The sequence below is a fragment of the Haemorhous mexicanus genome, chromosome 7 (genome assembly GCF_027477595.1).
Source record: "Haemorhous mexicanus isolate bHaeMex1 chromosome 7, bHaeMex1.pri, whole genome shotgun sequence".
Lineage (NCBI taxonomy): Eukaryota > Metazoa > Chordata > Aves > Passeriformes > Fringillidae > Haemorhous > Haemorhous mexicanus.
In genome coordinates, this window is record NC_082347.1 from 10,604,966 (window position 1) to 10,706,287 (window position 101,322).

The following is a 101,322-nucleotide window of genomic DNA, read 5'->3' on the forward strand; positions in this document are numbered from 1 at the left end:
GCCACAGCAGGAGCACAGAGATAAGCCCCCGTGGAGCTACTGCTGTCCCTGTCACCTGGTACCACCTGTGACCCTCCGATGCGGAGAGGGTGGCACCGTGTCCTCCTTGCTGACTCAGAAAGAGGGCTGCAAAGCACATGCTGGTGTAGAAGGGGGTTTTTAGAAACACCCTGCTCCATGGACGGGTGCTGAGGAGCTGCTTTGCCAGCCCGGGAACGCCTGGCGGGTTTTGACAAGCCTGGTCGGGAGCAGGCGCTCGCTCCTTGGGAGAAGAGGCAGCGCCGGAGCCAGGCACGGGGGAGGAAAGGGGGTGAGCGATTTGATGAGCCTGGGAGCCTCCATTCTCAGGAAATACAGCACTTTCTGGAAACTGCTTTTTCCCCCTAAGAGGAGAAGCAAACCCCGTTAGCAGCAAGGGAAAGAGGGAGCAGAATAACTTCCCGGGATGCTGGAGAAGCTCTCTCACTGAAGGGACTGGGAGCGGGGATATCTGCAGCGGGACACCTGGAATTGTGTCAGCTCCATCCCGCTCCCAGCCCCACGGCTACGCATCATCTCCAGCCCAGTGGGAGCTGCAGCTTTTATTCCAGAGCCGTTTTTGAGATCCTCTCTCACCCTTTCATTATCCCACGGGAAATGCCTGGCATGGCACTAAAGGAAAAGCTGCACGGATCCACCAAAGGCACAGAATGGTGCTCCTGTTTCTAGTCCTGAAGCCCAGGGACACATCCAGTTCCCCAGGACCCTGAGGAGAGCAGTGCCCAGCCCAGCCAGGACACTGCTTCCAAGGGATATTCTGGCAAGGCAGTGACAGCCTGTGCCTCTGGAAAACCCACCAAAAGACATTACCTTGCGGATGCTCCCTGTATTCACTTTGCCAGCAGGCTCATTCTGCAAGCAACATGCTGAAATCCCGGGAAAACAGGAGGGAAAGGCTCTGCCAGCCCTCAGGGCTGAGCTTACAGCACAGCAGAGGCTGGGAAGAGGCAGATGTCTTGAGGCAAGGGGCTAACAGTGAATTTGTAAGAATAAGAATGGTTTTCTTGGGACTGGCTGGGGCTTCCCGTGATGCAGCTGTGCCCCGCCGAGCAGAGCCCATCCCAAATGTCCCCAAGTTCTGCCATCTGGAGAACTGCTGGCTTGCTTTCCCCTTGGAATTGTCTTGTCTTCCTTCTTTTACCATCTTCCACACCTCGTTTTTCTCTCTTCTTCTGTTTAAATGGGGAAATGTTTTTACCCTCCCTCCGTTAAGAGTTTCTCCTTTGACTTCTAATTTTGACGCATTTCCCCCAGACATGTGCTATTTTAATCAGAAGCAATCAGCCATTAAAGCCAGATTAATTAAAGAAATGAGTTTACGTATTTTCCTAATGATCTGAAACAATCTTGCATTTATAATGCTGTTTGTCTGCAACCCATCACTGCTTAATATCCTGATCAGAGAGGATGACGCCACCACACCATTAATCACTGCTTGAATAACAAAGCAGCAGAATCGGAATCTCCTGCATCCTTTGGAACCCAGGGATTTTGGTCTCTTTTGCCATTTATACTGCAGCTAACAGCCCTGCCCTGCAGTTCCTTAAAGCCACAGCATGTGGATTCACTGTGCTTTTCGCTCGACTCCATTCACCATGTATTTAATTCTGATTTTTTGCTCTGCTGCCTTATTCTGAACAGCCCTTGCTACCATCAGGGGACAGGGACACAGCGCTGTGGGACTCTGCCCATTTGGAGCAACGACCTCTCTGGCTGTTTCTGTTTCTAAGGCTTTTAAAACCATCACAGTCAGTACAACCCCATCCAACATCAGGGTTTGGTGTGAAGACACTGAATTAATGATGTCACATGGGGTCAAAATGATCCCAAAATGACATCTCAAAGACACTGAGCTGATGGTGCTGTTTGGTGTAAATGGTGTCATGGATAAAGGCACTAAATGAATGATGCAATCCACAGAAATGATGTCATAAATACCATCAATGGGAAAATGATGTCATCAAGTGGTGGCATAAATGATGGGTAGAGGGTCGCTACTGCCCTCAAAGAAGGACCCATGGTGAGTGAGATAAGATGAAGGTAATTGAAATTTTACTTAAGTTAGTTTCATATGATTTCATTAATAAAGTGTCAGCATGCTAATAATCAGCACACCTTTCTAAATAAAAATATCTCTTCCATTGGAACATCATCGATTTATGGATTATTGATCAGTGCCTAATGACTGTGACCTATTAGCATTTCACTGTTGATCCATTCACATTGATTCTGATTAATCAATTTATTCGAAGCTCCAGCAGAAGAAACCCCCAGCTGAGCTCATCCCTGGGCAGGGACACCTTCCAGGGCTCCAAGCTCCATCCAACCTGGCCTTGGTGGACTGTCCCCCACACTTGGGGGTTGGCTGTAGCCAGGCAGGAAATGCTGTTTTCAGTGGCTCAGCAGGATTAAGCCCAGGCAGCAGCTCAGGACAGCCATTCCTAAGCCTCTTGGATGGCCCCTTTGTCATTCCCAACAGGGAGGTCAGGCTCCCAGGGAACCAATTTGCACAGGCTTCAGGTTGCTATTATCTGCCGGAAAACGCCCATCCTGGGGGAACAACCCCGGGAAGGGGAGATTTATTGTACAGGGAAGTGTCAACAACATTAATCCTATTAGAGCATTGTGAGATGGGATGGCAAGAAACCATAGTCAGGAAGGAAACAGCCCCTGCTGAAAAGCAGGAACCCCCTTAACCCCCCCTGCTTTGATGGCATCGCACAAGGGGAGCAAATGGAAAGATAAACTGGAATTGGAATTGCCAAGCCCTCCAAAGGCTCCACTGCCCCAAGGGAGATGCAGCAGCACCCCAAAAGCCTTCCCTAATCCTAAACTCTTCCTGGTTTTCTCTTCCTCATGCAAGCCAGCCTGATCAGCCTGGGAAAAAACCAGAACAGAGCTGCCAGTATTAGATCTGCTCACAAATAAATCCCTCCTCAGGGATGAGAGGATCAAAGCTGTTGGCATCTGGTGTCCCCAGCACCAGTCTCCTGGACTTCTCCAGAACCTTTCTCCAAAGCCATTCTCTTCCAGCTGCATTTCCCCTCCTAACTACCAAGCAGTTTGCACAGGGTGAAAACTGTTGTCTGGATCCTGAGGTCAAACAAAACTTGTCCACTCTTCAGTGGCACTGATGAAAATCTGTGAGGAGCTGCAGGTCACAGCAGACTTTAAGTAACTTCCAAGCTGACTCGAAATTTGCATTTTATTACACAGAGAATTTTCTCTCAGAATGGCTCAACTCCATTTTTAGAAAGTGCAGGATCTGACAGGTCTTTACAGAGGCCCAGGACACCATTGTGTTTCACCTGTCCCAGTGCATAAATTACTATTTATTCAAGCTTAATTCTGAATTTTGCTTGGGTAATGTCTGCAATCACTTGTTGATTGGGAAAAGCCATGAAGTTTTTTTTATATTTTGCTTTGTTTACGTGCCAAGATCAGCAAAACATGTCTCTTGCTCATTGTTACTGAAACACACCGGTACATCCAGTCCCTCCCATGTGTGTTGTCATCCTCCCATGCCTGGGACAGGGGGAGCTGGATGTGTGGCAGTGCTATCTGCACAATCTCCTGGCTGGAAAAATGCCTGAAATACAGGAAAAGTTTTCATCAGACCTTGCAGATCTTCCCACGCTGGGGAACAGCCCTGCAGGGAACCAGGCTCAGCACATGCAGGGACCCCTTTGTGGGCACCAGGAAATGATTCTGACCTTTTGGCATGGAAAAAAAAAAACAGTTTTGTGTTAGAAGTCATAATTTATGAAGCACAAGGTTTGAAATGGGTGTTAGTGCTCACGGAACAAAATTTGAGCCTCTTTCTACCTGGAGATGGTGGCACCCAGGGGCTGCCCCTAAGCTAAATTGTCCTGTGAGTTTATTTTAACTGAGATTTTATTAGCAACAGCTAACTTCTCACATCTCCTGAGCTGACAGAGAACTGAAGCCAAATGGCCAGTAGAGCTCCTGCAGAGTGAAATAAAGGCAGGTAGCAGAGTTTGCTCCAACACCCTGCACTCTCCTTTTGGGGATACTGGGACAGGACATGTTCATCCCAATCCAGGATCACGAGGGAATTCTCCCCAACATCCCATCTAACCCTGCCCTCTGGCAGTGGGAAGCCATTCCACCTTGTCCTGGCACTACATGCTCTTCTAAAAAAGTCCCTCTCCGTCTTTCTTGTAGATTTCCTTTAGGTACTGGAAGGCTGCCAGATGGATTTAGGAGAACTCACACCCTGCTACACCTCAGCTGCTCTGAGCAAGCTACACTGATGGCAGAACTTAATATTTTGGGGGCACCCTCAGAAGGGTTCAGGGTGGCTTCTTTGAGGCCATCCGAGGGCTGTGTCCAGTTCTGGGTCCCCAATCCAGGAAGGACCTGGAGAGGGGCTGGAGCGTGTCCAGGGCAGGGAGTGGAGCTGGGGAAGGGGCTGGAGCCCCAGGAGGGGCTGAGGGAGCTGGAAGGGGCTCAGCCTGGAGCAAAGGAGGCTCAGGGGGGACCTTGTGGCTCTGCACAACTCCCTGCCAGGAGGGGACAGCCAGGGGGGGTCGGGCTGTGCTGCCAGGGAACAGGGACAGGACAAGGGGAAAGGGCCTCAGGCTGGGCCAGGGGAGGCTCAGCTTGGACAGCAGCAGGAATTTCTGCATGGAAAGGGTGCTCAGGCCTTGGCAGGGGCTGCCCAGGGAGCTTTGCAGTGCCCATCCCTGGAGGTGTCCCAGGAAGGGCTGGAGGTGGCACTCAGTGCTCTGGGCTGGGGACAGGGTGGGCACTGGGCACAGCTGGGACTCCATGGGCTGGCAGGGATTTTCCAGCCTCAGGGACCCTGGGATTCTGTAACACACAGCGAGCAGCGGGCTGGTCCTGTGCATCCCAAGCTGTGCTGGGCAGGGGGGGCTGTGGATCCCTCTGGGAAAGGGAATGGGAAAGGGGACAGGAATGGGAAGGGGATGGGGATGCTGAGGCGCAGCGCTCCCCGGCAGGGAGGGACGGGCACAAGATGGCGGCCGGGATGACACGGCGGTCACGTGGCGCGCGGTGCCCCCGCCCCGCCCGCGGCCGCCGCACGGGACACGGGACACGGGAACGGGGTACTGGAAACGGGACACGGGGAGCGGGCGGGAGGCGCTGCACCGCCCGGGGACCCGCCTGGCGGCCGCACCCACCCGGCCCGCAGCGAGCCGCGGCTCCGCACGGTGAGTGAGCGGCGAACCAGCGGCCTCCGGCTCGGCGCAGGCCCGGGGGTGGCGGCGGGACGGGACACCGGCGGTGACAGCGGGGACGCGGCCGCCGCCGCCCCAGCAGGGACGTGCCGCGGCGGGTTCCGGCTCCTCATCCCGGCGGCGGCCCCCGCAGCCCCGGGGGATGCGAGGAGACCTCCGGCCCCCGCAGGCTCCTGGGGGGGCTTCGGGCTGCTCAGCTCGGGGGTGTGACAGAGCTCCGGCCCCGCGGCACGGGCGGGTCTGGGCCCCTCGGGCCCCGGGCGCACCGCGAAGGTGCGGTCTGCTCAGCCCGGGCTCGGCTGGGAGCCCAGCTCGGGGCTGCGGCCACGGCAGCCCACGGCAGCTCGGTGCTGTGCCCGGGGGAGCTCTGCATCCCCGGTTCGGGGGGCCGCAGCCCTTCGGGGGGAGCTGCGGGTCCCCGATCTCGTGGGGCTGCAGCGGGTCCCCGGGGAGCTCTGGGAGCCCGAGCCCGGGCGGTTGCAGGTGGTTCTGGGGGAGCTCTGGAGCCACAGCCCGAGGGGCTGCAGCCCCCTCAGCCCCAGGAGAGGCTCTGTTCCCTTCAGCCTGGTCTGGTCTGTCCCTGCTCCCCAGGGTGTTGGAGTGGCGGGTCTGGTGCTCCCTGCCCCAGAGGCTCTGCGGGGACGTCTGGTCCCCTTAGCTCAGGTGGCAGTGTGGGGCTGAGCCCGGTCCCCTCAGCCTGGGGGCTCCGGTCCCTCTGCTTGCTGGGATGTAAAGGCAGCATGCTCCCTGCTCCAGAGGGAGCTGGAGGCATCTGCTGTGAGTGGGAGCAGCCCCATCCCATCCCATCCCATCCCATCCCATCCCATCCCATCCCATCCCATCCCATCCCATCCCATCCCATCCCATCCCATAGCGGTGACATTGGGGCTGTGCTGCCTCGCTGGGACTGAGGTTTTTGGGGTGGCAAGGGGGTGATGGCTTTGTCCCCCTCTTGGGGACGAACAGGCTGGGGGTGAAAAGGAGAGATCTCTCCATCACAGGCACCCTGGCAGGAGGGTGTTGCTCCCTGTTTGCTCATGGAATGGTTTGCTGATTGTCTGGCTGCAGTATTTGGATTTTTCACGGTGTATAAGGCATGGGGCTGTCTTTGTACTGTGTTCCTGCTGGAGGCCCTGTTTTGATCAAGGTTTCTAATTTATTCTGTCTCGTGTGAAAACCTTATTAAAGAGTGCCTCGGTGCCTTCAAGGCACCATAAATACACGGAGTGAGGACGGGAAGAGCGAGAAAAAGATGATTATTTGTAAAAAATGGGAGCTCTGCCATATTGACATGGTGCTGCTGAAGCTTGCTGATGCAGGCAGGCTCTCCTAGCAGAGCAGCACCGGGATGTCGATGAACGTCCTCGTGTCACTTTGGCTGATGGTGCAGCCTGGTGTGACAGCAGCATTTGTAGTGATGCCTTCAGACTCCCTTCTCCCCCAGGTCCACATGGCTGAAAGAGCATTTTTTTGGCTTCTGTGAAGCAGTGCAAAACACAGAACCAGTGCAAACCACCTGGCTGAAGTCAGTGGAGGTGATGCTGTGGATCTTGGTGGGTTTGGGCTTGGCTGTGTTTTTTTGGGGAGTGGATGTTGTATCAGGGTTGCATTCTGGTTTGTTTTGTGCAGTGTTTTGTGGGTGTTAAAATTGCTCCAGCTTTGTGAAGTTGTGTGGAGTTAGGAAAGAGAGGGCAGTCGCCCTGGTTGGTGGCAGACAAAAGGTAAAGGCTGCTTTTACAATATATGTAATAAACCCTCTCTAAATCCAGAGATTGCTGTGATTTTTGTGAGTTTTTGGGCATGTGGAGCAGAACTAAATTCAGCTCAGATGCCTTTAGACTGTGTTTGTGGTCTGTGCAGCAAATGGTGATTCCCAAGTTATTACGCTTCTTTCTCCTTCCACATTATCAACCTGGGAACAGTGTCTCTCATATTAATTAGCTCCTAATGTGACACAAATTTAATAAATCCAAGTAGGTGGATGATTTTCAGGACTTGGAGGTGTTATGGATGTTATTTGACTGCTCAAATGGTTAAAAGGCAGTGATTTGATGTTTTCCATGGATCTCATTGCTTGTCTCAACACTCATCAAGCTTGAATAGGTGCTACTTATAATTAGATAATTCTTGAATTCCCTGGAACTGGACCCGTGCACTGTGGGTGATGGTGACTTAAAAGTTCTTCCTTCTTCTGGTTGCTGCCTCTGTGCATCACTCAACGTTGGTTAATTGCTGCACTAAATATGGGCGGCCTGGGACTTACTCAGATGTAAAAGCAATTTCAGCCTGGCCGTAAGAAATGCTTGTGGAATTAAAGGCTTTTTAATTGGGGCAGCAGGACATCCTGTGAGGGGAAAAAAAAAAAAAAATTGCTCAGAAATAATCCAGACCCTTGTTGGAGAAAGGGCCTGTTTGAGTAATAGAATAAATCCATATAGCATCATCAAAAAGTGAAGGAGTGTTGCACACAGGCCTGAAGGCTGCTTTTGTTGGCCATGGCACGAGGTCCCTGTTTCCTGGGGTGGTTTGCAGGGACTCGTGGAGGGCAGGAGGGATTTTTGAGGCTGCCCAGCCAGGTAGGTCCAGGCTGTTCTTTGCTGAAGTGGAGCAGAGCACCTGATGCTATTTCAGTCGTGATTCAAGTGCAGCACATCAAACCCAACTGTTCAGCTCTGAAGTGAAAAGCAGCTCAAAAACCTGATTTTTTCAGAGGTTTCTTGGATCTGATGGTCACAAACTCAGCTCCCAGGTACTGGCAGTGCTTTCCAAAGGATTTTTGGTGTAATTGGAGGCTTTTTGGGCCCAGGGCACCAGCACACAGAGAGTGGCAGGAGCCCTCTGGAATGGCTGGTGTTCTGCATGGAATCTCCAGCTTTTAATATAGCTTGAATTCCCAAAGTGTGTGGTGTGACATCATTAAGTTAACTATTAAATCCTGTCCCCCTCCTTCCCCAAAATGCTGGGGGAAATGCAGAAGACTGAGGATTGTGTGAAACCTACCAGCTTTTTGGGATGATTTCATCATCATATTTTATTATTTGATTATTATGATGATTTCATCATCATATTTTATTATTTTGAAAATCTGCTGAGCAGAGGCAGTGTTTGGTGCAGGTTGCTTTGCCTTTCATGGATTGAAAGAACATCCATCCTGTTAAGCTGCCAGGTGTAACTGTGTAGTGGGGATTGGTGGAAGTGTCCCTGCCCGTGGCAGTGGGGTGGAAAGAGAGGGTCTTTGAGGTGCCTTCCAGCCCAAACCATTCTGGGATTCTGGGATTTAAATCTCTAAAATATTTGTCTGTATTGTTTCTGGTCTTACCAAATGTGGTGTTTTAGTTGAGGGGAGAAAAAAAAAAAAAAAACAAATTCTTGAGAGTAACTCATGAGCTTTGTTCTGATAGTCCTTGATCAAGAGCTGGAAAGAGTAAACTTAATTTTGGAGTCTGTAACATGTTTCTTAAAGAAAAGCAGTTCCTGCTGATGCTGAGCTTTACAGTTGACTCATCCAAATCAGGGGAGCAAATCTCGAGGGGGACAGTTGGAATCTCGAGTCCTGTTGATGTTTCCTTCGTGTGCTGCTGCTGTCCAATTACACATCCATAATCAAAGAAAACCACTAATAAACCCTTGTTGGGAAAGCATCTTCCCTGGGTTATGCCTGATTTGCTAATTTACTTAGGTTTAAATGCACAACAAAATAAATCTCCCTCTGCTTAGAGCCATGACTCCAAGGCTTTTTTTCTCTCTGACTTCCCAGCCTGGTCTGCCTTGTGTCTCCCTGATTTTGAAACTGTTTGAAGGTAGTTTTTTCTGTTTAAATGGAACTAAAGCAAAGCAGATTGCCAGTTGGGAAACACACACAAATAAAGGAATCTCTCAAGTCCAGTAGCTTTGGGTTTTTCTAGTGCAGGAAAACTGGCAGCTCCCTTAGCAAGCTGGGTGAGGCACAGGTGTGGTAGCAGAATTCCTCAGGTGGCTTTGCTGGCCTGGCTCTTTGGGGTGCTGTGGGCACTGTCACATCCTTCTTAGCTGTGTGGGACAAGGTTTGGGAATTTTATCCCTGCTCTCTGTGTCTGGGGAACAGCACACAGTGGGGCTGCGTTGTCTAAGCCTTCAGCAAAAAAGGTAGGAAGAAACTGAAGTAAAACCAGGTAAATCCTTTCTGAAGGACTGCAAGAGCCTTAAAATTACCCCTTTTGAGCAGGTGGATCTGGAGAGGAGAGCTTTTGCAGCTTGGCTTAAAAAGGATTTTTCAGAGCTGCCATCTCCTCCTGTCCACTGCAGCCTACTCCTTTAATTTCCTTTACTAAAAAAGAGCATTGCAATTGGGAGTGTTTTACAATTTCCCTTGCTGGTCCATTAGTGTATTAGCTTAGCTCCGTGTGTGTTGAATGCCACTAAATGTCACTTGCAAATTTAATGTTGGGAGCGCTGAGATTTGTGCTAATTGAATTTAAAGTCTTATACTTGAATTTGTTAAAATGGCCGAGGCAGACAATTGAAATGCTTTAATGGGAGAGTGGAGGAGCACTTGCAAATCTGCTCTTAAGAGTGAGTGAATCCATAGGTGGAAGGGGACACCCTGAGCAAACAGATCAGGGTTTGATGGGGTTTTAGTGTCCCTTTGTACATTGCAGCCTGGTGACAGCTGGCAAAATCCACTATGCTGAAAGTCTTGATGCTTGACGTCTGCTCAGGGTCATTGTTGACAGTAACTTAACCTTAAATACTTCTGTAAAAATGGTAAAGATTATTGAGCCTTTCAGTGCAATTTAAATTTCTGCTTCTCCAGCCATAGTTTTAGGCACTGCTGGAGCAAGGTTAATTGTTTGGGCTGCTGGTCTTTAAACTCAGCTGTCTGTGGCTGTCTTCTGGGGTTTTTATTCAGGATATTAGCAACTTCTGCGCCTGAGAGTTTGTTGTTTTGGGAGGGGCTGGGGTGGTTTTTGTTTGGTTGATGTTTTCTGTGGGGTGGTTTTTGTTGTTGATGTAATTTTTTTTCCTCTAAACCAAAAACTGTACCGTTAAACACTTCTTTATTCTTAACTTCAGCCAAATACCCAAGGGCTGGATAGGCAGAGAAAAGGAGACCCTGCTGCTGTGCTTTTTGTGAGGTAAAGTGTTAAAGAAATAACCCTGGACTGGAAAAGAGTCGTAAAGATTGGTCCTTGGCTTTCCAAGTGTGTAAATCTGTGCCTCCCTAGATAGCACAGTGCTTTTAAGAAGTTTGTCTGGAAACACTTCCATTAAATCTCCTGATACCAGACTTTGACCTTCTGCCACTGAGCTGGCATTTCATACAGGCTCCTGGCATGAGCTCTCCTGCCACTTTCAAGTAAAATCTTATCAGGCATTGAAAAGTTTGACTCTGCAGTTGAGCACTGTGCCAAAGCTGTAAAAGCCCTTTTTGTACACTAAATGGATTTTTGCTTGCTAGGAGGGCTGGGGTAGTGCTTCAGTAACTGCAGGAATGGCTTTGAATCTACATAGTAATGAAACAGCTCCATCAAAATCGAGTGTCTCCTCCTCTCTCAGCTCAGCTCTTTGTCTTCTGTGTGTCCCTGCCTGGAGTTTTACATAGCCAGCTTATATTGTTCTGGAAAAGTTTCTCAGGGAAAGTTAATTTAAAGCTATTTGAAAGGCTTAAAAATGGCTCTGCTGTTAGGATGATGAAAAAGACCTTGAAAGTGCCTTGAGAGGGATTGCTGCTGGAATACCTGCTTGGCCATGTGAGTGATGAGCTGCTCCCAGAGGGAGCACTCCAGGGTGTCCTTCCGTGCTGGCAGCCACAAAAACCGTGGCTGCCCCATCCTTGGAAGTGTCCCAGGCCAGCTTGGACAGGGCTTGGAGCAGCCTGGGACAGTGGAAGGTGTCCCTGCCATGGCAGGGGTGGCACTGGATGGGATTTAAGGTCCCTTCCGACCCAAACCATCCTGGGATTCTGTGCTGCACCAGGGCTCAAAACCCACTTGGTTTAACTGGGAGGGAAAATCCAGCACTTGGGGGTGAGCTTTGCCCCTTGCCCACGGTGGCCTGTGGGATGTTGAGAGTCTGGGGAATACAATTTTAGTGGAATAAGAAAGTAAAGCAGACTTAGAGGAAGGGAGGGGAGCACCCATGTTCCAAAGGGCTGGACTTTGGGGTGCTCAGCAGAGGCAGTGAGGAGGGAGGTGATGTTCAAAGCAGAGCTGTGAGCAAGGCAAGAGTGGACAGAGAAGGGTGAGTGCAAGCACGTGAAGATCCCTGCTAAATGACTCGACAGAACACATTGTTCCCTTTCCCCGGGTGCTTTTAGGATGTCAGGATCCCTATTTAATGGAATTGTGGTTTTATGGAGCCTCTCCACCCTGGGAGAAGCTGGCCTTTGCCAAAAGCAATACTCAGTAATGTGCTGGGGGTTCTTATCTACTCTCCGTGAAACACTGCAAAAAACCTTATTTTGCAGTAATGAGCAATTACCCACAAATTAACAAAACTCTTTGTCAGATATTGCCTTTGTTTTTGTGCCTGTGCAATTTCCTAATTCATTTTTTCTCCCTTTCAAAACATAAATAGATGGGTTATCAAAGGCCATTTTAAAAACAAAAGCAGGGCCCTAAGCACATTTATCAGAAGGGGATTATTTGAGTTCTGATGGTTTGTTCAGAATTCCTTTGCTTGCAAAAAATTGAGTGTCTGTGCTGAGAAGACACAGACCCATCCAGCCACGTGTCTTGTATCCAAGAATGAAAATGTTTTTGAGAGGGAATGCCAGAGTTCAGCCACGGGTTCAGGAAGTCTAAGTGGCTGGGAGGATACTTGGGGAGGTGATGGTCACAAACCACTGGCAAATCTATATTACCTCCTCCTCTGTGCAGGCCTAACCCCAAAGAAATGTCAGGTTTCTCAGGGTCCCCTTGGGGTTTGAAAATGCCCAAAGAAGGAGATGGGCTGCTTTGGGGAGAGGGATTCCCAGCTGGTGTGGGGAGATACCCTGCAAGCTTGGTTCAGTGCCAGGGGAGGAGAGGGAACCTGAGACCCAGCTGATACTGGATCCAGGTGCACCAGATTGATGCACCAAAGGCCATTAGCTGTTTTCTCCTCTGAGCCTGGCCAGCTGAGTTGATGTTCTTAATGAACTACTCCTTAGCTATCTTAATTTCTGACTGCTGCTCCTTAACTCATGGTCCATCAGGGCACAAGTGAATTGAGCAGCATCATTTATAACTGTCTGCAGGGAACTTTCCTTGGCCACTTTATTGAGTGGCTGCCAGTCTAAAATCCTTTTATGATTCTTCCTGTTAGACTTCTTGTACTTAATGCAAACAATCTCCTTTAACCTCATAACTTTGTAATCACCCTCACACTGTAATTGGGATTTAATGCTGCCCATTTGTAGCTGGATATGAGCAAATATTTAAAATAATTGTCCACTCTAGAAAATGTTGTTTGTCTTTATAGATTGTTTTGACTGCTGTTTATTAACTCCCTGGGGATCTTGTTTCCATGTTCAGGACATTCATTTAAGTCTTTCCAAGGTAAAAGGTTGGAAAGCAGATTAGAAATCCTAGGGAATGTTTTATTTCTTCACGTGGTTCCACTGTTATGGCCGTGTGTTGAAATCCAACCTGCAGGATGTGATGTCATGCTAATAAATTAATGACTTGTGTTTATTTGAAGATTGGATAATAACCCAGGCATGGGTTAATAACCCAGGGAGAGCTTGGCCCTTCTGCTCTGAGCTTCCCAGAAATTGTGACGTGGATAAAGCTTTGCTTCCTCTGCCTTGCTGCACTTTTCACCATGAGTATTATGGGGTGGGAGCTTTGCATTCATGCAGAGACACCCTGACACCTTGCAGAGGGGGTTTGGATGTGTGTTCCTGACACGGGCAGCTCTGGGGACACGGAGCTCCCAACCTCTGCAAGGTGCAGGTTCCAAACTCTGGGCTCACTGCAGGTGCAGAACTCTGATCAGAGGTGAGCTTGAAGGTCCCTTCCAAGCCAGGATGGAGCCATTCCACAGTTCTGTGCTCACTGGAGAGGAGCCTGTTGGATTTCCCAGCCTGGAACACTGCTGTGTTCCTCTGTGAGGGTGTGGTTGTGGTGGCAGGCTGGCTTGTGGCAGGCAGAGGCTTCCCACCCTGGCACCCTCAGAGCTGTAACCTCTGATCCCTATCACTGAACCTCTGCTTTCAGGTTCAGCTCTCATTCCCAGAGAAACCCAAGGCTGGGGTACATCTGTTCCCAGTGAGCTTTCTGGGCTGATTGAATTCATGGCTGTTAAAGAGCAGGCTTTTCTCCGCTCACCTTGTCTTCATGTTCCATTTCCAGTGTTAAAGGGTGTTCCATGAGGTTTTGGAGACAGGCTCTATGGTTTGCCTGGCAGGGTGGGGCCTTATCAAGAGGGAAATAACAGCACTGAGGGAAACAGCAGCCCAGTAATGGGCTTCTTTTGGGTCTGGCTCATGCAAAGCTTTAATGACATTTTCTGCACCCCTAAAGAGTAACTTCTGCAGTGACTGTCAGCTGTGTCAACAAACTTTGTGTTTGTGACTGAGGTATTGTTGAGTTTTATTTTTATTTGAAAACAAGAGGCAGCTGAGGCTCTGCAGTAGACTGAGCTGAAGTGCGTCTTGCTTTTGGAAATAACTGGAGGACACTTGCAGGTGGTGAATAGCCAGTGCAGTGACAGGATGTGTGCAGACAGCTGGACTTGTTTGCTTCCAGCACTGTCCTAAATTAGGATAGCTGGGATAGAGCCCAGTGCAGATTGTGGGGTGTATTCCAGTGTAACATTTGCACACCAGACTGTTCCCTGTTCACTTGGTGCTACTCCTTGTTGGGAAGGTGTTGTGGAGTCTCTTTGCCTGGGATTGCTGGATTTGGGGGTGCTGGAGCAATGCTTGAGTGCAGAATGGTGGTGTAGAGTTCTTGCACCCTTTTGTCTTTGTGGTGTTGATGGTCATGGAAGAGGCCCACAGACTTCAGCTGGAAGGGAGGAAAAGTCCATTTGTTTCCACAGACACTGCAAAGTGACAGGAGGAGAATTTGGAGAGCTGAACATGCTGATGCCACTATCTTTGTAGCCTTAAAAGTGGGTGAAGAATTAAAATAAAAAGAGGAATGGTTTCTGTAGTGGCTTCTCTGGAGGCAATATTATCTTCTGGTTCTGAGGATTTGTTTCCTTTCCTGGTCTGCTTTAAAAACATTTCCTTTTTCATACAAGCAGTGAATTACTCCATGGACATTTATGTGAAGGGACTGCTGAGTGCTTAATAACCTACTTATCCTACTTATTTTATTTGGGCTGGACTTTTAAAAATGAAGTGTTCAAGTCAGGCCCTTAGAAGACAGATTGTCCTGCCCGATTGTCTCGAGCAAAGTACCTTTTTGGTTTTAACTGGGGTTTTTATTGCTGTGATTTACAGCGGCAGGGTGAGGGCAGCACCGTTCCTGCAGTGCCTCAGACGAGTAGGAAGAGAAGGAGAAGGAGCAGAGCTATTCCTTATCTGGACCCTTTCTTAGGTGCTTACAGAGCTGTGTACTTAAACAATTCCTCCATGGAAGTACTGATGTGCAGCAAAGCCACACGACCTTTAATACAAGTATTCTCAGCGTGACTTTGCAAATATTCCCAAGTTTGGCTTAACACCTCTGGTGCTGCCTGTTGGCATCAGAGGGAGGGGGGTTTGTGCAAGGCTCAGAAATGCAGATAAAATCACACACTTGGAAATCACCTCTGGGGCAGTCCTTGTGGCTCTCCTGGACTGGTCTGCTTGCTGTTCCTCTGTGTCCACTGCCACCTCTTGGTGTCCATTCCCACCTCATCATGTCCATTCCCACCTCCTGGTGTCCACTGCCATGTCCTGGTGTCCACTGCCACGCCCTGGTGTCCATTCCCACCTCTTCATGTCCATTCCCACCTCTTCATGTCCATTCCCACCTCCTGGTGTCCATTCCCACCTCCACAGTCCTGTGAGCCCCAAGTCCTGCCTTGCTTTGGAGACCCCTGTGCTGCATTTGGGGTTTTTGGGGAGAGGGGAGGGGAATTTGGCATTTCAGCAGCAGCTGCCATTGCCAGGTCAGCCCCCTGTTAGTGTGTGCTGTTCCCTGGGCTCAGAATGCAGGAATGCTGTTCAAACTTGGGTTCTCCTGCCATGTACAGATGCAGTGAATTTCCTAGAAACTTCAGGGAGGGGATGAAAGTGATGTAGATAGTTGGTAGCAACTGGTGATTCAGTCATTAAAACATAAACTGGATTTTTCATGTTATGAAGAAGGAAACAAAGCCTGGCTTGGTAGGGTCAGTGTCAGAAATTTAGGGGCTGTGTTGATTTTTCTTTTGTATTACAGTTTATGGAGGATATGTTATTTTTTCCTTAATTAAACTGCTTTTGCAGGGTGTGTCAGTCCATCTTAAATCCTAAGTAGGAAGATCTGTGGCTGTATTTGATGAGGGCAGAACCTTCTGCTGCTTTTGGGACTTTAGCTCCCCTTTTTGCAGCTGGCTTGTGTCATCCAAGTTGTTTTTCATCCTTTCCCCTGTCAGTTTGTTGAGCAGACTTCCAAGTGCAGGAGTGGGGGCATTGGGACACCCCTTAAAATGCAGGATTGGGACATCCTTCCAAGTGCAGGAATATGGGGATTGGGACACTTCCAGGGAAACTGGGACACCCCTCCAAGTGTGGGGTTGTGGGGACTGGGACACCCCTCAAAATTTAGGATTGTGGGGACAGGGACACCCCTCCAAGTGTGGGTTGTGGGGACTGGGAGGATGCTCTGCCACACTTCCTTCCCCTCCCTTTAGGAACCAAAGCACTGAGCAGAGCTGCAGGGCAGAGGAGGGAGGATCCTCGCCCTGCAGGCTGTCAGGGGATGTGTCTGCCTTCTCCCCAAGCTGGCTGTGGTGAGCCAGGATGGAGCTGGAGGCATCCCAGTGCTGCCAGGTGTCACTGTGCCAGGTCCTGCGTGTCCTGCAGGACATCCCCCTGCACATTCACCTCCAGAAGTGCAGCCAGGATCCCATTTCCAAGGGCTGCTTTTCCCAGCACAGTGCCTGAAGCTGGAGTCAGGGATCAGCATCCCCCCAAGGGCAGGGCAGGGCAGGGAGGGAGAGCTGGCTGCAATTCCAGCTAGGGGTGGTCCCACTCCAGCAATTAGGAGGAATTAATTGCTTGGCCAGAGCCCCAAGATATTGCAGATGGCTCTTAGAGGGATGGAACAGATTCCTGATGCTTAGGTGTGTCCAGTTTTGGAGAGGTGGATCCAGAAACTGCATTTTTGCCAGATATGAGGCCAGCTGGCTTGTCACATCTGCAATAGAAAAGTTTCTGTAGCTGAGAAATGGGATATCTTGTACTGCTGGTATTTCTGAGGACAAGGGAGCTTAAATTTCTTGCTTACATGGGGAACTGAAAGCAGACAATCAATCCCTGGTTTGGGCTGTTCCACAGAAATGGGGACAAACAACCATTTTCAAATGGTAGTGATGACTTTGGTGGTTTTATGCAGTGCTCCTCTTGCTGTTATGTTCCTGTTACCCCTTTTGAACAAGGCATTTGTGCATTCCAGGGAAGGTCTTTTCTACTGATAGTGACTCCTTCCTCCTGAGCACAGGATTTGTCTGCAGCCCCAGCAGCACTTTGCCATTTTATGGAAGATTTAGCTCAATTTTCCCCCCAATTTTCTCTTAATTTTTAGCAAAAATATGTTGCTTTGTTCAGGTCAAATTTGCAAATATATTTGTGGAGCTCAGTTTTTCTCCTTCCTGCCAATGTAGAGCTTTTGCACCTTTCAAAAATCATCTGATGAACTGCTGAAGCTGGAAGAGACTGTTTGGCATTTACAGAGCTAATGGAAAACTTGAGTAAAGGATGCTTTGCAGGAAATGGCCTCTCAAAAAGGGAAGTAGTGCAAAAGTATTTTCCTTGTTCACAAACTTGTTTGGAAGATGTTATTAATCCCTCATATCTGTGCAGGTGCAGCCTTCAGACTCCCAGCTGGGTATTTTAAGAGGAGCAAACCACAGCAGGGAATCCCCTCCCTCCTGTTCCAATCCAGTGTTTTGGTTTCATCAGGGAACTTGTGTGTCTTTCAAAAGCCACAGTTTGGTAACTGGGTGTCAAAGTTTACCACAGAAACTTTCAGGAGTAGAAGGGGAAGGCAGCTCCTGCTGAAATACCAAAACCACTGCAAAAACCAAGTGTGAAAACTTTGGGGTGGGAATGGGGGGATGCTGAGGGGCAGTGGATGGGACTGAATGGGGTCAGAGTTAAATCACAACCTGCTTTTGCTCAAAGTCAAAGTGTCTGGTCACTAATTGCAGGACTCAGGATTGAGCTGTTGCTGCTGGGGGGGTGGGGATTCCAGGAAAGCTCTGTTGTTTCAGGAAAGCTGTGGAATTCCAGGAAAAGCTGTGGAATTCCAGCCAAACGCCCCTGCAGAATGGCCAGCAGGACTTTGCCAGGTGCCAGATCTCATGCTGAGAGTGCATGGCCACGTTTGCCTGTCCCAAAGGGCTTTTTCCAGGAGGAAGGCAGAGCCTTAGCTAACAGAGAGCTCTCCAAAGCTAACTCTGAAAGGATATATTGTTTTTTATATGGAATTTCTACCTGTACACCCATCAAAGCCTGGGAAATGACCATCCCTTACCGTTTATTTACCTGCACAGGAGGATTGTTACAGCAATGCCTGAAAGAAGCAAGATTAAAAAGCAATTCCTGTAGCCTGGCAGGGGTGTGTTATCCAGAAAATACCTTTTCCAAGTTAAATTCCTCCTCCAAGTTGATGGTTTGAAGCCAAGACAGAGGGAAGAAAGCTTTGAGCACGTGAAACAAATTTCTGCTGCAAACTATGGGAACCTCTGAAAGTTGACATAACTTCTGTAGCTGGAAGTTTCAATTTGTTTAATTTATTTTGCTTCCTCAGGGCTCAGCTGTACTTGTTTTGTTGAGTTGGTTTATTTATGGACACATTGTGCTGTTCTTCCACAGGGGCGACCTCTCAACTCCAGCAACTTGTTAATGTTGGTGGTAAGCCCGTTTAAAATCTCTTCCTGAGGTTTAGAGGTCTTTTGCACCAGTCTGGGGATGTGTGGATGGTTAGCACAGAGCAATTGCTGCTCTTAGAGCTGCCTTGTAGACTAATTAAACACCCAGCTGCCTGTCACAAGTGTCATCTTGTAACTTTACCTGCTGCCAATGAATAGAGTGCAAACCCAGCTTGGATTCCCTGTGTGCAGCTGGCTCCTTTATTCTTTTTTTGCAGTGCCCAGAAGAGTTTCTTTTCCCAGGAGACTCGAGCCAGTGTGAGGAGAGAAATGTTCCTGCTGAATTTGATGTGTGGGGCAGTTGAGGGCAAAGCCTTGCTGGGAATTTGAGGTCTGTGGTCCCTCCCTGGGTGTGATGCCCTGGCAGGAGCTTTGCTGCTCACCTGCCACGAGGGAATAAAGCACTCCCAGCTCCTGGAGAGCACATCCCCTGCCTCTGGACACTCAGGGACAGGCTCTGTTTGTGGGATTTGGGAGAATAGAGCCATCCTAGCACATGGAGAGCACATCCCCTGCCTCTGGACAGCCAGGGAACAGGCTCTGTTTGTGGGGTTTGGGAGAATAGAGCCATCCTAGCACAGAGAGCACATCCCCTGCCTCTGGACAGCCCTGAACAGGCTCTGTTAGTGGGATTTGGGAGAATAAAGCCATCCTGTTACCTGGAGAGCACATCCCCTGCCTCTGGACAGCCAGGGAACAGCTCTGTTAGTGGGATTTGGGAGAATAGAGCCATCCTGTTACCTGCAGAGCACATCCCCTGCCTCTGGACAGCCAGGGACAGGCTCTGTTTGTGGGATTTGGGAGAATAGAGCCATCCTAGCTCCTGGAGAGCACATCCCCTGCCTCTGGACACTCAGGGCACAGGCTCTGTTAGTGGGATTTAGGAGAATAAAGCACTCCCAGCACCTGGAGAGCACATCCTCTGCCTCTGGACAGCCAGGGAACAGGCTCTGTTTGTGGGATTTGGGAGAATAGAGCCATCCTAGCACCTGGAGAGCACATCCCCTGCCTCTGGACAGCCAGGGAAGAGGCTCTGTTAGTGGGATTTGGGAGAATAGAGCCATCCTAGCTCCTGGAGAGCACATCCCCTGCCTCTGGACACTCAGGGACAGGCTCTGTTTGTGGGATTTGGGAGAATAAAGCCATCCTAGCACATGGAGAGCACTTCCCCTGCCTCTGGACAGCCAGGGACAGGCTCTGTTTGTGGGATTTGGGAGAATAAAGCACATTCCCTGCCTCTGGACAGCCAGGGAACAGGCTCTGTTTGTGGGATTTGGGAGAATAGAGCCATCCTGTTACCTGGAGAGCACATCCCCTGCCTCTGGACAGCCAGGGAACAGGCTCTGTTAGTGGGATTTGGGAGAATAGAGCCATCCTAGCACCTGGAGAGCACATCCCCTGCCTCTGGACAGCCAGGGAACAGGCTCTGTTTGTGGGATTTGGGAGAATAGAGCCATCCTAGCACATGGAGAGCACATCCCCTGCCTCTGGACACTCAGGGACAGGCTCTGTTTGTGGGATTTGGGAGAATAGAGCCATCCTAGCACCTGGAGAGCACATCCCCTGCCTCTGGACAGCCAGGGAACAGGCTCTGTTTGTGGGATTTGGGAGAATAGAGCCATCCTAGCACCTGGAGAGCACATCCCCTGCCTCTGGACAGCCCTGAACAGGCTCTGTTAGTGGGATTTGGGAGAATAGAGCCATCCTAGCACAGAAAGCACATCCCCTGCCTCTGGACAGCCAGGGAACAGGCTCTGTTTGTGGGATTTGGGAGAATAGAGCCATCCTAGCTCCTGGAGAGCACATCCCCTGCCTCTGGACACTCAGGGACAGGCTCTGTGTGTGGGATTTGGGAGCAGGCTGCAGCCCAGCCTGTGCAGAGCCACCCTGGAGTTGGGTTCCTGTGCCTGTACCTGCACTTGCTGCCTTCCAGCTCCCTCCTGCTTCCCTCTGATGCCAGTGGCACCAACAGAAAAAGCAACATGTGAGCCAGTTTTAGTGTAACAGGAGAAATGCTGCCTCACTTGAGCTGCACTTAACCCCTGGCTTTAAGTGGCTGTGAGAGGGTTGTGAGACGTGCTTGATGCGTTTAAGAAATAAAAAGCCTCGCTGTGAGAGGGGGGAGGAAGGAGCTGCAGCAGAGCTTCAGGCTGCTGAAGGCACTTGTGGGTGTGCATCCCTGCCTTGCTGGCTGGCTGAGGTGAAAATGGGCTCTCCAGCAAGAGAGCTGCTTCAGGAGGAGGTGTGCTTGTGCTTGCTAGTGGCCAGTTTGCTGATTTTTCCTTAGCTCTGCTTTTCCTGCCTTGTGCAGGACTTGCTGCCCAGGTTTCCCTGTGCAACTCTTGCTCTGATGTGGTGTGTTGGGTTTGGTTGCTGCCTTTGGTTCAGGGGACTTGGAAAGGAGTTTCACTGACTTCTGGCTCCTCATAGCAGACATTTCCTTGCTCAGCCACCTCTCAGGAGTCACCTGCTCAATATTCCTCCCCCACACCTGACCCAGCTTGTTCAATCCTGTTCTTTCCCTGTGAAGCAAGAGACAAAAAGCAGCATTTGCTGTAGCTCACAAGGCTCCCAGATGCATTTAGGTTGGAAAACACCTCCCAGACCATGGAGTCCAAGCTGTGCCCTATCCCCACCTTGTCACCAGCCCAGAGCACTGAGTGACCTCCCTGCCCACCCTTTCCAGGAAGAAATTCCTCCTGATGTCCAACCTGACCCTCTCCTGGCACAGCTTTTAGGATGGTGACAGGTTCTGTAAGCAGCTTGTGCCTGCTGGGAAGTCACATGAGAAGGTGACATCCATGTGCCAGTACAAATCTTGGCTCCAGAAATACTCAGTGTGAGGTGAAGGTGTAGCTGTTTTAACAAAACATCAAGTGGAAATGTCTTATTTTTAGTGTTTCCAAGTTTGCTGGCAGCTGTCGTGCTTGTGCCCATCCTTTCTTTCCGTCCTGCATCAGGAGTGATGACCTAAAAATAAATTGTGTTGTGCAGAGGAGTGGGAAATGAGACAGCATCCCTGATTTCAGGTTTTATTGCTGTGTGTGTGCCCTGTGCTGAGAGACTTTCTGCTGGTCAGGGAGCTCCAGCTGGGGCTGAGCAGTGCAGGCTGTCACCACCCAGCTCTGCTGCCTGACCCCAAATTGAAAAAAACAGATTTGGGGAAGGCAAAAAGGTTGCTAGAGTTTCCCTGAAGTGAGGATAACCCTTGTAGATCTCTGAAAGGGAAGGGGACAGATTTATTTGCTGTGCTGCCATGCTCTGCAGTGGCTTGGAAAGGTCTCAGGTGAGGTGGCCATGGACTGCCCTGTCACCACTGAAAGGGCACTGTGGTGGGGTTTGCTCTGCCTGTGCCAGACTGATGGCTTCCTTGGGCTGACTGGGACAGTTGTGTCATTTCACTGGTGTTTGGAGAAGAAATGGAGTGGACAGTGAGGCCTGAAGGTCACTTTTGTATTCCAACCTCTTTGTCTGCTTTAGTGTTGACATTAAATTCTGCCTGTTGCTGTTTGTGCTTTGGCAGCAAGGACTGAAATCTCTGTTTGAGCTGGCAGCTGGCCCCAGCTCTGGTGCCTCCTGCATGACGACTTCTGTGTGGTTCAGAATGACTTTCTCCAGCTTTGGAAAGTGTCTTTGGACAAAGAGGGAGGGAGATCTCCTTTATAAAGGTGATGGTGGTGCTGTGAGAGCCTTTTGGTGTATGACAAGCCTGCCTTTCTGCCCCTCCTGTGCTCTCAGAGGTGTAAAACAGTTCTTTCCCCTCCTTTTTTCTCTTCAGTTAAGCACTGAGGATCTTGTGTGACTTGCTGACTGTGTAGTCTGTACCTCAGGAAGTGCTGCAGCTGGGTTGATGTGTTGCATTTAGGCAAACCAGCTAATTTTAGCACTTAGCATGCCTGTGTAACTACTTTTCTCCCAGGTGTAAGGGAAAAAAAGGGAAATAAAGTCTGGTTTAAAATCACAACAGGCAAATTCCAGCTTGGAAGACAGCAGGAGTGAGTGAAGGTCTGTGTGGGTTTTTTTTTTCTGTTTATACTTGCTTAATTCTGCTGTTGCAGCAGGAAGAGATAAGTCCATTGATGAATTAGGCAGTTTATGGATGTAAGGAACTGGGGCAGAACCAGCTGCTGGTTGGGAATTCCCTGGCAGGAGGAAAACAACCAAACCATATCCCAAGAAAAACATGGATCTGGAGCTCTGGGCTGGTGAGCCTGTAGAGATAGATAAGGATTCAGCCCAGGAAAATGCACTAATTGATAACTGCTCCAGAACCAGTGGGGTGGGACATAACTGTCCCCTGCCTTCTCCCAGAGAATCCCCCAGGCTCAGTAGCCTGGCCTTGGCAACAGGGTCCAGCACATTTTATTTCCTCTGCTGAAGCAGGGATTGTGTCTACAGCAGCCTTCAAATGAGAAGAGCTTTGAGCTGTAAAATGAGCTGCTTTTAGGCAATAACATTCTAAATATTCCTGTCCTGCAGTCCTGTTCCCCTGGGATAACTGGGATCAGCTGAATTTCTTGTTTGACTGTTGTGCTTTTGCCTCTGGTGACCACTGTGGTTGATTCCTCTTGTTTTGAACAGCAGCCTTGCTGAGTGCTTGGGGCAAAGCTGTGTTTTAAGGTGGGTGTGAGTGTTTTAGGGCTGGAGGACAGCAGGTGATCTGCAGGCTGGCTGGATTTCACTCCTGGAAGGGAAATTGTGGGCCAGGTTGCAGGGAAATTCCCTTTATTTTGATAGTGGCTTTCTAGAGCTGCTTACTGGGCAAGACCCCGTAAGTTTTGGGTTTCCCTGCTGCACCCTCAGATTTTTTCCTACTGTTTGATCAATTATCTGCTCTGAAAAAAGTGAGCAAGACAGAAATTACAAGCTTGCTTGATCCTCAACCTTGCTGTAACAACCCTTTGCAGCCCCTTACTAAGAGATGACACTTTTTGTTTGTAGCTTTGCTTTAGCAAAATAGTCCTTCAGAGCTGGAAAGCCTTAAGGAAAAAAAGTTTCTGGCAATATCTGTAGGAGTTGCAGTTCTTTGCTGTGCAAATGCTGAAATCTACATCTTGCTTTAATGTTTCTCAGAGCTGAAATATTTTTGGATAAACAAAGCTTTTCACATACTGTTCAAAGTGCTTACAGGCAACCTTTACCCCCGGAGTGGAATGCAGCCATGGGGAGAAGTGCAGTGGGAACAAGGACCTCTAACAGACTTGATGGCCAGGAGTGGGATGGAGTGGGGCACCATGTCAGATTTAAATGTTAATTTTGATTGGCATATCACATTCCAAGCCATTTATTGTATGAAGAATTACTGGCGTCCATAGCCAGATTATTTTTTATTTATGGATCAGTCTGCAGTCAGCTTTTCTCCCCCAAATTTCCACTGGATATTGCTGGGTAAGTAATTAGGAGCAGCTAGAAATGTGCTGGAAAATCCTAGTGTGGCATCTTAGGAATCATGGAGGAACCTACTGAGATAAAATCTGCTCTGCTTCCTGAGGAGAAACACATTTCTGGTATTTTCTATTTTACACTAAAGAACTTCCAGTCTCTCCTACTTGCAGAGGGGAAGAGTTTTTCCCAACTTGGTGTCTGTGAGAGAGCAAACTCTCCCAGCTTGTTAGGCAGTAATTTAAACATAGCTGCATGGCATTGGAGCCAGGAAAAAGGATTTCTTTGCACTCTTGTGACTGGGAAAGGTGGGATGAGGCAGGGACTGGAATTCCAAGGAGTGGCAGTGGCACCCAGACTCCTCTCTTAGGGACATGTCAGACTCCTGCCAGAGAGTGTTGTGGATCCAAAGTTTCAGTGGGACCAGGTTGAAGGGAGTGGAGGGAAGCTGAGCAGCTCTTGGGATGAGAAATTTCCCAAAAAGTTGCTAAATCCATGCTCAGGAGGCTCCTGGAGCTGAAAGTAGCCAAAGCCTCAAGCAGAGCCTTGTTGGGGCAGTTTAGCTGCTCTTAAATGTTGATTTAGCTGCTATGGCTGAGCAGCTTTGAGGGTTAGGGTTTGGGTCAGGGTTATTTTTTGCTGCTTCTCTGTGCATTTGCTTCTTTGTGGTTTTTCTGTTGCACGAGGCTATAAAGGAAATAAAAACCCCTAAAGCTTGGGGTGACTGACTTTGAGGGTTGTCACAGCAGAGGCAAAACCCTGACTTTGCATTGGGTGTTTGCAGCACCAAAGGGAATCTGCAAAAAGTCATCCCTGGTCTTGGGTGTGCTGACTCCTTCCTAGAGGTGCCATGGGGACCATACTTTCCCTTTTCCCATTTCTCAGCCTTTCTTTGATGGAGTTTTCCTGGGCAGCAAGGTGAATTGCAAAGGTTCCCAAGGGATAGCTGCATGCCTGGAAGTTTGCTGGGCTGATATCAATACAATTATAGTGCAAATCCTCACTTTAGATGAGACCCACATATGGAATGACATTTTAAGAGCTCAAATAAGCCTCCTTTATAAATTTTAAGTGCCAGCAGCACATTTTTTACGCTCAGAAGATCTTTTAATTGCTGCAGTAACTCGGAGAAAACTGCTTGGGCTCATTGTGAGGTAGTTGCCACTTGAGCAGAATGTGTTTTTTCCCTCTTCTGTGGAGCTCTCAGGGTTCTTCATGGTTGTTTTTAGCTGTCCTGAGAAGTATCCCCTGGCCTCCCTGCCCAGGAGAGCCACAGCATCCTTGTGGAATTGTGGAGTTGGCTGTGCTCCACGTGTCCTTGGAGCGAGCCCTGTGCCTGGGCTGGCTCACAAAGGAGACATTCAGGCAGTCACCAGCTCAGGATCCTGTCCCCCTGAGTCTGCACTAATGCTCTTAACCCTGCTGGGGCTGGAAGAACAGCCAGCAGGTCTGGGCTGCTGCCCTGCTCCTTTCATCTTGGTCTGTTACTACACTTATCTATCTCTTCTATTTATTATTATTATATATTATTATATTTATATTATTCTATTTATTATATTCAGCTATAAACCCTTGTATTTACGCTTTTTATTTGTACCAAAATTTAAATTTTAAGGGACTTCCTGTGAAACAGAACACCTCACTGTAGCTGGGGCTTTCACAGACATTCTGCCCTTGCTGGGGAACAATTCCTATAAACAGATTTTTCAATACGAATTGCAGGAACAGGTTGAACTGTTGTTGTGTGAGGAAAACAGAAATTCTCTACTTAGATGTGGTCTCTGCAGGCTGTAAATGACTCTGTCTCTCTGCTCTGCCTGTCCTCCCTTTGGGATCTGCAGGGATCCTTTGGGATCTGCAGGGAAGCACCAGCAGCCATCCTGGTCTCTCTCCTCCTTCCCAGGCCATTCCACCACTGCTCTGCAGGAGTCATGTTCCACTCAGTGAAGTCTCATCCTCCTAGGAATTGTTCTGGTGTTAAAACCTTGGAAATCTTCTGGTTTCTCAGCTCTCTGATCCTTGAGGACCTCTTTTTCTGAAGGAATTATTGTGATTCCTATCTTTGCAATGGCTGGATCTCAGCTCTTACCTGTTAAAAGGTGGGATATGTCTGAGGTGCTGTTGTTTCAAGGCACTTGCAAAATGGGAAGAGCTAAATTCAAGCTGCTGTGGCTCATTTCTGAATCAGTGGGTAACTTGACAGGCTTTTGGCTGTGAAGTCATGGGTTTAAGTACAAGTGGGAATTCTGACTTATCTCCAGGTCAAGGTGAACCATTTCTGTCTCCATCTCTTTAGCAGGAGTGTGCAGACCAAGCCTCTCCTGGAGTCCTCAGCTTTCATCCCATCCTCCTGCAAAACCAGAATAGGTACCAGTCACTGGGAAATGGTTCATGAGATGCCAAGCACCAGTTTGACTGGTAAAATAAAGCTGTATAATAAGCAATGTGAAGTGGTTCCTCTTGGTGCTGGACGACAGGAAACTTCTCTGATGTCCTTGCAGTGCATAACTCTGGTCATTCCCTGAATTCCTTATCCCTAACATGTCTAAATGATCAGACCCCGGATTTTTATCTTGATGGGTCTGGCTGTGAATTCACAGAATTCACTGAATCACTGGGTTGGAAGAAATCTCCAAGACCCTGGCAAGGCCTCAGCAGTGAGCATTTGCAGCGTGTTTCACGTTATTAATGTTTTCTGACCTAGCCATAAATTGCTTTCTTAGAATTAACCAGTCTTAGCTTTTTCTCTTCAAACTATTTGTGGGTGAATCTGGGGAATTCTGAGCATCTCACCCTTTGGGGACAGTTGAAAATATCAGTGTGTACCAAGTCACTTCTCAATGTCCAGGCATCCATGTGAGGCTGAGATTTCCATGGGGCACTTGGCTCCCTAAGGGGTGAGAAGGGTCATAGCAACACTGGGGCCAGGTTTGTGGAGAGGAATGTGCCCTGGAAGGTGTTTTTTGGAAGGATGAGCAACAATAAGGTGGGGGAGGAGGTCTGGGAACAGGAATGATTCTTTTGGAAACAGGGAAACAGTCTCCTGCTGCAGAGGTCAGGTGTATTCAGGTCACCATGATACTGCAAGAACTAAGAAAAAAAGAAAATCCCATGAACAAATCCTCCTAATTCACATAATTATGTTGTTGTTGATTGCAGTAACAATTTTTTTCACTTTTTGGGACACTAGGAATGAGTTTGCATCGTGCTGGCAGGTCTCCTAGCAGCTTTCCATGCCCAGAAGATGGAAGGGATGTTTCTGGGCTGCCTCCCTGAGTTCATCACTGCACTATTTAGTGGTTCCCTAGTGCAGATCTGTCTACTTAAACCAAATGAGGATCATTCCTTCCCTTTCACATTGCTATTAGCTGGATGATTTTATTGTCTCTGCAGGAAGAGAGCAGAGACAAGCAACTGTAGATTAGGAACAATTTGCAAAATAGTTCCCTGATTAGCACGCCTGTGGAGATGTTTTTCTGTGTAAGGGCTGCACCACAAATTTTACTGGCTCCCTACACTCAAAGAATTAACTGTGAGGAGGATTAAAATGACATCTTAGACATCAGCTAAACGTCCTCTCAAAATCCCTTATGTTGTCTCTAAATCAATTAATTTGATTTCTTCAATCCACAAGCAAACTGGGTTGGTGAACTTGTGTCAGTGATCTATTTAGGCTGAATTCCTCCAGAGTGTTTTAAAGAGTACTTCAGTACTGGTGAAATGGTGCAAAAAAAAAAAAGGCAGTGAAATATGGAAATACCCTTTGCCTTCTCTTCTGCCTTCTTCAGTCCTCCCAGACATTCCTGATCCCTGCTGATTAAATGGAACAAGAAAATGAGACAAGAGCCTGCTCTTGCTCTTTTTGCCCAGTGCTGCTTGTGTGGATGTGGGAAGTGGGAAGAAAAAGACACAGGAGAATCCTCAACTCCAAAGCTTTGCTGATGAGCAGCACAAGGAGTTCTGTAAAGTCTACAAAAGTGGCCCTCAGCACTCAGATGTGGCCACTTAACTCTCCTAAATCCTGGTTTGCTTGGAATTCCACATGGATAATAAGGATGGTAGCATTCACCTGGGAGAGCTTTGAATATTAATGAGAGGAATCACATGCTCTCTCTAGGACTCCTGCAGCTCTCCACTGGCTGTGACATCTCCAGATGCATCAGTCAGAGATGGAGCTCCCACTCTGAGCCTGCTGCAGGCTGTGCTGGGAAATGGGGAATCTTCTGGGAATGAGGCAGCAGAGCTCTGCAGGGGTTGGGGTCCTGTTGCCTGGTGGTTCTGAGCTGTGCTGTGACAGGGAGAGCAAGGCTGGTGCTAACTTCACTCGTTGATCTTCACAGCATCAAAACCTCCTGAATTTCTTCTCAGCTGGTGCTCCTGCATGAAGGAAATGCTGTGGCTGTCAGAGCAAGGGGTGGCACAGCCAGAGCTGAGCATGGTCATGTTGGATGCTGAAATTCACAGAATTCACAGAATCCCTGGGTTGGAAGAGATCTCCAAGATCATCAAGTCCTACCCAGCCCCAACACCTCAACTAAACCCTGGCACCCAGTGCCACATCCAGTCTGTTCTTAAACCCACCCAGGGATGGTGACTCCACCACCTCCCTGGGCAGAACATTCCAGGACTTTATCAGCCTTTCTGTAAATAGCATTGGGCAGGATGCTTTTCCAGCCTAAAGAATTCTGTGGCACAGCTTGTCATTTATGTGCAGATATTCCTCAGCTCAGCATCACTTAGCAACTCCAGGAGCTGCACCGTTTCCACAGGGATACTGAGTTTAGGGAAACAGGGTCCTGAACCAGCAGCTTGTCCCCCAGCAGAGCAGCAGCCAGTGCTCTGCCAGCAGAAGGGTGTCCCTCAGGGGAGGGAGGGGTTTGGCATACAGGCTCATTGATTTGGGGAAGACAGACCTTGTGTTTTCTGGCAAGTGTGTTAGCAGTGTTGGAGTTGGGCAGTGCTGTGTGTGCCACAGAGCAGACAGCACAGAGCTCTAATCAAACCTTGCCACGCAGTCCTGCTGCCAGCATAGCTGCTAGGACCCAAACTGTCACTGTGAATTGCTCCTCCTGTCCTTTCACCAGCCCAGAAATCATTCTGGATGTGGCAGAAAACGTGTCCTTGAAGGCTCCATGGAGAGGAGAGGGAGAGGCTGCAGCTGCGAGGGAGCAGCTCGGGATTCTCCTGGCAAATGCTGCTGATTCACAGCTTGCTCATCAAAAACGTGTCTTTGTGTCTGAGCACCACTCCATGAGAGCTATCATGGCTGGGAGAGGGGGCAGGCAGGGTGTGGAGCTTCCTGCTGGGGTGCCTTTTGGAGGCTCAGCAAACCCTGCTGATAAGTGAGTGTGATTAGTCTGGGAGGGCTGCTCTTGGGAGATAATGGTCAGTTACTCATGGAAACAGGGCTTTCCTGGCATGGGTGACACCTCACATGATCCTACAGGAGGCTGGAAAGGCTTTCCCTGGCTTTTCCCTGGCTCTGTCCCTGGATTTTCCGTGGCTCTGTCCAGATGGACAAAAGCTGTTTGATTTCCAGCTTGTAGCACAGAAGAATTTTCTGGGATGGGTGACACCTCTCATGATCTTACAGCAGGCAGGGCAGGAAGCTGGAAAGGCTTTCCCTGGTTTTTCCATGGCTCTGTCTGTCCATCTGGACAGAGCCTCTTCCAGCCTGTGGCACAGAAGAATCTTCTGGCCTGCAGGTGGAGGTGCTTGGTGTTCTCCCTCCCTGCAACACTCACTAAAGGTGAGGCAGTGTAAAAATTCAAAAGCAAATTTCCAAGCATTCCTAACTGCAGCCAAAAAGGAGTCTCAAGCAATTAGAATTACCAGGCTTCCATCTGCTTTTTTTCCTGGCAGACAGCTCCTTGGGTTTGGTGCTGCTTCAACAAGCAGAATTGGATTTATTTATCCCCCCTTCCTCCCCAAATTGTAATTGGGTGGAATTGTATGAATTGCACTAACTAATGTGAATGGAGCAGGGAGACCTCTGCTTTCCCTTTATCTAAGAGGGAAAGCTGAGTTGGAAGAGCCCTGTGCAGTGCAGGGCTGGTTCTATTCCAAATCTCCACCCTGGTGTTGCCTCCCCTGGAGGCTGGAGGGATGGGATGAAGAGTGAGTTTGCTTCCCAGGGCAGGATGAGTGGTCTGTGTGCTGCTGCTGGCAGAGGTGGGCACAGGGATGGGGAGAAACCTGGTCCCTGGGTGCTGCCATCTGAGGATTTTGGCCATGAGCATTTGGGGTTTGCTTCTCTTTGCTTCTTCCTCTTCTGTCCTAAATGATCCTGGTTATCTTGGAGACTATCAGGAAAGGCTTCCAACCTTGAGCAGCTCCCTTCAGAGCAAACATTGAGGTTAATTTCTTTACTTGGGGCTCCACGTGGCAGTGTGTATCCCATGAGTTCTCTGGATTGCTCTTGTAGTTAAGAAAAGGTGCTCTGGGTATAGCAGGGTGGTCAGCACATTGTTCTGGGGGTGGTGGTCTCCTCCTGTAGTAATTTCATATCCTCTGAACAGAGAGAGACATGGTTCTCCCAGGAAAATCCTGGGAAGCTCTGTAGAAGCTGTGGGAAACTTAGAAGAAAGAATTCAAACAATTATTATCTCTCTTTCTAGAACCATTGGTTATAGATATGGTTCTCCAGAGTGTGCTATTCATAGTTCACCAGTAATGTGAGAGAAGGTTCCTAAAGGCCAATCAGGTCTTAGGTCCACCACAGTTTCTGTAAGAACAGTAGATTTCTAATAATAAAGTGTCTTTTCATGCCTTCTGAGGATGGAGTGTCTGTATCACTTTTGGCTGTCCCCATTACCCTTTGGTGATATCCTCCAAAGCTCATCCAGGCCTCTTTGGACACAAGGATATTCTCTCTTTCTGAGTCCTGTGGGAAATACTGTTTTTAAAATGTAGCTGCTCTATCCCTGGAAGTGCCCAAGGCCAGGCTGGATGGAGTTTGGAGCCACCTGGGATAGTGGAATGTGTCCCTGCCGTGGCAGGGGTGGAATTAGATGAGCTCTGAGGTCCCTCCCAACCCAACCCATTCCATGATTCTGTGTTGGCATGGCCTTCCCTGTACATCCCAACTCTTGAGGTCATCTTCACACTGTAACACCTGCTGATGCTTTAATGAAGCCTTGCTGTTAGTTCCACCTCTTAAGTGTCCTTATTTTTATTTGTTTGCTCTTTTGTTAACAGTGACTCTCATGACTACGTGAGAAGCTGCCAGCAGCAGGTCTGAGCTTCCACTCTCCTGTTCCAAAAGAGTTTCTAACCTGATGCATCGAGTGCTCTGGCTAGAAAAGCAGTTTCAGGTAGGTCAGGGCATCTTGCATTTTGCATTTTCAAGTGTGCTTTGGAGCGATGTGTTCATTCAATACCTTGTTTACTGTGACCTGAATTGGGGTAAGTTCTTGTTAGGGACATTTTGGATATTGCACAAACTGTCTAACTCCAGTATTATTAAATTGTAAAATCTTAGGGAAAGAAGCTGAAAGATCCCTTAGATCAGTTCCTTCCGCCTGCTTCCAGGGAAGGATGACTAAGAGCAGAACTTGAAGATGTAAATTGTGGATAAATGCTCCCAAAACTCTGCTTGTAAGGCAATTTTTGCCCTTCTGGCTGTGGAAACTGGTGTTGTATTGTGTAGACAGCCAGAATGGGGGCTGGAATACCTGTGTTCTGTTCCCAGCTCTGGCTTTGGCATAGATAAATGACCTGCAAAGAGAGAATAAACAGGGTGTATGCCCTTTATTGCTGCTTGTAGTTGTGTTTTTGTCTTTCAGTAATCCTTTGAAGCTGTGTGAGGATTTGCTGAAAGGCACCTCATAAGATTTGTCATGGTGTTGTTGGGTTTGATCCGTGCTGGAAAGCTCCGTGACTGATTGAAGAGGTAGAGGGGAGGTGTAGTGAGAATCAGAAAATACAAGTGGAGTTTTGGGTATAAAGATTCTGAGAAAGAGTGTTCTAAAAGCTGTTACTTGTTTGTGTGCAGCCCCAGTGTCCAGCACCTTGAGTGAGCCAAGTCTCTCATGCCTCCCATTCCTAGTTGGGAAACCTTTTGCCTTTTTCCTGAAAATGTTTTGGAATATTAGTGAGCTGATTGTGAGAGGCTGTGGTGGGAGACAGAGCAGAAAAACACCTTTCAGTTGTGATTCTTCCTAATCCAGCTGAATTCTCCCTGCAGAGAGAATTCAGGGAGCTGAGCACGTTTGTCTTGGGAAAATTTGGGTTTAGCCCCTCTGCTGTGGCTGTCCCAATTCTGCATCTCTCTGCATCTCAAAGGCTGTATAATTCAGATGTTCTGTGGCTTTTCCACAGAATCTCTAAGAAACACCACCAGAAATCCTGAGAAAAATGCTGTGACTAAACACCAAGGCTGCTGAAATAGAAGGAAATGATATTTTTGTGTGTCACAGGTCAGATGAATGATGAGCAGGTTTTTTGCAGCTGTTGCTCTCTGAAAGCTGCCTCTGGGTCACTGTTCTGGACAAACTGTAATACTACCAAGGCTTGTTTACAGCACTTGTGAAAAATTGAAAAATTGCTACTTTCCCCACCCTTCTTCAAGTGTTGGGAGCAGGAGACACTTTGAGCAGACACCTGAAGCTCCTGTCACTGCATTGATTCAGCTTCTGTTTGCTCTGCATCCAACACACAGCAGTGATGAATAATGCAGGCATCTATTACTTAAAGTTTAATGCAGCTTTAATCGGGCTTGGACATCAAGAGGTGCAGAGGAGGCTGCTCTGCTCTGTGATAAAGGGAAAAGATTCAAACCAGGTGTGGCTGGGTTTGTGTTGTTGGGTTGTTCTTTTGCCCAGAGCAGTGACTGTCCCCTGGGCTGGCCCTGCTGAGGGACCTCCAGGGCTCTGTCCAGCTCTGTCCCAGTCCAGGAAGGACCTGGAGGGGCTGGAGCGTGTCCAGGGCAGGGAAGGGAGCTGGGGAAGGGGCTGGAGCCCCAGGAGGGGCTGAGGGAGCTGGAAAGGGGCTCAGCCTGGAGCAAAGGAGGCTCAGGGGGGACCTTGTGGCTCTGCACAACTCCCTGCCAGGAGGGGACAGCCAGGGGGGTCGGGCTGTGCTGCCAGGGAACAGGGACAGGACAAGGGGAAAGGGCCTCAGGCTGGGCCAGGGGAGGCTCAGCTTGGACAGCAGCAGGAATTTCTGCATGGAAAGGGTGCTCAGGCCTTGGCAGGGGCTGCCCAGGGAGCTTTGCAGTGCCCATCCCTGGAGGTGTCCCAGGAAGGGCTGGAGGTGGCACTCAGTGCTCTGGGCTGGGGACAAGGTGGGCACTGGGCACAGCTGGGACTCCATGGGCTGGCAGGGATTTTCCAGCCTCAGGAATAATTCTGTGATTCTGTGGCACAGCTCATGATTGATGTGCAGATACTCACTTGCAGCTGCCTTGGTGTCTGTGACCTCTGGTTTTTGCTGTATTTATCTCAGTCTGTGACAACACAGGTTCTGTCCTCGTGGGGTCAGAGAGCTCGTGGATGACTCTGCTGTGATCCAGGGATCTCACAGTGGAATATCAAGGCACTGCTGTCTCTTCAATGGCTTTTTTTTTTTTTTTTTCTTCTTGGTATGAGTATTATTTTTTTAAACAAAGGAAAAACATCCCTTTCATCAATTGTTCCCTTTGCAGAAGTTGAGCCTTAAAATAATCCAGGAAGCCTTTTGTTATATAAATATACTCATCCTCCAGCTTGGCACTGAATGTGCTTGACAGAGCTGCTTGCTGAATTCTGTTTTAAACTTGAATTTCAGTGGCTATGAAGGAAAAACCCGGGCTCAGAGAGCAAAGCAAGCACTGCTTGCTATGTAATCACAGTGTAACAGGGACTGTTTAAAGCAGTGGAAAGCAGGGCTTTGTGCCTGGAACTCAGTTTCTGTGTCTCAGTGATTTTTGTTTCAGCTTGTTACAGCCAGGTATGCTCATACCTACCAAATTTAGCTCCATGGGAAGAGAGCATATGTGCAGTCTTTTGAAAATATTCCTGCTGAAGTTGTTTGCTCAGGAATAGAATTGTCTGTGAATACAGCAGGGGCTTGGCATGGTTAACAGTAAATTCCAGTGCAGAGCACTCAGTGGTGAGATCTCCCAGTGAAGTGGGCAACAGGTGGCTAGAGCAGATGTTTAAATAGAAAATGAACAAAACATCACCACCAAAAAAATTCCCACAAACTCAAAAATCCATAACCCACAAAAACTCACCACCCTGTGAATTTCAAATAATCTTTGTTAGAAGTGGTGGCCGTTTCCTGGGTGTTGTCCCGTGCACATAAAAGCACCTTGGGGGGAATTTATGAATCATGTGGAGGTTTTCTGTGTCCTCTGTAGGCCACACTTTGGTTGTGACATTGGTTTTTTTAAAGTGACACCTGAGCTTGAAGCTGCTGCTGACTGAGGAGGTTGGACTTGGTGCTCTTGGAGGTCTTTTCCAACCTAAAGGGTTTGATGATTCCTGCTAACTTTTCACAGAATCACTGAGTTGGGAGAGACCTTCAAGAACAACAAATCCAACCCAGCCCTAAACACCTTAACTAAACCATGGTGCCACATCCAGTCTTTGTTTAAACACATCCAGGGATGGTGACTCCACCACCTCCCCAGGCAGGCCATTCCAATATTTAATCGCTCTTTCTGTGAAAAACTTCTTCCTAATATCCAGCCTATATTTTCCCTGACACAGCTTGAGATGCATTCATCAAAACTATCCCAGAGAAGTGGGGATGTTGAGAGGATGCTGCAGGATGTGCCTGGGTGGTTTTGGTACAAACAGGGACAGCTTCCACCATCCCAGGTTGCTCCAGGTCCCATCCAGCCTGGCCTTGGACACTTCCAGGCACGGGGCACCCACAGCCTCTCCAGGCAATGACATCTTTGCAAAACTAAAGGTTTAATGGAATTTTGGAGCAGAGATTTTACATACCCTGTGTTCCATTTGTTGGATCAGTCAAGTTGGGTTTTGGTAGATTTTTTTAGCTGCTTTATTCAGTGGCTTGGCTTGTTCTGAGTGCTGTGGATAATTTCCTTCTTGTCTCCTAATTTATTTGCCTTCAGACATGTAGCTGTTCCCATGTTTCCAGGAAAATGGAAAGGATGTGCCAGCAGGAAATGGCTGCAGTTAATGAAAATAGGTTGTAGTTGCTGATGATTAATCCTTAATCTAAAGAGGGAACATTCCCTCTCCAGTTTTGTGGCCTGAATTAGCATCTGACTATTCCTTTGTCCTGGGGCTGGCTCTGAATGACTCTGGGACTGATTCATGGCTTAGGGCCCCCAGTAATAGGATTTCCTGTGAGGGTGTGTCACCAGTCCTTGCACAGGTTCAAAGGGAAAATGGGTTTTCCCCCCTGTGTTGCATCCTCTGGACTTGTGCCCCTTGGCTTTGCCTCCCTTTCCTCCCTGACTCTGGAAGCCAGATTTGATGGCTGCTGCCATCCCTGCTCCTTTCTAGTGCCTCATCATCCACCCAGGGCATGTGGCTGTGTTCTCCTTGGGTTCAAGAGTGAGCACAAATACATTTAGTGCTTTCTGAAAGGCTTTCAAGTGCAGCACTGCTCTTTTTGCTTCCTTTGAAGGCTGAGCAGCCACCACTGAACTCGGGGCTGCAGTGCGTGACTGCTCCCTCAGCAAGCAGTTAAAACATCAGCTATTACACTGATGTGCAAATGTTATTTTGTGCTGAAGTCATGCTGGAAATAGTTCAAAATGTCTTGTTTATTTGGATTCACGAGGGGCACGCTGTCTGGCTGAGCTCTAATCTTGTTTTGCTCTCTGCTTTCTTTGCAATCAGCAGAGCTGTACTCAAACCACGCTGGGAGATTGAAGGTGCCTCTTGCTCTGCACCCCTGGAGTCACAGGCTGAGGGCAGCACCCCTGGGTTTGTGCTTTTTGGGAAAGCTGGGGTGTTAATCAGTTGTTTTCCCTCAGTCCTTGGATGGGTGGAACAGGCTCTGCTCCTGTGTTGAATTAAACCCTCTGCCCCTGTGCTCAGGTGAGACCCCACCTGCAGAGCTGGCCCAGCACAGGAGGGACCTGGAGCTGCTGGGGAGAGCCCAGGGAGGCTCCAGGATGAGCAGAGGGATGGAGCAGCTCTGCTGGGAGGAAAGGCTGGGAGAGCTGGGATTGTTCACCTGGAGAGGAGAAGCTTTGGGGTGACCAAATTGTGGCCTGAAGGAGCTGCAAGAAAGATGGAGAAAGACTCTGTGCAAGGGATGGAGTGACAACTACATCCCCTGTACTGTGGCTGCCCCTGGATCCCTGGCAGTGCCCAAGGCCAGGCTGGACAGGGCTTGGAGCAGCCTGGGACAGTGGAAGGTGTCCCTGACATGGCAGGGAGTGGAATGAGATGGGCTTTAAGGTCCTTTCCAAGCCAAACCTTTCTGTGATTCTTTTAAATATCTCTTCCTGGATAAGCACTGACTCACTTGGTCATTATCTTAATGACAGATGCACTTGTTTAAAATGACTCCAAGGTTTTGCAGTTTTATTGTTTAGCAGATAATATAATTATTTGGATTCTTGCACAAGATGCTTTGTTTCAGTTCACTCCTTAAATGTTTCTCTCTATGTGTGCAAGAAATGAAAATGGAAGGGTTTTTCCCTGGCCTGTGCTGTCCCCATTCCCAGGGAGCAGCTGCAAGGCTGTCAGCAGCTGTTTTGATAAATTTTCGTGTACTACCTAAGAAGACAAAAAGTTACATCTCACATATTTTGCTGTGCAGGGATAAATACACAGCAAGGGGTGGGTGAAATATTTGATATGGACACACTGAGGGATTTTGTAGTGCCAGCACAGGATGTCTGCTCTGTCACCAGAGTCCTGTGTGGCTGTCCCAGCTGTTGAAGTCATGTGTGCATCCCTGCTACACCCAGGCAGGTTTCAGTATTCTCCTGTCCAGAGCATGCTCCCATCTCCAGGTTCCTGCATTGTGGAGCATCCTCACAGCCATCTCCACACACTGACACATCACTCAATTCCCCAAGCTTTGCTAGGAGTTTCTTGGACAGCTGGAGAGCTCCCTGAGCTGTGGGTGGCACATCCAGAAGGGCAGAAAGGTGAGGGACAGGCTTTGCACACAGGCTGTGTCATTGTTAGGAGATGTTAACGGGGTGGCTCCAGGTGTTTTGGGGGTGCTGGTGCTGATCCAGATGAGCTGGGGCAGCTCCTTGGGTCTGCCCCAGGTCCTGGTGCTCTGTGCCAGCAGGACTGCCCTGCCCTGCTGCTGCTTCCCAAACTCAGGGGCAGCCCCCACCTTGCTCTGGATGTTTTGTTGGGATTTCCCTGCCTGTGTTTTGTTTCTCAGGGAAGGCAGCTGAATACCAAGGCACTTTCTCCAGCTCTGCAGTTTTGCTGATCTGTTTGAAGTCCCCAGACAGTTGATCAGGCAAACTTGCTGCTAAATGGATGATCTAATTCCCGGTGAATGCTGTGATCCCAAGCATTACCCTACATCACAGAAACAATTTGAAAACCAGTGCCTACTCCTCAAGCTGTCAGTTGTCTTTCAGCACCCTCGTTGTGCTCTTTCATCTTGAAATGCTTGTGCTGAAGCTCCCATAAACTTACCTGTCAGCAGCTGCAGGGATGTCTCTTCTGTCTCCAGCTCCTAGCTGTAGCTGGCAGTTGAAAAGCTGTTTACAGAGGAGATGAAGCAAGGAGCTCTCTTGTAGCTGCTGTTTCTCTAAATGATTTTTCTTACACTTCAGTAATACTCAGCACGAGGTTGTGGTGATGCTTTGTGAGGATTGCTCAAAGCCAGCACATGAGTTCTGTGCTCACATCCCCTGAGGACATGGGCAGGGCAGGAAGGTGTCCCTGTACAGAGGGAAAATGGGATGGAGAGATGGTGTGGAGAGAGGTGGCATCCTGGAAACAGAATGGGACACAGCACCCAACAACCTGACTGCCTTGAGTAGCCCCAGCAGAGGAATGCTCTTTCACAGCCCATGGTTTGAATTCACAGATACATGGTTTGAATTTTACAAGGGAGAACTCTTTTGAAACCTGAAATTCATAGACTCAATAAAATCATTAGGGTTGGAAAGACCTCTGGGATCATCCAGTCCCAGCTGTGCCCAGTGCCCACCTTGTGCCCAGCCCAGAGCACTGAGTGCCACCTCCAGCCCTTCCTGGGACACCTCCAGGGATGGGCACTGCAAATCTCCCTGGGCAGCCCCTGCCAAGGCCTGAGCACCCTTTCCATGCAGAAATTCCTGCTGCTGAAACTCCATGTGGCTGCCCTAGAACAGAGGCTGGACAGAGCTAAAGAATAAAGCAGGGATTTATTAAAAGGATCTTCTCCATGGATCCACCTTGGGCAGCACAAGAGCCCAGCCAGGGCTGCACCCAAGGTGAGCCAAAATGGGCACAAAATGCACACCTGGTCACAGGGTCTGTCACTTTGATCAGTTCTGCTCCATTTGCATCTTGGAGTTCATTGTCCAATTCCAGCTCCAGCCCATGCAGTCCCATCCTTCTTCTTTTTCTTTCTTCAGCCCATGTTGTTTATTCTCTTGTGTCTGAGATTTGGATCATTTGTCTTTGGTCCCCAGCTAGAAAAGGAATTATTTTATCTAGCAACTCTGTGCAGAGAACTCACCATCCCTAGTGTGAAGCTCACAACTGCACACTAAAGCAGCAGAGAATCTGAAACATATAACAGCTAGAACCTGAGACATCAGAATATCCAAGAGAGTCTGTTTTTTTGTGGACCTGTTTATTCTCTTTCTTCTCAAGGGGGGGTTCTAGATGGTCATTTCAGTGAAATCCCTGTTCTCATCCTTTCTTTCTGTTCCAGCATCCAAAATTGTGCAGTAGGAGTACCTGACAAATTGCCCCAAGGAGCAGCTTTATTTTTATACCACAGCCTTGCAAAAAGCAACTCTAAAAACTTAGATAAGTGAGCTTAATAAAACAGCAAGTTTTTTTTTGCATCCTTCTGCTTCTTGCTTGTGCAAGAGGCACCATGCTTGTTAAAGTCTTGCTAAATCTGAAGCTCTGTTTGTTTACAAAAACCTCACCCATTGTTTCCATGTTGATGCACTGGTTGTTAAGTTTTATCTGGAGAATTCTGATACTCAGCCAGGATCTGCTTCTCTGGGGTAATTTGAGGTGGGGTGAAAATGGACACTTCAAAGCAATCCTGTGTTGTCATGCTGTGAGTTTGAGATGCTGAAAACAGGGGGAAAAAAATTTAAAAAATTTAAAGATCTGTGTCCCAGCAGGAGTATGAGGCTACAGCTCTGCCCCTGGGTGTACTGTGAATATTAGTGACACAGAACTGTGGGGACTGTGCACATGAAAAGAGGAAACCCAGGTGTGTTGAGCAGGAATCAGGTGTGTGCTGCAAGGTCAGTGAGGCTGGAGAGCAGCAATTGGTTACTAATAAAAATCCAGGTCATGTTCTGTGCACCTCCTTAGGGGTCACTTTGCTGGTGCTGCATGAGGAAATTATAAATGTAGGTGACCTAGGTGTGTGTATGTGTATTTATTTGATGTTTTGTTACCAAAAACCATCTTCAGCTGAGGGGAGGAAGGCACATGCACAGCCAGGGATGTGGTTAATTCCTTGCTCTGCTGCTCTGGTTTAAGAAAAGTTTTGGAAGTCTCTGTTTCAAGATATTGAGAGGTTACTACATTTTGCAGGCTCTTTCCTGCCTCTGAAGCCTAATGCTTGTTTTCTGCAACACGGGCAGAAAGCAAAAGCATTATTAGGTTTGGGTTTTGTTCTGCTCTTGGGAGGCTTTTTTTGTGAATTGGGAGGTTTTTTCACTGCAAATAGCTGCAAAGTCAAAGCAGTAAATGAATAAATATTGTTAAGGAAGGAGTAGATAACACAACAAGCGACTGTAAAAATAATTTTTAAAAAACCACTTTTTTTCTCCATGATTCTTCATGTCCTGAATCCTTCATCTCCAAAAAGAAAAAGGTTCAACAAAGGATGATGAAGGCATGGAACAGCTGTTGTATAAAAGGAGAAAAATAAACTTTGTCTCTTTAGCATGGAGCAGAAATGATTGTGAGGGGAAGAAGCGAGGAGAGGAATGTTAAGCAGATTGGGAGTACCCAGGCCTTCCTCACTCAAAAAAAAAACTGAGGAAGCAATGGGCTTACAAAAGGGAGAGCTTTTCTTTTGGTGGTGCACAGTTCTGCTGTGGTATCCCTGGTGGCCAGGATGTTGCTGGAAGGTGAGAGGTTCAAAGGAGGCTGGGTAAAACCCATCCTGTTAGAAGCTGTTGAAGACATCCCAGGGTGGCTGAGGCTGGGGCTGTGGGCTCTTCCCCACAGAGCAAAAAACTTCCTTATTTTCCAGGACAGCCCATAGGGACAAATGGACAAACTCAGTAGTTTTCAGAATAAAACAGCCTTAAAACCAGCTGCTGTTCTCATGCTGTGACATGGAATATGATTGTTATGACTTTGTGCTGTTCCTGTAGGTTTAAATCATCCCTATTCCCATTGCTTTTCTCCAGCAGCTCCTCCCCAGCCTGTGCTGGTGCCCAGGGTTGTTCCTGCCCAGGTGCAGGACCTGCATTCCCCTTGTTGTAAAAGGTATCACTGTCTGTGATAAACTTCTTGTAGAAACCTGAAACTTCCTTTTGTAAGCAGGTCAGAAATACCACCCAGCTGTTGTGTAGCTGTGTAACACAGGGGCTACCACCTGGAGTAGCAGGTGAAATGTGGGATTTCTTGGCTTCCAATTTCCTATTTCTGGTAGGTAATGGGAAACAGGCAAGCAGGAATAGCAAGTGACTCAGGTGACAGAAAGCTGGTGCTCAGGAGCAGATGATGCAGCAGCTGTCTTGGCTGATTGGGCTGTGTTCCTTTCCCAAAATCCTGCAGTCTGGAGCGTGCTGGCAGCGGGTGGGTTGGGGTGGCAGCGTGCCAGCTGGTGTGGGGTGATGCTCAGGTTACCCTGGTGCACTGGAGGCAGATGGGCCCCAGCAGCTCCCTGCACACTCCATTCCCAGCCCGATGCAATGTTTGGGTAGGGCTGGGATTGCACCTTCACCCAGGGAGGGCCAAGGTTCCTCATGCTGCACAGAGCTTTTTGCTCCACCCTGGGGGCTGCTTGGTGCCATCTGCAAGGACTGAATTTCCCTGGAGATGTTGACGTTCAGCAGCGTGTGGGTGTTAGGAGGCTTTGGGAGGTGGAGGAGGATGGAGTTGGAATAATGTCCTTTGAATCAGAGCTGTTTTGATCTGCTAGAAAGAAACTGGCTGCTGTAAAAGGAGGGGAGAAATCCTCAACCATTGGACTACTCTAGGATTTTGTGCAGAGAAGAAAGACTTGGAGCAGGAGCTGTTTGAGAATTGCTCCTGGTCTGAATGGGGTAGAAACCCAAGTGTGAGTGAGCATGTGTGGGGTCACTGACATGCTGCACACACATGCTCAACAGCCATGCCTTGAAAATGGAAAGAAACTCTTGGTTCAGGGGGCTCCAGCCCAAGGCATGAGCTTGATGACCTGTGTGATAACTTGGAGAGTAAATTCCAAGTGATTCATCCCTTTTCTGATCTCTCTTGAACTCTTGACTGCTCGTGTCTGTTGCTGTCAAGTGGCTGCCTCTGTATTTATGAGGTGGAAACTACTGACCTGCTTTGCCTCCTCTGAAAGGCAAGTGATAGTTCTCTCTGAGATGGCAGGGGTGGTATTTCTGCATGTGCCTGGACTAAATTTACTGCAGGCAACTGAAAAGTGGAGATGGTGACGACTGCTGGAAGGGAAAGCGTGTATTTACTGCTCCGTGGCAATAGATTTATAGACAGATAGTTTGGTTTATAGATAAATATTGTTGCCTCTATTTCTGTAGCCATAAGCAGTAGATTTTAAAGCCTAAACTTTGCTATAATCTAGGGACCTTTTTAGATTTTTTTTTTCCCTATCCCATCTGCCGAGTTCTTCACTGGCGGCTGAGGCATCACGTGGCACCAGGAGAGCCAAGAGAAGTGACGCATCCTGGTATCCCATGGTAACTCTCCTTTTCCTCTGCTTTTAGCTCCTTTGCTTTGCTCCCAGATAGAATCACCTGCCTGTGGGATTACACTGCCTCTGCTCACTCACAGGTGAAGCTGAGGTTGCTGGGTTTTCACTCCCTGCCAACGGTTTGCCCTCGGTAACCCACATTGAAAGGGGAACAAAGAGCACCACAAAACACAAGGCTCCAAACCAACACCAGCCCCCACCAAGCCCAGAAATCTCCCAGTTCCCCACCCAAACTTCTCAACATGCTGGGAGTTTACTCTTTGTTTGCCATTCAGGATACTGGAGCTTGTCTGAGAAGTTTCTGCAGACCACAGGTTGATACCCTGCGAGTGAGGTACAGTTCTCACCAAAGCTAAATTTGCAATCTGGGTCTTGCAGTTCACACAGGTTTTGCTGCTGGAAACTTGTTAGGTGAGACCTGCTGCTTTTTTTCCCCTCTTTCTTCACCACCCTCATCAGCTGTTTTTAACCTCTGGTTGCTGTATGCAGTTACTGCCTGCATTTTTGTTAGAAATATCCTATTTATCCCCCAAGAAAAGCTCATGGTTTTGCATCCAGATGTGCTGATATTTTTTAGACTTCTGATTTTTTTGAAAAGTGCATCATTTCATTATAGAATCCCAGAATGGTTTGGGTTGGAAGGGACCTTAAATCCCATTTTATCCACTCCTGCCATGGGCAGGGACATCTTCCACCATCCCAGGCTGCTCCAAGCCCCATCCAGCCTGGCCTTGGGCACTGCCAGGGATCCAGGGGCAGCCCCAGCTGCTCTGGGCACCCTGTGCCAGGGCCTGCCCACCCTGCCAGGGAACAATTAACTGAAAGCCATTTTCTCCTCTCTGTCTCTATATCCACTGTAACTTGATTGTATTAAACCAGCCATGGTATGACTCACTGAGGCTGCAAATGGAGAAGCTCCTCACCAGGTGTAAACAGTGAGTAGAGCCCCTACAGTGAGAGACCTCCAACCTGGTTTTGTACCCTGTTTCCAAACTCTTCTGTGCCTGTTTTCTGTGTGCACTGAAGCACAGCTAAAGCAACGCGTGTCTGGTTTAACTCTGCCCTGCTGATTAGATTTTTGCTTTAGGGCTCAGCTTTCACAAACCCAATTTATCCTCAGGGAGGAAGAAGAAAAAACTGATTTTGCTCACACATAGTCCCCGTGTAGTGGAGGAGTCGGTGGTGAAGTTTTTCAGTGTGGCAGGATTTGCATTTCTGTTGCCACAGCTACAAGTGAGCTCACAGCATTTCAGTGCTCCGCCGGGGACGAGCAGGAGTTTTCAGAGTGAAGGCACCAGTGCACCCAGATGACTCATTCTGGTGTGTCCAAGGGCTGGGGAATCACTTCTTCAATGGGAGAGGATGCCGTGCTGTACGGGGGAGGAGGCAGAGATGTAGTCTGAGCAGTTTGGGGCTGCCTGGATTTGGGGCACGAGCTGGGAGATGAGTGCTGGGAAGAGGCTGCTGAGCTGTCACCTGATGCACATCATCCCTGTGGGCACCTGGATGCTGGGAAGTATCCCAGGATTCCTTTGATGGGCTTCCTCTGGCTTTGCTCCAAGCAGGTATTTAGTACAAATCTCTCTTCTCATCCTCACGGGACTGAATTCCCTTCTGTTCTGTTTCAGTTCCAGGCAGTCCATCCTGCTGCCCTGGGTTTGCATGGGGACTCCTGCTGCCTGGCTAAATCCAAACAATAGCCTGCTTGTGGCAGCTGAAAGTGGTGCTGGAAAAAAAATCCCTCCTCTGTATTGCAGGAAAAAAACAAGCCTGTGTGCAGCAGGAAGCAGCAAGACTATTAACTCATATTTTTAATTTTTTTCCCTGTGTCTTCTGCACAGCCTGTGATGATTAAAGCATAAATTGCTTAGGAAAAGTCCTTGGCCTGTTATTTAGTTACTGATTGCTTGTGTGGCAGGGGGTTGGGAGGTTAAGGTCTCCTCCAACCCAAACCATTCCATGATTCTGCGTGTTTGTGTGCATGTCAGAGGATGGTTACCCTCAATCCAGAGATTTGCCATTGTAACCCTTGTATGTAAGTGTGGAATATTTAATAAGGAAATCATTACCTTCATCTAGGTAAGATGTAAAACTTTGAGCTGTCTTGATGTCAGGTTTCTTTTTCCCAACAAAAGCCTGGCTGGCTGGTGCCTTTCACCTCCAGAATTGTCTGCTCCTCTTGTAATCAGTGTTTCATAAGCTGTCTGCAATGGCCTTTTCCTGCTGATTCTTACCCTTGGAATGGCCTACAAGAAGCTGTTTCCTCTGTGTTATCACATGCAAAGTACTGCTGTGACACTGCTAAAAAGTCTTAGAGCTGTGGTGTGAGACAGAGGATGCAGGGACAGAAAAGCTGGAGATGAGAGAGAACTGTGATATGTGGCCAGCTCAGTTAATGCAGGGATCTGGAACTAAAGGGAGGAGGAGCTGAATCAGAGGTGTTGAGAGCAGCTGTGTGACACTTTTCTCCCCAGCAAACAGCTGTAACTTGTCACACAGGTCACTTCACTGGCCTCCTGTCTGTTGACCTGGGCTCATTTTAAGGTTTCATTATTGCTCTTGCTTGGTGCTGTTGAGGTTTTGAATTTCTATGTTTTAAAGTGCTTTTGTATTGCTGATATGCTTAAGTTTTTTGGGGGTTTTTTTGGTGTGTTGGAGGCCTTTTTCTGCTGTGACTTCTTATTTTTGGAGCTATGGGTGTGTAGGTTTATGGATTAAAATAAACAAGGAGGGGGAGAAGCCTCCAAACAAAGCCCAACTGGGAGCTCAGGAATTAAACTGCTGCTGTGACACACAGGGAGGACAAGGGTTTAGGGCAGCACAGAGACAAAATGAGGCCTCCAGGGGATGACTTTGGACAGACAGAAGGGATGGTACCCCCGGAGAGCAGTGCCTTTCTCATCTGTAGGTCAAGGGGCATCTCCACTTTGCCTTCCTGTGCACTCTGGAATAAATTTGGAAGGGGGAAATTCAGGTTGTGTTTGACAAGGAAATGCCAGGTCCCCTAGCAGGTGGAACAAAACAAGCAGCAGATCAAACTGAGAGGCCACTGCCCCCCAAAACTACAGGAAGGTGCATTTTTCAGCTTATGGGAGTCCCATCAGTGTGGGGTGAGCTTGTGGGGTGGACAGGGAAGCAAACCAGCTAAATTATGGATTTGTTACTTGGATTGATGATAAAATGGAAGAAGACTGAAGGCTATAATACAGCCAGGAGGGCCAGGATTGTGAGACACAGGAATAGTGCTTCTCACTGCTTTTTTTGGACGAGGCTGGCCAAGGAACAAAGGTCAGAATGACTGGGGAAAGCCTTTTGGCACCAGCACGGTGCTGTCTGCAAGTGAAGTTTATCCCTGCAGGCAGCTGCTCACCCCAGCAGCCCAATTTTGGCTTTTGTTGTTTGGTTGTTTGTTTTCTCTCCTCTTAGTAACTCTCCAAAACACACTGCAGGGTGTGTGCTTGCACCTAGGGGATTACCTTTGTGGGCAGGAGAATAAAGAAGAACAGAGGTGCTGTCCTGGAGATCTGCATTTGTGCTTCTGCCTGGAGATTTTGGGCTAGCTGTGGTCCCTGTGCCAGTGGGATGAGCCTCTGCAGGTGACACCAGCTGCACAGTGTCTGGCTGCTCTCACTCTTGGCCAAAATCTCACTCTTGGTCCAAAATCCACAAGGATTTTGTGCTCTGTTCCCCTGGTAGAAACCAAAGGAGTGGATCTGGGCATGAAAGTTATTGTGGGAACAGTGGATCTGGTTTGGATGCATAAAGGTGCAATTAAGGCTTGAGAGAAATGTTTTGAGCACTTCTGGAGAGTTTGGATGGATGAAAGAGCTCTGCAGGATCCAGCAGAGCCTGGGGAAGTGCTTACCCAGAGTGTAGTGGCACAAGGTATCCCTGTGTTCCTTGAGTTCCTTTCACCTTGAAAAGACAAATTAAAAAGGGGTTTCTGCTGCCCAGTGGGTTCTGTGGGGTATTTATATTGGACAGTGCTGTTTCCCATGGGAATCCTTCTGCCTTCCTTTCTAAGAGACTTGTTTTGATCTGACATTGTGGTGGGATTTAATGCTTCCAGTACCAGAAATTAAACAGAGGTTTAAAAATAAAAATATCCCCCAAATCTCAGAATGACTTTTGAACCAGCACAGGCAGGAGAGAATCCCTGTGTGGATTATTTGCTCTCTTGGGTTTTGATCTTGTTTTTTTATTGGCCCTAAAAATGTCCAGAGATTAAAATTAGAATAATAAACATTTACAAGGGAATTTTCTACGGTCAGCTTTCATTCAGCACTGAAAGCCCTGGAAAGCCTGGTCCATTTTGGGATGCTGAAGACAAAGTGAGTTTTTTCCTGTTTTATTTTAGAGCTACATGATGGATATGGAAGCTTGAATTTTCCTTTATTTAGTAGTGTACCAAACCCAGACTTTTGCTGTATAAACAAAGGGTCACATTCATACCAGCAAGAGCAACTAAGCAAGGGCAGTGACTTAGAGGGGGAATATCTTGGTATTGCAAGTGTTTAATGAATAATGGAGGTCTTTTGGGCCAAAACCTTTCTGAATTTGTGACATATTGACCACACAAAGTCCTGCAGCATTTCCTGGGCAGGAGGGAGAGCTGCTGTGTCCATCTCTGTCACACTGCCCTGTTACACGGTGTATTTGGGGAAGGAACACTGTTCCTTTTGTCACCAGATGAATGATCCTAAACTCTGTTTGGGTTCCTGCTGGGTGAGCCTGTGATGGAAACCTGGCTGTGCTGTGTTGGTTTTATGGTTGGTCCCCATCCATGCCCTCAGTCTGGGTGTGGGGATGTTCCCTGTGCTTCAGTTCCTGCTTTTTTTGATTCAGGACCACTCCAAAAATACCTCTTGGCTATGTAGCTGCCTCAGGTGATACCCAGGCTCCAGATCTGCTGCTTTGGGGCAGGATGGAGTCCTGGCTACCTCTGGATTGATGTAAAATTTCCATATATAATTGTTTCTCTTCATATGCCTGTGTTTTTATTCCTCTGGTTCCCTGAAACTTTGGCCAGTTGTTCCTTCCTCTGCCAGCAGCATGTCACGATCCTTGGGGTGGATCTCAGCAATGTGCTGGACATGCAGCATCCCTGATTCCCCACTGGTTTGCTTTGTTCTGGGTTTCAGTGCTAGCTGCAACCTCCTGGCACCTTCCAGCTGGGACTGTTGCAGAGGAGCCACTCTCCTCCAGCAGGGTAACACAGAGACAGGGCTGCTGATGCTTTGCTGGCAGTGAGGAGCTGAGCTGGGCTGTCATTAGCAGCCTCTCTTTTCCCTTGCAAGTCCAGAGTAGTTCTTTCTGTGTTTAGTTGGTTCTGCTTTAAGGGGTTTAATTCAGTATGGAACAGTAGCTCGTGCTGCCCAAGAGAAAAGTCCTGTGTAAATGGGAATTGTTTTGTGCCCTGAGTGCCACAAGTGTAAGGCAACTCCTCAGCCTCCCCAGGAGGAGCTGCTGGGATGGTTGGGGGTGCTGGTTGAGTCTTTGTGTTCACAGCTGCAGGAGTTGTGAAGATGAAACTGTGAGCTGAGAATCTGAGCCCCTGTGCAGATCTTTGCAGGGAGTGTCTGTTGTTTTGGGGTTGTCTCTTTGTGCACCTACTCAAGGAATCCTAGAAGAGCTGGAAGGGACCCTAAAGCTCAGCTCATTCCACCCCTGCCACGAAAGGGACAGCTTCCACCATCCCAGGCTGCTCCTGTCCCCATCCAGCCTGGCCTTGGGCACTGCCAGGGATCCAGGGACAGCCCCAGCTGCTCTGGGCCTGCCCACCCTGCCAAGGAACAGTTCCTTCCCAATATCCCATCCATCCCTGCCCTCTGGCAGTGGGAAGCCATTCCCCCTTGTCCTCCATCTTCTAAAGGATGTCTCTCCATGTTTCTTGCAGCTCCTTCAGGCCACAGTTTGGTCACCCCAGAGCTTCTCCTCCCCAGGTGAACAATCCCAGCTCTCCCAGCCTTTCCTCCCAGCAGAGCTGCTCCATCCCTCTGCCCATCCTGGTGCCTCCCCTGGGCTCTCTCCAGCAGCTCCAGGTCCCTCCTGTGCTGGGCCCCAGGGCTGGGCCAGCTCTGCAGGTGGGGTCTCACCTGAGCACAGGGCACAGGGGCAGAATCCCCCCCTCCCCTGCTGCCCAGGCTGGGGCTCAGCCCAGGGCACAGGGGGGTTCTGGGTGCCAGCTCTCACCCCCAGCACCCCCTGCTCCTTCTCCAGGGCTGCTCTCAGACACTTCCCAGCCCATCCTCTCATGTTACACTAGAATCCGGCTTGGTAGCCACAAGTGGAACAATCCATAAAAGCCTTCCCAAGCTCCTGGATGGAACCATGGTATGGCTTAGGGCCCTGCTAGAAAATGCACCTGCTTGGGGCAGGGACTGGGCCAGCTGACCCCAAAAGTCCCTTGTAACATGGGGCATCTGGGTTTGGTGACACCAGGCTAACACTGGGAAAACACCCATGGCAAGAAGCCAGAACCCTGAATGGCCTTAAATCCCTGTGAGCCAATGCTTGCAGGGAGTCAGTTTAAAACTGCACTGGTGCCTTTTTTATGTTTGTTGTGTGAAGAGACCTCGAGTGCCCTGGCCCCAGCTGTGCCAGCTGCCACCACAGCAGAGCCCAGCTGGGCTCTCCCTGTCCCTGCTCAGCCCCCAGTGTATTTGCAAAGAGAGGAGAAGGAGAAGGAGGAGGAGGAGGTGTGCTAAACTGAGAAGCAGGTAAGGCAAATGCACTGCCAGTTAGAGACAAACATGTTTTATTGGGAGCTTTTGGACAAGAACCTGGATCTTGCATGGATTCTTTCCTGTCCCTCCTTTTTAGGGTGAAAGGTTGATAGGTAAGATCAGTTTTGTACTTCCCTCTGTTGCTGATGGCTCTCACTTGGCCTCTTTTTGCCAGACCACCTCCAGCTGTGGGAACAGGGAATGTTGGAAATCTAAAGAAATTACAACTTTAATTTATCTCTTGGCCTTCAAATAAAAAACTTTAGTGTTTCTGTTGTTTTACACCAGCAAGAAGTAGTTATCTGCTAAGTTAATGAAGATTTTGGCTTGTAAACCTCAATGATACCCATGTCTGACTCTTCTTGCTTTGATCTATTAGAGGATAATCATCCTCTGGTTTTTAGAGGTGTAACAGAGCATTTGTGGGGCTGAGGGCTTTTTTAAAGCATTCATCCCAGTGGTGATGTTTGAGGGGAAAAAAAAGGCAAAAGGGAAGCAAACCTCGAGGGAAATGGAGACTGTAAGGGACCTTTATGGTATGGGAGTGATGAAACACCTCCTGCCTGGTCTGCTCACTTGTCTCTGACCTCTGTGTCACATTGAGAACCAGAAGTGGAGTCAAACCATGGCCAAGGTGAGTGAGCAAGGGTTGGGAACTGAATCTCCACCTCAGGAGTGAGACAGGGCACATGTCAGGTGCTCCTGCTGGGCTGGGGTGTGCCCTGTCAGCGCTGTGACATTGTGGCACTGTGCCTTACACAGGCCTGAGGTGCTGCTCCTCAGTTCCTGGGGGTATCACAGATGATATCCAGGCTGGGAGAGTGGACTGGCTGAAGGCTCCCAGGATCCCAGCCTGGCTGAGCTCGGCAAGGACCTCTGCAAGGTCACCTTGGCAAGCAGGGTCACCCAGAGCTGCTTGTCCAGGGCCATTTGCCAGACTCTCTCCATGTCTCTTTCCCACTGAGGAGTGCAGAACTGGGCCCAGCACTTCAGGAATGCTGTCACCTGTGCTGAGTAGAGGGGAAGGGTCACTCTTGTCATGCAGCTGGTGGCTTTTTTTGCCAGGAAGGTGCTTTGCTGGCTCCTGGGAGCTTGTTGTCCTCCAGATCCACAGGTCCTGCTTCCCAGGCTGTGCTGGCTCCTGGGGTCACTCCTCCCCGGATGTTGGAAGGACTCTGCCTTTCCTTTGTTTGAACACTTTGAGGCTCTTGCCTGCCCTTTGCTCCAGCCTTTAGAGTTGATCCAAGTGGCAGTGTGCCCCTCTGGTGTACTGGCCACTCACCCCAGTTATTGTGTCACCAGCAAAGTGCTGAGGGCACACTCTGTGCATCCTCCAGGTCATTAGAAGAGGTTAAACGATTTTGGCTCTCATATCAGCCTGTGGGAAGTGTCTGTCCTCCATCTGGACTTTGTGGTACTGACCTCTCCCTGCTGGGCCTGCTCATTTGGCCACTTTTCCACCCACCTCCCTGCCCTCCTGGCTGCTCCATACTTTGCCAGCTCATCTGAGGGTGTGAGAAGAGCCAGTGTTGAAAGTCTTGCCAAAGCCAAGACAGACAGCATCCTCTGCACTCCCTTCATCCACCGAGATTGTTTCATCCTAGGAGGAGGTCAGGCTGCTGAAGCAGGATTTTTTCCCTTCATTTGTCCATGCTGACTACTCCTGATCATCCTCTTCTCCTTCAGGTAACTGGAGATGGTTTCCAAAGTTCATCAAGTGTGGCCTCACAGCGACAGCAGCCAGCTCCCTCAGCACTTGTGGATCCATCAGGTCCCCATGAGATGAATATGTGCAGCCTACTGTCCCCTAACCTGATCCTCTTCCACTAAGGATAAGTCTTCCTTGTCTGGATTTCCCCTTTGGCCTCTGGGGCCTGCAGTTCCTAAAGGTTGGCCTCATTGGCACCCTGCACATCCCTTGCCAGATTCAATTCCAGATATGTTTTGGCTCTCATCTCTGCTCCATCAGTGTTCCCAGATTCCTCCTGGATCACCTGCAGGATCAGTGTTCTCACATTCCTCCTGCATCACCTGCAGGATCAGTGTTCTCACATTCCTCCTGGATCACCTGCAGGATCAGTGTTCTCACATTCCTCCTGCATCACCTGCAGGATCAGTGTTCTCACATTCCTCCTGGATCAGCTGCAGGATCAGTGTTCCCAGATTCCTCCTGGATCACCTGCAGGATCAGTGTTCTCACATTCCTCTTGCATCACCTGCAGGATCAGTGTTCTCACATTCCTCCTGGATCACCTGCAGGATCAGTGTTCCCAGATTCCTCCTGGATCAGCTGCCCCTGCCCTGCTCTTTGCACTTGGCTCTGATCAGGAGCTCTGTGCTCCTCCTTGGTGGCCTCCTGCCTGCTCAGCTGGGTCAGCTGCTTGTTGGGATGTTGTTCAGCCTGGAGGAGGTGATCCTTTTTGTCAGCCAGCTCTTTTGGGTTCCTTTCCTCTCCAGGCCCCTGGGGTTCTCCAGGCACACCCCTGAAGATGATGCCTGTTCTCCTCAAGTCCAGGGCTGTGGTGCAGCTTTGTCCCTCAGCTCCTTCCTTTGAGGGCTCTGAGCTCCATGGTCAGTGCAGCCAGAACTGCCCAGACTTTCACACCCCTGCCCAGTTCTTGCCTCTGTGTGAGGATGAGATCCACTCCCAGGGGCAGGGCAGGGAGATGGATGAGATGGATGAGATGGATGAGATCCACTATGCCAGGGTGCTCCAAGCCCCATCCCACCTGGCCATGGACACTTGCAGGGCCCCAGGGGCATCCCCAGCTTCTCTGGGCAATGGCCCCTGGAGCCCAGCAGGCTCTCCTGCGTGCCCACCTCGGTGGGTGGGTGCAGGTGGCTTTGCTGCTGTTTGTTTGGACGTGCAGCCGTGTGTGTGAGCTGCAGGGTGGCAGCAGAAATAGCACAGCTCCTGGCAAAGCCCGGGATATGTGAGAACCTCCCTCTCTGGCTGCATGCATGCAATATTTCTCTTGGCTCCTTCAGCCCGGCTGTGGTGTCCGAGTCGAGGCTGTGTGTGTAGCTTTAGGAAAAGAAAAGCTTTATTTCTGTCTGATATTCTCCCCTACTTGCGTGTTTCCAGTCTCTCCAGAAGGGCTGTGCTTCTCCCTCCTTCTCCTCTGCCTATTTATATCCGCGGTGACGTTGCAGGAGTGTTTGCTTTGGAAGAAATCTCTCCCTCTGTCTGAGCCAAACTGAAAGCAAAGCTGCAGGAGAAAGCAAAGCATTCCTTTCTTCTCCTGCTGGGGAGAAGGGAGGCCCGGGGAGTCAGAGGAAATGATCACCTGGGAAGGACAGGAAGCCTGGCAAGGTAAACGCCTTTTTCTGTTTGACTAATGCGGTGACATCCACCCCCAAAACGCGTGAACTTCTCATTCCGGGGGGCGGAGGCGTGAAACTCTGGGATGGTTTTTCGAGAGGAGCTGTGAAATGAGTTGCTGAAAGCGCCTCCAGGCTCAGGACAATGGCTCTTTAATAATCCAGCAGGACTTGTCTCATCAGCTGCTTGCAGGCACAGCATCACAGCTCAGGGATTGCTGTGCCCCCTCATCGGGTGATGCACGGGGGCTTTTCCTTCTCCCCCCTGCTCCCCAATTATTGTGATTGCACCGTGGAAGTGATTTCCTTACAGTGAAAGTGAATTTTGCCTCATCTGAAGCTTTCTAAGCCCTTCAGAGCCCTGGCTCTGAAACTTCCCAAGCCTTTCTATTATTATTGTGCTCGGTCTGAATCTAAAACTAGGAACTTGGGTGATAGTTTTATAAACTGAATTGTCTGTATTGTGTTTGTGGGGTAGTTTGCAAAATAAGAACATTTACTTTTGCTTAAGGCCAGGTTTTCTGACATCTGAAGCTGCATTTGCTACTTTTTGCTGCTTGTGAGCTGTAGAAGACACAGAAAGTAACACTCGAAGGTTTTGAAGTGCTCAGTATGAAGCTGAGCATGTTTGAGCCCTGGTTTTTTGCAGAAGTGCCAATCCCTCAGCAAATATAACAGTCCAGCATAAATAAACAGCCAAGAGAGCAAGTCTGCCTCTCTAGAAAGTTGAAGTATTTACCTTCACTGTTTTACTCTCTTATTAGATATTTTTAACTCCTAACCAAACTGCATTTTTGTGACCTGTAATTGCAGGGGTAAAACCTCTGACAGTGATTTTTAGGAAACACAACAGACAGTGGAAGTTCTGTGGAGATGTTCTGGATTGGAGCTCTTTGGTGTGGATGGAGGAGAAATGGAGCTATTCTTGCTCTAGGAAATCGTGGGGGCAGCACAATAGTACCCAAGTGAGGTCAGCCTTTGGGAGTAGCTACAGGTGCTTAAAAAAACACCAGGGGTTTCTTTGAGAGCATGACAGGGATGGTGGTGTCCCAGTTTGAGATACACATCTACCCCACTTAACTCCTGTGGAATCAGCTCTGTGATAACCTTGGGAATCCCCAGGGAATAGCCAGGAGGCAGCAGGGCATCACAGAATCACTGAATCATGGAATGGTTTGGGTTGGAAGGGACCTTAAAGTTCATCCTGCCGTGGGCAGGGACACCTCCCACTGTCCCAGGCTGCTCCAAGCCCCAAAGTCCAGCCTGGCCTTGGGCACTGCCAGGGATCCAGGGGCAGCCCCAGCTGCTCTGGGCACCCTGTGCCAGGGCCTGCCCACCCTGCCAGGGAACAATTCCTGCCCAATATCCCATCCCTCCCTGCCTGTTGGCAGTGGGAAGCCATTCCCTGTGTCCTGTCTCTTCATCCCCAGTCCCTCTCCAGCTCTCCTGGAGCCCCTTTAGGCTCTGGCCAGGGCTCTGAGCTCTCCCTGGAGCCTTCTCCTCCCCAGCTCTCCCAGCCTAGCTCCAGAGCAGAGGGGCTCCAGCCCTTGAAGCATCTCCAAGACCTCCTCTGGTCTCTTTCCAGCAGCTCCAGGTCCTTCTGCTGTTGGTATCAAGCAGAGTGAACCCCCTTGTGTGTGTGTGCTCCTGGAGAGGGGTTTTTGGTGTTCTGGGGTTTGAAAACAGGAACATAATCTGTGTGTTGTGACTGGTGTCAAGAAGAGAAATGCAAGTGCCAGCACAGTAAATGCCAGCCAAAATAGGCATGATGAATGCCAGGGGAAAGGTATTTGGCCATGGCTTGATTTAGCTGCTCTGTGTGTGCTGCAGCATAATATGTTTATTTAAGGTTATTTAAGTTTAGTTTAATTAGTGTGTGATTATGGGGATTTTTGAAGGAGTTTTGAATGAGTTAGAGATGGGACTTTTGAGTTGTTTTTTGATGATGTGGTTTATTTTTTTATCTTTTTTTTATAGGTAGGAAGGGTGAGTTTGGTTCGTATTGAGTATGGTTTAGAAGGTCACAAGACTTTTAGTTACAAGACCTTTTAAGGAGTTATTTACTAATAAACACTGCTAATAAGGATATTTATGTTTTTGACTTAATTTTTAAATATTTTGTCTGATGGGTTTATGTTATAGTTTAAGTTTTTTAGTTAATTATATTATAGCACACAAACTTACAGTACTATATTTTAATCTCTATTTACTTCTGTAACTAATTTTTATATTTTAAATTCTAAACCACTAAATTTTAAAAAATGAATTTAACATGTTTCTACTTTAAACTATAAATCTACGTTTTCGCTTCCAATACTTAAGTTCAAAAGCCTTTCCCAAGATCTCAAATCAAATCCTATATTTAATTCTAAACTTGAACTTACAAACCCAAAGTTCTAAAAGTTCCTTACATTTCAAATTCCAACACATGATGAAGCCCAGACATAGCAGGATGCCCAGAGCAGCTGTGGATTCCTCTGGATCCCTGGCAGTGCCCAAGGCCAGGTTGGACAGGGCTTGGAGCAGCCTGGGACAGTGGAAGGTGTCCCTGCCCATGGCAGGGGTGGCACTGGATGAGCTGTAAGGTCCCTTCCAATCCAATCCCTTCCATGATTTTATGCCTTTCGTGGTCAAAGCTGCTGAGACTTGGCTTTGGTGGGAGCAGGATGAAGTTCCTTCAGGTCCCTGTTCAAGTTCCTGTTTGGAATTGTAGTGAGAGACACATAATTCAGGTGCTTGTAGAAAAGTGTCCCTGTAAGAAATATGAGCTGGGATTTCATTGAATGCTGATTTTTTTTTTTTTTAGGACATATATCCCAGAAAGCAGAATTTTAATGGTCCTGGTAGAAGGAGCAGGCTGTTATTTTTCATGCTTACACAGAGCTGGAACATCTTTTAAGAAAAAAATCGGACTGAAGGTCAAGGTCATAAAAATAAGGTCTAGCAGGCCAAATTTTTATTGCATTTTGATCATTGGTGGAGATAAAAGTACAGTTAGATTTTATCTGAGTGACACCAAAAGCAGCCTTTGCTTGTGGTGGCATTGCTGCCTATTCCCTTTTTTTGTAGGATGAGATAAGAGGACATACAAACACACTTCCCCTGAAAACCTTTTAAACCTTTGAGATTAATGGCTCTGGCTTCCTGAGCATAATCTGTTCTTTCCAGCTCTTAATTAAGGTCATCCTGAGAACTCAGGTGAACTCGTGGCCGGGAGGTCACAAGCAGAAGGATGAGAGCTGGAATGATGGAATTGCACAGCTCAGCCGTGTGTGGAGCCCTGACAGAGGATACTGGGAATACAACACCCTGCAGCCCTCACAAACAGCTCCTTATCGCTCCTGATGACTCGTTCCCTTTGCCCTTGGGGCACAGGAAGCGTGTATTTGAGTATTGATCCACGTCATGCTAATTAATGACAAAGGTATTGGATAGGGGGACATCTCAGGGCACTTTAACCTTTGGAAACTGACTGCCAGCTCCACAGGGAGAAGAGCTGGAGGCTGGGATGAATTGGTAGCTGGGTGTTTTATCTTCACACTCTTGGAGTGGAGTGTGCCAGTCCTGGGTCTGCTGCCTGGCTGGGAGGGAGATGCTCCTGGCAGGACCAGCAGGTGGAGGTCAGGTGTTTGGGATAAGGAACATCTTGCTGAAGAGCCCCAAGGAGTGGATTTCTCACTGCTTGGTGTGGCTGTGGCGTGCAAGCCAACGCTCAGGATGTGGAGACAGGGTTGATTTATCTTGAACAGGAAAAAGCCCCCTCCACACCCATGAGCCCTGCTGCTGAACTTTAGCACCAAGCATCAACTCTTGCTTTGTTTTTGGGGTTGTGGCTTGGTTTATTTTTGGTTGCTTGGGGTTTGTTGTCTTGAAATGTTTATTTTGCTTGATGGTGTCTAAGGCTTTAACAAGGCCAGAGCATCTGATAGTTCCAAACTGCTGTTATACAAACCAGCAGCCTTGTCCCAAGGGGTGGGGCAAACAGCAAACTCTTTAGATGGAAAAATCAGTGGGACACCAATCTGTGTCCCATTACACTATTTGGTGAGGAAACTCTCTCTCAAACAGAGACCTTTGGGTTGAAATTTTGGGTTTGGAAGAGACAGAAGCAAATTGGAATTTTGAGGTGGTGACTTTTTAACCAGAGGTTTTTAACACACCTGGGTGATGAGACTTCTGGGAGGGCAGAATAAGTGGATCAGGGAATAGGAGTGGCACTTCCCAAGCTGGAAGTGCTGCATGTGGGATGCAGTCACGTGGGAATGATATCCTGCCCTGTGAAAAATGTCCTTATTGTTGAGTGGGGGGTTTGAAAAGGGTGTCTCGTTTCTATTTTTCTCTTTTATGGAAAGCTTCACTCTCCCAGGCTCAAAAGGGACCTCAGTGGTATGAAATTCTTGCTTTGGCCTGGGTTTGTGATTGCACATGCCCTGGGTGGAATTGTCATTCCAGAGTGTTTTCCCTGGAGAGGTGCTGAGTGTTCAGCTCTGCAGAGCCACCCTTGGGAAGGTCCATGTGTTTCTCCAAGGATCTAAAGGTCAACCACGGCCTTGAATCAAAAAGAGCAGAAGGCTGGACACCTGGGAAGCACACATGATGAGCAGAGTGAGGATTTTATCCATTTAGATTAGATGAGACCTCCAGGAGCTGCTTGGATGAGGGATGGCACAGAGTGGAGACACCTCACCATGAGTCCCATATCCTGGTGGACCTCAGGGGTTTGGGATCCCACTGCTGCTCCTGCCATCCCCTTTAGAGTGACAGTGCCTGCACAAGGAGGGTGTGTGATCCCTCAGAGCTGTCCCAGTGAGTGCAGCCCCATGTCTGGGAGTTTGGAGGGTTTGAGTGCACTGGGAGTGCCCGGGAGCAGCTCAGCCAGGCAGAGCATCCCGGGTTGCAAAACTGCTGCGAGGGCAAAGGACAACCACGTGTCCAAACACAGCAGCACGAGGTGTTTCTTCACTCCCTGCTGAACCAGGAGCAGGAGGAGCTTCCAGCTGATTTTCCAGACGATTCTGGTTTGCTGCCAGGGTTTAAAATACACCTTCCCTCTTGCATACGTGCTGGAGCACATGATGCTGAAATTGGAGGAATTCTGCTCAGGGAACTCAGTTCAACTTACAGGCAAGGCTGAGCTTTTTTTAGGGAGAGAGGGAGAAGAGTGGTTTCCTGCGGACGTTGCTCTGTGAGTCACACGTTACATGACACAGCATTCCTCCCGGGAAACTTCATTGCTGGAACTGATGAGCACATCAGTGCTCTGGAATCTCCCTGTGTGCTAGCAAACACACCTAAGCACTTCACCTGCTGCTTCTGGAAGCTGTTCTGTTAGTACTTCAGAGATTTTAAACTCAGCTGTTTCGTAGTTTTTGGTTTCTCTCAGCACCCCATTAACGTCAATATTTTTAGTTTCAAAAGCAACTGTCCATTAACAGCCTTCCACCTAAGAAGTTGCAATGGCTTTTAATGCTGTAACACAGCTGAAATAATAATTATTATTTAATTACATGTGTAATAATAAAGTTTCACATTACTTCTCTAAGTGTTTTAATGCAAACACTTTTAAGGTCAGAGTAGCTTTATAATTCTCCTGTAGCACATTTTTTCTGATGTGTCAGTGACCAGGACAAGTTACTTGAATGGACAGACAAGAAAAAAAATGCTTTGAAGGTTTTTTTGGGATACCTGGGGTGGATGTAAAGAATTATATTGCTGGTGTGAAGCCCTGTGAACACATCACACAGTCACAGTGCTGAGCTGGCCCTGCTGAGGGACCTCCAGGGCTCTGTCCAGTTCTGGCTCCCCAGTCCAGGAAGGACCTGGAGGGGCTGGAGCGTGTCCAGGCCAGGGAAGGGAGCTGGGGAAGGGGCTGGAGCCCCAGGAGGGGCTGAGGGAGCTGGAAGGGGCTCAGCCTGGAGCAAAGGAGGCTCAGGGGGGACCCTGTGGCTCTGCACAACTCCCTGCCAGGAGGGGACAGCCAGGGGGGGTCGGGCTGTGCTGCCAGGGAACAGGGACAGGACAAGGGGAAAGGGCCTCAGGCTGAGCCAGGGGAGGCTCAGCTTGGACAGCAGCAGGAATTTCTGCATGGAAAGGGTGCTCAGGCCTTGGCAGGGGCTGCCCAGGGAGCTTTGCAGTGCCCATCCCTGGAGGTGTCCCAGGAAGGGCTGGAGGTGGCACTCAGTGCTCTGGGCTGGGCACAAGGTGGGCACTGGGCACAGCTGGCACTCCATGGGCTGGCAGGGATTTTCCAGCCTCAGTGACTCTGGGATTCTGAGCAGTTTTTTCTCACTTGCCCAAGACTTTCATTACCACCCTCGGTGCTGGATTTCACCTGCTAATACACAATTCTTTTCTGATGGGTGGGTAAAAGGGGGCTCAGCATAATCTGTCTGTTTTTGATGTTTAGGCAGATTTAAGCTGTCAAGGCAAGGAAGGCCTTTCCCCAGGCCTTTGGAAGGACATTCCAAATGCATGTAGTGCTTCAATGATCAAGACACATCAGCACTGGGGCTTGGTAGCAGCCCTTTCTCCTCAGAGCCAGCAGTCAGCCTCAGATCTGGTTTTTGTCACATTGCTCATGTTCTGATGGGAAAGAAACAACATCTCTGTGGCCATCTCTGTTCTTCAGGTGTGTTTTGGGTGATTGTCACTCTCCTGTTGAAGCAGGATGGGGGAAGGTAGAGGTGAAACAGCAACAGCCACTGAGCTGAGGGCAGTAGTCCCAGATATCCAGTCCTATAGAAAGAAAATTATGTCATCAGCTCAGGCTGTCCTCTCTTTCAGCCCTTAGGCTAAATATGTCCTGGCTGCACTGTGTAGGAGAAAAAAACACCTTCCTTAGCACATCCAGTGGAAGAGTTCATTGTGTTTCTTTTTATTTGTTTAGAGCTTTGCAGGGTGTTATGTTGTATCTGTCTGGACACATGCAGTATTTAAATGTGCCATGGTTGAAAAGGTGTTCTCAAAGCTCACTTTTAATTACCTGTAATACTCGTCCAACTGTCTTCTGTTCTCCCTTCTGGCCCCACCTGACTCGTGGGAACACAGGGCTGCCTTTGTTATGTGCCTTGAGGTCACTGAACTCAAACAGGCCTGGATCATGGGGGGAAAAAAATATCACCAAGATAACATCTGCTGGAGGAACACAAGAGCATTTCTGTCAAATATGAATGCATTTATTGTCTGGAGGGAGATACTGAGTTGGCCTCTGGCCTCACCAGGTGACTTCTGCTGTCCTGAGAGGTGTGTGTGTGTGCTCAGCATAACAAGGAGTCCTTGGCCTGTGCCATCTTCTAATTAAGCTGTAGATTCCTTATGTATATTCTCAGTGGGAGGGGTTTACAGGATTGGTACTGACTGAATTACATCTAAGGAATCTTTAGGTGATGAGCAATTACTGTCTTCACTCTAGAATCCCTCCTGGAAAGGGGGGCCAGGCTGGGCAGATGACATCTGCTGGGTGTTACAGAGCCCAGTTACTAAAAGAGTGCTGGAAAAAAAACCAGAGCTCACTGGTGCCTCATTCCATGTTTCCTCAGATTTTAAATAAAATGGGCTGAGTTGGGCTTGACCATGGGCTGTTTTTAGGTGTCTAAACTTTGTGGAGGAGCTGATGGTGAGCACATTGTTCCACTGGATACTTGGCTGTCTCCACGTGTTAGGAAAAAGCACTGCTGGGCCATGCTCAGGGGTGTGGATCTATTAAAAACCCCCAAAGCAGCTACTCCTCCTTTAAAGTACTTGTTTTCTGTGTGGTAGGATGAGTGTGGAAGGATTTCTGTGTGCAGCTCCTGAAAATTCTTTCTCCACCCTGTGCTTCTTCGATGTGGCTCTGCAGATCCCTCGGTATTCCTGGCAACAGGCTCCCTCTCTCGGGATGGAGCTCAGAAAACTTGATGCTGCTATTTGTTACTGCTGCTGCCTATTTTTCAGTTTCCACATTATTTCATCTGTGGAGTGGAAGCAGGCTGCTTCCTACGCCTCTGACTTCACTCCTGGACAGCGTCTCTGTTGGATCCAGCAGGCTCGGGAGAGTCCGTGCTCTGCTGGAAAACACTGCCGGCGCTGCTCATCCCATCAGTCTTCCCAAAGTGACTCAGCCTGCTTTGTGTTGTGGTTTTGTACCGAATTACAGCAACTCCCCGCTGTCCCGAGGCAGCGGCCAGCAGGCATCCTCTGCTCCCTCTCACCTGGAATGCTTTCACCGGCCTTTCCCGCTGGATCCGCGGGCAGGAGATCCTGTGTGCTTCCAGTCCTCGCTGTGGCCTTTGGGATAGAGGCTGGATGCCAGCCCTGGGGGGGTGGTGATGCTGCCTGGCCAGGGACTCTGCTGCTGGTGGCAGCAGTGGGATGGAGCCAAAAAATTCATGGAAAGCTAGGGGAATCGGTTGTTTTGTTTCGTGTTGGTGTGGTAGAACACGACTTTTCTTTTTGATGGAGGGTTTTTTCCTAATTTGTAGGGTAGAACTTAACATCTGGTACTGATATATACTGGAAAAAGGAATCCTTCCTCCCTGCAGTGACTTTTAAGTGACACTTAATGAAAGCGTTCCGCGCGTCCGGTAGCAATCACCAGACCGAACTCCGGTGATGTACCCATTTCCTCGTGTTTTAGCTGCTGTTTGCCGGTAGAGCAGCACTGCCGGGATCTGTTGCACCACCCGCGGCCGGGCTGGCACTCCCGGCCTCCTCCTCCTCCTCCTCTCGCCGTTCCTCCTGTGGCGGGCGCTCCGTCCCCTCCTCTCCCGGTGCTGACGCACTGGCGCGCCCGCGGAAGGAGCGGCGGGAGCGCTGTCGCTCCATCCCCTCTGGATCTCCGCTCACCTCTCCCCGTTTCCCTCCGCAGGCGCTTCCCGCGGGGCTGGCCAGCAGCTGGGAGAGGAGCACTGAGGAAGCCCAGCCCGGGGGAAGTTGAAAGGCAACTTTGAAGGCGAAGGAAGTCGGGGCTGGCGAAGGAGGCGCGGGCGCGCTCCGCGCTCCGGGAGTGGCCGCGCCGCCGCCGTGTCCCCGTCCTGCTGCCGGGAGCGGCTGCGGCTGGAAGAGGAAAAGCCGCGTTTTCTGCTGCTCTCTGCCGCCTCATTTCCAGCAGTGAGTAGCTTTCCTCTCCGGATGGTCGCGTTTGAGTGTGAAGGGGTGTTCGGCTGCTGCTGGATGGCTGGGGGCTGCGTTTGGGGAGCCACAGAGGGGCTTGGATACAGTCAGGTCTACAGCGCAGCTATGGGGAGTCGGTTGTCTTTTTGCTCGGGTGACTTTTTTGAAAGTGGCGCTTAAACTTGTGGTTACTTTGTTGTTCGATGCTTGGTTTTAATCTTAGTTTTTAGTTTAGCTCGAGGTCTTTTTTACTAGAAACCAGCCAAGCTGCCAGCATGTGGGACAGCAGCGACCTGCCGGTGGCTTGTCCCCCCAGGTTGTGTCAGGGTTGTGTTTCCATCAGGCAGCTTCACCTCCTGCCGGGGCACGGAATCTCCCCTTGGTTTCTGGGTTTGTAGGTTCGTTTGCAGCACACCTGTGGGAGAGAACCAGCGTTACACAGCTTGGCAACGGCGTTGCCTGCACAAACTAAAAGCCAGGGACAATCTGCTGTCCCCTTTGGCACCTCGGGTAGCTCTCCCCACGCCTGACCTCCCCCTTGACTGCTGCCAGATATCCCCAGGGCAGTTGTATGCGGTGTTTGTAGGAAGGAGCAGGAGCACGAAGGTGTTTTAGACTTTGTGATGTCGTAGAGCGGCTGTGCCTGTGCCTGTCGCGGTGTCACCGCTGCCCCCCAGCACGAACACTGCCGCGGGTGTACAGCAGGGTGGCCCCGGGTGTGGAGAGCAGTCTGTGAGTCACTGGGAGAACACAGAAACCCTCTCGGAGGGCACAGGGGAACAGAACTTTATCCCTGCATCTGCTGCGGAGTCTTTCCAGGGGCTGTGATCCTATTTGTGCGTTTTGGGCTCGGCTGCCTCTTCTGCTCATCCTAAACCTCTTTGGAACTCAATGCTTTAAGCTGGAAGCTCTATAATAGATTTAGAGCAATGAGTCAGTGAGGCTTTTTTTTTTTTACTTGACTTCTGGGAAAGAAACTAAACCAAACTGCCTGTAGTGGCTTATCTGTGTGTATTTTTGAGACATGTATTTGTGTATATGAACACACAAGTGTACACACAGAGAAGAGCTACTCCAGGCGTTGGTTTTTAGGCTGTGGGTGTAGAGATGGGCATGTGTATCTGTATAAAAAATGTGTTTTTACAGCAGGATGGTGTGAGCAAGCTGAGGGGAGCATTAATTTCTTTCTGCTCTGTCAAGTAATACCCTGATTTCTTCATTTGCCGGTTGATTTGGTTATGCAGACAAAGGCAGGAAAACAGACCATAACAAAACCACTCTTATCTAATCTGCTTAACAGCACTGTCAGGTAAATCATTAACCCACAGGCCTGGTGCCTGTAAAAGATGCTAAAGAGGTTTCCTGCCCCTGAAATTCCCCTTTTCCAGAAGGTAAGAAATTAAATTACTTGCAGATCTTGGTTTCACACGTGGGTGTTTGCTGCTGCCGTGGTTTCTGTGCCTGTTAACAAAGTGCTGTAGTCCAGTGGATTAATGATGGGAGAGGACCTGCTCGCCCTGCGGTCTTTTTCCTAAGAGAGCAGCTCCAGCTGAGGCAGAGGGGAAACACAGCATTTACTTACTTGTAAAACACTGTCATTCATTAATGAAATGTAATTTCACGTGGGTTTATGGCTGATGGAGTGTTTTGCTCAGCAGCTTCGTTTCCTGGCATCCTGTGATTCAAATCCCTTTGAGCTGGGAAGATTTGCTGTGGGTCTTGCTGTGCTTAATTCCACACCAGACTTCTGTTTTGGTTGACTTTTGTTTCTGTAGGCATGTAAGTGATGGGTTTCTCTGAAGCATTTAATACTTAGAGTCTGTACAGTCCTGTCTGCAGTTGCTTTACATTTTGATTGATCGTGTTGGCAGTGAGTTTGTTTTGTGTGAGTAACTTAAAGCGTGGAAAATCTGTAGCACATGGGCAACAGCAGAAGTAGTTCCATTTGTGATGTTTGCAGCCATGTCCTGAACAAAAGAAAAAGGGTTCAAGAAGGGCTTAAGCTGTTCAGGCTGCCCATGTCCAAGAGCATGACTCAAAACTTCCAGCTAAAGTCCTCTAAGCTCCCTGAGTGGTGTTGGAGTTGTGCCTTCCCCCCCCCATAAGCCAGGTCTGTTTTCAAGTGCCAAACTCTCAGCCTGGCTGTCTTCTGCCAAAAGGTCTGCCTGGTCCTTCCAGGGCATTTTCAGGCATCTCCAGGGAGAAAATGAGTCCAGTTGGAGGGCACAGCTCAGAAAGCTGGACCTCACTTTCAGTGTTAGCCCAAGCCCCAAGTGCTGCGTGCCCAAATTTGGCACAGCTCAGCACCCTGCACAGCCTGTGCTTTGCGTGCCCGGCTTTCCAGCTGCCTGGGAAAGCTCCAAACTGCTCCTGCTGCTCAGGAAAGTGCCCTTTTTGCTTGGTTAACTTTACAGCCTGGCTGCACATTAGCTTTTTAAAGCTGAGCTTTTTAAAGCTGCTCTCCCATGTGAGCAGAGAATTCAGGGGTTGCTGCGTGTCTGACACCTGACACCAAGTGCCTGGGGGAGGAGATATCCAAACCTGGAGGAGAAGGTGACTCCAGACCTTTCCCCAGGAGGTGTGAGCTTGTGGAAGGAGGTCTCCGTGCTGGGGACACCCCAGCAAGTGTTCCCGAGTGCTGTGTCGGGTGGTGATGCTGCCTTACAGAGGGCAGGGTGGTCCCTCCTCCCTATCCTGGGAGAGCCCAGTGCAGGAGCATATCCATGCTCTGGATCCTTGCTGGAGCCTTTCTCCTTTGAGTTTTTAGGGACAAGAGGGGCTGATTGGGATCTCAGCCAGTTCAGGTGAGCCACGGTCCTTTGGGTAACCAGGCTGCCACACTCTGTGTGCAGTCAGAGCTGTTGTGGCCACAAGGGACAAAGAGAAGGAAGCACACCTTGGGAATGTCCCTTGTGCACTCTCCTCTGGCCTGAGGATGGTTTTTTGCCAGGAAAATTGCCCTGATGGAGCACTCTGTTGTCTCCAGCTGCTTTCTGCAGCTGTCTGCATGGCAGAGGAGGTGGGGGAGATGACTCTGGTTAAAAATAGAAAGGCAGATTAGGAAATGTGAGGTTTGGTTTCAGCATCCAGCAGGGCTGCTCTCACAACTCGCTGCTGCCACCGAAAGGGGAAGGACTTGCTCGTGCTCCTTGCCTGCAAAAAACCAGCAAAAGAGCAGGTTTTCCTACAGAAAACCAACAAAAGAGCAGGTTTTCCACCATGGAATCACTCAGGTACAGGAGAGGAGGAGGGGGATGGCTCTGAGAAAAGCTTGTTGAGCTCTGCTGGCACAGGTGACAGTCCCAGGTGTGCAGGGACTGGAATTCAGCTGAAGGCTCCCATTGGAAAGGTTGGGTTTAAGCTCATCTGGGTTAGTCTGCCCAAGTTAAGGACAAAGATTTTAGGAGATTTTCTCTGCTCTTTGAATTGTTCTTATTCTGCTGTTTTATGAGGAGAGTTCTACTTGGGGGAAAGAAAAAGCAAAACCAAAAAATAGTGAGGGTGTGATTTCACAGAAAGTGAATGTGTAATATGACACTCTCAGAAGAGACTTTATTTTGCATTAAGTGTGTGAAGTGTCAACAGACAAGCCAAGGGGAAATAACTTATGCTTTGGAAACTATGGACTTTTAAAGTTGCTTTTAGGAAGTGTTCACTGTACAGTGCTTTGTCACCAGCCTTCAGTGTTTATCACCCTTCCTTGTGGTTATCACTGGTCCTTTTGGTATATTTTCTGTTGCCTTTCCTAAAACAACTGAATTCCTAAATTTCAGTTAGGAAAACCATTATTTTCTTTGGGAAATGTTTCCTGCTGCTTTTTTTCCCCCTTTGATTTGGGGGGTTTGAGTTTATATTTATTTGTTTTCTTTAATTTTTTTAAAACTCTTTATCAGCCTTTAGAACAGTTTGAGTTCTTTTTTCAGCTGCTTTTGTGGCACTCCCAGCCACACACTGATAAACAGTGACCCAACTTGTCCAGTGTTGAGAAAAAAATATCCAGGGGCATTTCAGATATCCTAGATAGATCCTGAAACCCTGAATTTATCCTGTACCAAGCATTCCCTGCAAAGGATGGGGTGAAGGGACTGCAGCAGTTATTTATCATAGCTAAAGAATGTTTATCTAATACTTAGGTTAGAAAACCTGTCACATGTCCTGGGCAAATACTTTGAGGACAAACAGCATTTATTGTTTTTGAGAAGCTGTGAATACAAGGTGGAAATCAGTATCAGTTTACCTTTACCTGGAATTGTTCTACCTTTTAAAAGTGAATTTAAGAATTGAAGTTACATTTCAACCTCTGAAAGAGAATCTTGAAGACAAGCAGGTATTTTTGCTCAGTTAAGTTTCACAACACTTCAGCGTGATTTCTCACTAATTGCTGGGCTGCTTTTCATAACCAGAAGTAAAAATTCATTGGTCTCAGTGATAGATATAACACTGTTTTCTTGTAAATTTTAAAGATCACTTCAGCTGTCAAGCAGGTTTTTCTCCACTAAGATATGATGCTGTAATACTTGATTTATTTTTTAAAACAAGGAAGTTGAAGACATTTGACTTCAGTTTATTTGTACTGGAGAAGCTGATGCTTTGGGATTGTTGGGTATTAAGCACCAAGGGTGAGAAGGATTTAGTTAAAAGACCGCCAGCTAGTGAGTTTTGGTGTAACTTTGATTTCAGTTTCTACATCTTCCCACTTTTCTGGGTTTTTTCCATATTATTTCTAACTCCTTTGTTGTTTTGCAATTTTCCCTTTTCATCTCAGCCACCTGCTTTGCTCTGGGGACATTGGTTTTTCTGTTCTAAACCAGTCACACCCCACCTAAATCCTGGCATTGTTCAGCTCTCTCAGCGTGTTTGGATGTTGTACTGAGGTTAAAGCAACAAAGACCAAAAGCACAGGCTGGGGGGGCCAGCTGCTGGAGCAGCTCTGTGGGGTAGGACCTGGGCGACACCGAGCTGTCCCCGGGCCAGCAGAGGGTCCTGGGGGACACCGAGCTGTCCCCGGGCCAGCAGAGGGTCCTGGGGGACACCGAGCTGTCCCTGGGCCAGCAGAGGGTCCTGGGGGACACCGAGCTGTCCCCGGGCCAGCAGAGGGTCCTGGGGGACACCGAGCTGTCCCCGGGCCAGCAGAGGGTCCTGGGGGACACCGAGCTGTCCCCAGGCCAGCAGAGGGTCCTGGGGACACCGAGCTGTCCCCGGGCCAGCAGAGGGTCCTGGGGGACACCGAGCTGTCCCCGGGCCAGCAGAGGGTCCTGGGCCCAGGGAGGCCGAGGGGAGCCTGGGGCAGCAGCCGAGCATTGGCAGCAGGGCAGGGAGGGATCCCGGCCCTGGGCAGCCCTGGAGGCTCCTCTGGAGTGCTGTGTCCAGCTCTGGGTGCTGAGCACAGCAGGGCCAGGAGCTGCTGGAGCTGGGAAGGGCCTGGAGCAGCTGGGTGCCCAGGGCAGGCTGAGGGAGCTGGGGCTGCTCAGCCTGGAGAGGAGCCCCAGCGGAGAGGGGCCCTCAGGCCTGGCTGTCCCTGGGGGCAGGAGGGGCAGAGCAGGGCCCAGGCTCTGCTCCGGGGCCCAGCCATGGCACCAGAGCCACGGGCAGGGCCTGAGCCCAGCCATTGCCCTGCCCAGGAGGCACAACTTCTTCCCTGGGCAGTGCCCAGCCCCGAGCAGATTGCCCACAGAGCCTGGGGGCTCTCCTCCCTGGGGCTGGGGCACAGCTGGGTGCACACAGTGCTGTGCCCTGGGCTCTGGGATGGCCCTGCTGGAGCAGGGAGGTGACACCAGGTGCCCGCTGAGCCCCTGCAGCCTCAGCCACCCTGGGATCCTGTGATCTGTTGGGCAAACCTTGAGAAGCTTTAGTCTGTATTAATACAGTTGCAGAGAGAGAGGACAGATGTTGCAGGTGGTGAGGGGATCTCTAGTTCTGGTGGAGTTATGAAAAGTGATATTGCAAAAGCCAAAGGAGAAATGAAAGCAGCTTTCTGCTGTGTTTCTCTTCACGGGTCTCCTTGCAGCTTCTGGCAACAGAAGTGGTGCAACTGTTTGCTGGGAACAGGATTTTAGAGGAGGGAGGAAATCCTTCTGGGGAGCTGAGAGTGAAGCCTCATAGCCAGAACAGGGCTATACCTTGCCCCTGGTTTAATTTCTGAGCTACTAAATTTACATTAGCACCTCTCTCCCAAACCACAGTATTTTAAATGATAACAATATAACTGTTTAGCACAGGGACTGTTTGCAAACATTTTTCTCTCTGTGTGGTGGCCTGGCTTTTATCAGATGTGAAGGGAAAGGTGGGAGAAGAATTGATCTGGTAATTCTGGGTTACTTAAGCTAAGAGCACTGGGTTACTGATTTGGATTTATCTGGGAGAAAAGTGACCCAGGCTCAGACTTTTGTTAATGTTTAATGTTGTGTAACGTTCTGCCCAGGCATAATTGAGCCATCAGTGCAGGAGTGATCCTGTTGGAGGGGTTTATTGTGAGTGATTACAGAGCCTGCTGTGGCTTTCATTTCATTGCAGCCCGAGCTCATTGATGAGCAGGGTCATCATTTATTTACAGTTCTTGGGTTTCTTTAACACTGATTCTCCTTTTGGGCGGGGAGGAGGATGAGGAGACATCACAAAGTTATCTAAAATACTCTGCCCTCTCTTTCTGGTGGTGGTTTGGCATTCCCCTGGTTCTAGCAGCCTCTCCACTTTCTCCTAATCCTGGTGATTATTCATCTGGATTGTGCCACTGGGCACGAAAGGGTCTGACCTGGGGTTGGGAGGAGCCTCAAAGGATGGAGGAAAGGAGCAAAGGAAGAACAGACTCTACTGAGATGGAAAGGAAAATAAGGAAGAAAAAAGCCAAAGATCACAAACACTCCTGCTGGCTCTTGTCTAGGTCTCAGTTTGAGATGAATGCTCCTGATTTTTCTTTGTCATTTCCCTGATTTGGTGAGATTCCTGCACAATACAGTTTGCCTCCATGCTCTGCCATGCACTGCTTTGAAGCGGAGAGGGAGTCCTGCCTAAAAAGTACCTTTGAGAACAGGTGAGCAGAGCTGCAGAGAGAAGCTGTGAGTGCCCCTGGATCCCTGAGCAGAGCTGCAGAGAGAAGCTGTGGGTGCCCCTGGATCCCTGGAAGTGTCCCAGGCCAGGTTGGAGCAGCCTGAGATAGTGAGAGGTGTCCCTGCCCATGGCAGGGGGTGGAACTACATGGGCTTTAAGGTCCCTCCCAACTCAAACTGTCCTGGGACTCTGTGAAGTGGTTTTATACTCAGAAATAACTTTGGGCTGAAGATTACTTTCAGTTCTGTTGAACCTCTGGACAATCGGAGAAGGAGGAGGCATCCACAAGCTGAGTGTTAGGGCAGACTTGGCAATTTGTGGATCTTCAGTGGGTACCTGTTGAGCTTTGTGCTCCTGTAAGGTAGGAAAGAGCAGTGTCAAGTCCCTGAAAGCCCTGAGCACCACTGGCCTGGAGCTTTGCATGTCCTGGCCTTGAGAATTCACTGACACAGCTGAGCACAGTCTTCATCCTGAGCTCATCCATCTGTCTGCAAGATCACCTCCAGCCCACTTTGTAAACACAGAGTAGTGAAAAGGTGATCCAAAAATACCTGGGGTCACATTTTTGCAGTGGAAAGTGGTTCTCAGCTACCTACAGGGCTGTCATGACTGAACTTGGAGGTTGTTGTCTGCCACCAGCTGTCTGAAAGTTGCTGTGCCTTTTCAATCAAATTGTACAAGCACAAAAAAGGCAAGATGTTGGGCATTGTAAGCAGCAGTGTTATTTGTCAGTCAACTGCCTGAAATAAAAAATCTCAAGAAAAAGGAGGTGGCAGTGACTGGGGGCAAGTTTTCCAAAGTAGCTGTTACTCCTCCCTAGAGAAATTTGCCAGAGCAACACTTGTAACTGCAAACACTTGAAATTGTAGAAAGATGTTGTGTTTGTGTGGCAAAGCTCTGGAAAACAGATACAGCAGTGAGTTTCAATAGTGCAGCTCATAACTACTGTCATGGCCCCAGGCAGGGAAATCAGCCAGAAAGGACCATTTTGGTCATTCTGGCTGAATTCCCAGTGAGACTCCCTGTGGGTGGGCAGGCCCAGAGCAGCTGTGACTGCCCCTGGATCCCTGGAAGTGTCCAAAGCCAGGTTGGACATTTGGAGCAGCCTGGGACAGTGGAAGGTGTCCCAGCCCGTGGCAGGATGGGTTTTATCAATTCCAGACCATTCTGGGATTCTGTGCTGTTCCATCCCATTCCAAGTGCTGTGCTTGGTGGAGGCCCACACCAAAATCATCTGATGTTTGTCTTGAGGCTTGATTGTGCCTTTCACCCATCTGGCCTGACTAAATAATCCATGAACTAAAGTGGTTTCTGCTATTTTTAGGCAGTGCAGATCACAAAGGAGAGCATAGATGCAACATTTCTTAATATCAAGCTCCCTTGCCTGCTGACTGACCCCAAATTCTGTGCTCTCCCTTAGGGGACACAAGTCCCCTTGTCCTCAATGATTTATGCAGCATCTACAATAACAGGGCCTGTTGCTTTTGGACGTGGGTGCATTCATATTTTATGTCTCTGCCTGCCCTTCATGTTTTATTTACTGGAGAGTGTAAGGAAATTGGTTACTTGGCAAAAAGTGGCTTTTAGTGGGCTGAAGAGCTCCAGGCTTCCTGAATTTTGGGCTGGTGCTGTGTCTGCTCTGCTCCCCAGGGGCTGTTCCACTGCTTCTCAAGAGCTTTCTGAGTATTGATCCTTCCTCCTTGCTCCTCCAGAAAGGAAGGAGAGCCTGCAGCCTTGCTGCTGGCAACCTGCAGATTGTGTTTGGGGAGGGCAAGAAATCCCAAAACCAGCCAGGAACATGGTCTCCTTGTGCTGTCCAGGAGCTGCTGGCTTTTCTGGGCTGAGCTCACCTGTGTCCCCATTAAATCTGAATTTACATGGTGCCATATGTGGCATGTCTTACATTTCAGGCTGATCCAGACCAGCACAAGTTTGTCTCAGGATGAGATGAATTCCAGACCCCTCATTGTTTCACTGCTGATGTGAAATCAAACCTAGAATTAGACCCTTGTTGTCAGTGCTGTTGTGGTGCCACACAGGATGAGCTGCCTATTTCAGCAGGATCTCTGCCACTGCACTTCTCTCCCCTGACCCACATGAAATAGTTGTGGATTTAGGCTATTTTCAGTCCCAGTGAAAAGCTTTTGCAATGCTCAAGGACAGACAATAATATATTTACTTTTAAAAGAGAACCTCATATGTATTTTTATCCTGTGCTATATCTAGTAGCCCCACCCTAAGCTCTAACAACCACACAAGCAAAACAAAAAGACCTGAACAATCCCCAAACTCCAACTTCTGTGACTGTTGAGCATCTTTTGGTGTGTATTTAGTGCTTTATCTTGTTTCCAGAATACCACTTGTATTTTTCCCACCAGTAGTCATTTCAACAGCTCTCGTGTGGCTTACAGGAAGACTTTTTTTTCCTTTTTAATAACCTTTTATTGAAATGTCATATTTTATCAGGTTTAGAAGGTGTGGGAGACGTATCTAAAAGTTGCATGTCAGAGCAGAGCTCGAGGACAGTCCTGTAGAGCAGGTCTGGTTGTGGGCTGGCTGGGTAAAGCAGCAGCTGGGGCAGGGTGCCCTTTATTTGTTTTGTACTCCTAAGATATTCTGGAGGCCCATAGGCATTTCCCAGGCCTGGAGGGGATGCTGGGGAGTCACAGAGCCTGTCATGAGGTGCCTCCATGGGCTTTTCCTGCTCCCAAGGGCTCCTTGTCAGATCACACAGTCCCAGCATGGTTCTGCTTGGAAGGGACCTTAAAGATCTTCTGATCCCAAGCCCTGCCATGGGCAAGGACACCTTTCACTATCCCAGCTTGCTGCACCCTGGGCTTCCCCACCCTCACAGGGAGCAATCCCTTCCCAGCATCCAGTGTAAATCCCCAGATGAATTCCTGCAGTACCAGAACATCTTACCTCACCCTTCCTGCTCAGAGGAGCCCCTGAGAGCTCCTCTGAAAGAGCAGCAGAATTGTCATTCCCTGTTTTTGTTTGCTTGCTCACATGCAGCAGGGATAGTGGATCCTGCTGGACATCCCCAGGGAAAGTGTCTCCTGAGTATTTCCCTATGGGAAGGGCTTATTCCCAGCAAGCTCTTGTGTGGCTGGGCTGCAGGGAGATGGAAAGCAGCATCACACTCTCCTGCATCTCCTGATTTTTCTAGAGCAACTGTGCAACAAGAGCCTTCCTCTCCTTCCTGCACATGCATGTCTTGAAGAGACTTACTTGATTTTTGGTGCACCTCTGAGCAGGTATTGCTGGAAAGAGGGGACTCTCTGCTCAAAAATTCAGACTGCTGCTTCATTATAACCCTTTTATCTTCAGCCTCAGCAGCTTTTCTCAATACTCTTGCAATTTCCCATCCTTCCCCAGCAGTCACAGAACCCTGGCTCCATGGCCACGGATCTCCTGATCCATCTGGGAGAGCAGATGGGTCAGAGTGGGGCTATTTTCAGGCAGCACCTCACTGCCTTGCTGTCCTTAATACCTTGCTAATCTGAGCTTCAGCCACGTGCAGATTGAAATCTTTCCTCCTCTCCCTCCCTCTCATCTGTTCACACTTAACAACAACAAATAATTAAAGCTCCTTAAGCCACATGCCTCTGGAGCTGCTTGGTCATGCAATACTTTTCCACAGAAGGGAAGGAGGTTGATTTTTTTGGGTTCCTCTTTCTGGAAGAAGAGCAGAGCCACTGAGTTCCTGCAGTTCTTCTTGTTGTAAGATGCAGGGCTGGTCCTTGCTGCATTTAACTGTTTGTGTACAGCAGCTGTGAAAGCCAGGCTTGGTTTTGCAGTGATCCTCCCAAAGTGACAGGCGTCCCTTCATTAATTAAATAGTTAATTCCCGTGTCCACTTCCCAGGATGGAATGCTGGCTTTTATTAATTGTTTTTCCAAGGGTGGATGTGGCTTTTGAGAGCCTGAACCAACTGAGATTATCCAAGCAATGGGCTGTGTTTGCTGTGTTTGCTGGGAGCAGCGTGTGGCGGGTGCCCTGCAGGGAGCTGCACTAAAGCACAGCCTCGTGAGAGTGTGAGAAACACAGCTCACTATTGAACATGTTTATAAAAGTTTATAAGGGATTAAAAGAGATAAATCCAAGGGCTGGGATGCATGGCTATGTGCACACAGTTAACTTAAACCATGTTCCCTATAAAACCATTCTTAAAGCATATGTTCTCTCTATGCTGTTACATTATAGGGGGTACATGTGTATTCATAAGGGTTTGTACATATTCAAACATTCTTTCGAGTTTTAACCTTTGACTTGTCTTCATGCCATCTTGCAGATGAAACCAATGTATTTTAGTTTTTCTTCTGGTTCCATCTTCTTTTATTTTCATTCCCTGATAATGAGGGTCAATAAATTCTTCTTTTTGTTTTTTTTTGTGCTCTGGTTTCTGTTTCTGTTTTCTTGTCTTTCAGATAAGAAAGTTCCCGAATGTGGGAAATCACTTTTAATTCTTTTATACCATTTTCTGAGTTAGTTACATGAAAAAATAATTTCAACATTATGCTACAGTCTAAGATAGTATATATGACATTACTACTTATAAAACCTATATGATGCATACATAAACTGACAGATTATACTATATCAAAAGCAGTAATTACAAATTGTACTACATCAGGATTTTTGTGACCGGTAATAACTTGCAAAACAAAAATTAATACATAAATGAGAAAGCCAATAACTATTTGTTATTTATAACAAGAGGAAGCACATGCAGGAGGGCATCTTCCAGTCTGTAGTGTAAGTTTTGGCTTGCCTTCTTGTAGTTAAAAGAAAATGTCTAGGCTGGTAAGGAAAGTTTGCTCAAGGCGGTGCTGGCAGCTGGACATCCCTTCATCCCGTCTGTGGCAGGAGGAGAGGGATCACATGCCCACCCATTCAGGAGGCATCTGATGGAAGTGTTTTTAGTTATTTCTGGCTGTGAAGGGTGGACAAAGTGCTGGCTGAGCTTTGTACTCTGTTTTGGGTTGCTTTGCAGCTGTTTTATGGGTTGTGGGTGAGTGGTGGATGATAGCATTCCCCAGGTGGGGGACTTTGGAAGGTGAAACACTGTTCATTTTCAAGCTGACAGAGAGCAGGGTTAGATTGGATATCAGGAAAAAATTCTTCCCTGTGAGGGTGGGCAGGCCCTGGCACAGGGTGCCCAGAGGAGCTGGGGCTGCCCCTGGATCCCTGGCAGTGCCCAAGGCCAGGCTGGACAGGGCTGGGAGCAGCCTGGGACAGTGGAAGGTGTCCCTGCCCATGGCAAGGGTGGCACTGGAAGGGGTTTATGGTCCCTTCCTACCCAAACCATTCTGGGATTCTATTTTTAAGCACAGCTTCATTTCCATGGCAGGAACACAAGCTGCTGACACTTACACAGGACCTCCAGCTGAGATTCCCTTGTTTGGCTGGAATTACAGGTTACCTTTGGAACTGATTTAATTGATGTCTTCAAATCCTACCAGTTCAGCCTGTGGATGTGTTACCCAGCCATCCAGACTTTCCTGTTCAGTGTGCCAGGTCGTGGAGTGATTTGCAGAAGAAAGGATGGCTGAGAGCCACAGTTGCAGAGATGTTCCCTGGGATTGTCCATAGCCAGGTGGCTGATGGACATCTCCATAAAGGTGTCAGGACAGCATGACACAGGCACATCCCTGTGCCTCAACTGTGCCACTAGAAAAGGAATTTAGAAGCAATTGGATGTGTCTGCAGGAGGAATTTACTTCTGAGGCTTTCAGGTGGTTATTGAAATATTCATAATTTCCAGGACAGTTAGATGACAAGATCTGAGTTTTTTATCTTCCTTTATTTCTCCTTCTTTGTGAACCTAATTGATCATAACTTTTGAGCTGAGGGGAATATGTAAAACATATTTTGCAGCCTTTGAACACACTGTAATGACCTCAAGTGACTCTGCTTGTGATCTGGGCAGTTGTTTGACATGTACCTGGTGGTACTGTCACACCATTGCTGTCAGTGGGGAAGGAAGTGTGTTTTCAGTGTTGTTTGGTGATCTTCAATCATCTGTCAGTTAAAATTGTAAGGAGTGCTTCATGTTTCAGGGAAGATGTTTCTGCATTCCTGTTCTTTGGGTTCAGCGTCAGCAGCAAGATTTGAGCAGGATTTGCTGGTGTCACAGATCCCTGATGGGAGGAGTGTCACATCTGGCATGGATTGGGAGCAGCTGAGTAGGAACAGTGGATGGAATGAGTAGGAATAGTCTGACACACAGATAAATCTGTGGGCAAGGCATTGGGCAAGGAATAGCTTGGGTTTCTGGAGATCAAATTCTGAAATTTGGAGCTTGTTGAATCATCTAAATGTGACATTCAGTGCCCAAAACACTGAGCAGCAGTGATGAAATGCACATAAACAGAGAGGGTTTTTCCTGCTTGTAGCATAACCACAAACAGGAAGATGCCAGGACAGTTCATCTGCAATGTCAGGAGATGTGGCTCTAAGACACATCCCCACCATGCAGGCTGTACACCCATAATTTGTTGGCAGTAATTTTTCTTCCCTTTCCTGTGTTTATGATTTTTCTAGACCAACTATGCAATAAGAGCCTTTCTCTCCTTCCTGCAGGTACGTGTCTTGAAGAGACTTATTTGATTTTTGGTGCAACTATTAGCAGGTATTGCTGGAAAGAGGAGGACTCTGTGTTCAAAAATTCAGAAATAATCTTGAGTACGTGTGGTGTTTTGTCTTTCAGACCAAGGAACACTCGATGTTACATGAGACTAAATTAATAAAGGCAAACCCAGGGATTGTTTTGTTTTCCAAGAGGAATGGCATTGAAAATGATTAATGTTGATGGTGTGTATTTATGAAAAGTAACAGCTGAAGTGCAGAGAACAGTATTGTGCATGAGGATATTCACATTTCAGCTCTGGAGGCTTGGAGTCTTTGATGTGGGTCTGATGTGTTGGGACTTCAAAAGCAGGATGTTTGAAATAAAATATTTATATTGCTAATGAAATATGGAAATATTATTCTAGGCTGGGAATCGTAGCGTGTAAATTTAGTTTTCTTTTGCTTTAGTTACAACCCTGGCAAAGGCAGTTGGGAGGGAGCAACTGTTGTGGTCTGGCTACTGTCTCATACATGGCCAGTAACAAACCCTAATATTTAAAAAATATGCCAAGTAACTGATTTAAGCCTTCAGTGAGGATCTGTTTTCTCTGTGCTTTCTGCCAGGTTTCCTTTTCCTAATCTGCATGGCTGGTTTGGCAAATTATGCTGGAGTCTGCATTTCAGAGCCACGTTACCATCAGTCACAAGACTGCTCTCAGTTTCCTTGGGCACAACTTCCCTTTCTGTTCCCATGATTTTTTAATTTTTAAATTCATGCTGCCACTTAGATTCCCAGAGGTTTCCAGCAAATCTGACTTTCTAATAATAAATGGCTTTTAGGTAGTCACTGGAGGTAAAAAAACCTCACAAAACCCTCAAAAACACCTGCACTAATTGAATTAAAATATGGAGCATGTCACAAACGTTTAGTCTCTCCTTATTTTCCTGCTTCCATCCTTTTGCCCTGCCTTGCAGGGAAAAAGCCCCCACTTTTCCTGCCTTTTCAGTGTTTCATCTGTTTTCCTTTGAAGGTGTTTTGTAGTTTGTGTATCAGTCTGGGGAGGTTGGGTAGTCTCAGGAGCGTCGCTGTGCACTCTCAGTGCCCGATTGTCTGCGGGGTTGCACGAGGACGTGGGGCTCTATTTCCAGCCCTGCCCTGGCTCTGCCTGACCCAGATCCTGAGGCAGCACAGGGATGTGTGCTCAGCTCTGCTCTGCTCTGCTGGGGACAGCAGCCAGAGCCTGCTGCTGCCTGAGCACAGAGCCCACAGCACTCAGGGCTGCTCCTGTCCCCATCCCACATAGGCAAGGTTTGGTTGTAGTGTGGTGCCCGAGGGGTGTGGGTTGGTTTATGGGGTTGGTTCTGCTGTAGGAAGCTGTTGAAGCATTGATGATCCTGGTGTCTGAGCAGATTATTCATAAAATCACAGCATGGTTTGGGTTGGAAGGATCTTAAAGCTCGTCTTGTTTCACCTCCTACCATGGGCAGGGACCTTCTGCAGGTGCTTCCAGTCCAGCCTGGCTTTGGACACTGCCAGGGATCCAGGGGCAGCCCCAGTTTCTCTGGGCACCCTGTGCCAGGGCCTGCCCACCCTCACAGGGGAGAATTTTTTCCTAATATCCAGACTAAGCTAAATTTTAAAGATTTCTGATGTTCTGTTAATATTTTCACACCTCTCTTTGCATTTGGGGTGGGGAGCATGGATTTCCTATTGCATCTGTTCAAAAATAAGCCACTGTTGGTCCCACTTCATTGCAAATGTTGAATTATTTTAGGATTGAGACATTGGGATTATGGAATGGAGAACAAAATGGAATGGGTGCTTGGGTTACACCTGGAATGGGCAGAAAGGCTCTGCCTCCCTCACTTGGGGCAACTTCCCAGCCTGAAATAATTGCAACTTAAACCTGCCCTGCCCTCCTCCCTGCTCCATCCTTTCCATTCCAGGATCATTGGAGTCTCATGGAGGAAAATACTCCCTGGTGGTGTTCCCATCTGGAGGTGGGACTTGTTTGGTTATCCAGATGTGCTGCAAGTACTTTGGGTTTTAAATCCTCCATGCTCCACTCTGGGCTTGTGTTCCGAGCTGTTACACCCAGGAGTGGATTTTAATTTCTGGGTGTTTTTTTAAAAATTCAGTTAGGATAGAAAGTATATGGTGAGGGTTTTGTTTTCTTCTTGGTATCAAGTAATTTAGAAAAAAGCAGGCTGCTCAGGGGTTGATGTAGTAGTCAGGCAGGGCTTTCCCTCCCTCTGAAGCTGTGTAAGTAGCTGTGTTCAGGGGATGTGGGTGTTGCTTTGCATTTTCATCCCAGCCTCTCTTTCATAGTAGTAGCTCTTCTTGCTCTGACTTCTGTCCACAGACCAATGTTTTCCATCTGAGGCTGACCTTGGAAAACTGTCTTAGAGCTCTGTGCAACTTGTGAGCCCACCTGTGCCTCAGTCTTATACTTACAGCTATTTTATATTTGCATATATTTGCATTTCCAACACAAACCCAGTTTTACTGGCCTGTTTTACACTGCCAGCAGTTTCTTGCTTGTTAGTGGTGCAGAAGGGGTGATGCTGGTTTGGAGGCAAGCCTGTCCTGGAGGGAGGGAAACACTGCTTGAGAGCTTGTTAGGGTTATCCAGCACATAATTTGTGGCAGGCAGCTCCCTTCCCTTGCAAATTGGTGTGCAGAGGTGCTTGTCAAGTACAGGATGTCCAGTTATTGAGGTGTCAGAGTGTTATTGTTGGCCATGATGAAATGCCTGGAGAGGAGGTGACTGTAGCAGTGACTCAGGCCCTGCTGCTGTGAACAGTTTGTTTTGTGCTCTAAAAACACAGGACAAGAGCTCCCAGCTTTTATTCGGGGCACTCGGTCTCTGTGTGGCTGCTGCTCATCATTCATGGGGAATTCACTGGTGGGCTGGGTTAGAAGGCATTAAATCTTCAGTCCTTACAGCAGCTGCTTTCTCTGCTTATTTGTGTGCACACAATATCAGTGTGAACCTCAGAGTTTGGTTTCCAAGGGCTAAAACACCATTGTTGTACCTTCCAGCTGTGCTTATGAACCTCTCTCATTTAGACTCTCATTTTTTCACCGAGGGTCGAATCCTCTCAGCTTTTCTGGGCTGTCTGGGGAGGATGCTGAGGGTTGCAAGTGGAGCACACCACTGCCTCTGAAAGGATTTCCTGGCTCCTGGTGACGAGTTGCTGAAATAGCTAATTATTTGTCTGATTTCTATAGTGACTGTTGCCCTGGCAGCAAAGCTTAGAGAGTAGAAGCACAAACACGAGCAGGGCACAATTTCATTTCGGAAGGCTTAGGTTTTCTTTGCTTTGGTTGGGTTTCAAAGTGCTTTAGGAGGAGTTTCAAGATGAACAAACTGATAAGGGAGGTGGTTTTTTACTGGTTTAAGTGGATGTGGTTTTGTCTCATCAGTGTTAATTGTGAGAATTGACCATTTCTGCTTGCAAGGAGACCCCAGACCTGGGCCTTGTCCTCAGCATGGGAAAGGTGTGGAGCTGTGGAGCAGGTCCAGAGGAGGCCTTGGACATGCTCCAGGTCTGGAACCCCTCTGGAGCTAGGCTGGGAGAGCTGGGGCTGCTCACCTGGAGAGGAGAAGGCTCCAGGGAGAGCTCAGAGCCCTTCCAGGGCTTAAAAAAGGGGCTCCAGGAGAGCTGGAGAGGGACTGGGGACAAAGGATGGAAGGACAGGACACAGGGAATGGGTTCCCAGTGCCAGAGGGCAGGGAGGGATGGGATATTGGGAATTAGGAATTGTTCCCTGGCAGGGTGGGCAGGCCCTGGCACAGGGTGCCCAGAGCAGCTGGGGCTGCCCCTGGATCCCTGGCAGTGTCCAAGGCCAGGCTGGACAGGGCTTGGAGCAGCCTGGGACAGTGGGAGGTGTCCCTGTCCATGACATGGGGTGGCCCTGGATGAGCTTTAAGGTCCCTCCCAAGCCAGATCATTCCATGATTTTAAGTGTGGAGGAGTAATCAGCTGATCCTTCATGGCTGATTATCTTGTTCTTTAACCAAAAAGGTTCTTGCTCCCACCTTTGCTCCTTGTGCCCAGCTGATCTGAGAAGAGCAGGTCTTGACAGGCAGGGTTGTAGCAGTGCACCCCAAATTCTTGTTTAATCCTCTGGCATGGCCCTGGCCAAGGTGTAGATGGAAGTGGTGGTGGAAATTACTCCTCATGTTTTGAGTTTGCACCTCAGTGTTTGCTGGCAACAGGGAGAAAAGGTCCTGTAAACACGAGGAGGTGCCACCTGGAGCCCTTGATGAGGTTGTTTCATCCTGCTCACTCTTTGTGTGGGTATTTTGAGGTACTGGTTTTCCACAGCATCATTATCAAGGTGCAGTTGGTATTGTTATGATAATCACATTGTTATTTATAATTCCTTCTTGGGTTCAGGCTCCTTAATGAGGCAGCTCTGCTGCAGATGGAGGGAATTTTTAGTCACCCAGGCTAAAGAACCTGATTGTGGTTTGTGTGTGCCTCATCCTTGTGGGACCACGCTAAGCCTGGGCATGTGGCCTGGCTGCAGCTAACACTGCTCCCCACCTTCTCTCTTCAGGAGAGGAGAAGACCTTTTGTGGAAGGGAAGGGGTCAGGGAGAGCTGTGAGTCCCCCATGGTTTCTGCAAACCACACCCCATCATGGCCACACCATAAGGAATGAGGAATTTTTAATGTGACAAGCTGGGAGGTGTGAGTAAAGAAGCCTTTTTGCCTTTTCCTCCCCCATTAGACAGGCTGTGAAAACAGGCTTGAATAAGAAGTGGTGTTAAAAATTTTGGTTGGTTTTCCTCATTTTAACTCTCAGTGAAAACATCTCCATGGCCTGTGTCCTTGGCAGAGGATTACCTTTCCTCCTGTGTCATTTACTCAACTTTTACAAAAGGTGCTTGATAGTGATTTATTTGCACTGGTGCTGTGAGAGCACATTTTGGAACTGAAGGTAGTTTCCAGCAATATTGCCCAAACCTGCAGTTTTACTGCAAGGCACACATTTGTTGGTTTTTGTCAGGCTGCCAGGCCAGGTATCCTGGGGTCCCACCAGCATTTTGGGACTCTTGTGCCAGTATCCAAGTGCCATTTGCAGCTGGCAACAGATTTTTCTATCTGGAGTTTATCTTAGAACCTGCTGGAGGCTTTCATGGAATGGTTTAGGTTGGAAAAGCCCTCTAAGCTCATCAAGTTCAACCATTCCCCCAAGCACCACCACTAACCCATGTCCCCAAGTGCCACATCTACAAATCCCTCCAGGCAGGGATGGTGACTCTGCCACTGCCCTGGGAAGCCTATTCCAGGGCTGGACAACCTTTTCCATGGAGAAATTTTCCCCAGTATCCAATCTAGACCTTCCCTGGCAGTGGAGATGTAGTTTGAAGGTTAGCTACAGGCTCCTGAGCTGTGTCTTTAAATGTTGCCAGCGTGGACAGGAGGCTGCTCTGTCAGGTTCAGGGATTTAGGAAACTGGGATTTAGGCACTCCAGTGATGAAAACTGAAGAAGTTTAGTTAATACTGGCCCACTTTGTGTGCCCAGGCTGGATGGCTGCTGCAGGCCCAGAGCTCGGGTGGGGGAGCAGCATTAAAAATAAGCAACTTTGGCTTTATCATTGGGAGGAACCATCCTGGGAAGTAACAAGAAGTCTGTAAGGATTGTCTGTTGGGAGTTTGTGCTGCCAGAGCTGGGATTTGAAATGAGCACACGGAGATGGGCAGGTGGAGCTGAGCTTCTGCTCAGTCCTGGCCTTGTAGGAGCTTCTAATGTGGGTTACCATGAATAATTCAGGCCATCCTTTTTCCATGTTCAGAGCTCTGTAACTAAATACTGATTTGCTAAACACGACTTGAATAATGAAGCAATCTGTGGCTTGAAAGCCTTCCTCAGTATTGAAAGAAAAGGAAGCAAATAGAGCTGTGTCCTCACTTCTGCTCTAAAACAGCACAGATAGGCACAAAGTGGAAGGGTCATCTTCATCCCTTGCTCTGTGGATTTAAATATGTGCACATTCCTGGTGTCCAGGAGTGAGAGGTGGCCTGTCCAAAGTACTGCCAGTCCTTCCATCCAAGGCTTTTTCTTTTCTCTACCATCACAGGTCCTTCCATGGAAAACCAAATTAAAAACTGCACCTTGTGTTTCTTGCTGAGCTTCGAGGTAACAGGTCAAAAAATGGATTCTGTGCAGTGTGGTCATAGGGGTAAAGCTCTGTATCTGTTCTGAGCCACTTCAGCTCAAATCATTCCAGTAGGGTAAATTATTTTGGTTTTCCCCAGTCACAACTTTGCTCCCTTTGATGAAACACAAACACTTGGGAGCCTTTAAGAGGCTAAAAATATTCTTACAGCCGATAAAGGCTTGGTTTGACTTCTGAAAATATGAAGTGGTTTTTTTCCCTGTGCTGTTACCTTCTCACTTCATGTTTATGAGCTGCAGCAGAGCACGTGTTCTGTGGGATGGTGGGGCTTCCACTGCTTTCCTCTCCTTGCTCTGGGGAGGAGCAGTTTGGGTTTTTGGTTGAATAAACACCTCACACCTGAGGATTTGCTGGTGGTGGTCACTGCCATCACTACCTTGTTTGCTGCCTGTGTCTCAGAAATTCAGGAGGGGATTCCAAGCAAGTAACTTGTGTGTGCTGGTAACTTTTGTACTGGAAGCAATCAGCTTTTCTAAGCTATTTCTGCGATTCATTGAGTATAGAAGTTTCTTACCTAGTTCCTCTTAAAAAAAAAAAAAATTCTCCTGGTTCCTTTTTATTAATCTGGTAGACAACATTTTTTTGAGTTGGAGCAGTATACCCTGGTAACAGCCAAATTTACCTCACATAGCTGCTAAATACTTGCAAACCTAAATACTTCAGTTTATTTTCAGGGTAATCTGCTTGATTATTGATTTTTCTGCTGCTCTTTTGGCCCAGACAGTAGATCCTTCCTTATCTACATCAATTTTTTAGTGCTGATGACTGTATGTGGCACCTGGAGGAGTTCTAGGGTGGGTTGGATGGAGCTTGGAGCAAAGTGCTCTAGTGGAAGGTGTCCCTGCCCATGGCAGGGGGTGGAATGGGGATGAGCTTTAAGGTCCCTTCCAACCCAAACCAGTCTGGGATTTTGTGATTTTATGATTTTTGCCTTGCAGAATGAAAAACAGTTTCATATTCAATCACTGGTGCCACACATTGTGTTAAGGTACCAGTCTGTAAGGCGTAGAAAAGGTTTCTACCCCAAATAATACCAAACATTTGTTCTGTAGCTCCTTAAATCCAGGAGTATGATGACTGTTAGAGGAATTTGGGTGCTGCTCATGGAGTAGAGCATTGAAATGGAAAATGTAACAAACACAGAGCAGGGGCAAGCTTCCCACAGCTGCCAAGTGGTGTCCAATCTTTTAAGAAACCAGCAGCGAGCTCGGAAAGGACAGTGCTGTGTGTACAAGGCTGGAGCACAGATCTGCTGCTCTTTCCCTCCAGAGTCTGTTGTCCATCCCAAGCCCAGCTGGTTTTGTGCAGGAATTTTGGCTTTGGCCACGAACCACAGGCTGAACGTCGTGCTAATGCCTGGTTCTGTGTTTTTCTCCCCCTCCCCAGGAAGAAGAATGCCAACACGAAGATGAAGTAGAGCGTTTCCTACGCTGGCCACACGCTGGTGTCGGCTGGGTAGGGACGGGCTCTGCCTCTGGCCAAACCCATTCCAGGGACAAGATGAAGCCAAGGAGGAGCTTCCCACCACGCTGGAGCCGCAGTGACTGCTGCCCACTTTAAAAAGCCCATGTGCCACCGTCCCTGGTGAGATGAAAGAAGTGGTGCTGTGGTCACCCGAGGAGGTGACCGGCTGGCTGACGGACAATGCCGTGCCGGAGTACTGTGAGCCCCTGAAGAACTTCACCGGGCGGGACCTCATCAACCTGACGGAGGAGGATTTCAAGAAATCCCCTCTGTCCCGGGTGTCTTCCGACAGCGGGCAGCGGCTGTTGAACATGATCGAGGGGCTGAAGATGGCTCACCACATGGAGGCTCACAAGAACGGCCACGCCAACGGGCACGTGCGCGCCGGCGACGCCGCGCGCCAGAACGGCTTCGGCGCCGCGCTCAAGCTCAATGGGGTCCCCAACGGGTTCAAGAAGGAGATGATCAAGATCCCCATGCCGGAGCCGGAGCGCTCGCAGTATCCCATGGAGTGGGGCAAGACTTTCCTGGCTTTTATTTATGCACTTTTTTGTTTCGTCTTCACCACGGTGACTATCTCGGTGGTTCATGAACGAGTGCCTCCCAAGGAGGTGCAGCCTCCCCTCCCAGATGCATTTTTTGATCGCTTTGATCGGGTGCAATGGGCTTTTTCTATTTGTGAAATCAACGGCATGATCCTTGTAGGACTGTGGTTTGTTCAGTGGCTGCTCTTAAAATACAAGTAAGTAAAACCTTTTCAAAACTTGAGTGCTTCTGACAGCTTTCAGAGGGCAGATGCTGGTTTGCACCCAAACAAAAGGAAGCTTCTTGGTGATCTTCTTATCTCAGTTTTCAAAGGTGAAGTAGCATGCAGTGTGAGCTGCTTGTGCAGAAAGCAGAGGTCCAAATGTTCCCTAAGAAACCGAGCAACGCCCCTGCTCGTGTTTGCCTCGTGGTTAGCTCAAACCTTTTTCATGGGTGAAAAGCCATGGATTGGATGAAATGATGTTCTGAACTCACTGTTTGTTCAGAGGGAGCACAACTCATGCTCTTGTGAGGGCAGCTGTGAACCAGGATCCAAGGGAATGGCTGGAGCTATGCCAGAGGAGGTTTAGGTTGGATTTCAGAGAAAGGTTCTTCCCCAGAGGGTGCTGGCACTGCCCAGGCTCCCCAGGGAATGGGCACAGCCCGGAGCCTGCAAGAACTCCAGGAGAGCTTGGACAGCACTCCAGGGGTGCCCAGGGTGGGATTGTTGGGGGGTCTGGGCAAGGATCAGTGATCCTTGTGGGTCCCTTCCAGGTCAGGATATTCCATGATTTTAAACCCAAGGGAAACAGCTAGGAGGTGTGGGGTTAATAGGGTCATACCAGGGATCAAACACCCTGTGGTGGAGCTGAGCAGAGCCTGTAGGTGAGGAGCAGCAGAATCCTTGGATGTTTTGAAGCAGTGAGGTGTGGGTTGAGTTGATGGTGACATACATATATTGGTGTCACTGGCAGATGTGAAGGTCCCCCCCTACCGTGTCCCCATTTGCTTTGGGGTGTTTGTTTTTGTTTATGTTATAGAATCACAGAATGTTAGGGGCTCAAGGGACCTTAAAGGTCATCCCATTCCAGCCCCCTGCCATGGGAAGTCCCCTTTGGAAGGGCCTTTTCTGGTGTGAGGGGAAGATGCCAGAGCTTGGTCAGTCTGTGCACTGATCATGGAATGCTTCAAGGACCAAAATCCCTCTTTCCTATCCATGAGCAGAGGGATCAAGGTCCCAAGCTGTGGCTGAGCAGCAGAAAGGGAAGAGCAGGAGAAAGGGAAGAGCAGGAGAGGTGCTGGCAGGAACAGGAGCCCAGTGAGGTGGCTTTATCTGGAGGACCTTGTTCTTGTGGCTTTGGATGGGGCACACCAAAGGGGTGGTGACTCAGTGCTGCAGAAAGGGCTGAATCCCTTTTGTGGTGGGGTTATCCCCTCCCTTGGAAACTTAATTCCTGAATAAAGGGAGGGCATTGGGCCAGATGGGCCTTCCTCACTTCTGCTTCCTCATCCCTGGAGGTGCTCAGGGCCAGGTTGGATGGGGTTTGGAGCAGCCTGGGACAGTGGAAGGTGTCCCTGCCCATGGCAGGGGTGGCACTGGATGGGATTTAAGGTCCTTTCCAAGGCAAACATTCTGGGATTCCATGATTCTCATGCTGTCCATGGCATGGGATTGGGCTGGTGTCTCTCCAGAAGGTCTGGCTGGGCACTCTGGAGTTTCCTCAGGGAGCTCAAGGCAGCTGCTGAGGCCGATGAACTTCCCTGGGAAGCATTCCCAGATGCTGTGGGAGAAGCACAATGCCAGGACTGGCCATGTGTTTGGCTCACGGGGCTGAAGGAGCAGCCTGCTCCCTGCTGAGGTCTGCAGAGCTGGGGTGGAATTCTCTGGGCCAGGAATGCATGTGGAGGTTACACTTGCTGGCTGGCTCTGAGTCTCACACTCACAAATCCTCCTGGGGGAAAGGGAAATACGAGGCTTTTCACATTTATTTTCACTTTATATTACAGTGCAGAGCTCTCTCAGATTTACCCAAGTTAAAATATGCCAAATCCAGCAAAATCAAGTGGTAGTTTTAATTGAAAAAAGAAATTCAGTGCTTGGAGAAATGCTTCTTTGGTCTCTCAGCATATGGTGTTGTTCAGCCTTTAATTCCCAACCCCCTCTTTGCCTTTATGTTAAAAACTAAAAAGCAGGTTCATGTCTGGTTCTAAAAGCCACAAGGGTGAGATATGAGAGGAAAAATTCTGCAGAGGAGAACCCCTGCTCTACAGGAATGGTGCCCTTCACACTTAAATTTCAGTTTGTGGAACAAGATTAATAATTATCGTCCTTAACTCACAGCTTTGCCCATGTTTACACCAGGAGAGGGAAGAAAAAAGTCTGGACTAGTGTGTTACAGCAGGGAGTACTCCAGTGCAAAATGTGTTTAGCCTGCAAGAGTTGAATTTTTCTGATAAATCAAGGCACTCAAGGTGTTACTGATCTGGCCATGCAAACTCATACTCCTCCAAGAGTGGAGCACTCCAGTTTAATAGCCATGCCAAAAGCACTGAAAAATTTAAAAGGTGGCCAATTTTGAATTTTGAAAGAGCTCAGCTTGATAAGAATATGATTATTTTGAAGTGAACAAAATAGCAACAACGGAATTCCAGTGCCTGAATGGACCCTCCAAGAAAGAAGGAGAGAGACTCTTTGGAAGGGCTTGGAGGGACAGGACACAGGGAATGGCTTCCCACTGCCAGAGGGCAGGGATGGATGGGATATTGAGCAGGAATTGTTCCCTGGCAGGGTGGGCAGGCCCTGGCACAGGGTGCCCAGAGCAGCTGGGGCTGCCCCTGGATCCCTGGCAGTGCCCAAGGCCAGGCTGGATGGGGCTTGGAGAAGCCTGGGACAGTGGAAGGTGGAATGAGTTTGAAGGTTTCTTCCAGTCCAGACTGTTCTTGGATTCTGTGAATGCCAGAACCTGCAGCTGGAAATGGCCGTGAGTGCAAAGAGCAGTGATGTAAAATGAACCAAACTCACAGGGTTTGCAGCCAGTGGCACACGAAGGGGGATTGCTCTAATTGGATTCACCCCCAATTTCTGTAACCCTGGCAGTGATCTCTCCTTAGGATCTCTCCAGAGGTTGCTCCTGTCTGGGTGGATGTGCCAGGAGGGGTTTAATTGTCTTTCTCTGAGGTGTTTTTAGGTGTTACTCCAGTGGGGCAGTTCTGGGGCTGGCTGTCCCTCCCGAGCCCATCCTTTACCCCAGGTGCTCGTGCTGATTTTGCAGAAGCACCTCACAGTACCCCAGATCTGCATCTGCTCTCTCTGTGAGCATCAGCCCTCTCTAATAAATGTCCCTGCAGCTGTGGCTGCTGAGTGGCTGCCCTGCAAACACCCTGTCCTGCAGCCAGGCCAGCTCTGCATTTTTATTTGGGAGCTTTCCTTGCTGATGTGAACTGCTTCCTTTATGATGCTGCTCAGGAAAGATGTGTTCTCTCACTCCTCTGGGTTATACAGGAGACTCTTTGTAATCACTAAATTGTGTGTCAGCTGAAATAAACTCACTCCTTTTCATCTCACAATGAAAATCCTGTAACTTTATCCCCTACCTCAAATAGGAAATCAGTGACTGGCCACAGCTAAGGGAGGGGTGTGGGGCAAGAAATCCCCTTTAAGGTCTTCAGCACCCAATCTGCACAGGCTTTTGCATCCTAATCCTTAGATTTCCTGTAATCACCTCCAAAGGCAGCATGAGCTGTGCTGCTCCTGTGTTCCTGGCCTGGAAGGCGTGGGAATATTTGTGGAGTAGTTCAGCATTCCCAGGTGTAAGCCGAGAGTGTCACGAGTTTCCAAAGCATCAGGAGAAACCAGCTGCTGCTGCTTTGTTTTATTTACCTTTGTGGATTTTGTTTGCCTCCTTAGTTGTGCCTGTTTTCTCTCCCTGCCAGGTCTATAATTAGCAGAAGATTTTTCTGTATCGTTGGCACACTATACCTGTACCGGTGTATTACCATGTATGTGACTACACTCCCAGTACCTGGAATGCATTTCAAGTGTTCTCCAAAGGTAAGTTCCTCCTGCCTGCCCTCATCTGCCTGTTTCCCCTTCACCCTGCTCTTGCCAAAACTGCTTTCTCACACTTGTTTCCAAGGGAGGGGATTCTGCCCCCCCTGCCCTGCTCAGGTGAGAGGACACTTGGGATTCTGTGCACAGTCTGGTGCCCCAGCATAAGGAGGGACACAGAACTGTTGGAGCAGGTCCAGAGGAGGTTATGGAGATGCTGAGGGCTCTGGAGCACCTTCCCTCTGGAGCCAGGCTGGGAGAGCTGGGAATGCTCAGCCTGGAGAGGGGAAGGGTGTGTGGAGAGCTCACAGCTCCTTCCAGGGTCTGAAGGGACACAGGGGAGCTGGAAAGGGACCCTGCAACAGGAACTGCAGTGACAGGACACAGGGAATGGGTTCCCAGTGCCAGAGGGCAGGGATGGATGGGATATTGGGAAGGAATTGTTCCCTGGCAGGGTGGGCAGGCCCTGGCACAGGGTGCCCAGAGCAGCTGGGGCTGCTCCTGGATCCCTGGCAGTGCCCAAGGCCAAGCTGGACATTGGGGCTTGGAGCAGCCTGGGACAGTGGGAGGTGTCCCTGCCCATGGCAGGGGATGGAATGGGTGAACTTTAGGCCCAAACCAGCCCAAACCATTTTATAATTTTACTTTGAGAGTGCTGGTTTGGTGTGCCAGGGACACCCTTCTGCAGGTCACTGGCTGCCCTCTCAGTGAAGGTGCTGCAGGGCAGTGCAAGAATTCCCACCCTTTTCAAAGCACTGAGCTACCCAAATTCTGTGCCATTTTCAACTAATTTGCATGATCAGCATGTCCCTGTCCCCACTGAAGCTGCTGAAGGTGTGCAACCTTTGCCATGTGTGAGTCACTGATTTCTAAATAAATACACACCTCAGTGTGCCAAATCCAACTAGGATTTGTGGTTGGAAATGGCCCAGAGAGACTTTCCTAAGGCTGTCTCCTGCACATATTTTTGCAATTCTGGTAGCACAAGGACTTCTCACCTCCTCCCCAGTCCAGCCCTGACTCCCAGGGATAAATTAGGCTTGTGAAAGCTGTGGTTGAAACCAGGCTACTGAGACAGAGGTGTTGACCCTTGTGGTCATCCTGGGAGGGTAATTCACGTGCTCAGGGTGGAGATGGGACAGAGCTGGTGGTGTTGCATCCACCCCTGGTCACTCCAGCATTGCTGGAATCCTGGTCCTTGCTGCAATTCCTGGGGCTGGCTGTGCTGTGACGCAGTTGAAGCAGGAGAAAGGGCACAAGCACAGCCATAAATCAGCTGGCAAGTTGTAAAAATCACTGAGGTACAAGTAGTAAAAGCCTGATTGGACTTGATCCATGTGCTGTCCTTGTTTTGGTGAGGGTTGGCACATCCAAACAAAGCTTTGGTTCTTCAGGGAAGTCCAGCCAGTGTTTGTCAAGGCAGAACTTTTGTGGTTTTTTGAAAGATTTTGGAAAGAGAAATGAGTAGGAGAGGGTTCATCACTGTGCTTGAACAGCCTGCTGCTAGGAAATTAAAAAAGAGAGAACACAGGTATTTATGAGCTGAAGTGAATAAATCTGCCTGTTTGGGGAATTTGGGGAATTTATGGCCTTGGCAAGTCCTTCTCATTACTCAAGTAGAGACAAGCTGATAAGATTAAGGAGTTTTCTTGAAAGCCCTAAGTGTACTGGTGGGAAAAGAACAACCTCTCCACACCTTATTGAGTTTTGTGTGATTGTGAAAAGTGGGCTTTGGGGAGCAGTTCAGTGTTTGTGAGCAACTGTTAGCAGGAAGTGTTTAATTCCTGCAAAGAACATGCTCAAGTCTGTCAGAAATTATTAATTTCCACTTCTTAAAGCAAGGCCAAGCTTTAAAATAAAAACCAGAATGGCCAGCCTGGGGTGGGTCTGTGTTTCCTTCTGACAGTTCAGTGGTTTCCGTGGATTTTCAAACACCAGCACAGGTGTGCACTGATCCATTAGTCCCTGCTTCCTGATGGGTCCCAGAGGTTCCCCACACATCCTGCTTGTCCCATGGCACCCATTTTTTGTGGATTTGTTTAATATTTGGCCTTGGCTAAGAGCTGAGAGCAGCAAAAGCGTTGGGCAGTGCCAGCTGCCCTCGGTCACTCGGGAGAGGGAGCAGAGTGTCCTCTGGGAAGGACTTGGTTTGCTTGGATGTGGAAATTTTTCCAGGAGTGCTCTGTGAGCCCCTGCCATGGTTGGGGTGGGTCAGGGCAAATCTGGGTGTGGAGGGAGATCCCTGTTAGGGCTGCTGTGGGTTCAAAGCACAAGTCAGGCCCTGTGCTCTGCCAGACAGCACAGATGTTGCTGTTGGAGTGGGAAGCAGGAGGAAATAATCTAGCAGACTTTTCCAAGGCCTTGGGGTTTGGATGAGATGTTCCTCTGTTCATCAGATCCTGGCTTTGGCAGCTGGCTGTTCAGTCTGGGCAGTTCCTCCTGCTCTCTGTTGGATGATCACCAGTAGGGCCTGTGCTCTTACCAGCAACATGAACTAAGTTAAGCCTCATTTATTTTAGAGTGTGCTGCCTCTTGAGCAGAAGGAAAATCTCACCTGAGCACCAGCTACAGGAGCTGCAAAGCATCAAAACACTTGTGTCTCATTTCCAGTCCTTTTCCTGCTAGAAATGTGCTGCCAGCTTTTGGGAAAGGCTGAGGATTTATTATTTATTTATCTGCTGATGGATCTTGTGGATCAGAGCAGAAGGGGAGCAGAACTGTGCCATTCTCTGATAAAATCCCTTTGCCCAGGATTTTTCTCCTGGGAAGCTGAGAAGCCTCAGAGAAAAATGAAAACAATTCTTACCTGATTTGCTTCTCCTGTGTTGTGCTCACATGTGGAATGTGTTTGGAGATTGTTTACCACAGGTGATTGTTCCATTGGATTCTGCTGTGAGTTGTTTTCACTCTTTGGCCAGTCAGGACCAAGCTGTGTTGAGACTCTGGAGAGAGCCACGAGTTTTCATTATTAGCTTTTGAGCATTTAGTAGGTATCCTTTTTGTACTCTTTAGTATAGTTAGTATAGTATTCTTTAATATAATATAGAATTATAAAGTAATAAATGATCCTTCTGAGAACATGGAGTCAGAGTCATCATTCCTCCCTGCCACAGGGATCCCTGCAAATACAATAGAGAACTGAAAGGCCAAATTGCTGCTTAAACCATTGCTTTGAGCTGTGATATTTTACTGTGCTCTTGTGTTTTGCTGTCCCACCAGCTCTTTGGAGACTGGGAATCTCACCTGAGAAGGATAATGAAGTTGATTGCTGGCGGAGGCTTGTCCATCACGGGCTCCCACAACATGTGTGGGGACTACCTGTACAGCGGCCACACCGTCATCCTCACCCTCACCTACCTGTTCATCAAAGAGTGTGAGTGCCCTGCTGCCCTCCTCTGGCGTGCTTGCTTCCTCACTCAGGGGTTTCTGTTGTGCTCATGAAGCCAATTCCAGTTAAAATACCTGCGTGTTCCATGGTGAGAGGAAACGGCCTCACGCTGGGTATTGGGGGAAGTTCTTCACCAGGGGGATTGTAAGGGTTGGGCTTGGGAGGGACCTAAAAGCCATCTCATCCCACCCCCTGTCATGGCAGGGACACCTCCCACTGTCCCAGGCTGCTCCAAGCCCCATCCAACCCAGCCTTGAACACTTCTAGAGACCCAGGGGCAGTCTCAGCTGCTTTGGGAATCTGAACCAGGGCCTGCCCACCCTGCCAGGGAACAATTCCTTCCCAGTATCTCATCTGAACACAAGCAGGTTGATTTGACTGGCCAGGGTATATTATATCTCAAGGATCTCATTACCCCTGAGTACAATTTGAAGTTACACCTTAAGAGAGTGATACTTATTTTGTGATCTCAGCATTCCTGCTCTTAATCTCAGCCCAGGCATCTCTGTGTCAGCCAGGATTGCAGTCCATGACCTCTGCTAATCACTGCAGTAGTCCTGATAAGCTTTCCCTTGGGAGTGATAACCCCTGCTTGTGCTTCTTTGCAGATTCCCCACGGCGACTCTGGTGGTACCACTGGCTCTGCTGGGCTCTCAGCATGGTGGGGATGTTCTGCATCCTCCTTGCTCATGACCACTACACTGTGGACGTGGTGGTGGCTTACTACATCACTACAAGGCTATTCTGGTGGTACCACACAATGGCCAACCAGCAAGTGAGTTCCTCCCACTCCTTGGATGCTCCTGCTCTAGCCTGGGGGGGTGGGAATATCTAGGCTCGCCCATGTCCTGTGCAGAGTCCCTCTCTTCCTCCCAGCTGCTGGGTTTGCAGGGGAGAAAGAGGCATCATTCATTGGGTTCTTGAGCACAAAAATATGGGAAGGGCTTCCCAAAGGCAGGCAGGGCTCTCCCACCCCTGGCTAACCTCAGTTTTTTGAAGTCTTCTGAATTTGGGTCAGGTGGCCACATTTGTGACAGAACAACAAACCATTTAGATTTTTTTTTGCCTTGCTTTTGTTTAGTTTGGTTCTTGAGGCCAGCTGGGGTTTTCCTGTGCTCTGTGGCTTGTGGCACAGGTCACTCAAGGTACAGGTGGAGGCCTCAGCTAAAAAGGAACTGGTGTTTGAAAGTGTTTCCAGGGGGTGGAGAGTTCTCCTGGCTGGTGAACTGGAGCAATCAGGGAGGAGCTGACAGTGCTGAGGAAGGTGAAACCTTGAAACCTCCTCTGCTGTGCAGGGCAGGGTCAGGCTGGAGATCAGGAAAGGCTCTTCTTCCCCCAGAGGTGCTGGCACTGCCCAGGGAATGGGCACAGCCCTGAGATTGCCAGAGCTTCAGGAGGGTTGGGACACTCCAGGGATGCCCAGGGTGGGATTGCTGGGGGCTCTGGGCAGGAACAGAGGCTGGATCAGTGATCTCTGTGGGTCCCTTCCAGCTCTGCACGTTCCAGGATTCTCTGAGAGGAAATGCACAAGTCTTTGCCATGGATAGTGGACAGGGGAGTTAAGAGACATTTTTAAGTCTGCAGCAGCACATTGACCATGAGCACAGAAAATATTTGGACACCAAAGATCTTTTACTTATCTGTGGCATGTGCTGTTAATTATATGTAATAAAGACCTCCTACAATGGTAGAAGATGAATTTATGTTGTGACAGTGCAGATTTTTAGATCCTATCACAGAATCATCATGGGCTGGAAGGGGCCCTAAAGGTCATCTGGGTCCCACCTCGTTATTCCCCTGGCCTGCTGCTGCCTGAAGCAATACACCACAGCCAAGCCTTGTGCTGCATTTCTAGCCAGGTGCCTCATGGCCACTTAGGTGCCCTCTGATGTTCACTCAGCTTGGGAGCCACTGGCTTCTGTGCCCACGCTCTGCAGCTCTCCTCACACAAGAGGATTCCACACACAAGCCTGAGGATTCCACGCTTTCACTCTGCTCCTGGGCTCTCAGAGCAGTGCTGGAGTCAGGAGTGCCCCCAGTGCTGCTGAGGAATTGCTTCAGCAGAGCTTTGGTGTGGAAACGTTCCTGTCCTGCTGCCTGGGGAGGTGGCTCAGCACTGCTGCCCTGAGCTGCCAGGGTGTTGGGAAATGCCAGTCCCTGGCTCCTTCCCTGAGCACACACTGCTGTGCTGCTCTCTCCTTCCTCCTGCTGGGGCTTGTGCCTGGCCTTAAAATTAAAAGCAGCAGTGGATTTATCTGACACATGAGCTTGACATGGAGATGAAGCTCAGTGTACAAGCCCTGTGCTTGTGTGTTCCCTTGGGGGGGGTGGATGCAGAGATCCCTGGCTCTGGCATGGATAATGGGCAGCAGGGGAGTTGGATGTCATTGATCTCTGGGCTGGGGCTTGCTCATGGCTGAGAGAAGCAAAAAGTAGGGGAGAGCAGTCTGGGAGCATGTGGAGGGCAGGGCAGGGCTCTGAGTTCCTCCAGATGGGTTGGGACGTGCCCTGCTCCTGGCTCCAAGTTGCAGTAAGGGAGAAAATTGTAAAGAAAAGCCTTATAAAATCAAGCCTGCTCTGGCTGGCCTGTCATTTCTTCTAAGTTAAGCTAGCACTGTGCAAGTTCCCATGTGAAAGCAATCCTGGTGTGAGCAGTTCCTTGGCATAACAATCTGTCACTGGGTAAAAAACAACCAGCACCTGTATAGACTGTTTTTACACCCTTAGATAGAAAAATGAAAACTACCTCTCACAAACAACTTTTCCTGCACATACACACCAGGGGTTGGAGTGACCAATCAATACAGGGTGACAACTTGTTAATAACCAATAGAGTAATTGGCAAGAAAGCTCCTGACCAACTGGAGTCACTCGTGAGGTCTGTAAAACTGTGTAAAAAGGAGTGATGTGACTAAAGAAGGAGATTTTTCCTCCATGAAGAAAATGCAGTGCTGTGTGATGTATTCCCATAGCTCCACAGGCACACAGCCAGGTCCAGAGTGATTCCTGAGCCCCATGGAATTTCAGAGGCACTTACAGAACAACCTGGGACAACCTTCCAGAACATCCTGCTTTGGGATGATGTTTTCATTGCCAAAGGAGAGCAGACACCACTCTTTGAGCCACTCATTCCTTTCCTGTGGGCCCACCAAACAGCTGAGGTGCTGTAGGCAGGGCTGAGCAGGTTTGGTGTGTGCAGGGAGGCTGGGATCTGTTTGGGAGGTGAGATTTTGGGAGCAGCAGGGAGCAGGACAGCACCTGTTGGAGCATTTACCAATATTGCTGGACAGGGTGTGCCCGAGCTTGTCTGGCCCTTGCTGCTGAACCAAATAGTGGCAGCTGTGGTGCTTCACCCCAGAGACACTTTTGGCTGGCTGGGGGCTGCAGCTGGGTACGTGGAGACAAGTCCAGGCTTGTAGGAGCTCTGGTGGTGTTGGGATGGAGCTTCCTCCCTCAAGAGGGGCTGCTCCTCAGGGTTACCTCTGCTGGAGAAGCTTTAAGGCGATGGTGGAGGAAAAGGAGTCTGTTCTGATGGAGGGTTTCAATCCAGAGCTTTATTCTGGCCCACAGGCCTCTGAATCCAGCAACAGCTCCAGCAGAACTTTTTGAACCATGTGTTCTACCCGGGCCACCTCCCCAGTCACCCCAGGCAGCAGGACAGGAACGTTTCCACACCAAAGCTCTGCTGAAGCAATTCCTCAGCAGCACTGGGGGCACTCCTGACTCCAGCACTGCTCTGAGAGCCCAGGAGCAGAGTGAAAGCGTGGAATCCTCTGGCTTGTGTGTGGAATCCTCAGCTCTTGTGTGAGGAGAGCTGCAGAGCATGGGCACAGAAGCCAGTGGCTCCCAAGCTGAGTGAACATCAGAGGGCACCTAAGTGGCCATGAGGCACCTGGCTAGAAATGCAGCACAAGGCTTGGCTGTGGTGTATTGCTTCAGGCAGCAGCAGGCCAGGGGAATAACGAGGTGGGACCCACAAGGGAGGAGGGAAGGGGTAGGGAGCCACCAGCCAGGTACAGGAGGGGAGGTCTCAAGGGACAAAGGACACCTGGATGGCCCAGTCCCTCCCTGGGGGCAGAGGGCATCCTTTGAATCTGCCAATCCCTCGACACCCTTCTGGAATTCCAGGATTGACAGTGCTGGGAGGGGTCAGGGAGGGGAAAGGAGAGGTGACTGACACACCTGGGAGGGAATGATCAGGGGAGGGACCCTGAAATCACAGGGCACCAACCACCGAGGAACGGAGGGCGGTGCGAATTAAGGCCCCGCCCTTCAGCAATCCTCTTCCTGTCCTCCTCGCCCCGCAGGTGCTAAAAGAAGCTTCCCAAACGAACCTCCTGGCAAGGGTCTGGTGGTACAAGCCCTTCCAGTACTTTGAGAAGAATGTCCAAGGCATTGTACCTCGCTCCTACCACTGGCCCCTGCGGTGTCCGGCGCTGGCGCGGGGCCGGCAGGTCAAGTACAGCCGCCTGGTGAGTGACACGTGAGAGTGTCACCAGAGCCCCCCAAGGACCTGTCCCAAGTGCTCACAACTCCAAGAGAAGATGCCATAAACAAAAACCCACCGCTCCCTAACCCCTTTCTTTAGCAGCTCCCTGGACCTGACCTGTTCAGTTACCTGGTAAGCACTGTGATCTTTTTTTCTCTCCAAAGGATCTGCGTTGGACAACAATAAAGAGAATTTAACTGATCATGCACTGTTATACATTTCTTGTTGATAGAGTTGGGATTTGCATTTGCCCATCACCACGTTCCTTTGTATATGATGCGACAACATAGATGAAAAAGCTTTTATATCATGAGTTCTGGTCTTTCCAGTCACGTCTGGGAACAAAGCATATTATTTTCTTGGGAAAACATACTTTTCATATCTCTTGCCCCAAAGATTGGGCTGTAAGCCATTTTCTAGCAAATGACTATATGAAGGTTTCTAAATATCTGCCTTGGGTGAAATCAAGAAATCTTTCTACCTGTTGCACCGCGCTACGAATAAGATGATAGACACAGAAAGGTTTGGTAAATCCTGATTTTGTAGATTCTGCAGTGACTGACTGTGTCAAAAAAGTGCAAAAAAAAAAGGAAAAAAAAAAACCAAAAAAAAAAAAAAAAAAAAAGAGAGAGAGAAAAAATGTAAAGTGATTTTCTAAGTATTTCCTAACTTTATTTTTCAAAATGTGTATGAAAAAAAAAATTAAATTTAAAAAGATTTTTACATGTCAGAGAATAGAGAGTTAAAAAAATTTAAAGAAAATGCTTCTTGGGAGAGAGAGAGATTTGTCTATGTTTCTAGTGCCTTTCTTGTCTTGATTGTATGGTCAGTAGGCAGTCTTAAATGTTTTTATTTAAAATAAAGTATTCCATGAAAGCAGAATTATATATACTGTATAATTACTAACTTTTGCATTTATAGCTAAATTAAACTGGAAATTTGCTTATAATGTCGAAATTGCCACGTGTAGGGAAAAACCTCCCACCCCACCAAATAAAAAAGGGTCTGACCTTGCTCACACATTGTGGGCAGGTCAAGCTGAAAAAAGTATCACTTTATTGTCTACTTGGTAGCTGGGTTTTAAAAAGCAAAACAGCCATGAATTCCTGTTTTTTAAGAATTTTACAAATGATCACTGAGTGAACTATGAATGGTTTCTCCATCCCCTTACTGGAGTGTTGTTGAAAAACAACAAAGATAATCTATTTCTTTAAAATATTTGTGCAGAAACTGCATGTAATTCTAAGTTTCCACTCCTACCATACATACTGTATGTTTGGGGAAGTCTCCTATCCTAAACTTGCCAATGTGCAGAACAAAAATAGTTTTTATATAAAAAGAAAAAAAAAGAATGAAGAAGAGAAAAATATATATATAAATATATATATATATATATCCATTCTGTATTTTACGTGAAGCAGAGTTATCTTCTGTAGGTTTTTTGTGTATTCACAAGGTGATATTTGTATTGTAAAACAACAATGGTGAAGGAAAATAAAAAAGGCTTTTGAAAAATGTAGTTTCCTTTATCTTCTTAATAATTCAGTTGAAATTTAAAGCTGGGTTTATTCTTCCAAACCTTGCCTTTAAGTTGATGTTATTGCACTGTAGGCCATCCGATGTGGACTGTATGGAAACTGCACTGATGTGGAATTGCTGTTGGGCAAAACAGTGCCTTATCTGAAATAAATGCTATGCAATCGGGAGGAGCCTTCCTGGGAGCCATCTCCAGGCCTTGAAAAATCTACCCTGCGACTGCTGGGATGCAGCACAGGGCAGGGTGGGCATCCCTTCCCCCAGGAGCTGCCAGTCCTGGCCCCTGGGCACCAGAAAAAAAAAAAGACAAGCCAATTTCTGTGCGTCCGTGGTGGTGAAAGTGTCATTTTTTTCCCTTTTTTATTTTCTTTCTTTTTCTTTTTTTTTTTTTTTTGGGGATGTTTTATCTCTGCCTCTCTGCCCTGTTCCTCAGCCTTGGCCAAAACCCTGGAGAGCTGGTGGGATGCTGCTTCTGCTGCTCTGCCTGGGGATGTTCCCTATCAGTTCTGTCTCCCTGGGAGGGAGGGAGGGAAGGAAGGAGGGAGGGGTTCCTTGGCCAAGCCCTTTGCAACAGCATTTGCAGAGCTGGGTGGGAATTTAGGGCTCAGCTCTGCCTTCAGTTCACAGCTTTTTGGGGCTAAAAGTCGGTTTTTCAACAGCCCAAGCCCAGCCCAGCTGATTTTTGAGGTGATTTTTGAGAGATTTGGTGCTCCCAGATGTAACCCAAGGAGTAGATTTTTCAAGACCTGGCATCACGCACACCCGAACCATTGACATAAGTAAATGTATGGATATATATGCACATGACATTAAATGGAATCTGCTCAACCCTGCCGTGTGCTGTGTGACTTTGTGCATGGCCCTGGCTCCTCACAGGCCCATCTGTGCTCAGGCTGCCTCGGGAAGGGAGCCTGGGAATGGGGGCAGCCCCCTCTGGAGGAGGGGCCCGGGGATGGGTTTGGGACAGAAGTGCTGTGTGTTGGCTCAGTCCGGGCTGGGGAGCTTGTGCTGCCTTGCCTGGGTGGGATGGGACGTGGCTCGGGGTCAGGCCGTGGGGCTGATGGCCAGAACCCCAGATTCCCCTCTGTGCTCCCCCCAAAACCTCAGGTAAGATCCACCTGCAGCCATCCCTCAGCCTCTGCTGTCTGGGGAATGCAGCCAGGGCTGCTGGGGCTCCTCTGCCATCACCTGGCCTGTGAGCTTTGTGTTCCTGGGCTGGGATCCTTGGGTGACTTCCAGGGACAATCTTGGCCCACTGAGAGGCTGAGCCACCACCTCTCAGTGATTCCCTTGCCCTGGTGCATTGTTGCCTCTCCCTCCCAGCTCCTGCTCCTCTTTGCTTGGTGCTCCTCAGAGAGGTGAGCACAGCAAACCACCAGCTGTAAAAGCTGGAATCTGGCGTTGTGCTGCCCTGTGGAGCCATCCTCTGTGGCTCCAGCTGAGCTCTGAGGGTGTCTGTAGAGGACAGGCAGGTGCCAGGAGCTGGAAAAGGAAGGTTCAGGGTGGGGAAGGGCCTGGGCACACCAGGATCTCTGCCAGGAGGGTGGGCACTGGTGTTGCCAAGATCCATCTGGATACAGGAATGTGGGGAAGGTCTGACACCCATCAATGCAGGGATGGGAGGGGTTGGAGGAGCACAAGAGCAAGGGCAGTGATCCCTTTGCTTTCCTGTGCTCTGGAAAGATCCATCCCATCAACTTCCCCCTCCTGCTTTTCCTCAGGACACAGCTGGGTGCTCCTTCTCTTCCTGGTGCCAGCAGGTCAGAGCACTGCCCAAAGAGAAGCCACAAATTCCTGATTTGGCCACAAAAGTTTGCCAGAAGGATCTGGGGTTTCTTTTTGCATCCTCTCAATGCCTCTCCTGCCCCTGGCTGTCCTCGGGTGCTGCAGGCTGGGCAGGGAATGCCAGTGAGAACCAGGATTTGGGGACAGCACCCTTTGTTTGAATCAATAAATGTTTGGACACCACTCTCAGGCACTCCACAGGACCAGGAGTTGGATTTTGATGGTCCCTGGGGGATTCAAGGTTTGGGAGCAGACAGGGCTCCCAAAATTTGGCTTGCAGCAGCAGCAGCTCAGCCCCTGCTGGCAGGGGTGGACACAGAGCAGCCCACCTTATTCATTTTATGACCATTTCCCCCCCCAAAAAACCCCAGTGGGATTGAATTTGGATCTGCCCAAGTCTGCATGGCTGGTGTTGGGTCTTGAAGTTCTCCCAGTTTTGTGCCAGGGCTTTTTAGCTGGGCATGTGCTGCTTGGCTCTTCCTGGGGGCTCTCCCACATCCCAGGGAAGTGCCCTGGGGCTGCTGCTGCAGCTTCTGACGAGGGATGGCAAAATATTCTCTATTTGTGGTGAAGCTGTAACCCCTGGATAGATGTAAGGCACGTCACCTGGGGAATTCTGGGGTGTTCACATGTCTGGCCATAAATTATTAGCAGCAAAAAGTCACCATGAGTTGATTTTCCAGGAGGGCAGGAGAGTTTTTGCTCTTGAGGCAAGGCATGGGAGGGTGGGGAAGGAAAGGCAAGGCACCCCAGGACAACATTTTAATTAAATTTGCCAGGTATGCCTTCAGCTCAGCTGTCACTCAGTGACCTGGTGCAGGATTTTGAGTTCAGAAACTGCAATTTTGCTGCCTTTCCATTCAACCTGCCCTTCCTGTGTTTTCCAGGAGGAAAGTCACCTTTTGCCACCACAAAGAAGTGCTCCCACTTGCAGCTGCTGCTTGGAGGGGGGGGTGTGTGTTTGGAGCAGGGAAGAAAATCCACGTGGTGTTGGATTTTCACACAGAGCAGCCCTGGTGTGTCCTTGCCAAAGCTTGCCAGGGCTCCTGCTGTCAGCTCTGTGCAAACACTTTTATCTCCTGCCACCCTGAGCCCCAGCAGAAAGGACTTTGGCCGTTTTCTGTTCAATAAACAACGTTATGTAAGAGGTCTCTTGGCTGCTGTGAGAGCTCTGAGAGCCCTCACACCCAGGGTCTCAGCCCTGCACCAGCCACCTGCTCATGCTGAGCTGATGGCTGCTCCAGTTTTCTGCTCAGGACCTGGCCAGGGTGGAGCAAAAAGGCTGGAATCAAGGTTTCTGTCCTGCAGGGATGAGTGAGACCCTGACACTGCTGATCCACCTTGGCTTCTCAGGAAAAAAGGGATTTTTTTCCCCCTAGAACAAGTGGAACAAAAATGATTCAGGAATCCTTCCAGGCCTTCCAGTTTTCTTTTAAAAAGTAATTTTTTCAAGTATTTTTTAGTCTCTTTATTGCCCATCAGAAAAGTTTTTGTTTCAGAAGGTTTACAGAGAAGATGGTGGCCTGAGCATGTTTAAGAAGCAGAAGAGTTTAGTTTTACCCAGTTAGTTTTAGTTTTACCCAGTTACAGTTTTACCCAGTCCCAGCTTGGATGGTTTACAGGAAGGGAGCTCTGCAAGAGACCAGGAAATGCAGGTTTTAAAGTGAAATTTGGGTGCTGTTAGGAAAGGGCCACTTCTCTGACCTAGCTCAGGAGGGATGAACTGAAAAATGAGGAAAGGGAAGCAAATGCATCATGGGTTTATATTTCAAAGCCAATTTTCTTAATTCATTTTATTTCTTCTCTTTCTCAATGATCTGGAAGCACACTGGGGGCAGAAATGCACATTTGGCCATCTGTGCTGGGTGGTTTTCCCTGTGCCAGCTGTGCCTGATTCCTTCAGTGGATCCATTCATCCCAAGTGGGTTTGAGCACTTCTGCTGAGTTTGGAATCCCTGGGCTGCTTGCAGCCCCTGGGGAGGTCACAGAGAGCAGTCCTGTGGTAGCACTGATGGGGAGGAACCTTTTTTCAGCAGGATGAAGATTGTAAAAAAAAAAAAAAAAAAAAAATCACTTTCTTTAGACTCATTTGGCACAAGATGGCACCGGGAAGAAGCTGGAGGACTCCTGGTCTGGGGAGGGAGGATGGTCTGTGGGAAATTCCACCTTCCTCACATTGCCACAGGCAGGGAGGCACTCAGAGAGATCTACCAGGCCCTTAGCACTTCAGCTGAGCTCTTTGCAGCCCAGAAAATGCCTTTTCTGCACCAAAAGGCCCCTTGCTCCTGCAGTGCTGGGCCTGGACACAGCCACCTCACCCGGGGGAGGTGGGGAGATGTGGGTGCCCAGAACCTCAACAGGAAAACAACCTGAAATATTCCCTAGGGTGTGTTTTGAGCTGTCACCAGTCCCCCTTTCCCTCCTCCACCTGAAGCCACAGGTGGTCACAGAGCCACTTCTCCTCAGCTCTTTGCACTTTGTGGCTGGCAGGACTCTCCATCACAAGAACAATTCCTTAAAACTCAATCCCTAATCAGCTGCTCCTGATGCTCCAGCAGTTCTAGATCACCTGCAGGAAGAGCTCTTGCCCTTGCCCAGCCTGATCCTGGCTCATCCCTGTGCCAGCAGCTCTCCCATGCCAGCAGAGCAGCTGCTCCATGGTTGTGTCTGTCCCCTCCAGCTCCCCCAGGGCTCTGGGACACACTTTGGGACCCGAGCATTCCCAGGAGCCCTGCGGTGTCCAGGCAGGTCTGCCAGCCCACAGGGCTGTTTCCAGGCCCTGCAGGTTCCTTGGGAATTGCAGCCAGGAGATAAGGTATCAGGAAATCCAGTCCAAAAACCACGGGAGCCAAAGGGCAGAGCTGAACGTGACCTTGAGCGCTGACACAGTCGTTCCTGGAATGTTAACCCTTGGAGCAGGGATGCACCGAGGGAAAGGGGATGGAAACTCTCTTCTCTTCCCTCAGAGGGGAGGCAAATCCCAGAGGTGCTCCCAGCTTTGAATTCCCACCACAATGCAGGAGGGAGAAAGGGCTGTGGCTGGTTGGATCTTCCCTCCCAACATCTGAGGGTGTGATGGGTCCTGTCCCTTTGGGGAGGAGCAAAGTGCCAAAAGCCTTTGGATAAAGCTGTTTCAGCAGCTGGAGAATTTATCCAGGCCTAGCTGGGGCTTGAAACAGGTGGGGAAAAAAAGGTTTTAACAAACAAGTTTTTGCTAACTAGAAATGCATTAATAAAAAGTATTTTTCACTTACAATACAACGGTGTCTCCAAGCTCTTCTAGCAGAGCGTGGGAACCCAGAGCACTGAGCTTCCATGAGAGCCAGGAGTCACATCCAGCCACCATCCCACAGGCTGGACCAAGCTGTGATGAGGCAGAGGAAAAAAAAAAAAAACATTCCCAAATTCCTTGAGCAGCAGAGCAGTCCTGGAAAGGTTATTTTGGGAGAGGGAGATGCTGTCTGCAGCTTA

The 101,322-nt window shown here is 48.9% G+C and overlaps 1 protein-coding gene across 4 annotated transcripts; it reads left to right on the plus strand.

The window, feature by feature from the left end:
- Positions 1 to 5,094: 5,094 nt before the first annotated feature.
- Positions 5,095 to 96,894, plus strand: SGMS1 (sphingomyelin synthase 1). Of its 4 annotated transcripts, XM_059851081.1 has the most exons (8): positions 5,095 to 5,234; positions 30,870 to 30,985; positions 60,558 to 60,799; positions 82,003 to 82,822; positions 86,539 to 86,656; positions 89,873 to 90,026; positions 90,650 to 90,816; positions 94,349 to 96,894. In XM_059851081.1, the coding sequence occupies exons 4-8, from the start codon at positions 82,206 to 82,208 to the stop codon at positions 94,526 to 94,528; spliced, it is 1,236 nt and encodes a 411-aa protein (XP_059707064.1). In that variant the 5' UTR covers positions 5,095 to 5,234; positions 30,870 to 30,985; positions 60,558 to 60,799; positions 82,003 to 82,205; the 3' UTR covers positions 94,529 to 96,894. The 4 variants fall into 4 exon arrangements, with proteins under 4 accessions (XP_059707064.1, XP_059707066.1, XP_059707065.1 ...); XM_059851083.1 differs by lacking the exon at positions 30,870 to 30,985 and having other exon boundaries at positions 5,119 to 5,234; XM_059851082.1 differs by lacking the exons at positions 5,095 to 5,234; positions 30,870 to 30,985 and adding an exon at positions 51,552 to 51,704.
- Positions 96,895 to 101,322: the final 4,428 nt, after the last annotated feature.

What these genes read in the sequence shown, in the direction of transcription:
- SGMS1 (XM_059851081.1), top strand. Translation starts at nt 82,206, where the DNA reads ATGAAAGAAGTGGTGCTGTGGTCACCCGAGGAGGTGACCGGCTGGCTG. An exon ending in TGGCTGCTCTTAAAATACAA is followed by an intron (nt 82,823 to 86,538) that starts GTAAGTAAAACC and finishes TCTCCCTGCCAG; the next exon opens with GTCTATAATTAGCAGAAGAT. An exon ending in ATTTCAAGTGTTCTCCAAAG is followed by an intron (nt 86,657 to 89,872) that starts GTAAGTTCCTCC and finishes CTGTCCCACCAG; the next exon opens with CTCTTTGGAGACTGGGAATC.